The 144,179-nt window shown below is 40.8% G+C and overlaps 1 non-coding gene across 1 annotated transcript; it reads left to right on the top strand.

The window, feature by feature from the left end:
* The first annotated feature begins 50,432 nt into the window (after positions 1–50,432).
* On the top strand, positions 50,433–50,505 carry Trnak-cuu (transfer RNA lysine (anticodon CUU)). The gene has a single exon. It is a non-coding gene; the product is annotated as a tRNA-Lys (tRNA).
* Positions 50,506–144,179: the final 93,674 nt, after the last annotated feature.

The raw sequence follows: 144,179 nt of genomic DNA, 5'->3' as shown, positions 1-144,179 counted from the left end.
AACCTTTATGTCATTCTCAAGAACTCTGCATCTTGATTTTTGAGACAAAGTCTTATACTTTGCCTTGTGACTCAGTAATTAGGCCATGCTGTCTAGCGAGATAGTCACCCTTGTCTACCTCTCCAGCCCTGGAACCACTAGATGTAAATATGTATGGCTTTTTACGTGGATGTTAGGGATCACACTGGGGACCCTGTACTTGCGTGGCAAGTACTGTATGAACTGAGCTACTTCCTCAGCATCTCATTCTTAAAGATTTTATCTTCTCCAGTTCTGTTCAAAATTGTGTGGTCTAGTACCTGTCAAATAATGTATTCCCAGAGTTCTGATTTTAGCTTAATCCTGGTTCTAACACATCAGGTATTCCTTACTTAGACACTAAGCTTTAGGTTTCTCTCTGTCCTTCTCTGTATAAACTTTTTTTTTTTTGGTTTTTCGAGACAGGGTTTCTCTGTGGCTTTGGAGCCTGTTCTGGAACTAGCTCGGTAGACCAGGCTGGTCTCGAACTCATAGAGATCCGCCTGCCTCTGCCTCCCGAGTGCTGGGATTAAAGGCATGCGCCACCATCGCCCGGCTCTGTATAAACTTTTATCATCATTTTAGATGCCTTGTATTTATTCAGCTTGGTTTTCTAACTATCTCATTTTCCTTATTTATCTATTGTATATATGTTATGTACAAGTGTACAATGATGCTCACATGTATTTGCCTATGTGTGTACATGCGTGTGCATGCATGTGTTGGTGTAGCAAATGGTGTTTGGATTCACAATGTTGGAAAGAAGTTTCCTTACACACATCCTAAAAAATGTGGGACTAGACTCAGAAAGCGAGCACATCTTAGTAATAGAACTCTCGGTCTGTCATGAGTTAAGCTTATGTGGGCTGGAACAGGTCAGGGTGGATGAAGGAGAGCAGAGGGGGCCAATGATATTGTAAGCGGGATAAATCCATCAAGGCTACGAAGTTCCAGGTTTGGGATAGCAGCACTGTAGAGTCAAGAATGTATAAGAAATTGTGCACTTGAGGAATTTCTATGAGAGTCTGGAGCCCAGGACAGGTGCTGACTCACCTGTGAAGCCAGTATCTGACACTGTACCAGGATTGTCAATTCAGAGGTGGCCTGAGCATTAAGATCAGGGTCAATTACAGTGATTCATTGCAGACGAACAACTTTCCCAATCTAGGTTAAGACAGGCAGGCAGATGGAATGTATTTTTAGGGTATAGTAGGCATTATAAATTAAGTCAAGAATTACAAGGACCCAGAAGTCAAATACATCTCGTAGGCTTAAAAGTGGTCACCAGCACCAATATAACGCCTCTGGTGTGTCAAGGATGCCCCTCAGTGACCACGATTAATGTATCTATCTCCATCATGACTTTGAAGGTGGACATTACCCCTCCTCCTATTTAAGAATGGAGGAGCTGAAGCAAAAGGAGATTAATCTATTTGTCTAAGATCATTCAGCAATACAGTGTAAGACTCAGGAATTGAAGTACAAGTCTCTAAACTGGGAATTTATGTCTATGCTATTTCTTTATTTTATTTGACTGAATTTCTTATTGAAACTAGTTTTTTTTTTCATACAATAGCTGCTAATCACAGTTTCTTTTCCCTCATCTTCTAAAAGGTCCTCCCCACCTCCCTACCTATCTGACTCTGTGCTCTTTCTCTTTCTCCCTTTAGAAAAATAAAAACGGGCAGAAAACAAACCAGAACAAAGCAAAAAATAATCAAACAAACAAACGGAGGGAAAGCACAAGAGGCACGCACATAATCAAAGACACACGCACATAATCAAAGACACACGCACACACAGAAAACCATAAAAGAGAAAGTTGGAAGCTATAATATATAAGCAAAAGACAAATAAAATTTAAAAAAAATGCCCAGACAAAGCAGTAAGAGACTAAAGAAACCTCATAAACCACCACTGGGTTTGTTAGTGGTGGATATCTACTACTTGCCGCGGGGCTCGCCCTTAAGTGTGAAGCAGCCTTTTCTAAAAATTTGGAACTGTCTACTTAAAGATTGTACAAAGAAAGTACAAAATTTTTATTTATCTTGAATTAGCAAAATATCTATTGACTTGGCTCCTTATGCCCGTGTTGTTAGGTATGAGTTCCAAGGTTAAATACAGTACTTGTCTTCCTTACTATTTAAACACATTTTATTTCTCTCATTTGTATTAACTACATTGCATCATTGAGTGGGCAGGATAAGTGTATAAGCTCCTGAATCAAAGGACTAAACTGAGCAATACCCTCAAATAAAGAAAGTCAGGGGATAGAAACTGGACCAAATACTCCCATTAAAGATGGATTACAGAGGATTCAAAGTACATATTACTGAATATGCATGACTTGATTTTATGGACACTTGGGATTAGCAGTTTATGGACTGTGCTATAGGCTCAAGACCAAAAAAGCAAGATGTACAGAAATTTTGAAAACAAATTCTGATCTGAGCCACTACATCCAAATCTTCACTGTATGTTCTCTGGCCATGATTAGAACTGCAGCCATAGTGGACTTAGGTAAGTTATTAGTGTCAAGACAGCAAAAATACTTGAACCCAAGATGTCCGGGGAAGTCGGTAAGACTCTTGCTCTTCTTTCTTGATAAGGGTTACAGTCAACATTGAGGATGAATAGTCATGTCTTCATCTGAGTAAACAAGTCAGAGCAACTTTAGGACAGAAACGAGAAGTTGTCTTTATCTAAACTCTATAACATGAACATGGGGGCTCTGCTCAGACATAAATGGATTTAAATTAAAGTTTCAGTTTCCTGATTGACCCTAGCCACTTTCCAGCTGTGCAGTAGCCATCTGCGACTGGAGGCCACTGAAACGGACAGTGCAGGCACATAACCTAGGCAAGCACTGCAGAATGTACTATTGGAGGACACTGCCCTAGAGAAGAATATCCATTGCACCATATCCCAATTCCTGTCATTCCAAGAAGGCCATCTCCATGTGTTCTTCCCACACGTGGATGTGTGAAGTTGTTTCCTATAGTGATGGATACATTCCAAATGAAAATTCCTCATCCACAAAGCTCCCCATTATAGGAGTCTAAGTGCGTTCACTGTAAACTCCCCTTTCACTGGGGAAGTTTAGTGTCATCCCTGAAATTTGTACCCTATTTCCAAACACAATGTATCCTGCACACAGCAAGTGCTTAGGAGTTGAGTAGAAGGAGAGAGGAGGATACCTAATATAATAAGACACATCTTTCAAATTTCGTGCTCACAGTCACATGGAGGATACCCTACCAGCTCTTTCCTAATAGGAAAGTCCTCACAGTACCCATCGCCGGGGGCCCCTTCCTCCTCACCCTTCTCTCATTTTCCTCCTGTAGGCAAAACTCTTTGGGACCATTTGATTATTCTGAATCCTTCACTTTCTTCCCCCCCCACCAAGTTTGAAGCTCTCTAAAGTAAAGAATAAATTCCCAAATCAGAGATATCCTAATACCCTAAATTATTAAGAAAATAAAACCTCAAAGAGAGAGCTATCTTGATTTTGGGAGCCATTATGGAGCTAGCATGAAACCTGGTACCAGGGAAATTTCCAGGAATCCACAAGGATGACTCCAGCTAAGACTCTAAGCAAGAGTGGAGAGCTGAGCCAGTAGGAGCTCACTGACTCCAGACTGATAGTGGGTGAACCTGCATAGAACCAAACTAGGCCCTCTGAATGTGGGTGATGGCTGTGTGGCTTGGGCAGTCTGTGGGGCCACTGGCAGTGGGACCAGGTTTTATCGCTATTCCTTGAGCTGGCTTTGGGGAATCCATTCTTTTTGGATGGATATCTGTCTCAGCCTAAGTATGGTGGGGAGGGCATAGGTCCTTTCTCAAAGTGAGGTGTCAAACTTTGTTGATTCCCATGGTACTTAAAATTCCCATGTAATTAGAAGCCATCCATATAAATCTTTTAGCTTATAACATTATTCACTCTCTAAAGTCGCCTTATGAGATTGCAATCCTAGTTTGTATTTGAAAATAAATACCTAAACCTTTATACTTCATTCTTTATTCGCTATAGCACAATAATTAGTCCCCACACCAAGGCTGCTTTAATTTTGTAGGTAGCAGAGATAAAAGCTGCAGTGTCCTTCTAGGCATCAGCTTCTTTATTTAGTATTTCTTTCATCCCCTAACTTGATTCTCTGTCAGATTTCACAGAGTTCTCATTAAAACACACCTTGCTGTCCTGCGTCCAAGACTTTCTGATTTAGTAGATCAATCGTAAGCCTTGGCAATTGTTCTCTTATGCACATTTAGAGACTTTAAAATTAAAAAGCTGAACTTGTTGATGTGTATGTGTTGGTGCAGGCCTGTAATCTCAGCACTTGGAAGGCAGGAGAGGCAGGAGAATCAATAACTGCAAAGCTAGCCTGAGCTACACAGTAAGACTTTGTCTAAAAACAACAAAAAGATGAGAATGAATGAGTGATGAACATAAACAAACTAAAGAAGGCTGCATGAATCATACATTTCCATATCTCAAACACATCTCATATCCTCTAACTAAATAAATAATGGATTTATTTTTCCATTTTCATCATTATTGTGTTGGCTCTATTTGATTTTCTAAGTAAATTGGAGAATATTTGGAAAAATCAACAAAAACAATGGCATATATATCGTTGTCCTACCCTACTTGATGTAGTGGTGAATTTCATCTAACCCAGAACCATGCATTTTCTAGTTAGTTTTCAATCTTTCCAGAAGGCAGGAACTTTTGGTTGCACGGTATTTTCAGAGTTTTTAGATAAAGAAGAAAAAATGTTATCCTAGACTCATGGGACAACCAGTCAACTTGAAATTGTGCATTTAACTTTTAAGAGTACTTCGATGTGGGAATAAAAGTTATTATGAGTTGTAGTGATATTTTGTTTGTAATCTAACAAATAAAACTTGCTTAAAGATCAGAGTGTAGATCTAAGCCATTAGTTAGTTAGCCATAGAGGCTAGGCAGTGGTGGCACACACCTTTAATCCCAACCCTTGGGAGACAGAGGCAGATGGATCTCTGTGAGTTCAAGGCCACCCTGGGCTACACAAGATTGAATCTGTCTAAAAAAAGAAACAGAGCTCACACAAAGGTGACCTCAGCAATTGGGATCCCAAGTCTTTAATCCTAGCATGAGAGAGGTGGAGACAAGAATGACATGTCTGGGTGCAGAGGGGAATATAAGACAGAAAGAGACAGGTGCTCAGATGCAATCTGAGGATTCGTAGAGACAGAAGCAGTCTGAGGATTGGAGACAGGGTATCACCCCTTTGGACTGAGCATTGGTAGAGGCAAGAACTCCCCAGTGACCGGCTGCTCTGCTTTGCTGATCTCTCAGCTTTCACCCCCTACTCTGAGTTTTTTTTATTAAGAACAATTAGAATTTCTGTTACAATGAGGTAAGGAGAATTAAGTGTTTAGGAATGAATTGGTTAGCATGGATTCTATCTTCATCAGGACAACACTTCTCCAGGAGTTCCAAAGACCCTGAGGTCGCCCCACTTTAAGCTCTCTTTGTAACCCAGTGGCCATGTTATCAACTCTGATGAATGGCTTCTGTCATTCTTGGCCAGTCTCACCACAGCTACTTGCCCCATTGACTGTTAAATGTCCCAGCTGATGCTATATCCTGCCAAGTCATACAGCCTCCATTTGTGGTTCCATATTAAGCTATTACTTCATGTAAGATTATATCCAAATCAGGCATTTTGTGTTTAATTATATGGCAAGTCAGGCCACAGATAAAGATGCCTTGTAACATCTTCTGAGATTATTCATGCATTCTTCTTATTGCCTTGTTTTGTCTAGACACAGACTGTCAAAAGCAACACAACTAATTGAATTATCTTAAGATTAGTCCATTTAGTTGATCTTTACAGTGAAGAATAACTTTGTTATTAAGCCATTTTTTTTAACACATAAGGGATTTATGCTTAAAACAAAGCCCATCTTAACTCATGAAAACCTGGGTTGTCCTCTAGCCTAGAGACCACCCTGCACTGAATAGACAGGATTATACTCCAAGAGCCATGATGAACTGAAAATGCATTGCCCTTTCTCCACTGGTTGAAGAAGAAAGTCCTTGGCAAGGCTATGGGTGCACGAAAGGTTCTGTTGTCATCAGCTTCCTTCTTTATATTTTACTCTCACTTGACTGAATATCTGTAAGTGGATTTTGCAATTTTTCTATACGTTGGAAAACATTAAAAGTCAGGGCTGGAGAGATGTTCTTGTTTTAAACTTGGGAATAACTCCTAGTACATGATGGCCCACAACCACAGGTGACTCTTGTGCTTGGTATCTGACCCTCTTCTGGCCTCTGCAGGCATCAGGTAGGAAAGTGGTATATATACATACATGCAAGCATGTGGAGAGCTAGTGCAGTCCTGAGTGAATGCCTATTGCTGACATGAGAAGGCCTATGCCAAGGATCCCAGTGGTAAGGCCTTCCTTCAGCTTCCGAGGAGTGGCTGGAAGGAAACCTAAGACTGATGCTATATAAATCTGATGATGAGCCATGACTGGGGAGCTCAAAGGCCTTAGGAATAAACCTATCACTATTATTTTCCTAAACAGATGTAGTATCAAACTGTTCTCTAAATACACATCTCAGTATTCATAAGTTAGTGCAGTAGCTTTCAGTCCTTATCAGAGTGTTCAGTGGACAATGGAGATTTAATTCAGAAGCACAAAGTGCAAAATCAAACTCAAATTGTAACATGCAAGGAATAAGTGTTTGTGGAGTGAGGACTGCTCAATCACAAATGGATGTTCATATCATACCTCTTATTCCTCAGACAAATCTTGGGAACCATGGGAAAAGAAGGATCAGAAAGGCTGCAAGGGGCAGAGTCAGGGTGGACCAGGGAAAATCAGTGTCTTGCAGATGTATAGCACTACTGCAGTTACAAACTAACAGCACTTGTTATTGCCTGCATAAAATCTGCTTAAGATCAAGCCAATCAATACCCCAGCCTGGAGTAGGAAGGGCCCAGAAGCTCCAATCCCTAGCTGGGGAGCTAATTGTAGTTAGTGGTAACTAGGGGATGAAAAGACAGTTTAATTTAAAGATTGATCCCTGGGGGATCGATCATGCTCCAGTAGATGGCCTCATACCCATGCACCTATGTGCATCAGAAATTGAACTTCTTGATATTTATATAAAAACAGAGAGGATTTGGTAAGAGGGATGGGGCATGGATCTTGGAGGAGTTAGGGAAAGATGGGAGAGGATATAATTGAGATACATTGTATTTATGTACAAAATTCTCAAAAAAGTTGTAAAATATACTAAAAAACAAAAATCCTAAATAAAAAGAAATAAAATATAATGTCTGTTTCTTAGTCAGAAGATCAATATGTAAATCATGTGGGTTCAAAGTCCTACACTACTGTATCTACCAACTTTAGTAGGAACTGTGTTATTGTTACAACCAACTATTTATGTTGCAAATTGCTTCAAACATGCTTCTTAATAGCATCTTCCCAAGATCACTCCAACTAGTTAATCACCAACAAGGACATCAAGGCAACCAAATTTAACAGACTGCTCAGTATCAAGTGGTTGACAATGGCGGGTCATGTGACAAAAATCATAGTGTCTTTAGATGATTGGAACCAATTTCTTATTTCTTGCTTCCCTGTAGAAGGAAAAAAAAATCAGATGCTTCAGGAAGATAAGCGCAGATCCCATAATAGACCCTGCTTGCTGTGACATAGACTATTTTACACGGTGACATAAAAAGCAGGCAGAAAGGTGACGCTAATGACACTTCAGTCTCCTTCTTGATATCTTTGCATTTTCAGGTGCTGAGCGGGAAAATCTCTTTGTCCCTAATTACTTTTGACAGTCTTGGAAATGAAGTCAGGTCAGGGGTACCGTCAGAGCACTCAGTCAGAATACCCAGACTGCAGCTGAATTTATTATGAAGGACAAAGGAGAGCTCGAAACCTAGTCATAGCTAAAAATTAGACAGAGAGGGAAAGCTGAGAATATAGATAATTGGGAGCACAATAATGATTACAATTAGGAATATGCAAAGCGTATTTCTCTAGCGCCAGAAGACTACACAAGCCCTTGCTTTAATCACAGCTTCTAAAGGTATCTGTTCTCTGGGGCATTAAAGCCATGTTCTCAACAATCTGTAGAAAAAGGACTAAACTAGACAATGAAAAGAATGAAACAGATCACTGTCCTTCAACCTCAGTGGCCCTAATGTCTGATATTCAAGAGAATTCATTGTCTCTCCTGGAAAGACCCTGGCAACAAACAGCCTCCTTCATTGCCTTTGGAATCAGTCACATCCCTGAAGTCTGTGGTTTCTGCCATCCTCTGTGGCCCAACCCAGTTTTGCATCTTTGGGTGTTCTTTTCTGTCCACCACACACAGCATGAACTTCACATTCAACCATCAGTTTGGATGCACGGTTATCTGCTCATTCTCACATTATTGCCCTCAGTAACAACTTAAATTTCAAATTGCATATAACTCTCAGAAGAATGAAGGCTTATTCCGATTTTTTTAATTCTTTCATTTTTATTACTTGGTTTCACATAATATATTTAGATCATAATCACCTCTACTCTCCCAACATTCTCACAATTGAGCCCCCTTTCCCTACACACCAAAATTTGGGTCATTGTTTTTTTTTTTATCTTGAAAGACAAGTTTGGTGCTGCCCAAATATTCTTGAATGTGTGCCAACTGTGGGCTTTTATTCTGTTGAGTGGGACTTAAATTTAATCAGAAAGTGATTAGTTGCTTCCATCGTATGTATGCCGTTATTTTACCAGTGGGTATGTCTTTCTAGGCAAAACATTAATTGGAAGTGGAAAGGTTCATAGCTTAATATGATAGATGATTACTTTTCTGCCTTTGTACCTTGCATAGCACCTTCCAGCATGAGGAAAGCTAGCAAATAGGAATAAAGCTTTCAGGTCCATACCAGGTTTATTTGTCATGTCCTATGACTCAAGCATGTGGTAACAGAAGCAATAGGGCTTCATCTTCAAGTGCTAGAGTGTAACCAAAAGCAACGGCAATAGGCAATAACATTGGGGGCTCTAATTGCCCTCACTGTCCAACAAACTGCCAAAGAAGTAATTCGTATCTGGGATTTTTGTTTGTTTCCCTATGGTATTTAGTAAGGACAATGTTTGCCTATTATAAAGTGACTGCATATTCTCTCTTCTCTCTCTCCCTCCCTCTCTCTCTCTCTCTCTCTCCCTCCCTCCCTCCCTCCCTCCCTCCCNCCCTCTCTCTCTCTCTCTCTCTCTCTCTCTCTCTCTCTCTCTCTGTGTGTGCGCGCACACACACACACACACACATGAGTGCGTGTGTGCATGCGTGCGCGCACACACACATGTGTTTAGGATTCTATGAGAGGAATTTTTTGTGTGTGATTTTTTTCAAAAGCTCTCTGGTGTTATTTAGCTTTTCTCCTACTTCCCTCTCTACCCTACCCTCCAGTCTCCAACCCAAGTTTAACTATTTCTGTTCTACTATTCCCTTCTAACCGTTTATACAAGCCATTCTATTTCCCTCCTTTTGAATACCTCTACCCACAGGCCTTTAGTAATTTCCTGACATTTGTGGGTATTTTAGGTGAAACACTCATATCTGAAGAGTTAATGCCAATATTCACAGATGAGAAAAAAGCATGTGACATTTGTCTTTCTGTATCTGGGTTACTTCATTCAGAATGATTGTTTCCAGCTCTGTCCATAAACCTGAAAACCGCATAATTTCATTTTTCTTAATAGTTGAATAATATTCTGTTGTATAGATACACCACATTTATACTATCTGCTCATTAATTGATGGACATTTAGACTCTTTCCATTCCCCGGCTATTGTGAATAGAGCAGCAATAAACATGGATGAACAGGTATCTTTAGTGCAGGGTATGAAGTCCTATGGGTATAAAATCAGGATTAGTTTAGCTGGGTCATAGAATAAAACTATTTTTAGCTTTCTGAGAAACATCCATGTTGGCAGAGACTGCTTGTTCATTTGTTACCCAGACTCAAAATAATCACACAGAAACTATATCAATTAAAACACTGCTTGGCCAATAGCTTAGGTGTCTTTCTAGGTAACTCTTACATCTTAAACTAACCCATTCCTGTTATTTTGTATTTTACCAGGAGGCTCGTGGTTTACTGGTAAGGTTCCTGGGTGTTTGTCTCCTTCAGCAGCTACATGGCATCTCTCTGACTCTGCCTTCTTTTCCCCTGTCTCAGCTTGGAATTCCCAACTTGCTCGATTCTGTGCTGCAATAGGCATAGAGCAGATTCTTTATTAACCAATGGTAATAGAACATATTCACAGCATACAGAGGGGAATCCCCCATCATTTCCATATGGTTTCCCGTAGTGGCTGCACTAATTTGCATTCACACAGTGGTGAATAAGTGTATTCTTTTCTCCCACATTTACACCAACATTTTTTTTTGTCTCGTCTTAGCCATTTTGACTAGGGAGAGATGCAATAGCAGAAAAGTTTTAATGTGTATTTTTCTGATAGCTAAAGATGTTGATCATTTTTAGGAGTTTCTCACACATTTCTATTTTATCTTTTGAGAACTCGATTCATTTTCTATGTCCCAGTTTTATTTTATATTGTTTGTTTTCTTGTTTAATTTTTGACTTCTTTATATATTCTAGATAGTAACCTTTTATTGAGTTTATAGCTAGTAAAGAAATTTCCCATTCTGTAAGCTGTCTCTTCACTTAAATGAAGATGTTCTTTGCTACACAGAAAGGTTTTAGATCCATGAGATCCCATTCATTAATCGTTGATCTGAAATTCATGTGGCATTGGTGTCTTGTTCAGAAAGTCCTTTCCTGTGGCAATGACTTCATCATATTCTGTACTTTCTAATTTATCAGATCTTGATTTATTTGTAGTTTAGTTTTATGCAGATTAAGAAATAACGATCAAATTTTATTCTTCTATAAGTGAACATCTAGTTTGACCATCATCATTTATAAAAGATACTGTCTTCTCTCCAGTGTATACTTTTAGATTCTTTGTCAAAAGTGAAGGGACTCTAGGGGTGTTGGTTTATATGTGGGTCTTCATTTCTATTCCATTGATCAATGAGTCTGTTTGTATACAAATACCATGGTGTTTTAATAACTTTAGTTCTGTTCTGTTGTATAACGTGAAATCTTGGATAGTGATCCCTTTAACAGTACTTGTTGTTTGAGACTGTTTTGTCTAGCTTAGGACTTTTGCCTTTCCATATGAATTTTAAGATTGAATTTTTTTTCAATTTCTGTGAAGAAGTGTATTCGGATTTGATAAGGATTGCATTGCCTTTTTTTTAAAAAAAATTCTTCTTCCATATAATATATCCCAACCAAAGTTTCCCCTTCTACTCCTTGCTGGTCCCCTTCCCACTTTTCCTCTCCCCCAGATCCACTCTTCCTCTGTTTCCCTTCAGAAAAGAGATCTCCCAGAGATATTAACTAAAGATGGCATAACAAGGTGCAAAAAGACTGGGCACAAATCCACATATCAAGGGTGCCACTCAAACCAGCAGGAGAAAAAGGGTTCAGTTTTGTGTAAGGCAAGAGCCACTGGCCCTTGGTAGAAAAGGCTGTGATTCTGCTACGGAGGCATGTGAGGTAGAAGGTCAGCAAGGAGACCAGAAAGGTTGGATAGAAGAAAGGTGGAAACAGAACTCAGCTCTGGTAGATGCGGATACCCTGGGAAATGAAAAGTACTGGGGGGGGGGGGTGGATTAGATGTTAGGAAATGAATTAATAGACAAACTTTGCTGTTGACTCTGAGAGTTAAAAATGATAAAGACTATAGGGAAATGAGGCTGAACTGTGTCAAAGAAAGACCACAAATCTAGGAGTCAGTAAGCTGCACTCGGGCCCATGATCTGCCCCTTCATCCCTGAGTCAGAGTGGACCCGGTTCTTTCTGTCCTTCCTGGCTCCCCATCAATAAAAGAACTGTAAGGAGACTTACCCCAAAGCTCTGCTATAGGGAAAAAAAAGTAGCACATGCCAGAGCCTGCTGGTGTGGTGTTTAACATTTGAACTGCATTTAAAATCTTCTTTATTAGTAGTGTTGTATAAGAGAATGGTGGAAGGTACACATGACACACTGTGAGTGTGGGGGTCAGAGAAAAACTTTGTAGTATTGTTTTTCTCCTTCTGATATGGATTCTGGGAGCTGAAATTAGGTCACAAGGCCTGTGCAGCAGATGCATTTACCTACTGGGCCAACTTGCCATTCCTGCTATTTTTTTTTAATTTGCTGAGTTTATGCACTTTGGAGATTAACCATTAGCATGTATAAGGTTTTCAGGTATTCCCTTTGTTCTCTTTAGCATTTTCTTGAACAAATACGATTTTCTTCCTATTATTCTTGCTTGCTCCTCTTTTAAATCTCTTCATGATGGCAAAGGTGGCAAATAGAGATCTCGATAAGTACATTATTTTGTCTAGGTTTTTTATTTTATTTTTGAGATTATAATATAATGACAACATTTCTCCCTTTCCTTTCCTCCCTCTGAACTCTTCCATATAACCCTTGTTCTCCTTCAAATTCATGGTTCCCTTTTCACTAATTGCTATTGCATTCATATTTGTGTAAAATACATTGCACAAATTACACATATATATATATAACACACAGACACACACACACACATATATAGTCTTAAATATAACCTGCTGAATGCATATAATATTACTTGTATGTATGTTTTCAGGATTGACCATGGAGCACTGAACAACCAATTGGTATGCTCGTCCCTGGGGAAGATTGCCTGTCCTACTCCCAGCTTTCCTCAGTTGCTTATAGTTTTTGTTTTATTGTGTAAGGTTGAGGCTCTACCAGCTTTTCCCTCATCTACTTTGGCATGCCCATTGGTGTTGTCTTTGCTTGGCTCACATTTGGAAGCACATGACCTGTTAATACAGACTCCCTTCCTTCTACTAAGATCTTCCCTAGTGAATACTGAAATTACAAAATTGAAATGTGGTCAGCTTAAAGATGAAGAAGTGCCTTTGAGAACCGATGGCCAGATACAAGTCTGCATTGGAGCTCAACATGGAATAACAAGAAGGAGAAGACGACCAAGGACAGCAAGTGCTAAGCATTCATCCACTCTTTTCCTGGTTGGCTCTTTGCTGGATTCTAATTTGTCAAAGATGGTGTGTAATACCTGTCTTGTGGTCTCAATCGTAATAACTCAAAGTATTTCACAAGAGAGTAACCATATGAAATCTGAAGTTTTGAAATTTTATCCTCTTTTAGTCTGCATTTTAAACAGGGTCTTCGCTCTTTAAAGGCTGGGCTTGAATTGGTGATTCCTATGCTTGTGTTTCTCTAAAGCTGCGGTTAGTGTTGTATACTGTTTTACGTAGGTACTATCATTTTAAACCAGGAAGATGTAAGACAGAGAAATAGGATGCTAGACAACTTGACATAATTTGAGTAAAGTGTCTAGAAATAGTTTTCTGAAGAGAAAACCTGACAAGCATGGGGTAATTTGATCAGAAACAAGCAAAAGTTTAAGTGAGAAAGGCACCGCATCTGCCCACAGGCTGGCTTCTTTCATGGTTTACTGATGAGTCATGGAGCTTCATCCCAGCACCACTCGTAAGCTAGAACAGACATGGAGCAGCAATTGTGCTTCCTCTAAGAGCTCGAGATGCCATAATTGTGGGAGCAACACAGAGTAAAGACAGTGTAATCCAGTTTCATGAACTCTAAATGTTGAGGCAGAAGAGACATTGTGGCAAAACCTCCCAGTAAAGAAAGCACCATAAAATAAAAAAAGCACCATATAAAATACACATTTTAAGTTCCCATAGCGTTTTAATTCTGAATAAGGACTCCCAGTCTTTCAGAGCTGTTCTAAAGAAGCCAATAGGCCTATGATGATAAAATATTTTTAGTTAGGTGGCAATATGAAGCAATGCTAGGCAGCCTGACAAATACTTAGATCATAGTTATTATTTCTGGGTCTAAGTGGGAATTTTTAAATAATGCTATTCAGTGAATGAGTGAATAAACAGATGAAAGAGCAAACAAACAGTAAAACAGTAAATGAATACTATAATTAAAATGATTAAACAGAAACACCTGCAATGGAACTCTGGCGATGAACCTACCTCGATATGATTCACGGCATTCTCACAACCTCGCAATTTCAACAGTTTAACAGTCTAAGGAAACAGTGCCTAACATTCAAGCATTAAAAACGGCCACGCACAGACCTGAAAAGTCTCACTGATGTAACTGTCCAAATGTGAGCTGAACAAAAACGACATGACACACTGGACTGGGAAAAGCCCATGATGCCTTATCCCTACAGAAAGAACAACGGACACTTGAGTAAAGCCGGGAGTGGAAGAGGTGATCCTTCCTTCCAGGGGAGAGCACACCAACTGGTTGTCAGTGCCAAAGAGTCAGCCCTGAAAACATAGGTAAAAGTATCATTTAAGTACTAAACAGGTTCTTTTTAGGAATATATATGTATATACAAATATGTGCATTATGTACACTTACAATTGATGAAAAAGAAGCCATGAATTGGAAGGAGAGCACGGAGGGGGTATTTGAGAGCATTGGGAGGGAGGACAGGGAAGGAAGAAACATTCTAATTAAGTTACATTCTCAAAAAATGAACAAAAAAGATTGTGAGTTGAATAAATTCAGGGATTTCCCCTATTTCATTGATTATATTTGTTCTTGGAAAATTTTGTATGTGTATAAACAAAACTATAGCTGATCACATTGCATATGGTAATCTGTGTGTTTATTCCTAGCACTGAGGAGGCAGAGACAGGTATCTATGTGAGTTTCGGGGCAGCCTGGTTTACATGGTAAGTTCCAGGAGAGCCAAGGCTACCTGTATACTGAGAGGATTCCTTAAAAGAAATAAATGGCTGACCACTACTTCTGTCCACAGTGTTTGCCAGACAGGGAAACAGACATGCAGGCATGATAATAACTCCATCTCTGTCTCATCTGTTTGTCTGTCTGTCTCTCTTTATTCCCCACCCTATCACCCGCCCTGAACGTGCTTCCCTCCACTGCTGGGCTGCCTGATTGTCTCCTGTCCTGCTAGCTCAAGCCAGCTGGAGTCTCCTGTACTCTCCTTTTGATGTCCAGGATCCATCTCACCCCAGAGTAGCAAATTTGTATCTATATTTTGCTTCATTTCCTGTGATGAATTCTTGCTTTCTTCTAGCACTAGCCTGCTGTGTGACCCGGGGCAGAATATATCATGAGTCTTTGTCTTGTGAAGATAACCACGGGTATCATGCAGGGCTGTCGAGCTGTCAGGTGCTGTCCTTCAACTATAACTACACATATCGTTTCCTCTGTCCCTTCAGACACTGCCTAGGATGCCTACTGGGCTGAAATTGTGACATTCCACCACCTGTCTAGGGTTGTCTGGGGGTTAAAATTAGCTAAACCCATATATAAAGCTTTTAAAAATGTGTAACTACTACACTCAAGGTAAGATGACATTTTTACTCTCATTTTTAAAGAGATTATTTTCTTATGATATCACTTTAAATGATCCCTAAACATTTGACTCTGTCACTCACACACACACGCACAAAGCTTGATAAATGAAACCTTCCATTTAACCAAGTTTAGCCATCAAACTAAACCCCATGAATGCTGAGATGAAGAGTAACACTGGAAATTTTAGGGTCTGAAGCCCTTGCTAGCTGGACCTGGTCTTAGTCTCTCTCCCCAGAATCTAGAAACGTGGCCTTTCCATTGTAGAATATCCACTGAGCTTTGCTGATTCAATTAAAGCTCATCCCCCCCCCCCATTCCTGATGGCTCATCCAAATGGCATGGGTCCTCAACTTCCTGTGTGTTTGCAGAGAGAGGAAGAGAGCAAAATTAATTCTCTTTGCACAAATGCTGTTGAAAGGCCAGGCGTCTCTCTGAAGAACACTGTGTCTGGGTCCTTTGTTTTGCTGTTTCTAACAACAATAACGTCCCCTGACTCCCTCAGATACACATAGGAGCCTTTTCTTTCTCCTCTACGAGCCAGAGTGTTGGAGAATTACGAGCCTTAGTGAAAGACAGAATGAGCGCTCTGGTGCCAAGTGAATTTACATGGCTGAAATAGCATCCCATTTGCTCACTGCCTTATACTAATGGAGTTGAAAGGCAAGCCAGCAAAGGGATAGGTGTAGGAACACCAGCACAGGCAGACCAACCGAGCAGATAACTGTAAAATAAGTCTGTGCATTTGTAGTCGATTGACCTTGACAAAGGTGCTGAGACACACAACCTCTCTCTAAAAATTATGTTTCTTGGCTGGCTGGGTGTGGTAATTCACAACTGTAAGCCCAATATTGGGGAGGACAAGGCAAGAGAATCAAGTCTTTAAGGCCATATTAGACTATCTAGCAAGTTCTAGAGCAAGCACAAGAGATCTTGTCTCATAAAAAAAAAACAAACCCACGACAGAAAAATAAAATTTCCCACTATCTCAAACAACACACAAGAATAAACTCAACATTCATTAACGACTTGAATGAAAAACCAAGTGTTACTAGATCAGAGAGATTAGGGCACAAAGGGAGATTCTTCTTAGTGGTTAGCTTGGGATTTTCTTATTTATTTGGTATTCTGGATACTTAATTGACAGCCTGATACAAGTTAGAGTCATTTAGGAAGGAAGAGGCTCTAAATTGAGAAGATGCCTTTGTAAGATCAGGCTGTTGTGTTGACATGAGGATTTGTGCTGAGTTTCATTGTAACTTGTTATGCCATATTCAATTGATATTCCTGGAAGGCCTGCTTCTTTTTTTTTAAAGGAAACTGATGAGGGGTGGGACCTGGGGAGAGGGGAGATGGGAGGGAACTATCAGGAGTGAAGGGAGGGGAGACTGTTGTGATCTGGATGTAACAGGAGAGACGGGAAAAACATAACTGGGCTGTAGGCAAGTTTGCAGTGCATTTTCTTACTTAGTGGTGGACGGTGGAGGGCCCAGTCCATTGTGGATGGTGCCATCCCCGGGTAGATGATCTGGGGTGGATAAGGAAGGAGACTGAGAGAAACAGGAGGAACAATCAGTAAGCACCACTCTGCCGTAACCTCTGCGTCAGTTCCTGCCTCTTGATTTCAGTCCTGCTTGCATTCCTGCCCTGACTTCCCATGATGATGGTCTACAATGTATAAAATGAAATAAACTCTTTACTCTCCAAGTTGCATTTAGTCATGATGTTTTTAATCACAGCAATAAGCACCTAATTATGACATTGACATTTGGATATGATTCTAAAAGCAGAGGTAACCAGAGCACAAACAGACGAGTGAGATTTTATCAGATTACCACACTATGAACAGAAAGAGAAACAATCAATAGAGTGAAAAGACAACCCTACAAAAACATGAGAAAATAATTATCATATGTCTAAAGGAGTTAATGGTCAAATATACAAAGACATGCATAGCAAAGAAAAAAATTACTCAAAATGTGCAAAAGATCTGAAAAGACAGTCTCCAAAAAAAAAAAAAGACATGTAAAAAGCCAACAGGTGTATGAAAAAAATGAGTTATCTGGAAAATGCAAATCAATAACCATGGTTATTACATCCATCACATCATATCTGTTAGGATAATGATAGTAATATTTTTTTAAAGTCAAACAATAACAAATGTTGAGGATGCTGTGGATAAAAGTGGAAGCTGTTGGGGAGGGATGTACATATTTTACCAACATTATGAGGGACATATCGAGGTTAAAAAAAACATTAAGACTACAACTTATGATATGATCCAGGAATCCATTTCTGAATATGCAGCTGAAGGAAAAAAATTAGGGTGCATGTGAAAGAATGACCAGAGGGTCCATGTTATTTGAAGCACTATTCACAGAACCAAGGTACAGGAGCAGTCCACATGCCTGTCTTTAGATAAATGAATAATTAAAATATTAAATATCTATTTATATATCATCTTCACTAAAACAAAACCAATTATACGCTTAAATATATTATAGATAAATACTTGTGCGGAATTGATGTTTTCAAAGGTAAGGGAAAAGGAGAGAAAATTTGACAAATTAACAATATAAATATTAAGATGTGAGGGAGAGAAAAATGTTTATGCTCTTGATAATAAACTCTTTGAAAGTAATATTATTTTTCTAATATAGTGTTTTCTACATTAGTAGCCCTGAAGACAAGAACATGAGAGGGAGCTATGTTCCAACGTGGAAGAAAAACAAAACAAAGATGATTGTTCTATTAAACTGTTCTGTTAAAGGTTTGAGAAACACTTTAAATCTTTTATTTCAGTTTGTATTATTAGAGCAATAACCAGAATACTAGCCATGTCAGTAAATACTAGATTTGGTTAGTTTCTTGGAACACATTGTCACAGGTCAGATGCCAGACACTCTCAGTTCATTGGACTGGACTGCAGAGCCAGCAGTAGACAAGTAAAACCCCTAGTGGGTCACACTACACGAGGGACACTTAAATCCTGGCTCCAATCTCCCAGTCATTTCATCTTGCAAGGTAGACAGACAAAACATGCTTCACGGGGGCTATTTAGAGGGAGGGAGTCATTTCTCTTTAGCCGCCTATAGGGCAAGCACAGGCTTTGTTGGCATCCTCCTAAACATTCTGTGTCCTTCTTGCTGTTCCTCCAGATAAAAGACACAATGAACCTTCAGAAGGTGAGAGCTTCAAGTGGGGATGAGCATCACAGTAGCAAACTGAGAGAAGCCTCTGTGCCGAAAAACAAAAGATAGAGTGGAGCTCCGTTAACTTTACCTTCTGTGGATGTGAGCCAAGCACTCAAGATTACCAAGAAATGTTGGTTCGCAATAGGCAGGCTCAGATTTATTTAATTATCTTTCTGTATCCACAAGTCCTCACCTACAAATTGATGATATGAGTGATGTGTGGCCCACCTCACAGCACAGACAGCCCTGGAGAACACATGCTGCGAAAGGATGGGGTTGCCATAGCAACAGCATCCACCACTCTCAAATCCTCCCTCCCCTTAGCGCCCTCCTTGCCAGAGCCTTGTCTTCCCTGGAATATTTTTTTTCTTTCTTGATTTATATTCAGTCGGTACCTACTTCTTTACCACATTAAGGCCTGGCTGTTGTTATACAGCATCTATGATAAATACACACCGCTGTTCTTCAACTAAGATGTATATGGAAATTATAAAAGACTAGAAGTCTGGGTACCTGCTATTGACTCCATGCCTAGAAATTCAGCCTAGAAGTCCTCACTGATTTAATAAGCTTCATTAGCTTGTGGAGAGCCTCTAATTTCCTCCAGTAACTTATGCATAAAGAAAATGAGATTCTGAAACCACTAGAAGAAAATGAAGCAAACTCCCTGACCTCTGGCAACTTCCTGTCATTTGAAGGACAAACTGAGTAAAACTTCATGTGCTCAGGTATGGGATAATTCTCTACCTGTGCCTGCTGCGTGCACAGTCTTGTGGCAACATCCATTTTCTAAATTCCTGCCATTAATTTGGACGATCAATTTGTCTGTAACTAGGGCTGATTGTAACAAATACTTAAAAATACCAGCAATACTCAAGTTGCCACAGATTTTGATTGGCTTCTGAGTAGAATTTTCACCGATAAATGTTCCTTGCGCACAATTGGGCTAAGGGCTCCCTTCTCCGACTTGGTGAATACTTTATATTCCTGGGGAATTGTGCTATGAAATAACACAGAAACAATGGATCCTGAATAATTATAAACAGAGGCAAATCTGTTTTCTAGGCTTTGGAAATAAAGGGCTAATAGCTTTGAGTCTGTGGCTTTGTAGAACATACACTAAACACTGGACGTGCCAGTTGGGGTGAGTTAACGATACACTATTCATATTTATTTTTTACCTGTCAGTGCTTGAAAACCAATCACACAACAGCAGCTTCCTACCACTGTGGATTCTTAGTGTCCAGAAGCACTGAGTCAGAACTCTGTGAAGTTCTCCATGTAAATACTGTCGTTCAGTGAGATGTGTGTGCCCCTACTTAAACCAGACATCTTAAGTTGAGGAGGAATGCTAAGGGCAACCTGAAGGAGTTGGGTGCTGTCATTTTCCAAGATTCCCTTAGATAAAGATGGGTACTTCAGTTTCAGCATCCCCTTTGAGCTGAATAATTCTTGCTGCCCTGTGCATCATGGGGTGTTTGACAGCATGCTTGGTCTTCATGTGCTAGATGCCATTTGCCTCCCTCTCCATTGTGTTAAGGAAGATGACTCCAGACATTGCTAAATATCCTCTGGAGGGCAAAAGTGCCCTTGGTTGGAAGCTAATATTCCAGTTTATTGGTCTGGAATGATCCATCTGTGATACTTCCCTGTAGCTACTTTGAGAACAATGTTTCCTTCCCTCATTAGCTTTTGCCAAACTGTCTGCTTTTTCTTCCTTAATGCTTTTATTGATACGTAACTAACATATTATACAACTTACCCTCTGTATAATTTAGTTTTTATATTTTCAGAGTTTTGCAACCGTCTCCACAATCCAAACTTAGAATGATCCGTTAATTCTGAAATAAACTCTCTACACATGAACTCTCACTCTGCATACTCCTCTCTTTAAACATCAACTCACCTACTTACCGTTCCTATAGATTTTCATACTCTCACATTTTCACGTGGTAATCTTTTGTGATTGCCTTCATTCACTTAGCACAATGTCTTCAAGGCTTACCTGTATCCTCTATCAGTACCTCACTCCTTTATTTCATTGTGCAGATACACTACATTTATTATCTAACCACCATTTCACGGACCTTTGGACCATCTTTATTTGGGCTCTTAAAAATAAGGTGCTAAAACACGCATGTACAAGTTTTGTAAATCCGAGTATACTTTTACGGCTTTGAAATAAACTAGAGAAAGGAATTGCTGGGTTATATGATACTTTGGTATTCAATATATTTAATAACTGGTAAATTATTTCCCAATGACTTTACTATTTCTTATTTTAAACATCCCTGTGAGTGAGAGTACCAATGCAATGTGATCTTCTCTATTACATTATTATGAAACACACAGATTTACATTATCATGAAACACAGAGATTTACCGGGTTGGGGGAATTGAGGTAACGTATGATTACTCAATTTAGTGGCCTTGGTGAAGTATTTGGTGAACTTCAGTGCATGACCTTTGCGGCAATAAATTTAAAAAGAGCATTTTATTATCTCCAGATAGTGAGATTTCTTTTGTTTTTAATAATGAGAAGTTACATGTGTCATTTTCATGCCAGCACAGAAAGTGTTTTGAGCAGATTCCTTGCCACGCCCTGTTATCTATCTAGCCTCTTTCCTCTTCTCCCCACAGCTCATTAGTTTCCTTGCCCCCCACATAGCTTTGTTTCTATTTTCAGGTCACCTATTCAAACATGATTTTGTAGATGTCTAATAGCTAGGTTGCTTTAACATGACTTTTTCCCAGACTGACTTAATGTGATGTTCTCCAGGTGCATCCACTTTCCTGTCAATGATAAAACTTGTGTCTTTGTGGCTAGAAGCATTTTCTTAGTGTACATACACCATGTTTTCCTCTTCTGTCATTTTGTTATGGATGCTAGGTGGTTGCATCACTTAGCTATTGGAAACAATGCTGCAGTGAACATTGATGTGCAAATATCTCTGTGGTAGGTTGACTTGGAGTAAATACTGAGAAGGAGTATAACTGGGTCACATGGTAGAGCTGTTTCTAGTGTTTGAATCACCCTCCACCCTGATACCATAATGGTTAGAATAGTTCACATTCCCAACACCAACCATATATACAGGGTTTCTTTTGTCTTCATCCAAGCCAATATTGCTCAATTTCAGTTATCATCATCATCATCATCATTATGTGTGCATGTTTGTGTGAGTGCTCACATGCATATGCACAACATATGGGTGTGTCAACACTGGTGGCATGTGCACTCACCAAGGTACCCATTGGGGGCCCAAGGAAACATTAGGAGTCAGTTCTTTCCTTTCACCATAGGTTCCTGGGATCAAATTTCAGATCATCAAGATTGTGCAGCAAAAGTTTTTACCTGCTGTGTCATCTGGCTGGCTCTACAGTTTGTTCTCTTGATGACCACCTGATTGCATCTGAGATGCAATTTCAGTGTAGTTGTATTTGCATTTTTTTTCTTCTCCAGGGTGGTGAGGTTGCACGTTTTCCACATGTTTATTAACCGTCTGTATTTCATCTTTTGAGAACTCTCTGCTCATTTCCTGAGACGGTTCTCTAGTTGCATTGTTTGATTTCTTCTTAGATCTTTTTAGGTCTATGTATATTGTAGATACTACTTTTCTATCAAATGTATAGCTAGCAAAGATTGCCTCCCATTCTGCAGGCTCTCTCTTTCTTCCTTTAACTGTTCCTTTGTTGTACAGAAGCTTCTTAGGTCCATGAAGTCTCATTTGTTAATTTCTGGCACTACTTCCTGAGTGACAGGAAAAGCTTACCTGTCTTGAAGTGTTTTCTTTACTTTTTCTTTTCTGTTTTGTTCTTCAGATCTTACATTAAGGTCTTTGGTAAATTTAGAATTGGTTTCTTTCACAGGATGACAGCCAGAGATCTAGTTTCTCTGTTTGTGCGCGCGCGCGCGTGTGTGTGTGTGTGTGTGTGTGTTTGTGCACGTGCGTAAGTGTGACCATGTTTGTGAGGATGTATATACACATTAGTGTATCTGTGTGGAGGCGAAAGGTCAGTAAAGGATATCTTCCTCAACTGTCCTCCAGCTAATTATTTTAGACAAGATCCTTCCTTGATTCAGTTTGCCTGGCTAGCCAGTGAACTATCCACCTGCCTCCATCTTCCTGATGTTGAGATTACAGATCTGTTTCACTGTGCCTGGCTTTTTATGTGGATGCTGAGGACCCAAACTCAGTTCCTCATGCTTGAACAGCAAGTATTTTATCAAGTGGGCCATCTGGCCAGGCCTGCTTTATTCTTGAAATATAGATATCCATCTTTGCCAGCACCATTTGTTGAAGCGGATGTCTTTTCTCCAACATATATTTTTGGCATCTTTGTTAAAAGCAGGTGTCTGTAGCTGTGTGGGTTTATTTCTGGGTTCTTTGCTCTGTTTCATTGATCTTTGTGTCTGTTTTGTGTTGGTACTGTGGGATTTTTATTACAAACAGCTTTGCAGTACAACTTGAAATCAGGTATGGTGATATTTCTAGAATTGTTCTTTTTACTCCCAATTGATTTGGCTACCTGGAATCTTATGTGTTTTCATATGACTTTTTTTTGTTTTTGTTTTTGTTTTTTGCCCTTTTTCAAGTTCAATGAAGAATGTCATTGAAATTTTGATGGCAATTTCAGTGAGTCTATAGACTGCTGTTGACAACACGTCCATTTTCGCAATATTAATTCTTCCAAAACAGCATGGGTTTTTTTTTTCTATTCTAGTAGCTATTTTTTAGCTCACTTTTAAGTATTTTAAAGTTTCCTTTGTAGATGTCTTTTATCTCCTTAGTTAGATTTCTTCCTAGGTATTTTAAAAAGTAACTGGAAATGGTTTGTTTCTGTGCTTTCCTTTCTAGCATGTTTGTTGTTGGTATGTAGGAAAGCTACTGACTTTCATATGTTAATTTTGTGTCTGATCACTTTGCAGAAATGTTTAACTGATCTAAGTGTTTGTAGTGAGATCCTTAGGATCTCCGATATATAGAATCATATTCTCTCCAAATGAAGATGCTTTTTATTTTTTTCCTGCCTACTTGTATCCCTTTTATTTTCATGTCTTATCTTATTTCTCCAATTAAGACCACAATCATTATGTTGAGTAAGAATATAGAAACTGTTGTATTGCTTTCGATTTTAACATAAATGCTTTCATTCTTCCCTAATATATGTGATGTTGTCTTCACACATTAGATCACCCATATTGTACTGAGAAATGTTCCTTCCTTTCCTAGTTTCTTCAGGGCTTTAATTAAGAAGGAATGTTGGATTTGTATCTATTGCATGTGTTGAGGGGATTGTTTGGTTCACAGTCCTTACTCCATTTATCAGACACATTGCATTTATTGACTTCTGTGTTTAACTATTCTTTCATCTCTAGAATGAAACCAACTTAATCACGGTGATTGACCTTTTTAATGTGTTCTTGAGTTCTATTGACAATTATTTTATTTATATTTTTGCATATATATTCATCAGAGGGATGATCTATAGTTTTGTTTATATTGTTTTTGTTTTGTTTTTATCTCGCTTTGGTATCAGGGTGATACTGTCTATGTAAAAATTTCTTGACAGTGTCCCTTCTCTTTTTATTTTTGGAAAGTTTGAGAAACATTAGTGTTAACTGCATTAGAGATCGGGTGAACTCTACAATGGATCCATCTGGATCTCACCTTTTCCTAATTTGAATATTTTTGTCACCAGTTCGGTCTCATGTTTGTTATAGTTCCATTCAAGCTGTTTAATTTATCTCACCTTGGTTTAATTCTTTTTGGTTATATTAATCTAGAAAGTCATATATTCTTTTATATTTTTCGGTTACATGGAATACACGTTTTCAAGATACAGTCTAATGCTTTTCTGGTTTGTTGTTATCTGTTGTAATCTATTCATTTTATTTTTTAATGTTGTTAATTATAGTTTTCTCCCTTTTTCTTTGGTTAGTTTGGCTAAAGGTTTGCCAACCTTAAAAAGAACTTTTCAAAAAATCAATTTTTGTTTTATTGATTATATATACATATATATCACTTTTGTTGTTTCCATTTCATTAATTTCTTCTCTGATCTTAATTATTGCTTTATTTTTTCCAACTTGCAGTTTGGATTGCATTAAAGTGCATCATTGAGTTATTTATTTAGGTATCTCTGATTTCTTAATGTAGGCAATACAGATGTGAACTTCCTTCTTACTATTGCTTTTATTATGTCACATAGGTTTTTATATATTGTGTTTTAATTTTCATTCTGTTCTAGTATCTTTTTATTTATTTCTGAATTCCTTTGCTAATATGTTCATCACTCAGTAGTAAGCTGTTCAGTTTCTGTGTCTGTGTGTCTGTTCTGTAGTTTCTCCTGCCATCAAATTCTAGTTTCATTCCATTGTGATCAGATAGAATATAAACAATTATTTCAATACTCCCGTGTTTGTTAAAAACTGTATGTGTGTGTATATGTGTGTATATGTGTGTCCTATTTGAGAATCCATTTTAGAAACAGTTTATTGGGATCTTGCAAGGAAAATGCATTCTGGAATGTTTGAACAGAATGTTCTACACAAATCTGGTCCAGTTGATCTATTCTGTGATCGAACTGTGATTTTTCTGCTTATCTTTTATCAGAATTACATGTCTATTGGGAGAATGTAGAGTTAAATTACCAGTTGTTATTGTGTTAGAATTATTATACGTTTCTCTCTGCAGTAGTTTTTGCTTATGAAATAAAGTGCATCCATCTTTTGTTGACTATATGTTCAGAATTATAATTTTTTTCTCAGTGAATTGTTTCTTTAGCCAGTAGAAAGTAAACTTATTCCTCCTGTTGACTACTGTGTCAGGTATTAGGACAAGAACCCTGCTTGCCAATTGTTGCATTTGCTTTGGAATCTTTTTCCAACCTTTCTTTCACTCTAGACTCACATTAGTCTTTGATGGTGAGATTTGCCTTTGGGGACCAAAAAAGGAGATGGATCCCATTTTTTAGTATAATCTGTTCATCTATATCTTTCAATTGGTGCATTTAGACCATTTTTAATAATCAGAGTTCTAACTGAGCGGTGTGTATCGGCTTCTGTCATTTGGTTGTAGTATTTGGTAGCTCGTGCTCCTGTTCTCTGACTGCACTTGTGCTGTGGTTCATGCTTCCCTGCAGTGCAGCATTTCATCAGACCGTGGGTTTCCTTCGAGTACCTTTTGTTGCACTGTCTTTCTGTTTACTGATTCCTTCAAGTTGTTTTTTTATCCTTAAAAGTTCTTTTTTTTTCTGCCTTAATTGTAGTGAATAATTTGCTGGGTAGAGTAAATTGGGTTGGAATTATCTTTCAGAACTCAGAGCTCATCATACCCTGTTCTCCTGGGGTCAGGGATTTGGTTGAGCAATCTGCTGTGGTTCTGAAGGATTTGCCTTTATATGTGGTTGCTGCTTCTCTCTTGTAGCTGTCAAGGTTTTCCTTTATTCTCTATGGTTAGTGTACTTTCTCCCCCCTCTCTTTGCTCTTTGTGGGCCTGCCACCCAACTTCCAAATAAATACATGGAAACTTAGTTTTACTTATGAATGCCTGGTCTTTGTTTGGGTTATTTCTAGCCTACTTTTAAAAAATTATCCCAACTACCTTTTGCCTCTTCCAGTTACCTCTCTTACCTTTCTTACTCTGTATCTGACTGTATGGCTGGGTGGCTGGCCCCTGGCAGCCCCTCTCGTCCTTTTCTTGCTCCTTCTCTCTTCTTCTCCTAGTTATTATCTGCCCACCTACCAACCCTGCCTATTTCTCTCTCCTACCCAGCTATTAGTCATTCAGCTCTTTACTAGATCAATCAAGTGTTTCAGGCAGGCAAAGTAGCACAGCTTTACAGAGTTAAACAAATGCAACATAAAAAAAAAACAACACATCTTTGCATCATTAAGCAAATATTTGACTACATAAGCAAATGTAACACACCTTAAATGTGTATTACACAACAGGTTAGTGTTTTAACTATAGTATGATAAGAGATATTCTCTTCTGGTATTCTGCATCTGGATGGTCATACCTTTTTCTGAATTTCAGGAATTTTTGCGCTGATTCTATGGAATATGCCGCTTATGCCTTTGGTCTGAAGTTGTTATCCTTCTTCTGTCACGATGATTCACAAATTTTGTCTTTTAATAGTGTTCCAAGGAAATCCTATGCTTTTCCTACATTTATTTAAAAAGTCTTTGATTTTGTGTATGTATATATGTGTCTCCATGAGATATGTACACATGAGTCTAGGTGTCCACAAGGCTAGAAGAGGATACTGGATCCCCTCAACAGGGGTTATAGGCAGCTATGAAATACCTGACTTGGGTTCTGGGCACTGAACTTGGCTCCTCTGGAAGACAGAGTGTTTCTATGGTAGAAAGACAGTGCTGAACATCATAGGCAAAGTGTCATATTTGTAATGGTTGGTGTCACAGCTGTACTTTAGTTTCTTTGTTTGAAAATTCAAATGCTGATTTGTCTCATGCCATCATCATGAGGATTACATGAGTTAACCCATGTCAAACATCTGTGGTGCACCTGCCAATGCCAAAGGCCAAGATGAACCTCATAGAGGTGTCAGGATCAGATAGAGGTAATTGTTTCCAAGCTAGAGGAATCTGTTTTGCTTTAATGAGAGAGAGAGAGAGAGAGAGAGAGAGAGAGAGAGAGAGAGAGAGAGAGAGAGAGAGAAACTCCAACATGGAAATAATAAGAACCCAGGTAGCTGTAGGAACTCAGACAGGTGAAGGCAGAGGTGAACCTGATGCACCATTTGTTTTGAGGACTCAAGGAATAAAGTGACCAACTTAAAAATCATAAAGAGCTCTACCTTTTCTGAGAGGGGATTTGAGTTTCATCTTGCTAATGTGAAGCATCTGGCAAATGAGTAAACAATATGGTTAAACTTTTTTCTTGCTTTTATTTATCATTATTATAACATATTTACCCCATTTTTGTTTCATTCTTTCACTCTCTCATAAACCCCTCCTTATTCTCTTTCAGACTTATAGTCTCTCTTTTAATGAGTTATTATTTTATACTCATGTATATATTCTCATATGTAAACCAAATTTGGTCAGTCTGTATACTATTACTTGTATGTATGTTTTCATGGTTGATCTTTGATATTGGATAACCAATCAGTGTGCTTTTTTTGGGGGAAGACTATTTCTCCAACTCTGGGCATCCTTTCATTGAATACAGTTCCTTGTGCACAGATGAGGCCTTGTGGTATTTCCTTTGTCTACTTTGGCAGGTTCTTTGTTGTCCTTGTTCAGCTTACATTTGGTGAGTCATGTCTGTGAGACATTATTGGTGTCCTAAGAGACACAATCTTAAAACAAACTTTCTGCTCCTCTTGCTCTTATGATCTTTCCACCCCCTTTTCCTCCGTGTTCTTGAGCATTAAGTTATGGTACTGTGATGGCTCTAATATTTTTACTACTTATTTTGTACTCACCACCTCGATTTCCTATTTGTCACAAAGCACCCATCTTTCAAATACCATCATAACTCTCCTTAGTTGTTTCCCTTCAAAATCATACGTTGATGCCTGGAGCCCAGATTTAACTGTACTTGGGGGTAAAAAGGAGGAAATCCAAATTTAATGAGCTCTCAGGAGGATTGTTGTCTATTGAAGGAGATGAGATCCTAGAAGTTCAAACACAGAGGGAAGAACGTATGAAGACACAATGAGGAGGCAGCCATCTGGAAACCATGGAGAGGGGTGTCTGGAAAAAAAACAGCTGTGAGAACACCTTGATCATGAATGTCTATCCTCAAGGCTGCCACAAAATAAATGCCTGTTGTTTAATTCAGATGGCTTCTGGGTTTGCTGTTGTCAGGCTACACAATAATAAGGCAATTATCATTACCTCCTTTTTTTAAGGGGAAAACCACTTCAGACACTGTATTTAGCAATACTTTTCTCATACAGCACCAAAAGCATAGGCGATAAAATAATGAACTTCAACTTCATTAGAATTAAAAATATCTATACACAAAAAAACACAATTAACAGCGTGAAGAAAGAAGCAAAAAGGATAAGGACAAAATGTTTGTAAACAAGCATCTGATGAGGGGTTAATCTGGGGATATGTAAAGAATCTCCAAAATTCAGCAAAAAGCAAAATAGTTGAAAAGAAAAAGAGATAAAACAGTTAAATAGGCATTTCTTGCAAGAAAGTATAAAAATGCTTAAAGAATATGTAAAAATATGCTCAGTCACTAATCAGAAGGGATATTCAAGCCAAAAGACAATGAGATACTACCTCGAACTCATTAGAAAGGCTCATATCAAAGAAATCAGAAATTGAAAATATGTATGAAGATATGGAGATATTTGAACACCTGGATCCTGTTGCTGAGATTGTATAATGATACAGCTACTATAGAGAACAGTATGACCAACCTCCAAATATTAAATATAGCATTACCATACATTATCTTGAAATTTCATGTTTCATTATATACCAAAATTTTTGGAAGGAGAGATGCAGGTATTTGTGCCCCTGTATTTATAGTGGCAGGAATCACAGAGGAAGAAGGTAGAGGCGATAAAAGCATCCATTGGCAGATGGATAAATAAACAAAATGCAGAATGTGCACACAGTTGAAATTCTGTCTTAAAAGGAATGGTGTCTCTGATACATGCTACAACACAGATGAGCCTTAAGGACAGTTATATTGTGAAATCCACCTGTCTCAAAAGACAACTAGTACATGATTCAATTCTATAAATGCTCTCAGGTAGGCAAATTCACAGACAAAGAAAGAATGGAGGTTGCAAGCAGCTTAAGGGTTATTGGGAGTTACAGCAAATGTGCAGTTCCAGTGATGGAAGACAGAAAGAAATGCAGCGGTCCTGGGCACAATGGCTGCATGCCAGCATGAACATGCTTAACGCCACTGAACTGTACCCTAAAAGGCAGAGTGCATTTTAGCACAATGAGAACATTAAAACTTAAGCTGCATATAAATCCTGATGTGCACAAGCATTTTATATCCCAGCTCTCTCAAAAGCAAAATAAATTGTAATTCATGCTTTTAAGTCTGGGGATTGAATAATAAATTCCTTATATTATAAAGTATGTCATATTGGATGTATAAGTTTTAGAAGAAGAGAAAGAATAGACTTACTGTCTCAAAGTTAAAAATGAATCCTTAAGACTTAGGATTAGAAAATGGGGTTATCCCAAAATCTATGATTTCTACCCATCAATAATACAAGTGATACTTTGAGCTGTATCCATCGACAGCACAACTCCCGCACCTATGGCCTGGGACATCGTGGAAGGGTGGCAGAAAGACTGTAAGAAGCAGAATACTAAGAAGTGTGCTGTGAGCCTGTCTCCTGGAAATAGCCACGTAAGCCAGACCTGACAACGACAATACCAACAGACATGCTCACACAAAGGGGGCAGCATTTCCTAAACCTCCTTTGACTGCACAAGGCTGGGAGGCCCCATTCCTGCCTGCTGCCTGCAGAGTTTGGCAGCACCATTCAGGAAACAAATAAGGCAGTGCCAACTAAAGCTGAAGGTGCAAACATCTGATGAGGTAGTAATTCTGTCTCTAGGAATACATCTCAGGAAACTTGTGATCAATGAAACAGGCACCTCTCCTGTGTGGGGTCTGTGTTTGGGGCTTCATAAGTAAGATAATACTTGAAAAAAAAAAAAAAAACAAAGAGCAGTAAGTGTCTTTAATAAACATATCTCATTTTCCCACCTGTCACTACTCCTTAAATGATACAGGGTAACGCTACTTATTCACGTGGCATGTGCACTATATTAGGCAGTAAAAGTAATCTAGAGAAGAAAAGTGTAGGGGAGGATTGCGTAGGATCTATGCAAATACTGCGCTATTTTACAAAAAGGACAGGAGCATCTGCAGACTTCGGTTTCTGTGGGGGATGCTGGAACCAGTCTTCCACAAATACCGAAGGGTGGTCAGATAGAAAATGCTCAGAAGAGAATGTCAAAAAAAGAGAGAGAGAAAAATAATGAGAAAGGAGTAAACATTTGGAAATAGCATAATTCCTTCAATAGGAGTGAGGCTACTCAAGTGTGGGATATTCATATGATAGAATTAAAAAAAAACAGCATATGAAAGCCTCACTTACAATATGGATAAAACTTGTACACAGAGCCTGGAGCATTAATGCATGTTGCAGAAAGATGTACAAGAGAACTAAATAAGCTATCTATGTGCATTTTTTAAAAGATGCAAAATTGCATGGGTCTAAAAATAAAACTGCTGAGTCTTGAGGTATGCAAATGTGTCGCTTTGCTGGTTAATAACACTTGCCTCTTAGGAATGCATGCATGCCTCAGTGCTGATAAATATCTGGAAGCTGAAATCGAGTGGGCATCTAGGTAACAGGAAGGGGAATGAGCTGTAATTGAGAGAATCCTCAGATATATTATTAAGGGTTGTTTTTATAACCTGAATAAAGGCAAAAAGGTGCTTTGCTTCATCTCCTTGGGCTTTACAAATATTTTATATAAATTTTGTGGCAATATCGCTGTTGTGAGCATTGGTTCATATTTCAGATTTATAAGAATAACCTTTGCTCCTGGTATGGGTGCCAGCTTGGGCTTGAGACTGCCACAAATCATGAAAGGATATGAAAAGAAAAAGAAAGAAACTTCCAATTAACAAACGCAGCTACTACATCAAGAAAACTGCTAGGGGAAGATTGCGTTATTCAGTGTTTAGGGTGGTTGGAGTAAATGTTAACGTGATTGTTATGTTGCATAATATATAAGATGCTATGTATACTATGAAACACATATATAATGTAAGATGTGATTTGTACTTTATTTGTATTATTAAATATAAATTATTATATAAAAATTTATTTCTATTTTATATAAAAGGACTTTGGGAGGAAAGCATTTCAGTACCAGTAGGTTCTAGAATTTATCAAGGATTCAGTTGCCTTTGCTGGTTCGATCCATGTTCCAGCGATCACAATGACAATTTTAAATAGCAGAAAGAGAAAGAAGTAAATAAGTCTTTGTCTCTTCTAAAGACAGTTCTCAGGAGTCATAAGACTATTCTGCTTTGCTTGTCCTGATTTCTAAAACAGCAGTCATGTAGTATCCAATTCTAAAGGAGACCAGAAAGTGTTTTCATTCTTGATAGTTAAGCCTGGTTTAGAGGGGGAAAAATAGTTGGCTTGTGGTAATAAATTAGAAAGGAAAAATCAATACTGGGGACCACCATCCATTTCTATTTCAGAAGCCTTGGGTAGAGTTGGGGAGATGATGCAGAGGTTAAAATGCTTACTTACTTCACAAGCTTGAAAACCCAAGTTCAATCTCCAGAATCCACAGAAAAAGCTGGACCTGGTGATGTTCCTCTGTAATCCCAGCTCTCCCACAGAGACATGGGAAGTAGAGGCAGAAGGCTTGCCCGGAAGCTCCTGGGCCAGCTACTCTCTGGCACACTGTACTGTGGCAGAAACAGGAAGGATCCTACCTAAACAAGGTAGACGTTGGCAACTAACTCCCGAAAGGTGTCTTTTTACCTACACATACACACACACACACACACACGTGACATGTGTGCAGTGGCATTCACACACACACAATTAATTAACTTGTAAAACCCCTGTATGTATGGATGAAAATAATGTGATAAAGAAAAACATATTTCCCAAAATTAAAACATCAGTATTCTGCCTCCTAAAAATTTGCATCAAAACTCATTCACCATGTTATCTTAATCTCTTTTTCCCGCTTACAGGGAACAGAGTTAGTGGGAGAGAAGCAGAAAGAAAACTGATATATTTCTTGATGAGGTCTCTGAGATTATTTCCTATACTGTTGCAACATGCCAGCTGGCCTTTTGCTTTTAGGGGACACTTCAGATACAAAGCAAATCTTCAGCCCCAAGAGGCAACACGCCTGTCAGAAAACAGATTGAAGTCAGGCAAAGACAGGGGGTGGGACTGGTCATGCCTGGGGTCTGGGACAAATCAATTCCAATGTGTGAACATCTCTGGACTTACCCTTCTACCAGGTCTGAAGAAGCCAAATCAATTTCATCTACAAATGAAAATACAATGCTCTGGGCATGTATGAAGCCTGGGTAGCTACACAGCTGCAGACTGCTGCATGGGAGGACCGTGGAGGTAGTTCTCAGAGCAGGCATGCCAGGAAGATGGCGCATCTATTTAGAGGTGTTAGTTTCCATGTGAATTTCGCTGTTGTTCTTAGGGACCATTTTTACAATCACAAGGCAAGCCTGAAGTGGAGAGCATTATGATTTCTTGAACGATGTCAGCCTGTTGAGGGCTACAAAGTGCCAGCACGTTATTAGTTCCTGTTGTGGAAAACTCTGTACACTCTTTCGCCCGACCTTCCGACCTTGACTTTTATCAACAGACATCTCTAAGTCCAGCTTTCCCTTCCCTGTCACCAGTCACAGAGATGCCCTCCCTGACCCTCAGAAAAAAATTGTCTCTAAAGTCTTTCTCACTGCTTGGTACTACAACCCACTCCGTCTTCCATAAAGCCTGCACTGACCACAGCAATGCAATGGGAATCTGCAGCACCACCGCCAAACTTTAGTCATGCAGGTTTCCTGGTGGTAACAGTGGGCCGGTTTTTGTGAGGGACGCGGCAAATACAGTTTTACGTTAAGTCTCACTGTCCTGCACAGCTATAGAAACACATAATGAGCCTCTTCATTAACTGTTGATGAACATTTTCCATTGACCATTCTTCTTATTATTACTATTAAAGAGTCATCCTAAGTCTCCTCTATTGACTTGAGTGACAACTGTCCTAAGCACCGCAGTATCAAGAAGTTTTCATAAAACTCCTTGAAGACGTGAAAAGCTGGAAGAACAGTACCCTGAGGTAAATGTAGCTACATTCCCCCCACTAAGGCAGTGAAGAGAAACTGGTCACTGTCAAACTCCAAGCATAAACATTTTCAATGTAGTTTACCATGGCTTCTTGCTATGTATGGATCTGTACTTATTTCATTGATGCTTCTATTGAACTATTTGCCTTATGGTACTTTACTCCTAAACATATCAGTGTGTATTTCCCCAAAAGATACTATGTCAATCATAATGCAATTATCTCACCTATATAACTTTCCTTAATATCACCTAATATCTAATCTATATTCAAATTTTCCTGCTTGCTCCCAAGATACCTTTATATATTTTAGGGTTTTTTTTTTTGCTATTTCATGAGGATTTTATTTGTTTGTTTGTTTATTCATTCACTGATTTATAGGTGTAATTCACATAGCATAAACGTTACCTTATAATGTATATAGCAGGGAATTTAGCCTATTCATGAAATGTCACAACAAATATTGCTGTGTAATTCTAATCCCAGTGGACTCCAATCACTTGAGGAGAAATCTGCAACTCCTGCATTTTGTCCTTCTCTGGTCTACTAACTACATTTTAAAAATTGATTCTTTGTAAATTTCACATCACGCAACCTGATCACCCTCATTTCCCAGTCCTTTCCCCGCACTAGTGACCTCCACCCCTCAAAATAAAAATGAAAATTAAAAACAAAACAACTAAACCAAATAATAAAAAAGAAATTAAGTCCAATTTGTGTTATCTAGACACACTCTTTGGAGCATGGTGAAACTCTCAATGGCCAGTCCCTTAAGACTGAGTCAGTCCCCTCCCACACCCTGCCAGACGTGCCAGAAGCCATCAAGTGTGGAGAGCTAGCTTCAGCATCCTTATCACACTTTTAAAGTGTTCTCTTTGATGGCTTCCTGTTTAAGCTGTTACTTTTGGGGGGTGGGGTTGTCACAGAAGCCTTGCCTGCCTTCCATGTCCCTCTTTCTCAACTTTGCATCTGTAACCATCAACAGTCCTGCAAAAGAGCTTCCTTGCTCTTTACGGTCAGCGGGAGCATGGATCGTGGGCTTTCACAAGTTTTCTGGCAACAGCACAGACCCTGAACCCAGTCCCTAACTACAGTAGGACCTAGCCATGGCCCTCTGTGGCAGCAGGGATCTGGATGTCACCACGGCCTCAGGTGGCAGCACAGGGCATCAGCCTGACCTCACTGAGGTCACATTTCCAACTCCCTGTCTCAGAAGCACACACATTGCCACCATGTACTCTCCCACTACAGTGTCACCCATCCCCCTGCCCACCTGGACTGTGACTGTGAGATGGCAGACAGGCCTGGGTGTCTTTGTGACATCCAATCTAGTAACTGCAATCACTACTTTACTGGTAACTTTAATAGCTTACAGTTTATAGCTCGCTTATTTGTTTGCTTATAGTTTTCTTGCCTTCCTTTTTGAGACAGTGTCTCACTAAGTAGCCCATGCCAGCTTCCAGCATTCAATCCTTCTGCCTTACTCACCCAAGTGCATACACAGGCATACTGGACATTTCTTACAAGTGCAATCCTCTATTTCGAGTGATAAATCTTAACAGTGTAGGAGAGGATTATTCCACAGCAATTTTCTATAACTGAGAATAATTTTTTATGGTCCTTATATATACAAGGTCCAAGTTCCCCAAGACTATCTCCCCCACATAGATACTTTCTTCAGAAGAGTTGATTCTGTGGTAAATTTTTATTCAATGAGCTATTATTTGTTTTATTTTCTGCTGACTATTTCTATTGAAACTAATTTTTTTCAATCACTGCAGTTTTCAACTCTTCCTACATGGCCTTTTTTTCCCCTTCAAATTTCATAATATAGGGCAGTCATGCAGGACAACTTTATTCTGGTATAATTTCTCAATAATATTTTCATCAATTTAATGGTTTGAGTTGACTTTTTACCTAATTCATTAAAAATGACCCATTATATTACAAATTTTTTTTTCGTCCATAAGAGTGTTTGAATCTCAATGTAGTTATTTGGAATAGTTCTGATTTGCATGTTGTTCATGAAGCAAAATAATTTCATGAAAAAGAGAAAATACCCAAGGTCAGAAAATTGGAATTAATTAATAAAAATCACTCATGAAAATGAACCTCTCTTTAAAGGTCAAATAATTTTAGTCAAATCCATAAAAGAAAGTGAAGTATCCGTGTTACGTCATGCTATTACATTTTACACAAATGGATTCTTAAAACTCAGTAACCTGAAATATCTATCTATCTATCTATCTATCTATCTATCTATCGTCTATCTAATCATGAATTTTCTGTATGTCCACTAGCATACTTGGAGTGGAGTAGACTCTAGACATTTTTTGTCAGCTTCAGTCTGTGCCATGTGTTTTTATACTGGAGCCCTTATTAAAGGACCCTTGGTCACAGAATGATACTGCATGTATTCCTTTAGATACAAAAATGCAGAAGATAATAATGTTGATCTCATACACACAAAAATAGAATAGTAGTTACCTGATCCATGAAAGAGACTGGTTAATAGGTTAAGAGTATAGCTGAATAGGTGGACTAGCTTTCAATGTCCTAAGCACAGTACAGTAACCTTATTTTTTTTTTCTCTATTTTTTTTCTTGTTTTTTGAGACAATGTTTCTTTGTGTAGCCCAAGCTGCCAGACTGTCTTGGGACTCTATCAGTAGACTAGACTGGCCTCAAAGTCACCGATCTGCCAGCCTTTGCCTCCTGAGTGCTAAGATTAAAGGTACATGTTACCACTGCCCAGTTACTCTTGACACGCATTAACTGCTTTTTCTTTCTACTATTTTTTTCTTTTTGAGAAGACAGGGTCTTGAAGCTGTGATCTTTCTGTTTTCAGTGTTGGCATTGCAGGTCTATGCCATCAACCCTGTCTTAGCTGATTATCTCCAAATAGCCACAAGAGACGATTTTAAATGTCCCTGATGCAAAGAAATGATAAATGTTGGAAGTTGCAGGTGTGCCAATTACTAGCATTACTATTATGTACATGTGAAAATATGAAAACTCCTAAATATGTACAGTTCCAGTGTATCAAGTTAGATAAAGAAAGTGCATATAACGAAAGTCTGAAAAATTAATCAGCGCTGTGAGATGTGGACTCAGAAACAACAGATGACAGGATGAGCTACACCTGGTCAGAAGGCCCACTGTCTCCCTTCTACCTAGGTGTCACTGTCACAATCGATCACACAATCAAATCCAATATAAAAAAAAAAAATGTTGGAAGCATACGCCTCCCACAGGGAAGCCATACCGAAGCCAGGAAGTGATGGAATTTCAAACAAATTAATTCAGTCTCCCATAAATTCTTCCCTAGTGTGAGGATACCAACATTACCATAAACAGATAGTGAAACAAAATATCTGTTTTGTTGTGACTTCTTGATTCTTCCTATACAAAAATAATCAGCTGAAGTAATTTCTGAGTTCCTCACTTGGCATTCTGTTCCAATAACTGGGTAATGAAATCCCCGGACTATTGCTTTAGCTAAACAACGAGAATTCTGTAAGCTGTATTGAAAACAAATATACCCCGATGAGCTTATTTATAACTGGTGCCCTGGACTTCTTCATGCCTTTCTTTCAAACAATTGAAAATTCTCAGGGAAAATTGTACTTTATAGTCAGTCCTAGACTTGGCTGGGGAAGCTAGGCTTAACAGGACCTATCTAGACAGAAAGAGTTGGAAGCTCGTCTTTCGATGGGATATTTGAGGTACAAAAGGGGAACCATGATGTGGAGACTCATTTGAATTTACTTATAAGTGATGAAGGGAGACAGAGACCAAGAAGGATTGTAAGATTTCTCATTTGGAAGAGCAGAAGACTATTTCTCTCACTCAAAAGAGAAGATGATAGGAAAAAATCTTATATCAATCAGTCATTGGAAGAGATTCCTTCTGGTGATGTGGCATTAAAAATCACACACGAAAATCACAAGCAGCTTATATAGCCAACTTGGCAGAAGTGAAGATGTTCTAAAGAGATATTTTTGTCATGCTCTTTGACTGTGAGACAGTAGAATCAATGGTCCCCACGGAAGTGGAATTTATTTCTCTAGGAATCTCATGCTGGGAGAAGAAAAAGGCAGAAACCTGGTGCTGGCTCCTGGGCAAACTTGTTTCCCAGGAAGAGATTCCACACAGGTCTGACAGCTTGTCAGAGCACCTTGCAGGAGAGACAGAAGCCAAGACAAAAAGAAGCGGGACCACATCTTGCCCAGAAATGCTTAATTGTGTTTATCTCGTCTTTTATTTAAATCTAAGCCTCCAGTGATGGATGTGGGGCTATGAGGAGTTGTTGAATTTCTTTATCTTTATCCTTCTTCCTAAAGCACCTGCCCACACAGTATAAATCCTCTCAGTACCAGCCCTCTAATTGTCTGATTAAGAACAGGTGAAGAAGCCTACCTTGTTAGGGCTGCCTGGCTCTGACCCTAAAACCTCCAATAACACTTTCACTTTCTAGAGCTAATTGACTTGGCAGCCAGTTCTGATACAGATGCTGATGTTTCTTCCCTTACTGACTTTTATAAAAGAAGTCACTTAATTTTTTGTTTATTTGTTCCTGTAGGGATGAAGGGTCATAATCTCCCAATTGACCTAATTTTTGGGGAACAGTAGTGCTGCCTACAGTTTCTGAAAATGATGTTCTGATAAGGCAAGTCTCCTTTTTACTCTGCCACCATTCCATGCCTCCTGGCTTTCCAAATGAAAACTTAACTCAGCACTTGCTAGGTTGTTTGCTCTCTTATATTTAAAATATCAGCCTAGATGCATGAAGCAGCTATAGCTGTGTAAGCCCCTGGGTGTGTATGCAGCCTTTAATTGCTGGACTCACTCCCTCTGTGTTCTCTCTTTCCATCATCCCTCTTCTGAAGAGTTCGTTCACATGGGGACCTCAGAAGATGGATTCTTGCGTTTGAGAAAAGGAGGGGCCAGGACATTATCAAGATTGGGTGCCTGACAGGGAACTCTCTGAAGGACCGCAGACTCTTTTCTAAAAAAAAAAAAAAAAAAAAAAAAAAAAAAAAAAAAAAAAAAAAAAAAAAAAAAAAAAAAAAACTGCAAGATGGACCAATGGATGCCTTAGTTTTGTTTTGTTTTGTTTTGTTTCTGTTGCTGTGATTAAAAGCTTGACAACATTTAACAGAAGGAGGAAAGGGATTATTTGTCATCTATATCCTGGGTCACAATCCAATGAGGGAAGTCACAACAGAAACTCAAAATAGGAACTCAAGTAGGAATCGTGGAGAGTTAACTGCTTACTAGTTTGCTCCTCATGACTTTCGCAACCCGTTTTCAGATACAACCAGGACTTTGTCCAGGGGAAGCACTGTCCATCCTGAGCTGGGCCCTTGCACATCAATCATTAAGCAAGAAAATCCCCCAATCACTTGCTTACAAGCAATTTGATGAGGCACTGTCCCAGCTGAAGTTCCTCTTCAATGTCATGGTGCTATTTACTTGGGTGGAGAAAATGGGTAATAGAGCAGAATGATGGACAGGCAAGAATTGTGACCCAGAAATCTTAGAAGGCACAGCTGAGTCAGTGTCTACATAGTGAAAGGTGGACTCATTTATAAAGGCACATATGGATTGAAGATGGTCAATATCTGTAAAATTCAATAAACTTATACTTTTAAGATGCAAACATATTCAAATTCTCTAATATTTAATATAAAAGCAAAAAAGAAACAAGCCAGAATATTCACCTATTTGAGTTGGTAAGTCTACAGTGGAAAAATTCGGGTGCCATTTAACATTTTAGTTATGTGACTCTGGGAATGTGAATGCCTTTGGTTTACTAGACTTTGCCATGTGTCTACTAATCTCTAGTACCATATAATATGTTTTGTTCTGTTATTACTTGCAAAGATACAATGTTGGTTCCTTTCATGCCAACTGTAATGACTCCTGGGCCTTTATTTATACTATTATTTATGTTCAGCATTGTTTCATAAATTTTCCTGATGGCATTAAAAGCATGTTTGCTTTTTAACTTACAATCTTCAGAGTCTAGTTTATTTATTACTTAATCCTTTGATGAAGACGGGCTAGTGCATTCTTGGGACTGGAATTATGGAGGAAACGCAAGTTATTTTCATGATTTGTGTGTTGCTGTTGTTTGAAAAATATCTATTCTAATACAGGGATGGGCAGTCCAATGACTCTTTTCCTACACAGCCAAATATTCAAATTTCAGATCAGAGGAAAAAGATTACCTTTATGTGTGCTCTCCTTTAGGCTCATCAGGAACTGGCACTCTGTTAGAATAGGTATTACTTTCAGACTTTCCATACATTTTATATATTTTCCTCTCTAAATCTTGCCTGAGAATTTTGTTAAGATATGCATACTGGAATGCACTCAGCAAGACCCACTCCTCCTCTTCACTCTTTTTTTGCAGAGAGATGTCTTGATTGTGTGGATGTGTATTCTTTGCTGTATTTATTCCTTACTTCTTGCTTTGTAAGATTTTCTGCTGAGAAGATGGGAGATTAATTAATTTTTTTTTCAGTCTCAGTGTTCAAAAACTATCAGCCTAAATATTTTTTTAATTTTTTCCCTCAAGCTGGATATAGCAGTCTGTATCTGGTATCATCATGCTCAAAAGATGGAGGTCCAAGGATCAGAAAACTAAGTCATCTTGAGGTATGTTGGGAGTTTGTAGTCAGTCTAGGAAACTTGAGACTGTCTTACACAAACACATCAGTAGGGGACTGGAGAGATGGCTCAGGGGTTAAGCGGACTGGCTGCTCTCCCAGAGGAACTGGATTCAACTATTAGCACCCATATAGCAGTTCACAATTGCCTGTAACTCCAGTTCTAGGGAACCTAAAACCCTCACGCAGATATACATGCAGGCAAAACTCCAATGCACATAAAAGTAAATAAATCTTCAAAAAATTCTTCACTAAATAGGAGGAAGATAGTAGATGAAGTAAAAGTATATTGTTTTAGACTCTGAAAGGAATAAACAAGAAAACTAGAATCAGAAGGGCCAGTATTTACTCTTAGTGGAGTGCTTGGGATGAGCTCTGATGTTCCAAACACTTCTCTAGCCAGGAAAAATGACCTCCAGTCTATTACTGCTTAGGCCCTCTTGAACACTGAAAACACTTCAACCTAAAGAATAGAATGATTAAAAACAATTCATCAGTGATCTAACCTCAGATGCACAAGCCCTAAGACAAAACACAAGGAATATGCAAAACCAAAACAACATAACTATTCAAAATGGCTAATCCCCTAGTAATTGCCTCTAGTGGAATGAATTAGACAAAATCCCAGATAAATAATCGTTTAAAAATGGTAAGTGCTTTCAAACAAATCAAAGAGGATACAAATAAATATTCTTAGAGCTAAACAAATTCAAAGAGAGTACAACAAGGAAGCCAAAAGAGAATATAAGCATGGAATTAATAAAGAGATAGAAATATTGAAGAAAAAAACTAATGGAAATCCTGAAAATGAAAGAACTTCACTGAGTCAAATAAAAAGCAAGCAATAAAAGGATGGATTATTTGGGCTAAAAATCAAATAGAACAATCACACAATGACAAAAATAAATTGATAAGAATGTACAAAGAGAACATTCAAGCTCTGTAGGAAAATATAAACTCTGTAAGGAGTTTTTTTTTATAAATGATAGAAATAGAACAAATAGAAAAATTATATGCAAAGGCATAGAAAGTATTTTTAATTAAAATGCCGTTGTAGAAGATTTCCAAAATGAGATGTCCATTGAGGTACAGGAAGGAGATATTAGAATACTAAACAGAAAAGATAAGAGAAAAATTACATATAGCATGCTACAGCCAAAATACATATATAATACATATATATGTATATATAACATATATATGTATATATAACAATGAAAGCATTATTAAAGGTCTCACAGAGAAACACCAAGTTCCATACACAGATAGGCTCCTCAGAGTTACACCAGATTTCTAAGTAGAAAATTTAAAAACCAGGAAGACTTGGAACGATGTTTTGCAAGTTCAGAGAGACATCAATTGGAAACCCAGACTACTACACCCAGCATGTATTATTTCTGTTTTTCAAGTTTCCAATGATATCCAACAGGGATGTATTTTTAATTTTATCTGAATCATGAAGCATACAGCAATTATTAGCCATCAAAAATTGTTCTTTGGACAATTTGGTTCAACATAAAAATCAATAGACTGATGAATGAATCAGTGAATTGATGAGTAAATATGTAAGAAAACTCTCTTCTAATGCATATCACAACTAAGAAGCTCAAAATAGTTGTTCACCACAGTCTTCAACTCAATGATTCATTAAATGTTTTCTACCCTCCCCCCAAAATGTATTCTTATTCCCCAAGCCATGCAAATTCTAGAAGATGCTCTGTGCCATAGTTGAGTAAGAATCCCTTGCATTTTAGGAATGTGGGTAAGTGAGCATCACAACCCAAATAAGTGTCACACTCTGGAAAAAAAGGCAAAAAGTGTCACAGACCTGTTTTCACACTGAATGCTTCCCTCCTACCCTCCCCCAGCTCTTTTCCTCTTTCTTTATTTCCTTTTATCTTTCTTTCTCCCCATTGTTACATAGAGAGAGGAAGTAGTTGCCATCTTCCTTGTACTATGAATAAAGCAGTAAGCAAGGTGAAGTATTTGATCTTATGAGGTTACATCCTAGAGGAAAGATCATAAATGATAAATAGATAAGTGATAGATGATAGAAAAATATATAGATAGATACATAGATAGAGAGATAGCAGACCGTAGATACATGTCTAGATAGACATGACAACAGCTCTCTGAGATGATTATTTCAGGGACAACAAACAGTAGATGCAGTGGTATTTTAGAACTATTTCCCAAAGTCATACTAAAATACTCATCACAATGGAATTTTCTGGTAAATTATATATGAGGATCTTGATATTAATTGTATTAATTAGATAAAATATTTTGTTCAGTTTTATTAAGTAAAGTTCAGTGTCTACTGTCTTCTCTAGGGTTTTGGAATCTAATTGAAGGCAGACATACATAGATATTGAATAAGGGAGACCACTATAAACCTAATCCTTCTGAGAATACAAAGACCGACAGCTCACAAGTAGGTCACTGATGTCTGTACCCTCATACTGCCTGTCATACTGAGTAGTTCACAAATGAAGGAGTGGGAAATAAAAGAAAATTTTATCTGTTTACAATCTCACCTAAGGAAATGAAAGTGCTCAGAAAGCAATAACTGCATAGCCACGAAGTTGGAAATATGAATTCAGGCATTTGTCATATCCATTAGCAAGACAAATATTCTGAAAATATCTATGCTGCAGATTTCAGACAAACAAAGCCTGTTAGAGTTGGTTATGGTGGCATGTACTTGCAGTCACAACTGCTTGGGAAGATGAAGCAAGATCATGTGAACCCAGGAGTTCAAAGCCAGGCTGGACAACATGACAAAATTTCATCTCTAAATAAAAGAATGAAAAATAAATCAACAAAGCTGTTTGCTCACGCAAAGTCTGTTTACATTCTTAGAGAGCCTAAGTCTGACCAGGATGAACCTAAGAAACACACCAAATGGGAAATCATAAATTGACTTCTTCCATTTAAGTTCTAGGCTGGATGCATGTCTCTCACTGTGTGTCGTTGTGTGACTTAATTCATCACCTTGTGCTTCCAGTTTTCAGGGTGAACATTCTATTCCCAAAGCACACGGTGACATCTTTCTCTCAGACACAGGGTTAGCTTCCAATTTATCTCTGCTCGAAACAGATTCCAGTGGCAAAGCTATTAGCTTCTGTTGACTTGAGGAGGTGATTATTTCTGTCAAATGAGCCAGTTTATCAGTCTCCCTAATTGTAGTTCTGAAAGTGACCATGTCTCTGTGTATTCTTGTTGTTGAGAGACTGTGGCTCCTTTTCAACCTCGGCATGCTATTTTTCCTGATAAAACAGACTTCAGAATGCTCCCTCTGTGTCTGCATCCCTGGGATCTTCTGAACAAATATGTTTGGGTGCTGTCTGTAAGATATCCCTTCCATCAAAGAGAATACTAAAGTAGGTTCCCAGGAGCTGGTCTCAAACAAGAATCTGTCAGAAATGTATTAAAGAAGTGATCTCAGGAGGAAGCAGGAAGGGAGTGGAGAAGTGAGGTCAGAAGAGACAACAAAGTTGAGCCAGATGAACTCTCAGTTGAGGAACAGCCTCAGTCTCATCCTCTAGAGAGCTGCATCTCAGAGGTTACCCAAAGATGAGAAGAACCAGTGGCTCTCAACCTGTGGGGCGTGACCCCTTTGGCAAACCTCTATCTCTAAATAATATTTATGTAAATATTCATAACATTGGGGAAATTATAGTAACAATAAAAATAATTCTATGGTTAGGGGTCACCACAACATAAGAAACTGTATTAAAGAGTCACAACATTAGGAAGGTTGAGAACCACTGAGCTAGGTTTTCCTATCTCATACATATACTTTTGTTGAGCGTGACTCATTGGTTCTTAAACCTGAAGGCATTTCATACTCTGCAGATGTGGGCAAAGTAGACATACCAACCCCATGGGTAGGCCTTTGAAGAGAATTGACATGAAAACCACTAAAACAAAATAAGCACCAAGAGACATGCCAAAATGAAATGGTTAGAGGTTGTAGGGATGAACATAGAGACTACAGCATCTGATACAAAGACAGACCAACCCAGCAAGTCACCATGCTGTATAGATCTGGCTTGATTGGCCTTCCTCTTTTCCACTTTCAACAATATCCATCTCTTTCTCATGAATGAATTCAATGTACAATAATAATGCTCCCTCCCTTTTAAGGGACAGATTCTCTCAATACAATTGCTTTGCTTTCCAAGCCTGGCTCTTTTGAGAGTCTTCCTGCAATAGTCCATCTATCTTATCTCCATCTAATCTTACATTTTTACTGTATAAAGATAGGTGACCCTTCATGAAAAGGCCCATTAATAGCCTTAGGCACAGAGGTACAGACCTAGTTGCCTTCGTGCCATTGGTCTCTGTTGCTTGCTCTACATCTAAACTGGTTTCCACAGGGATGAGTAAAAGTCACATTCTCCAATGGAGGCACCATCTGTTAGAACTTGGCAAAGTGCACTACTATATGATTCATTAGCTTGCGTATATTCTAATATGGTCCAAGAATTAAAAACAATTTTTCAGACCTTCATAGATCTTATGACTCATTTTGGAATGTTTTCCCTTATTTCCATTTTATTATTTGGCTTCAGAATCAAAATTAGAAGCCGACGTGAATATTTTATGGGCCACGCTGTCTCTTCTTTCTTTTATGCATAATACTAAACATTTGTAATTAGATGAAGGCAAATTAAAAATTAAAAAATAAGATTTTTCACTACTAATTACCTTGGAAAGGTCAAGTTTTCTAGTCTGTGGAGCCTTTTTTATTGGTTTTTCATTAATTCTTCAGGAATTTTGTATAATGTATTTTGATCATATTTACCCTTTTCCCTCAGTATCTTCCAGATCACCCCTCTTCACTACCCACCTAACTTATTTATCCTCTTCTCTTTAAGACATCAAATCCAATATGTGTTGTCCATATAGTCTTGGGTGTAGCGTCTTCACTGAAGAGTAGCCAACACACCGGAGACCACACCCTTAAAGGAGACTGACTCACCCTCTCCCAGCAGCTATCAAAAGCCAGTAGCTCTTTAGCTGAGATGGGGTTTCATGCCCACCTCCCCTCTCTGTGCCAGGATTTGGTCTGGAATGATCTTGCACAGGTCTTCTATGTGCTGTCAGAAGTGCAGTGAGTTCATAAAGGCGACTGCCCTGCTGTGTCTGGAAACACCGCTTCCTTGTAGTTATACACTGCCTCTGGCTTTTCACAATCTTTCTGCCCTTCAGTCATGATGATCCCAAGCCTTGGAAGGAGCAGATGTGATGTTCTGTTCAGTGCTGACCATTCTGCAGCCTCGTAGTCTCTGCACCGTGACTGGTTGTGGGTCTCTGTATTTATCACCATCCATCGCAAAAAGAAGATTGCCAGATGAGGCTTGAGAGAGGCACTAATCTATGGATATAAAGATAGGTTGTTAGGAGTTTGCTTAATAATATACTCATTTAGCAGAGTAATAGCAGTACGTTCTCTCCTTAGGATCTTAGACTTAGGACCTGTCTAATCTCAGGTTCTTGGCCCCAATAATGGTGCCATGTATGAGTCTGGAGTCTTTATTTGTGTGTAGTCTTTGGTTTGGTTTAGAACTGGGAAATGAGACTTATCTTTGGTTCTCACTCAGATCATATTTTCAGACTGTTCAGTGCACTGGGAAATAAACTTATGTATGTCCGCATGCACCCATGCTTGCTTGTAAACAAATATTGGAAGTTAAGAGGCTGTCTGCATTTTTCCTTTCCACTTCAACAATTCTTAGTGATATTTTCTAAGCCTTAAATGTTGGGGCAGCTAGGGAAGGTGTTACTCACCTCTGGAACCCCTCAGGTACACATTAGAGACAATTGCTTGTTTTCCCCCTGAACATCATAATTTACCTAAAGATCAAAGAACAACCAAAGAACTGAAGTTGTTCTCATCACCCTTGTACAGATGGCATTGCCAGTCCTCTGGTGAAGGGGGACAGAACTGAATTCTCCATTTAACTGTGCTTTAGAAAACAGTGCATCACCATCTATCTGGTGCTCAGCACAAAAACACTGTACATGCAAATTCCTCCCTTGTTTGGGGAGTCATACGTTGGCATAAAATATCAAACTAAAAATATGATATTTACAAGGATTCTGGAATCCTCCCTCTTTGCTAAGTTGGATGAAGAAGGAAACAGGGTCAGAAACTCTTGAAATCTCAAGATTCTGAAGATACTGTTTCAAGAAGTATGAAAATGATATCTTTCCAAATTCTCATGCTGTTACCTAAGGAATACTGAGCGCTAGAGCTCGAATAAATTTATTGTTTGCTTATCAGGATGTCACATAATTTGGAAGAGGACTTCATGGGATTGTCACAAAACAATGAAAACTACGACATCACAAAACAATGAAAACCACGGCTTCATATGAGCTTCCCCAGTAAAATCTTCACTTGGCCTCAAGCTTCAGGGAGTCATTTTAGAACTTTGGAGGAAAAGCAGGAAATGGAAGAGGATGTCACGGGTACCACAAGCATGGAGATGCGCTGTGAGAGGAGCTGGCGGCCCGTGTGCTTTGTATGTGCCTCACGAGTCCGTGCATCCCGAGAGAGGAGAGAAGCTTCTAAATATATCGTTGAAATGATTGGAGGGAAAGTTAGCTATTGAAGTTCAGATCCAAGTGTCGAGTGCTATGAAAACTATAGATGAATTCCTTTGTATAAAAATACGTCTCAAATGTCTCTGCCAAGCAATGTCTTCCCACCCACCATGTGTCTCTTCAGCTCCCACACCAGCTTCGAGAATGTCAGGGAAATTTTATTTCAAACTGTCTGTCTGAGTAATAAGTTTTCTGCTGAAGGCAGTATCATAATGAACTCTTGCTACAAAGGGGGAGAAGGATCAGAAAACCTTTGAAGGGTTATGGGAGGGACATGTTTGCTTCCATATTTGGCAAATGGCAGAGAGACCTTACTCCTAACAATACAGGTGCTACGGCAGTGGCAGAGATGGACCACCCAGGAAGCTCGATGTGTACACCTCCTTCAAGCCTTTGCTTGAATCTTCGTGGGTATCCCATCGATGACTGGAAGTCTGCAGTTGAGTGCACAGCCGAGGGGCAGGTTCCCTGGGATGGACCAGTAGTGTTGCTGCTAAGTGCCTTGGCAGAGAAGTGCTAACAGGGAAGGGATGGTTGTGCTAGTTAGCTTTCCTTTAGTGCACATAAAGGTATCTTAGAAAACTGACTTAGAGAGAAAATGGCTGTTTTATCTCACAGTGCTAGGGTTTCCGGTTGGTGATGGGACCCTGCTTCACTGAGCCTTGCTGAGGAAGCACATCAAGGTGGTAGCATGTGGTGAAGTCAGCCTCATGATGAGGAAGGGAACAAGAGGACAAAATGGGGGGTTTGGCTCTCATTATTCTCTCAGAGGGCCCCCCCATAGACATGCCACTAGGCCCTACCTCATAACAGTTCCACTCTCTCCCTATAGCAACACCCTGGAGATGAAGCACATGGACCTTCGGGAGACATTTGGGATCCAGACTGTGATAGAAATCATGGCCATCTCTTGAAAGTTATTCTAGGCTTTTATTGATTTATCATTTCTGATTTTCAATCAACAGCAACGAAGGACTGTGCATGCTTAGATTAAAGCTGAGTGACCAGAAAACCTACTGATTGGGGGGGGGGGGCATTTTTAGCCATAAATAGACAAGAGAAAAAAATAATAGCAATTGTAAGTAGTAGCATTCCTTGATCTGTTCGCTCGGGTAGTCTTAAATAGACTGTATCAGTCTGTTGTTTAACACGTGCATAGTACTTCCATATGTACCGTGGGCCTCACTCACAGCAGTATTTAGGACTCATCCCCACAACAGCCTGAGAACTGCAGCAGTGTGATTATTCCGTTTATTGTGGAGGTAGCCGATATGGCGATGCAGCACTCAATAGCGATGCGGGAAGCTTGACATTCCCCGAGTGTTCCCTTTATACTGCAAACGTGTCTGCAACTTACCCGCCTGGCTGTTGGCCTGAAGCAAATAAATGAAGCAGATGCTGTGGGAATATGTTTTCACAACTTCAGAGCGGAGTAAGGGATTGTAAAATGTCAGCTCATTTGCCGTGGATTGTAATTGGTGAGTCACTATTAGAACCGGTGTCCTGTGGATTTTAAACTTGTTGAATCATGGTATAGCCTAAAATTTACAATTGCAGAGCTTTCTGGGTAGCAGACTAGCTTATGGTCCTCTGGAAGCCAATCTTGAGAAGCCCCCAGTGGCTATAGTTTATTTAGAAGTAGATTCTCTTTCATTTTTTCTTTAGTTAAAAAAATCGTTTTTATTTCATACAATATATTACCACTATAGTTTCCCGTTCCTTACACCTCCCAGTTCCTTCTACCCTCCTTCCTGTCTAATCAAGATCCACATTCTTTTTGTCTCTTTAGAAAGCAAACAGACATCTATTTAGTGGCAAATGATAATAAAATAAAAAGATAAACAAACAAACAAAAAAAAACAAATTGCAATGTGACAAAACAACCAAATAAGAAAACAAAAAGTAAAAGCACTAGAAACATATATAGTCGTGGAGACACACATGTTCACACACACAGGAATCCCATAAAACCACAAAACTGAAAGCTATAACACATATGTGTTGAAACAGGAGCGGTGGCAGGGCTGCGTCCCCGGCACCCGGCCGCCCGCATGGCTAGCTTATGCCCAGAAATAATTACACGGAAACTGTATTCTTTCAAACACTGCCTGGCCCGGATAGTTCCAGTTCCTTATGGCTAGCTCTTACATATTGTTCTAACCCATTTCTAATATTCTGTGTAGCCCACGAGCTGGCTTACCAGGGAGGATCTTAACCTGCGTCTGTCTGGAGCGGGAGAACCATGGCGACTCCTCACACAGCTTCTTTTTCCCAGCATTCTCCTCTGTCTACTCCGCCTACCTAATTTTCTATCCAATAAAATGGGCCAAGGCAGTTTCTTTATTAATAAGAAATCACTCCCACATCACATATGCAAAGGACTTGAAAGGTAGGAGGGGAAAACGCCCTGACACATTATGAAACAAAGAACCTCCAAAGATGCTGTAGAATTCATTTTCTGTTGGCCATCCACTGCTGGGCGTGGGGCCTGCCATTAAGAGTCGTTCCCCAAAAAGACTCCCTCCAAGAAAGCAAATTTTCCATTTGCAAGTGGTTATCAAAAGCGGCTTCAGGGCTAGGGATGGAGGTGTGTATCCACTTCTCCCTTCAACTCTAGGCTCCATCTTGTGAGGACCCTGGTGAACCTGTGCGGGTCCTGTGCATGCTGCCAGGCTCTGTGAGCTCATACATTTGTACCAGCCCTGCCATGTCTAGAAACCTTGGTTGCTTGCCATCCTCCATCTCCTCTGGCTCTTACACTCTTTCTGCTTCTTCTTCTGCAGAGTTCCCTGAGCGCTGAGGGGACAGAGTTGATGGAGACATAAAAGATGATTCTTGAGAAATGCTTTGGGAATAGGAGGGATGGGGCATGGGCCCATCAAACCACATTGCTGGTGCTGCTGCTGTTTTACCCCATGCAGAACTTTGGGAACAGTGTGGGATGCACACCTCGGGGTTATCCCACCTGGCATATTTATATTAGGAATACTGTGGGTCGTGGGTGACACCCTTTCTTTAGGTGTCTCTTAGCGCTCTCTGGGTTTGCTTTGTGCTTAGATAGGACAGCTCTCTGCAGTTTTAGAGAAAGTCTTCAGTGAGGCATCTGAGATGTGGGCAGTTCGAAGTAGTTTGTTAGCTTATCCAAAGTGCTAAAGCCCAAGGAACGCAAGCCGAGTGTAGCGTTGTTGATTGTACGCACTTAATAACTTAATATAACCCAGCTGCCTCAAGATGGTATAGAGCCTGTTTATCCAATCTCACTTTCTCCACTCAACTGAAAGCTTCAAGGAGGACAGAAGAGGTGGCAAGGTAATGCATCGCTCCGTGTGAAGTCAGGAGGCAGAAGCAGCTCTGAATTCTGAGCAAGGAAAACTACACCAAAAGGGTTCCTAACTAGCACACAACAGCTAGCTAGCAAGAGGCGTTTTGAAATCTTCAGATGAATATGAAACTGTTGAAATAAGAGCGGCGGGGCTGCGTCCCCGGCACCCGGCCGCCCGCATGGCTAGTTTATGCCCGAAATAATTACACGGAAACTGTATTCTTTCAAACACTGCCTGGCCCGGCTAGCTCAGTCGGTAGAGCATGAGACTCTTAATCTCAGGATCGTGGGTTCGAGCCCCACGTTGGGCGCCATCTGGTTGAAACAGGAGCGGTGGCAGGGCTGCGTCCCCGGCACCCGGCCGCCCGCATGGCTAGCTTATGCCCAGAAATAATTACACGGAAACTGTATTCTTTCAAACACTGCCTGGCCCGGCTAGGCCCAGTTTCTTATTGGCTCTTACATATTGTTCTAACCCATTTCTAATATTCTGTGTAGCCCATGAGTTGGCTTACCAGAGAGGATCTTAACCTGCGTCTGTCTGGAGTGGGAGCATCATGGCGACTCTTCCTCTAACCTTCTTTCTCCCAGAATTCTCTTCTGTATACTCCGCCTACCTAATTTTCTATCCAATAAAATGGGCCAAGGCAGTTTCTTTATTAGTAAGAAATCATTCCCACATCATGAAACCCAGCTGCTAGCTAGGCTAAGGGCAAGTGGTCAATGAAAGCAATTAGAGGATTAAGGATGAGACAAGGTCCTTTGTTCCCCATGGCACAGACTCAAGAGTTACTGTAAAGCTGTTGAAACTGTGTGTAAATCTTAGGAAGCGTGTATGCATGTGTGTGTGTGTGTGTCTATGTGTATGTGTGTATGAATGTGTGTGAATGTGTGTGTGTGAATGTATGTGTTATCATAACGCTGGTGAAACTGTGTGTAAATCTTAGGATGCGTGTGTGCGTGTGTGTGTGTTTGTATGTATGTGTACGTGTGTGTGAATGTATGTTTTATCATAACGTTATCATAACACTAGTGATACTGTCATAAACCTTAGGATGCATGCATGAGTGTATGTGTGTGAATGTGTGTGTGTATGTGTGTGTGAATATATGTGTGTCTTACTTAGTTCACTGGTTTTTCTGGAACGAGCTTCTAAACCCTTTGGTTTCACCAGAATAACGAGCGCCCTTATTAGCTAATGAGCCAACTGATGGCTAATGCCCCTTAGGCAACTTCACAATTGGGCTTGTTGCTAGAAAGACTGACACCTAATTAGAGAACTGAGACTTTTCAGCCTCATCATCCCCCAGGGATGGTGTTGGTAGGCAAGCTGACCACCACTGGCCAATGATGTAATCGGTCATAATGAAATCCCACCTAAAGTAGCAACCCTAAAACCATGTGTCTATTCCTGGACTCTGAGATGAGAATGGCCCTGTTTCACCTGTAAAGACCTGCTTCAGACGGGGAGTAGTCAGACATGACAGAAGAGAAAATGCTGGAAAGAAAAGGATCTGTCATCGTGTCCACTGTGGATTTCCTTAAGTAGGTAATTATTTACATATATAACGTAATGGCCTTATGTTCACTATAGCCAAATGGACTGATGAATACAAAATGTATAGACTAAACTGTGTCTAAGGATTGAGTGCTGTTTTTCCACTGGCTCAGTGACTACACTTGAATCTACTGATATTTTTGCTACCGTATGTAGTCCTGCTGCTCCACAGCCAATGCACTGCCACGCAAGCTGTGGCCTGGCAAGATTTCTGGTCCTGCTGGCACCTGCTCTGCCACTATCTCCAAATGTAGTTTTTAGCTAAAGTCTCTGTCATTCTATCTACCAATAAATACTGGAAATCAGATGTTGGGGTTAAAGCCTGATAACTCAGAGAGGCCAAGAAGCAACCAGCTGACCTTTCTTTTGTCTGGAGACCAAGCAAGAAAATATTTCTTCATTCATCCCAAACCAAAACCACCACAACTCTTTAAAGCCTTTCCTACTTCTTCCTGTGCATCTCTTTACCCATGTTCCTGGGTTCTCTGTACTCTCTATGGCTGATTCTTGACAACTAGTCATTGACTAAATTTACCCCCGATCCAAGATATAGTTTATTAACATGCTTTCTGAGTTTCAAAGTGCTACCAAATATCCTGCAACAGTGTTAGACTGGGGTAAAAGGATCCTGAGTTCACAAGTTTGAAGCCAGCCTGGGCTACTGTGGAAGTTTGAAAGAAAATGTCCCCCCAAAGGGAGTGGCACTATTAGGAGGTGTGACTTTGCTGGAGTAGGTATGGACTTGTTGGAGGAAGTGTGTCTCCATGGAGGCAGGCTTTGATGTCTCATATATGCCCAAGCTATTCCCAGTGATATAGACCACTTCCTGCCACCTGCCTATTAAGAGGTAGGACTCAAATGCCTTTTTGGAGCCCATTTCCTGTGCTGGGACGCCTTGTTTAGCTTGATGCAGGGGGGAAGAACTTGGACCTGCCTCAACTTGATGTGCTAGGCTTTGTTGCCTCTCCATAGAAAGGGTTGCCTTACCCTTTCTGAGGAGTGAATAGGGGTGGGGATAGAGAAGCAAGAGAAGGGGAGGAAGAGGGAATTGTGGTTGGTATGTAAAATAAATAATAATAAAAAAAGATGCAGGACTCTTGGTTTCAACACTATATCTGCCTGCAGGTCACCATATTGTACAGGGATGATAATGGACTAAACCTCTAAGAATATAAGCCACTCCAGTTGAAATGTTTTTCTTTATGAGAGCTGCAGTGGTCATGGTATCTCTTCACAGCAATAGAAGCCCTAAGTAAGACAGCTTCACAGTAAGACCCCCACCACAAAAAAAATAATTAAAACTATAATGTTGAATGAAGCTATGGTGTGATAATTTGTTCATACCAAGCTCTGGTTCTAGTTACTCTGGAGTCCACTGTGCTATTTTTTTCAACCATCTTTATCATGTACTAGAGAAACACGAGCCCAGATGCATGACTAGGACGCTTGAAATTTAACTCTGATTTTTCATCAATGCTGTGGTCAGGATATGTTGTTGTGTCCTCCATGGATTTCTTTGCTAAAATAGTCCCCACTGTGGGGAATTAAGAAAGTGAAACTTCAAGTTGTGGTGGAGCTCTAAAAGAGAACAAGATTTAACAATGCCCTCTATCTATGAGATTGGAGCCCTTCTGTGGGAGAATGTTCTTATACACTGTAAAGATTGCTCACTTGTATTGGTTTAATAAAATGCTGATTGACTAGTAGCCAGGCAGGACTATAGGTGGTGCAATAAGACTAGAAGAATTCTGGGAATAGGAAAGGCAGAGACACAGCATCACCTAAATGCAGAGGAAGGTACCAAGTCATATGGCTAACCATAGACAAAAATTATGGGTTAGTTTAAGTTGAAAGAACTAGTTAATAATAAGCCTGAGCTAATATGCCAAACAGTTTACAATTAATATAAGCCTCTGTGTGTTTCTTTGGGACTGAGCAGGTGTGGGACTATATGGGACAGAAATTTCTGTCTACAGAGCCCCAGTGACTTAATTCTGCACCGGACTGAAATCTCAAGGTCCAAATAGGGAGCAGAAGGAGAGAGAGCACAAGCAAGGAACTCAGGACCGCGAGGGGTGCACCCATACACTGAGACAATGGGGATGTTCTATCAGGAACTCACCAAAGGCCAGCTGGCCTGGGTCTGAAAAAGCCTGGGTCAAAACTGGTCTCGCTGAACATAGCGGACAAGGAGGACTACTGAGACCTCAAGAACAATGGCAATGGGTTTTTGATTCTACTGGACCTACTGGTTTCGTGGGAGCCTAGGCAGTTTCGTGGATGCTCACCTTACTAGACCTGGATGGAGGTGGGTGGTCCTTGGACTTCCCACAGGGCAGGAACCCTGATTGCTTTTTGGGCTGACGAGGGAGGGGGATTTGGTTGGGGGAGGGGGAGGGAAAGGGGAGGCGGTGGTGGGGAAGAGACAGAAATCTTTAATAAATAAATAAATAAATTTAAAAAAAATGGAGAGATCAGACACACATGTGGACATGCACACACATACATATACACACTCACATGCACACAAATATTACACATACTCTCTCTCACTCCCTACTCCCACCATGTGGTACACTGTATTACCTTGATACTCTGCCAGCAAAGCCTTAGTAACCTGATTTAGTCCCGTAACTTGGGACCAGAACCTCAAGCCAATAAAAATCTCTTTTCTTTGCAACTCGTCCATTCTGAGACACTGCATTACCAGTACCATAAACCAGCTTGTTTTTAATTTAATTAAAGAAGTTCCAATGCATCTTATTAGTATTTTAGTCTGACCATGCCAGAGCTGTTCCCTTCCCCCAACACTTTTATAAAAAGAAAACTCTCTTTTCTCCAAGTGATTTGATTGGAACCCAAAAGAAACCACCCTAGATGCTTTGGAGTTCTCTAGGTTTTGGTCCTTTAAAGCATATACCGATCATACTGCTTCAATGCCAAAGACTGACTTTTAACTCTCAGACAGTCTTAATACCTTCACTTCCTTAGCCTTTCATAAAGGGTGTTTCTCTGCTCTCTTTTTCCTTGTAGGTGTTTTAAGACTTTCAAGAGGAAACATTTCCTACAGAACTTTCTGGATAAGCTTTCCGTCCAAAGTTCTCGATAGAAGAAACTCCCCACTTCGTTTTGTATATTTTTGGAGCTGTCAACCCTCCTGTCCCCCTCACAGTAATCTGTTACCCATTTGTGTAGCTGAATTCAGGCCACATTTGGTGGTTTAGAAACCACTCCGACTTACTCTCGTTCCTGGGAGATGAAATCTGTCAGAAATGCTACAGTTTTCGTGAGGAAGCAGAGAAAGAAGACAGATGTCATGTGTGTGCCTCCACCGTCTGTGGCTCAAAACCCACTCGGCCTCTAAAATAGCCTCCCATGTGATCTCGCCAGGTTGTATGAAGACAAAGCAGTAAGCGGTACCAAGTCTACAAAAGATCGACTCTCTTCACACCACAGAGCACAGAGCACACGTGCCCTTTACCCAAATTCAGATATGTATCTGAAGAAGCTCTTCTGAGGGTGCTAACAACTTGCCAATGTCTGACCTCCAGATGAATGTCTCTCTTCTTCACTTCTTGTTTGTTTGTTTTTCCCCCACCTTCCCTCTTAATTTAAGAATTCCAAATGAGCCCTAATACATACAGCTGAACAGGAGCAAGCATGATATTCATTTAACTTTGTGTCTTTTCTATAAAGTAGGAAAACGGTCAAAAGCTTCAGATACTATTTTCCTAGGAGGAGGAGACAAAGGCACATGAGTTTTAAATTATACATCACTCAAAGCATGAACTATCCTGTGTCGTTGAAATAGGGTTCTGCATGGACCACTGGGCCATTGAGGGTCTGACTGAGCAGGTGGACAACTGAAAGCTCAATCTGAGAATAAGGTATTAGTAGATAGTCAAGAGAAGGTTAACCTTGGAGTGTGAGGAGTAACACAGGAGGTTAATAGTGGTAGTCTAGTGGGTCAAAATAAAGCTAGAGATGCTAGAAACGCACGTGGATGGAGTGGATACATATTCGCATGAGTAAAATGCAAAGATCCATCCTTCTTGGCTCTGAATGTTTTTGAGACAGTCGGGAGAGAGTAAGAAGTTAACATTTGGGGTAATTAGCTGTCCGAGCCCATAGAAATGAATCCATTCCACTTTGAGTAGCGGTCAGAGAGCTCACACCTATTCTTGTTCCTTCAGGATTATACAATGGGATGTTTTGACCTGAGGAGTGGCTACAGGATGCTTTGCCTAGATAAAAGGATATTTTGTTCTAGGGTGTGGTTACTTGATGTTTGGAGACATGAGAAGGAGATTACTTTGCTTGCTGTCTGTGTCATGGTAAAGAAGCCCCCCCCCCATTTTTTGATTGGAGTATATAAGAACTTTGAGTAATAAACTAGAGGCAGATCACAACATTCACTGGATACCTTCCTGATTCTATCTGTTGTCTCCTGTCTATTTCTTTCTTAATACTCACCCTTTCCTGTTGTTGGAGGCTGTTTGTTCATTTCCTGGCCACCCCTGACTTGAAATAATCACACAGAAACAATATTATTTAAACCACTGCCTGGCCTATTAGCTCTAGCTTCTTATCGGTTATCTCTTACATTCTAAACTATCCCGTTCCTATTAATCTGTGTATCACCACATGGCTGTGGCTTACTGGCAAGGTTCCAGTGTGTCTGTCTCTGGTGGTGGCTACATGGACTCTCCCTGACTCCGCCTACTTTCTTCCTACATCTCTGTTCAGATCTCCCACCTGGCTTTACTCTGTTAAGCCATTGGCTGAAAGCAGCTTTATTCATTAACCAATAAAAGCAACACATCTACAGAATTACCTCCCAAACCTTCAAGTAAGGATGAATAAATCTGGCGGGACCCCAACAATTAGCAACAGTATCTTCAAAATCAGAACACTTTAAGAAATGAAGGATAGCCTTTTCAGGAACTATCATCACACTGCCCTGACATACATGTTCGAGCCTTACTCCCCAATACCCAGGACTGACATTTTGAAGGGATTTTTCACAGATGCAACTGAGAGAAGACAAGATAGTGAGATAGTGGTGGATTTCTGAGTTTGTGTCCTGAAAGGAGAATCGGTGAGTACAGGGAAGAAGTCCAGGTAGACCTGGGGACAGAGACTAGCATGATGCTTCAAATGTGATCTGGTGATCTCCCAGCATGAACAGAGGCATGGGACAACCCGGAGCCTTCTGAAGAAACCACTCTAAACTTCTAAATGCCTAACCCCAGACCCCAGAAACTGTCAGGCCGTTGATATCTGTGTTTTAGGATGGACATTAGGTTTAACTGGAATGATCCCCTCAGTGCTGGGACATTACCATCCAAGTCAAAATAGTTCCCGTACTTCAGCAGTGGGTGGCTAATATGGTGACCCAATTAACCATGCTATATAGCAAATGAATTTCAGTTTCTGCAGGAAGGTTCTGGCTTTGGTTTGGGACACTGGGAACTGGAGCCCTAATGGTCACTGACCTAATTAGAGACGCAAGTGGGAGCTGAGAGAAGCCTTACAGGGAGCAGCTGGGAAGGGGAAAGGCCAGCCCTTCAGGTTTCGTCAGGCGCCACTGCATTGCTAATCTTAGCTTAGCACAGAACTCTTATTTTTCAAAGCATTTCACATCAATTATCCCTATTTGATTTTAATAGTGACCCTGGGAGGTATAATTATCTTCAATTTACAGATAAGTAAAGTGAGGCTTTGAAAGACTAGGAAAGTTGTCCACGGTTACATAAAGAGCTCCATGCAGTAAAGTAAGGAGAAAAAACCTTTTAAAAATATATTTGTGTGTAAGAAAGCAGGTGTGTGTGTGGTGTGTGTGTGTGTGTGTGTGTGTGTGTGTGTCAGAGGACACCCTACAGGAGTCAGTTCGCTCCCTCCACCACATGGGTTGAATATAGGTCATCAGGTTTTATGGCAGGTAGCTTTATCCGCTGGGCCATCTAATCAACACCATTATTTCCTTATGAATTTCATTTTTTTTCATGCTGTCCCCTTTCAAATTGAGATTCTATAATATACTGTAGAATATGTATTACATTAGTTAATATAATAATAATAATAAACTATACTATATTAATTAATACTATAAATTCTTTCTGAATTGGCCCATACACAGTGCACAAGAATAAAGAATGCAAGTCCTCAAGGAACGGCTATAACAGCTATCTAAACCCCACTGTACTTCTAAAAAGGGAAAGTGGAAAGATCTTATACTAAATTATCAAAATTTTCCTGAGAAGCCCTTCCAAAAGGATCGTGTAGAGTTAACCTGGGGATTAGAATGGCAAAGAGTAGCTTGGCCAAGGGCTTTGTTTTGACTAAGATGAAAATGGAAACCCTGTCACAGGTGAATGAGGCAGAGCTGGTCAGGGCTGGATAAGGAAGCGAGGAAGCACACTGTAAGGGCATGAAAGAAGCATTTGAACTGTTAGCTCTAACAGAATACATAAAAGGAGAATGACTGCACAGAGAAATTAATAAGATTTAATCAATTATCTGTACCTTCTATAAACCCTCTGGATTTCACAGGAATGTATTCTAATTTCCTTATTTATTTTAAGTCAATAACCAAAATTCAATTTTAATTTGGTTACCACAATTAATAGACATGATACAAGTTAAGTGAGAGACAAGGAGAATGCTTCTACCCCAAAGCTTGTTTTTATTGAGCTTTCAAGATGTAGATATTACCCCAAATCACTGAACTTGACTACGTAGCATGGATTACCTAGGATTACAGTGTGGGTACCAGTCAACCTGTTGGTTTTCTCCAGAGAGGTAGCAAAGAATACAAGAAAGCAAAAGCCTCTATAGATCCTACCAACGAGCCATTTTCCATGTGACCTGGGATGGATTAACAGAGATGAATTGCTTATACCAGATGAACAATTTTCTAGCATCAAATTATTTCCATTAAGCTCCATCTTATACCTCCTCATTATTGGATAAAAGAGGTCTGTTCAAATAGCAGTAACACACTTAGACTGGCTGTGGTTCCTGCTTCAATACCCATTTCATTAGAGTGATAACTTATGAGGCTGAACTAATCACTCATTAATTAATACTTCAAACTCTCTTTGAGATGGGGCAAGCAAGGTGTTCTGATAGTAATCCACCACGCTATGGGTGAAAGGGCTGGGCTGCAGCTCTCAAAGCAGGTAATATGCACAGTCACTGTGTGTGCCCTCAGCCATGTTGTTCTTGATGGTGGCCCTTGCCCCTAAAATCCTTTCCTATTATTAGTTTCTCAGAAAATGCAGCACAGTTGATTCCCAGAAACAAAAAGAAAAGGGTTTGTGGTTGTAACGAACTTCTTTATCTGAAGCAAAGAGAGAAAGTGCATGTGGGGGTACTAGGAAACAGATGGAAGAGAAATTAAACAAATTCATGAAAAATCTAGGGAGAAGGAAAGAAACTGGAAGAAAGAAAGTAAGGGGGCAGGAAGAAAGGAAAGATCTGGAGTAGATCAGATAATGTTGATTCAACATTGTGTGCCAGGAGCCAAGAGCAAGTTCTGATGGTTCATACTGGATTCCGGAGGTGAAGGGGTGAGCACTGGGTTTTGAATTCCCCCCAGGAACCATAAATACCAGGAACAAAGGCATGTTAGAATTGAAGAGATGAAGAGGGCCGGTGAGGTGGTTTGAATGAGAATGGCCTTCATAGGCTCATATATTTGAATGTTTGGTCCTTAGTTATTAGAACTGTTTGAGGTTTAGTGGGTGTGGCCTTGTTGGGCAACGTGTGTCACTGGGAGGTAGGTTTTGAGATTTCAAAAGCTGTGCCATTCTCATTTAGCTGTCTGTCGGGTTCTTGAGGTTGAAGATGTGAGCTCTCAGCTACAGCTACAGCACCATGCCTACATGTCTAGGGCCATGCTCCTGACCACGATGATCACAGACTCTATCCTTCTGGAACTGTGAGTCCCACATTAAACACTTTCTTTTATAAGTTGTGTTGGTTGTGGTGCTTTTTACAGCAATAGGAAGGGAACTAAGACAACCAGCTATGGCATCCTCACTGCTGTTTCTAGGCTGCCACCAGCTGAGAAAATGAGGGCTTTCTAGAGGGTTGAGGGTGCTATAGCATCATGTGATTAGCTACTATCAAATTCTGTACTGTTCAGGAAAAATATTACTTTAAAACACAGTTTTAAAAAGTAGATTCTTCTTTAATATACAACATCCCTCCCTCAACTCCTCCCGCTCTACCCCTCACACACACATTTCCTCTCCCCCACATCTACTCCCTCTCCTTTTCCTTCAGGAAAGAGCAGGCCTCCAAAGACAATGACCAAACACAACAAATCAGAACACAATATGACAAGGGAAAAGCCTTCATATGGAGACTGATAGGGTGAAAAGAGTCTCAAGAACAGGCAAAACGAGTTAGAGATATGCCTGCTCCCACTCTTAGGAGTCCCACAAAATGGCCAAGCTAGCAGCCATAACACATACACCGAGGACCTGGTGCAGACCCATTCAGGCCCTGCCTATTCCTGCCTCTTCAGTCTCTGTGACTCCATATGAGCCCTGCTTAGTTAATTCAGTGGGCCATGGTCTCCTGGTGTCCTCCATCCAGTCTGGCTCCTATAGTCCTTACACACTCTCTTCTGCAGGGTTCCCCAAGCTCTGAGGAGACCCGATGGAGACCTTCAGTCTAGTCTCTCTCTCTCTCTCTCTTTCTCTTCATCTGAGAAATTACTCTTGGGGAGGTATCTGTCATTCATCGTAAGCAGTCCCAGCCCATGACCAGTGTGCTTCTCCAGGTCTCAGCCCATGGTATTCAATGAGGTTCTGACTTCTGTTTCCCTGGTTAGCCCCTTTCCATTTTTATAGGCTTATTGGCCATTCTGATCTTCCTCTGTGAAATGTCCACTTAAGCCTCTGAGCACATTTTATTGGATTATTGTTATTTGCTATTGATTTGCACGTGTTCTTTAGTAAGTCCTTTGTCATTTCCACACGTTGAGAGTTGCCTATTCACGATTTAAGTAATATCTCTATTAAAAAGTTTTTTGTTTTGATGAAATTCAACTTATAATACGTTTTACGTTTATTGCCTTTTACAAAATCATTTTGTCTATTCTGAGATAGGAAATAGCCTCTCATTTTTCGTTCTAGAAATGTCATTGTTTAGTTTCTACACTTGAGTCTACCTAGGATCTGAGAAAAGCCCCCAAAGAAGATCAACAGCCTCATATGCAGTAACAAGAGCGCTTTATCAATTCCAGTGTGACATTTGGTGACCCCCAAAGAAGATCACAAGCTCCTTTTAAGTGAATTTATGGGAATTCCAGAGAGGAAGAGTTAATCTGGGGCTGATTGGTGGAGGAAAAGATTAGTATGGGCGCTGATTGGTGGAAGAATCTAGTGATTAGGTACCTTCCAGCAGCAGTGTAGGGAAAGCTATCTTTAGTTATCAGAAGACTGGGGGTGCCTGCTGAGCCAGCAAAGGGGCTTTGGGAGCCTGCTGAGCCACCAGACTGGGCCATGGGGTACCTGCTGAGCTAGCAGAAGGCTATGTTTTTCTGAGGACTGTCTGTTTAGCTTTGTCCCATTTTAGTGAACCAAAGCTAAGGCTTAAATTTCTGTCAAGATACTAGGAGATCCTGGTCTGCCCTCCCTTTCCCCCCAACCCAGTTCTATCACCATTAATTCTGAATTAATTTGCGGGTCAAGTGTGAGGTCAGAATGAAAGCCTTTCCTATGACGGATGCTCAGTTCTTTCAAAACCATTGTTGAAACGAATGTCCTTTCTTTATCAAATTTCCTTGGCTTGTTTATTTAGAACCATGTCATCATGCTCCTGTCATTTTGTTAATATTTTGATGCTTCCTACTCTGTTTCATTTATCTCTGTGTCAATCATTACCCGAGCACCTCACTAATTTGAACTGCAGCCAACGGCTCTGCTTTGGAATAATTTTTTGTTGTCGTTCCTTCCTCAAGAACATTTGGATAATAAAAGCAGGTGTTTGATTTTAAAAAGAAAGTCTCTGAGCCCCAGAAGCCACTGTCTGCTGCTTTGAGGAGGTGAGAAGGTCTCTGTAAAGAAAGTCCAGCTTGCCCTCTCCACAGCCAACCACAAAGGCAGCAAGCACTCTGTAGCTCCCCCCCCCCCCCCCCCCCCCGTGTCCCTCCCTCTGTGTGTGTGTGTGAGAGAGAGAGAGAGACAGCCCCCCCCCCCCCCCCCCCCCCCCCCCCCCCCCCAGTAAGAGCTTTGCTAGCAGAAAGGCTGCAAGTTAGGGTGGGATTCTCATGGCTGCCTGCAAGGGCTGGCAGTGTAAGACTGGGGCTGGAAGGGACAGGCAGGTTGTTTCGAGTTCACAGCAAAAGCCTAAGCAAAGGGAAGGGTGTCCCAGGCGCAGAAGAACTGGAGCACAGAGATGCCACACAAAGATGGCAGAACGGAAGAATCCCAACAGCAAAAGCTGGCCTCAACTTTCCAACTCTGCCTGCTTCCCTCAGTGCCTGGCAACTTCAAATCTTTCAGCTCACATTCAATTCTGTTTTAATTTCGGCAATTTCACACATGTATATAACATAGTGTAATTATGCTCCCCCATTACCCTGTTCCCCACCCACTTCTTCACGACTACTCCTCCTCTTACTTCTGCCTGTGTGCATGGGGGGAGGTGCAAGTCTTACGCAGGCAGCTGCAGCCGCTGTGTGTTCATGATTGCAACAGTTGCACTGCATCCAGAAGACAGGATTGCATAGCTCTCCAGACTTTGACCTTAAGGCTTCCTGTCCCTCCACCCCTCCTACACACACAGTCATCCACATCGGCCCTTTTCTAAACTGCACGTGAGCCTTGCTTGCTAAGCATACGACTGCACTGCCAGTTTGCTATTACCCTGTCCCAGGAGAGCTCTCATGCAGAACCCTGCCAAGGAGCCTTTTCCCCTCAGGGATTTGGGTGACATAGCTCTGCCTGTCACCTGAGTACATGTCATTTCATTGTATTGTAGTCTTCCCCAGCAAATATTTAAATCTTACAGGGCAGGAGCAGGAACAGGGTTGAGTCAACCAAAATCAACCGCGCATCGAAACATAGCCTGCATAGAAACCCTGCAGTAATGATCGGGCAGATGGTGTTTCTGTACTTTTTGGCCATGTTTTTCTTTTTAAGGCAAGGGATATTAATATTGGTCAACATGGCCACAGAAGTAATTTTGAACATCATTGTGTGTGTTTGTGTGTGTATGTGTGTGTGTTCTGTGTGAGTGCATGTATTCGTGTGTGTGTGTGTGCATGTGTGTGTGTGTTTGTGTGGAGGCCAGAAGTTGATATCTGTCTCTTTTCACCTTAGTTTTTGAGGCATGATCTCTTACCCAACCTGATTTAACAAGACTGGCTGGCTAGCGAGCTCTGGGAAATTCTTCTCTGTCTATTCACTGCTGGAATTATAGGCAGACACCACTATGCCTGGCCTTCTAAATAAGTGCTGGACATCCAAACTAGATTCTCATGCTTGCACAGAAATCACTTCACCCACCAAGTCACCTTCCCAGTACCCTCTATTTTCATACTTAAAATCTCCACAGCTCATGCACTTTAAGGATCTTGTTCTTTAGGAGAAAGGAGCAGAACCCCTGATGTTTGTGAACACTTTGCTGATGACTCCGCCCGTATACTGATTCAAGATGGATGCCATTCTGCCTGCACAATCCCAGCCAGCAGATTCACGTAGAGCTTCCTGCACCCACATTCGCACTTGTAAAACTATTTTTTTCCCATATACAGTCTTGGTCAGCCATCAGTGCCCAGCTCCAGTCTCTTGTTTTCAGCAGGAATTTCCATAATTAGTTCAACTTTTCCCCTTTCCACCTCCTCTAAAATCTTGCATCTTGACGTATACTGCTAGCGCCTGTCACAGAACTGAATGGGACATCTCTGGGACTACCTGACCGCTTTAGGCTATGGGTACCTCCCTAACTGTTTGCAGCCACCCCAAGCACTAACAAGTGCACAGATACTTGCAGCTGGATTGGTTGAGCCTCCACTTTCATTCCACTCTGTGGGTTTGCTCTTATTGTGGTAATGGTGATTGTGATTGCTATTTGTTTGCAGAATTTTAACTGGGGCAGGACCTGTAGACATGTAGGAGGGTTTGTTCAGAGATATGTGAGCAGAAAATGGAGCCCCATCTAAGTGACTGCCATCATAGTGTAGAGATTATGTTCCTCATGTAGCATTTCTTGGGTTGTCTGGTGATCCCAAGCCATGGAGAGGAATGTGACACTTAGAAAGTCCTAAGTGAATTTCTCCCTTTCAAAAATTATTTCAGGCTTGGGTTTCCAGCAATGCAGAGGCCATTTCTGTTTCCACTGGGATCATGCTTTGCATTTTTATAGGCTTTAAACATCTCTTTACAAACGTGCTCTATTCCTCTCCTGCAACGACCGTATGATCTGGGCAGAGCAGACACAATGAGATTATATGCATTAAACTATTCAGAAAACTGGAGCATGGTTAGCTGGTTGATTGCAAAACTGGGCTCTGGACTCAACTCTCCTTCCTACCAATCCAGGAGACTTCACTATGTTCTGAATAGTGCAGAATGTAATATTCTATCTATGTGTATGTTTAATCAGATGAAAGAAGGAATTTGATTTAGAGTACTGAGCCATTTTCCTTCTCTGAAGGAGTTTCCTAATGAAAACATAACCACTTATATAACACCCAAGCTGATTGCTACCTGCATGAGCACACACACACACACACACACACACACACACACACTTGTTGACTGAGGTTTCTGTCCTTCCCGGTTCCTGTAGTTGTTAAGTCTCAAAGAAATCACACAGAGGTTTGCATTAATTATAAACTGGTTGGCCTAGTAGCTCAGGACTCTTGTTAACTCTTATAACTTATATTAGCCCGAAATACTTGTCTGTGTTAGCCACATGGCTTGGTATCTTTTTTGGTGAGGCAGTCACACCTTGCTTGCTCTGTGTCTGGCTTCTTCTGTGTCTGGGTGACAACTGCAGATTAAAACTTTCCTCTTCCCATAATTCTCATTGTCATGCCTCTACTTCCAGCCTGGTCACCATCTCCCCACCTCTACTTCCTGGCTGGCTACTGGCCAATCAGCATTTTATTAAAAATAATACAAGTGACAGGATAAAAGACCATTGTCGCACTGCACACACTGACTCCTACTTTGCCTCCAAAACTGCCTTTAAGAACTTCAGAGCTTGCACACTCTTTTCGTCTGCACAGGTGCCTTGCAAAATGCCACAGTCTGGATTACTGAAATGAAAATAGCACTGTTTCACAGTTGTGAGGACTGGAAATCCAAGATCAAAACAGCAACTTTAATTTCAGGTGGAGGGATTTTCTTCCTGGCTTACTCATGGCTGCCTTTGCTGTATTCTCACATGGGAGAAGGTAAGGACAAGGGACTACAAACTCTATGGTGTCTTTTCCTACAAGTATACCAGTCCTACTACCACAGGAAGGGGTGTTGACCTCAATGTCCCCTGAACTCACGAAATCCAATTAGTTCTCTGTTGTCTGAGGTTTTCTGTCCTGTCCGGTTCTCACAGTTGTTAAGTCCCAAAGAAATCACACAGAGGTCTACATTAGTTATGAACTGATTGTCCCATTAGCTCAGGCTTCTTGTTAACTCTTATAACTTATATTAGCCCATTATTCTTGTCTATGTTAGCCACATGGCTCGGTACCTTTTTCGGCGAGGCAGTCACCTCTTCCTTCTTCTGTGTCTGGGCCAGGACTGCACAATCTGCTTCCTTCTTCCCAGAATTCTCCTGTCTTCATTGACTGGCTTCTACTTCCTGTCCGGTTGTCCCACCTATACTTTCTGCCTGGCTACTGGCCAATCAGCGTTTATTTAAAATATAATTGACAGGATATAGACCAATGTCCCACAGCAGTTCTCAAAGGCCCAGGTACCAAATACTATTCTGTTGGAAAGTAGAGCCTCAACATATGAATTTTGAGGAATGTGGTATATAGCATTTCACATCTGTTGCCCTGAAATCTATGTTGCTCTCACATGCAAAATATGTTTACTCTACCTCTGTAGCCATAAAAACTATAACTCATTCCAGCTTCCACTCTGAATGCTTAAGTCTCAGCTAACTATTGTCTAAACCAGAGACAGATGAGGCAATCCCAAAGGCAATATCCTTCTTCCACTGTGGATCTGAGAAGCCCAATATATGATATGATTCTGAAACACAGTGGGCTAGGTTCCGATAGACATTTCCATCCCCAAAGCAACTATCAGAAGGAAGTAATATATAGTAAGTCCCAAGCAAGTCCTAATCCCCAGTTAGATCACAAGTCTCAAGTGTGGTCTTTATTTGACTCTGTCCTGTCTCATGGACCCACTTCAGTGACAGTGTCACCCTCATGATTTCAAAAGAATCCTTCTCCCTTAGCTCTGTCCTCAGGGTAAAACCTATCTAGCCCATTAGAACCATGATGGAAGCCACTATTACCTACTAGTCTCTGTGGGAGTCATTTCCTCTCATCTTGAAAGTAAGGCATATTTACAGCCTGTAAAAGCTAAGGACTCCTGGTAGCTTGCCTACTTGCCTCCTTCCCTATCTACCTTCCTCACCATTTCCTTCAATCCATACTGGCAGTGTTTCTGTTCATATAACCCAGTGTACTCTTTACAGATAATTGCTCAACCACACCTTTGGCACAGCTAAGTTTGGTTTAGCACAGCTCTTCAGTAAGCTTCTCATCATCTCAGACTGGGGCATCCTAAGTCCTATTTACATAGATGGATGCGTGTCTATAAGTTATATACAATGGCTGGTACAGTTTAGATCTCTGGAGAGTTGCTTCAGTGCAGCGACTCCTTGCCAGAGCTTCTTTAAAACCCAGTCTTCTCATGGTCCTCAGAATGTAAAATTAAACATGAAATCATATGTCATGGCTAGAAACCCTCGCTCAGCAAGGCAATGACTAGTCCTGCCATTTAAGACCTTCCCTTTCCTGCGTCTCCCTGGTCTTGCCATTTCTACCCTTGACTGATGTTTTATACCAGATTCTGTTAGCTTGCCCCCATAATTTATAGTAATACTGAATAAACTCCCTGAAAATGGTGAACCAGGTGATACTAAACCATTGCTCTTAGAGGAAATTCAGGATTATGTTCCTGAAAGCCCCCCCCAGTCAATCATTTTAATCAGTCTTATATATAGACTCCTGTTTAGCATCAACTTATTTGATACACATTGTTGAGTCCTTTACATTGAACTCCCGGCAGTTGCATTATATAACTCATGCATGGAGTTTCCCTAACACCTGCGTTTTCACCACAAGACATATTCAACCTTTTCACTAGCCTTGGTAGTGCTGGAAACACATCAACTCTATGCAAAAGGTGTTTCAACCAGTGAAATCACAACAAAAAGCAGAAGACGTGGAAAATGGGACACTACCTAGACTATGAAAAGGACACACAAGCAGTGTGAGACTGGAGGCAGAAAGACCATTTCTTTGCTGACTGTGTTGGGAAAGCTAACATGTGACTAAAACATTTTCTGCAATGTATATATCTATCTACAAATGACCGGGAAGGCCATAGACACTGGTTTGTGATTTAATTTATTTGCTAAATAATAAATCAAATCAACAAATAAATACATTTTAATGGAGAGGAGAATTAGCAGATGCAGAATCCACTAAGAACTAGGAGCAGTTGTTCTTGTAACGACTTGCTCTCTGGTTCACAGCTCTCTGGCTGTCTGAATCCATCCAGGTGTGAGAGTGTTAGGAGGTGAGAAGCTCACCCTAGGTACACCAGCAGTTAATCCTGTGTCCCATCTCTGTCTAAATGAACCCACCTCCCTAGGCGTTATTGTCTCATTCCTGTGCTATGCCAGCCAGGTACTGGTCTAGCCACTAGCCTAGTCTATAATACAGCCACCCTATGGATCACACACACTGAAGCACTTAAGTAAGTTTTAGAGCTTCCTTGTCAGATTTGGTGGCTTCACTGCCTGAGACTCTCCTCCCACCACCTTGCTTCTCAGGACTAATGATTTAGAGAGAGAGACAGTAGCATTGTTTTCTATCCTAATGTGGCATAGGACAGTTTGTGGACAACTCGGGAAGTGAGAACTTCCTGCAAAGATGGCAGTTTGTGACCTCTTGCCTCTGTTTCTGACCTGTTGGAACTTTATTTTTCTAGACATAGCAATGGCATATGCTTTGTACATGGAACCTCCCCCTGAGTCCACACAGAAATCCTATAATGCAGGGGAAAGTGTCTCCTATGGAGAACAACAAGAGATAGAGAGGTAAAGGGGTGTGCGGGAAGATGGTGTGAGTTGCACCCAGGTCTGTGTGATAGCAAAAGCCTAGCTAGTGTTAGTACCCCATGTCACCTCTTCAGACGTAAACAGTCCTGGGCAGGGTGTCACATACCTCCATTCTCTGTTTCTCTCTTAGTTATTTGGTGGTTATGGGTAAGGAGCTTACAATATGCAAAATAGTAAAAACAAGGAATACAAAAGCCAGTCAGATGTTGCCCCCACAAGCTCTGGAACAGTGGACTCCATCAGCTTGGAAAGTGAGGAATGCCTTGTGGAAAGGAGGTCTGCGTTTGATGTGGGGAGCAGGGATCAGGGGAAGAACATTAGTAAAGGGGTCAGAAAGTGGTGATCAAACATGGGAGATAAGGTATGAGGAAGATGGAGAATCTTGAGTTTTAGGTCTGCCTGGTAGCTCAGTGGAACATCCTCAATAAAAATCTAAATAAAAAACAAACCAAATAAAGAAACCCACAAAATCATGGAGAAGGATGGCATGGAGAGAGACTAGGGGTATAGCTTACTGGCTTAACATCTGCGAAACCCTGAATTTCAACACTATTACTACATGTGAAACCATTGAATTCAAAACTACACTTATCAAACAGAACATAATCACCAAGAATCATACAATAATAACCTCATTCCTGTGGCCAACACCTTGCCCTTTGTGAGAGAGGAATCTGAAGGACAGTGTGTTGTCAGAGGAATGAGTTGAGCGACTTGCAGGGTATTAGTGTGCCTTAGTTTCTTAGGACACCATAATAAAGCTTCACAAACTTGGGTAGGAGGAACTTAAACAAAAAATTAACTTTTAACAGTTCTGGAAGCTGGAAGTCCAAGATGGTACTTAGTGGAATGGTGTCCTCTGAGGCTGCTCTTCTGTGCTGGGGTAGCAGGTGATTCTGTCCTCCTGTAACCTTTGCTCTGTGGTGGCCCAAATATCCTTTTCTTAAAAGGATACAAGTGAGGAGCCATTTTGTTGCCATCATTTTCACTTCCTTATAGACTCTATTCCAAAATTCATTCACAGTCTGAAACATCAGAGCTAGAACACATAAATTTTCAGGGGACACACCTAAGCCCATATCACAGAGTAAGATGGGACCTTAGGAGAAAGTTGGGTGTCCAGTTAAGAGGCATTTGAACAACCATGGTAGGTAGTTGCCTCAGGCAGAGACAAAAGTTCTATTATGATCGTTAATCGGCTGTCTTTATTTGTCAGGAGGAAAATATCACCACCCTGGGTTCAGCAAAGGGTACATGAGAACCAAAGGCAGCTAGATGAACTCCCCAAGCTCCCCGACCCAAGGCCATCCTTTCTCATGGCCTCCCCATAGCAGGAAGGCTGCTTCTGATGCCAGCCCACGCACAACAAAATGTCTCATGGCTCTGTGGGCTCTGTGCATTTGCATCACATTCGCGCTCGACTGGAATCTGAACCAGAGCCAGGACATTCCTGGGTGACAGCTCCCATGAACTAATTATTAATGTTCTTGGCAGTGAGACTGGGTGGGCATTTATTCCCATTACCCAGGGCTGGTGATAGATTGGGGCTCTACACAGGCTGCATAATTTCTTCATTTCTCCATAAGTCTCTGCCTTCTGCTGGCATTTTAAGGAATGTATTTTTATAGAAGTTGGCACTATTCAGTAATTTTCCAGGAGGGCACATTGCCCAGGCCAGATGGACATATTTTTTTCTGGTTTCAGCTGGTAGGTCCTGTCTGATAAGATCCTATCCCCTCCTACTTGAACAAGGGTGCACAGTTTGCTTGCAAGATGGATGGTGAGAAATGACCCTAGCAGCAGGTTTTGACAGAGGGCTGGGGCGGGAGGGCCACCCCACCCTGGGAAGTACAAATATTGCCAGAGTCAGGATCTCCACAATTACACTCTCAATGGCTGCCAAAGAAGGCCATTTCTATTTGAGAATACCCTGCAGGGCAGGCGGTTGAGAAACTTTTCAGAACTCTGCCTTCGTAGCACTGAAGTCTCTGTTTTTCTAGGAATCTGTCAGGAGTTAGACCGAGAAGCCTAGTACGGGGAGCATATCACGCCAGTGACCAATTTTACAGCAATACAGCACTTCCACGCTCCTACTTACGTGTTCTATCCTCAGCAGGTGTGTGAACACCAAACAGAGAGGTCATGAAACGCTGCATACATGGGGCCCAGCATACATGGCAAGAACCTCCTTGGAGACAGTCCTTGGGCTCTGTGTTTGGCTCTCCTCTCTCACTTTTTGACAATCAGGCTTCTAGAGGTACTGAGACCACACAGCATTTTCAAAGAAAATGACTTTACACAAGAAGTAGTGATGACACCATCAATGAAGAAACCCCTGACTTTCCCCCTTTCTTATCAGTAGTTAGATATACACTTACATCTGTCGAACATCAATTATTTTTATATTTGTTCCCCAAACGTTTCCCTTCCTGTTCTGGGGTCTGTTAGTGTTGGTAGGAAGATGGCGTCTCTCTCTCTCTGAATTCCCTCTACTCATGAGTCCCATGCTATGCTGCTGGTAAGGACCCAACAGCAACACTCTGTCTAGCCTGGTCTCTTGCTATAAACCCTTAATTCCTTTTGCATCTTCCACCTGCTAACAACATGGTGGCAGCTTGATCATCTTCACATTTATCAGGCAATTTTATCTTGACTTCTACTAAAAGACAGCACAAAAATTAATATGAGAAGTAGTTTGTTCCCAGTTAAGGGAACAGTGAAATGAAGTGAAGACTAAGTCTGGGACACAGCTCTGGGAATGGAAGCCAGTGTGTACTTTCTTCTGAAAACGTACCAAGATCAAGAAAGTAATTCACCCAGGAAGGTTTGAAAAAAAGCTACTCAACCAAAGCAAATAAATGTTAGCCCTAACCGTAACAGGGAAAATAATAAATTGGGCTTGATCCATATTTAAAACATTTGTTCTGCTCAGAATATTAATAAAGTATGTAAACCCAACAAGAGGGAAACAGTCCAATAAGAAATGGGCAAAATATTTTAATGAACTTTTCAGTAGAGAAACGTACAAATGTCAAGGAGGCACATGAAAAGATTTCAAATGCCAATAAGGCGATTTATTGGGAAGTGTGGAGATAAACAACTCTACATTGCTGATTAGAGTGCAAATAGGGCCACCCTGCTCAGCAGCATTGTTTGACAACCTCTAAGGCTGCTCACCCAGCCTGGAAACTCCATTCCTAACTGCATGCTCAATGAAATTGGAAAAAAATTCTCTCTATCTCTCTCTGTTTCTGTCTCTCTCTCTCCCTCCCTCCTTCCATCACTATATCTGTCTGCCCATCCGTCTGTCTGTCTGTCTGTCTCCCTCTCCCCATTTATCTCTTTTGTGTCTGTGTGCATGCACGCACAGACACACACACACACAGAGAGAGAGAGAGAGAGAGAGAGAGAGAGAGAGAGAGAGAGAATAAATGCTAGTCATAATTTCATTTATAATCCTCAAAAGTGGAAACGATCCACTGCCCAGTGACTAATAAACAGAGTAGTCAGTACATAAAATGGAACATGACTCAACAACAAAGTGGACAGAAGTGTTCACAGCACGAGCAGTGTGGATGGATTCCAAACATTGTGGTAAGTGAAAGGAGTCGAATTCTAAAGGCTACGTATTTTATAACGTCATTCATGTCATATTCTGGAAAGATTTAAAGAGCAGAATAAAGGCTCTTTAGGGAAGATTTAAAGAGCAGAAAAAAAGGCCAATATTTGCCAAAGATGGGTATAGATGACCACAAAAGATACAGGAGACATTTTTCGGTGGAGGAAACTTTCCATATTGCAATCGCCATGGATAACAAAACTATATACACTTGTCAAGATTTATACAGCTGCAGCCCCTCCCAAAAGAATTTTAATTTCAGAACAATGTCCTAACATACCTTATTTGTGACAAATACTCCATTTCATATTCATTTTTCCTCTGTCAGATCCCTGTCAAGAAGGTCCTATGTCCTAGATGCTGCATGGTAGCTTGGAAATCTAGAGAAAATATCGTTGTCTTCACCGTAGCATGAGACTCTTAGAGGAAACACAGCTGTTTGTGGAGCTTGGGAGATGGGTTTATGCTGCAAAGGAAGAGAACAGGGACAGTCTCCTGCTAAGAGTGGGCAGGAGATGAGGCCCAAAGAGCAAGTAGCTAGTTATGGAGAGCCATCCTCCTGAAAGGAAACACCAGGAACTAGACTAGAGTGACAGCAAGGGAAGCAAGTGCCCTCCTCCCCTGCAGCTGCAGCAGCTGGACCTCACCCGCCCAGCACCAACCCTCAGAGAACTGCAAAGAGGCTGGTCCCCTGACCCACTTCCCTCACAGCTCAGACAGCTAAGAAATGGTCGCTGAGTTTATCCTCCCTCACAGAAACAGGACATGGGAAAATATAGAAGGGACAAAAAGAAGAGGTCACCTTGAAGTAGATACCCCTGGGACACTGGTTGAAGCCAAGACACTTTGATGGGGTACAGAGATCAATGCACAACCCTCTGATGAGAAGCAGGGTATGTCCACAATCACAAGGAGTTTCTTACATGTTTTCAAAGAAAGTTGCAGCAACAGTGAAGGCACCTTGTGGATGTCACCTTCCAAAGAAAAAGCCTCACACACCTGATAGGGGTCTGCAGGTCACCAACAGGCATCTTTGATCTGATGAACTGAAAGAGTATAGCTCCAGTTCCTTGGCATTTCTGTCATAATAAATTACCATGGACAGGGATGGGGGTGGTGTGGGCTAAACACAGGCATTTCCTTTTCCAAGTTTTACATCCTGGGATGTCAAGGTCAAGAACAAGTTGTTCTGATGGCTGGTGAGGTTGGTTTTCCGGCTTAGTCTGCAGATGGACAACTCCCTGCCATGCCCTCACACAGTGACAAGGGAGGAGGTGGGAAGCAAGCTCCATGTCTCTTCTTGTAAGAGCCCTAACTGTATTCACAAAGATTTCCACCTCATCGCAGATTTACTTTCCAAAATAGTCAACCTCCCCAAACTCTCAGACTGGGGTTCAGAATTGCCTTATCAGGGTTCGGAAGAGAGAGCACACATTCAGCTCCTAAACAAATGCATAGCCTCACTTTAATTCTTTTTTTTTAATATTTATTTATTCATTATGGATACAATATTCTGTCTGTGTGTATGTCTGCAGGCCAGAAGAGGGCACCAAACTCCATTACAGATGGTTGTGAGCCACCATGTGGTTGCCGGGAATTGAACTCAGGACCTTTGGAAGAGCAGGCAATGCTCTTAACCACTGAGCCATCTCTCCAGCCCCCTCACTTTAATTCTGATAAAAGCCTCAGACAGATCCAAATTAAAAACGTGTTACACAAAGTAACAAATCTGCATATTTCAAAGACTTTCTGGCCTTAAAGGAAAGAGAACAATTATCACAGATGGGAGGAGACCATGAGGCTAATAGCACGGTGGGATGTAGCTTAGACTCAGGACCAGAAATAGGAGTAATTCCAACAAACCCTGTAATTGAGTTGAAAGTGTCATGTCAACGCCATTTCTGAATGTCCATCACTGTACCAGAACCACACAGTCTTAACATTAGGAAAACTGAAATGGAGGATATAAGAAAATTCTCTGTAGTGTGTGTATTTGTAATTTTAATTATGTCTTTCAAAACCTTCTGAGTGAAAGGAAATATGGTCGGACTTTCTACTGACTATACAACCGTGTCCCTTTGACAACCAATTGTCATACTTGTGCTCTTCCTCCTTGCAGGACAGAAACCTAGCCTTACCTTTCTATGCTAAAGAATCAAAGAATAAGTATTTAAAACCTTCTCAATGATTCCCTGTTATAGGAGGCCACTTGCTCATTTCCCGGCTGCCCAGCCCTGAAATAATCACACAGAAACTATATTATTTAAAAACACTGCTTGGCCAATGACTCTAGCATATTCCTAGCAAGCTCTTACATATTAAATTAACCAATTTCTATTATTTTATATTTTACCACAAGGCTTGTGGCCTATGGGCAAGGTGGCAAGCTGGCAGCTTGCATTTTTCTCTTCTGGCGGCTCCATGGCTTTCTAAACTTTGCCTTCCTTCTCCCAGCATTCAGTTTAGTTTTCCCTGCCTAGTTTTACTCTTTGGCCCTTTCACAGACCAAGACAGTTCCTTTATTGACCAATGGTATTCACAGCATACAGAGGGAAATCCCACATCAATTCCCAGAGATATAGGTGAAGTTTTTGCCATTGTCTCATTGTGTAGGTGGTGTGCACACTATGAAATGCTCACAGTCTAATTTCAGCTCCACATGCTACAGATGTATACTTAAAAATCAGAGAGGACTCCTTTCAGTGGAAGACCTGTAGCTTCAGAGTCAGAACCCTTATACCAGTAAACTGTCAGACATTGGTGCTAGGCAGGGCCATTCCCAAAAATTCTATGTGGCTATAATCAAGACTCTGAATCCTATTTACAGTCTCTACAACACAAAAGAACGGCAGGAACGAACTGAACACTCCTAAAAAACAGATCTCCAATAGCGACCATTTTAAAAGGTAATAGGCCTGATTTCTTCAAGAAGCAAGTGCTATGTGGAAGTGTGTGCGGGGAAGACTTGTGTTCATTAAAAATGTGTTGGCTTCCAATGAGTAGCACAATCCTAAACGTATTTTTAGTAATGATGGAGATGTATATCATAAGATTATTATTAGATCATAAGATTATTGTGAATAATCACCTTTCAGCTTCATGAGATGACATCATTATTTTAGGAGATAAATTACAAGATACCTTCAGGTAAGGACTCATGTTCTTAGTGGAAAGAGATATAAGCATATAAAGAGAAAACATGGAAGCAGTTGCTGAATTCCAACAACAGTTTTATTCATATATATGCCTAAATATTTTTAAATTTTCAGGGGAAAAACCTGAGAAATTATTATAATGATAATATGGTTTAATAGGAAAATATTTTTGTAAACATGTAAGTTTTAATGAAAAACCAAAACAAACAAAAAATAAAATAACTGCAGGGTGTGTAGGGAGCTGTCCGTGGTGCTGAATTATCTACTGTCCCGTAAACAAGACATAATGCTTGGATTTACCACTTATAACCTTCTGTTCATTGACCTCCTGGTTGATGACCGCTACTGCCACTTGCATGTGTCCTGCCTGGCTGCAATGGGACTCTCTTATTAGCTTTCTACCCCTCTGCATAGCAGGACTCAACTTTTCTACCTGTCCCTACCTCTCTGACAACCTGATGGCCTGGGTCTGTTGCTCCTCCTTAAAAATCAATATATGTTAAAAATAAAATTTTTTTTCTAAGGACCTTCCTAGAATGCCATCGAGGTTTTTTACAATGTCAACCATTCTTAATCCTGAAGTTGCAAGACCCTGGCACAATATTTCATTCCTAGTTTTAAAGTGCTCCTAATTTAAAAAAATCTTAGGGGCTTCATCTGTGGTTCCCCCTTGCAAAAGAGCATCTGAAGGACTGGTTGGCAGGTTCCATGCCCACAGAAGTGCAGAGCGGGGCTCAAGCATCTCTGAATATTGCTCCCCTCCTCCTGTCAATACTGCATAGGATCTGGGAAAGATTAGGAGGGAACTCCATTTATGTGGCTCTAGAAAGCCCTTATCCCTGTTTGGTAAGGCTTTCCATGTACAGACAGTTCAGGAAAGTGTTCACATCCCTGTAGAGAACCCTTCTCTTTAACTTTATAAGGAAACCCAATAAATACATTGGTTTCCCAGAGTGAAATTTGGCGGAACTGTGTCTCAACTTGCTATTGGGATCATGGGTGGAGGGGTCGACATTGCTTTACTGCTACTCTAGGGGAAGTAATTTTAGTAACATATGAACTTGCTTACTCACCTCAGACCAAGAACCCATAAGAGACCAAAATAATGACGGCATCTAATCCAAATTGGTGAACCAGTGAGATTTTAATTGGGGTTCTTAACAAGAGTATGGGTGAGGGTTGCTTACATGACCTGGGGTGTCTGATAATACAGATGCACCACCAACAAGCCCACCCAGCACAGATGATGGCTCACAAAAGCTGCAATCCTGCAGCTCTTTGCAGGACTTGTAGGCAGCTCAAACAAATCTCCAAAGTCTCTTCTCTGTAGCTTGGCTGTTTGGGGTCTCCCCTCCCAGTCGCTCTTTACTATTTCCATAAATGTGTGGAGGAGCCTTGGAGAATCCTCCAAATATCCACTTTCCCAGACTTGTGACTTTTTGTTTACATCCTGAATTGCGTGAGGCTCCCCTGCCTCCTGGAGGGAATGGTTCAATTCAGGGAAACCGTTACACAACAGTCAGTGTTTCTCAAGTTTTCTTTCTTGTAGGATTAAAATAGTCATGTAATAATGTTAGCCGCAGAGTGAGTCTGATTAGCCAATGATGTATCGAGAACTTGAGGAAGCTGTGAGGTGGTCAGTGGGCACCCAGTAGACAGTAGTTATAAACTAGGTAGTAGGCAGTGTGCAGGATATCGACCTGCTCCTTTTGATGGAAACACTGCTGTGTAGACCTTGTTCTGCAGAAAGATGGATCCAAGCAGTGATGTCTTTGAAAACCCTGTATTAATGACTATAAGCCAGGAAAACAGAAATAAGGACAGAGACTCAGGGAGAAGACAATGATGGAAGTGTGTGTGTTGCTGCTTGTCAAAGGAAAGTATATCACAAAAAGAGCTACTAATCGACCAATGTCATGGGAGTCCAAGGGAATGCTGAATAAATATGCCTCTGACTGCCTGCCCGCTCCCTCCCCCCCCCCCGTGTGTGTGTGTGTTTGTGTGTGTTGCTGGGAACTGAATCTGGGGTAGAGTAGAGCATGGTACATACTATGAAAACATTCTACTATTCCCCAGCCTTTATTATTTTTTTTTTTTACATTTTATTTTGAGGGTTTCAATTAGCTGTTCAGGCTGACTGTAAACTTGCCATTTCGGCTTCCAACTTTAGTTCTCTGAGGTGATGGAATTTCAGTTCTACACCAACAAGCCCAGCAGGTATAATGAATCTTAACACAGTCTGCTTGTAAAATGGGTGAAGGAGGCAGGAGAAATTATCCACTATGTTTCATATCCAGTGATTAAAGTTCTAGCTAGCTTGTCATTAACTCCCTGGCCCCTTGAGATGAGCCCATGTGAGTGGAGTGTGAACTAGGTACCAATTTATCTTAAGCTTCATATTAAAGACAGGAGGCCCAAGGCATGGCCTTGAGATAGGGAACTCCTAGGTAATTCATTCCTAAGCCCACTGTGACCATGATAATTATGAGAGCCACATCAGAACATGAAATTAGGCTCCAAAGAGAAAATCTAAATAAAAGAAGTAGCCAAGAGTCCTAGGAATAGCTGACCCTGGACTTACGCCTAGTAGAGAAAATGCTGGCTCCTGGAACACCTGAACTTTGAAGACATAAAAAACAAATTGAAATATTATATTTTACTGGCTTCAGTATTCTGGGACATGGAGACACAGCACCAACCGTCAGCAGTTCCTGATATTAAAACTTCTCCCCCACCCTGGCAGGTGTCCTAAACCATATCAAATAACTGTTGATATAAAAATCAGTATTTAAGTGCTAGAAAAGTACTTAACAAATCAAATACTTAATAGGAACAAGATCTTTAAGCTTTGAATAATTGCCTTTTAACTATTCTGTTTTGATATGTCAGATTTTTTCTGCTGAGAAAACATCCTTGCACAATGTCTTCGGAGACTATTTTGATTTTTGGTGCATGAGAGTGAGTAGCTCTGGGAATTCTTAGCTTTCTCGGCTGAGATTTGGAGGGTACTTGTTACACAATGCATCTGACTCACACAGTGTGGTCTCAAACTAATTGAAAGAACAGACGGCTCCTTCTCCATCTTGTCGTTACAGCACCTCCCAAGGAAGACAAACCCTCAGCTAATCACAGTTGGGTGAGGAATAACCTACATCCACGGCAGTAGGTGAATGTGGAATGAACACTACCATCCTCAGATGAGGGATACACAATTTGAAGAATGGCATTAGCTTCTGCTAGATGTGAGATAGGAAACAGCAACAGAAAAATACATATCAAATCATCCTACTTTAAATGCATGTGACTAAACAAATATATGTGGATGCGTATACTGAGGAATCTAAAAGATGAGATTGAATATGAAATTGGTAAAGGCTGCTCCCTTGAGAGATCAAATTAGTAGAGTGAGAGATTTATTTTACTCATACTGTTTATGATTTTTGCAACAAACATTTATTACTTATGTAACAAAATGGAGAAGAAAAATAAATGTTTTGAATGAATCACAGATATTTGAAGTCACAGCAGAAAAGTATAGGCAGTGGGGTATTATTAAATACTTAGTTTTGATACTAAATTAGTCAGGTACCATCTCTCATTTGATCCTGCATGGGGAAAAATACTAGCTTTGTTTGTTTAATCCCTTTGAGAGCCATTAGAATCTCTGGCTTCTCACTCAGCAGTTCCTAAAATAACAGTGTTCTTGGCTGATTTACTCAGCTATACGTCATCACATTCTAATGTCATTTTTTCCTTTGGTAGATAGTTCTGTTTACGATGCTAATGAACCAATAAAAACTTTGCAGCCAATATAGATCGCCTAGGTACGCATTGCTGAACTGGGGCAGTTGCCTTTCTTAATTCTCAGGTTTCTTTTTCTATCCATATCTGCCTCAAATGGAAATATTTTTGTGTCCTGCAAAAACTTTAAAATAACAATGTAGTAGCTTTGTATTCTTCACTCCTATGAATCCTGTCTAGCAAAACATGGCAAATACCTAGGTAAAGTCCGTGGATACGAGAGATCAGTTTATTATTACCTAGATACGCTTGTTACTTTTCCCATGATGTTCAGAACAAGAAGAAAGATCATGATGGCAAGCCAGGGAGCTGTTCTCTGGGTATGAATCAGCATCCATATTACTAAGCCATGTCAACATTTCCTAGGACCTGGAAAAAAACATTATCCACAGCCTGGGGTAACTGAGAACTCCCTCCCTCACTCGTGCTTTCTTATATGCCTACCTCCCAACCAACAATCTTCATTCTCTGGCCACTGATTAAACATAGTAAACCAATGTGTGCTAATGGCAGATAATTCAGCTGAGGTATCAGAGAAGCCTTTGGGAATCCTTAGGAAGACTCACATGGGTCCCTTGAATACAGAGGATTGAAGATAGTCATCTGATAGATGAATGCCAAACAACCCTTGGCATTTGCTATGCAGAATGATACTAAACAACACAGCTATTTTTTTTTTAAGTAACAACAGCCTGGGAGAACTTGAAAGAGCAAATATTCATCAAGACACTGTCCCCTGAGCCATGGCAGTCACACTTGAGCTTTCCTGAAGGAAAAGATTGAGTTCAAGGAACACTGTTTAACCTAGGAATAGGCTTTCCCTTTCATGTAGAGAGATCTGTGGATGTAGATGAAAAAGCTCACTATATATTTGTTTACACTATCTTCAGGATGAAATTTAACATTTGTTTCTGTTATGAGTTTAAGCAACAAATAACAGTAATAAGAATCAGTGTAGCTGTGAGTAGGTAAATTTTGAAGGAAAAAGATCATAAGTTCCAAGACAACCTGGAATACACAGTTCAAGGCCCACTTGGGTCATATAGTAAGAACTTATCTCAAAATATAAGCAGAAATGGAAAGAATGGAAGGAAGGAGGAAAGAGAGGAAAGGAGGGAAGGAAGAAAAAACAACAGGGGAGTGAAAGATAAGGAAAAAATAAAACTTTTAGAGGTATGTTCAATAGCATAGGTTTGTATGAAATCTTTGTGTTGTGTCTTGTGATTCTGTAAACAACTCTCTGAGAGGGTTTGTATACATACTCTTCCCGGACTGACTGGGAGACCAGAGGCTTACTATTTTAGCATGTGGATGTGAACACAGGTCCAATGAGATCGGTTACCTTGAACAGAATCACAGAACTATCAAAGGCAGAGCCTCTGGCACTTAAAAGTAATTTTGATAATCCCAGAAGACAAGAACATTGTTTTAGCATTCTATAGGCATAAGTTTTCAACTTCCAGTTTCATCTTCTTTTGACACAAAAGGTTCAAGGCTCCATATCTTTCTACAAAGTTATGATTTTCAATGTTGTATTGTAAGGAACCCAAAGAATTCACTAAGGACCAAAAAGGTTAACAAGGTTGAGGAATTAAAGAGAATCAACTCGTGTGTTGAAACAGTCATCCCTTTTACTCCTTTCTGTCACTTTGCCTTGGTAAAGGTGAAGTTCTTTGCATGCACCTGACACATATATCAATAAATGTTTTTAATAATCAATGCTGACAAGGATAATATTAATGAATACATGAGAAGTTTAATAATCTGAGTTTTATCTCCCCACACATCTACAAAGTCTAGCCTAAACACTGAGTTTCCTTCTCTGTGATTGAATTTCTTCTCCTACATATGAAAATTATTTGCCTTGGGTGGTTGTTCTTAATATCAAAGAAGGCAAACGTTCTGTATTTAGGATGCTACTGGGTACAGAGCAAGCATGTTACATAATCAACACATTAAGTATTTAACTGATGATGGTCGTGATGACTATGAAACCAGTGTGTCTGCAGCAAACAATGATAAAGCAAAGCCCGAAGGAAACTGCCCTTCCTCACTATCCTCTACACGTCAGAATAGAAACTTGTCAATAATTTTTGATTCGTACTATTGTTGCTGCAGAGATATGACCACCTGCTTTCTATTATTGCCGCTCCCCCTTTACCCTTTAAGATCATTTTAACACACAGCATTTGCTATCATCTACCAATATGGAGGAAATTTCTATGGGCGTTTTGAGAAGTGCGAATGTTTCTGCATAAAGACTCTCCTCCCATCACTGCGCTCCCTTCTGTTACTCAGCTCCTTTCTCCTCGGTATCACCATGAAAATATGCACAATAACTGCAGTCTGCTTCCAAGAGCTACTCTGGCATTTGAACAAGATTGATATAGGATATGCTATTTTAGTAAAAATCATTTTCCAAAAACAGCATTATGAGAAAGCAAGGCCAAGGAGAACTAGCCGTTCTCTCTTATAACAGCACAGTGAGGCATCTGCTTAAGCTGCTATGGGCTCAGGTATTCAAAACCAGTGGTACACATTTTTTTTTAATTCTGTTCTTTAAATGGCATCACAACTTTGTGCCTGCTGCCAAGTCTTTCTTGAATTAAACCGAGGCACACCAAAGGATGGTAATGAATCTCTAGGTCCTTATGTGAGAATAGGTAGTAGCTTCATGGGTTGCTATGGTGATTACTTTTAGCAATGAAATTGAATTGAGAACAGGATTGAGAATTAAATTTACATGCACATTCCCATAGCTGACTTTGAAATATCTATTAGCATTTAACTGTCTCTGGTACACAGTATCACAAGTAAAGTGAAACTAATACCATGGAGAGTCGTCATTTTAATTCACAATAATCCTCTGGTGTTAAGTGTGATAAGCACTAGTTTACAAATAAGCCACACAGTTTGCTCCAACTCACACAGTTGATAGAAGAGCCATGAGACCCTGCCTGTCAGTTTTCAGGATTCAGCTGGGTTGAATTGGTGGTTTCTGCACATGCCAGTCATGGTGGCTATGCTTATATGGCTGGTTGTTACTCCTAACTGCTGGCAGTTACTTCTGCTTGGCACTATCAGCCAGAATGACCCTGGTGGTCCTCCCATGTGCCTTGAAGTTATTAGGTGCAAGATACTAAAATGAATATCTTGCATACAAGATGAGAGCATATTAATATCCTTGAAGTACTAATGGAAACCAGTTCTTTAGTATTGTTTTCATAGTTGAGCTAACTTCAGATCATCATTTTCTATACAAACAATTCCAATTTAATACACTTTAAATTGGTTATATAATTTATTTGTCAAGCATTAAGATTTCTCAATTTATTGGGTTTTTTACACTGTCAGATTTTGCTGTTAGATGTGTAATATGACCTCATCAACACTAGAAGGCAAAAAAGAAGACAACAAAGAAAAATGGAAGCAGGAAACAATAGCGATAAAAGCAGAAAAATGATGAAGCCCAAGACAGAACCAGAGTATAATTCAGTAAGATAATTAAAACATATTTTTGAAGACAGAAAATAGCACAAATTGAAAGAGAGATTTATTATCTTATGCAATGTGTAAGAGCAAAGGAAGTTAAACTGTAAGATCTTTCTATCAACAGGAGAATTTACTTTCCTTTCCCAAATAATAAGAAATCACATTTGAAAGCTAGACCATGTAAAAGAGTATAGAATCATATATGAACAATCACTCAAGAAGAGACACCAGCCTGGTGTGGTAGCACAAGCTTGCATTCCCAGAGATCAGGAAGCTGAGGCAGAAAAAGTACAAGTCCAAGTTTAGCCTAGCAATACAGTGTTTGAGGCCTGTCTGTGCTACATAGTGAGAACTTGTCTCCAAAAAAAGGAAAGAAAGAAAGAAATTAAAAAGTACATATAAGTGACTTGTATTTTGCATACATACACACAAATATGCAATAGTAGAGTGGTTTCACAACAATGCTTTGATAGTGAAATATTCCCATGAAAAAATAGTATTTGATTCTTTATATTATTTGCAATAATAAGATCTAAATATATTGAAGACTCAACTGAAAATAAGACTAAAAACTTAGTAGAAGAAAGAAAGGATGCCTACGACATTGTAGATGTATGTTTAGAGAAAGAACCAAATTCAAGGTGTTAAGCTTCTTGATTGCATCAACATTTATCGTCTATTTTCTGATAAAACATGACTAATGTTACAAGTCAATGTATAGGATATGAAACAACATATATAAACGTATAACAGGAAGTAATACCCACAATGGGTTTTAGAAATTTATTTATTAACATGAAGAAGATAAATGAGCAATCTGCCCTGAACATGTATGTATACAAAAGAACAATACTAAATTAACTCAACAAACTGCATTTATCAATATATACATATATGTGTACGAATAATAATTAAATAATAAAAGCCCACGAATTTGAAAAGTATGGGGGCTTGGGAGGAGTGGGAAGGAGGAAAGAGGAGGAAATGATGCAAATACAGTACTCATACCTGAAATTGTCAAAAAAAATTTCCAGTTTTTCTCAAAGTGTTCAACAGGTATTAAGTAGCACTTTACAATATGGAAATAAACATCACTTATAATTACATTGCAGGACACTTTAACTCACTACAATTTTTAAGTTTAAAATGAAATAAATAAAAATTATTTTAACCCAGCATTCTAACAAAAACTGTAACATTTTACAATTCAAGGTATTCCCCAAAACACAGGAAAATGGAGTGTCAGGAGACCGGATCAATGACCCCGGGGAAGACACTGTGTTACCTGTAAACATTCACAATTCATAGCTGGATCTATTCAAGGAAAAAATTAAAATGAAAATATTTGTGAAAACAACAGCTTCTCTTCCTCTGCACAATTTTCTTGCTTCTGATTGGATGATCACAATGCTAATTGCAGCATCATTGAACACACAAGAGAATGTTACCTGAAAAACAGAAAGGGTGAAGAACCCATGCTGAAGTGAGCTCTGCACAGCTCACTGACAGTGTGTAACACTTACAGTAAGAGGCACGTATGGACGACAACAGCCTGGATAGCTTTACAAATTGATACACTTAAAATCACTAAAAGTAAAAAAACAGATTGAATTTTTCAAACAGGATTACAATGCATAAGATCTCAGGGATACAGGAAGGTGTAATATCTTTATTGTAAAAAATGTAGTAGTCTGAGATTCATTGTAGGTATGGGGAAAGAGAAGAGGGTCTACTCAAGGATGTATATACTTGTGCCATAAGCCAGGTTCTTTGTTATTTTAACATATAATATCTATGTATGAAAAGAATATCATTTCTATGTTAGCAACTTTCACAGCAAATGTTGTTAATTGTACTAGAATTCTTGTTATTCATTTGGTGAGAGGATTCAATCAGATGTCTTAATGAGGGGCTCCTTTCCCTTCTCATATACTAATAGTCTTTGTTTATCTATTCTCCCTCACATCTGTGGAAAGAATAAACCAAAATATCCATCTTATGCATTATAATCCTGTCTGGTAACCCCAAGAACCACACTGTTATCTTTGAAGCACAGTAGCCTTTAGACTCACTGAAGTTGTGTACTCGACTCTTATAAAGGCAATAGAGGGTGACCCTCTATTAGAATACTCCATGTACACTCCGGGGTGTCATGCTTTCTTCCTTCTCTTAACTCTTAAATATGTACTAAAATATCTTTATTAAACCCCAAGTCTCCTCACTACACTGAAATTCTTTTCTGAGTTGAAGCCGTGAATTTCTGTTTGGCCTGAGGTGAAGTCCCTCACAAATCAGATGGCCTCCTCCGGCTACTGTCAGGGACAGAAGGAAGCTATGTTCCCGCCTCTGTCCCCTCACTGCTGGCAGAAGGTACAGCTTCTGTGAAGTTCATTTTGAAGTCACCAGTTAAATGAAGGGATTCGGTCTCTCCAGGACCAGGCTGCTACACAAAGTCCCCTTTATCTTCACCGTGCCTGCTATCCCGCTTCATTATCCTCGACATCAGGTGGCCTTGGCCAGCCTTCCTTTTTGTCTCCTTGCCCTTCGGTGGGTGGTTCACACGTGACGCGTCCCTCCTGCCGTTCTTCCCTCCTTCGCCTTCAGCCTTTCCTCTCAAACCCTTGCTGAGCTGCTCGCCCCTCTTCCCAGCTGACCTGGTCTCTCTCTGACTTGCCTTCATTTCCACACCTCCCTGAAGGGACGAGTCCCCCTTCCTCCTTCACTAGATGCATAAAATTAAAACAAGTCTCTGCCTTGAGAAGAGACATCAGCTTGTAGAAGCAGCCAGAGAGATCATGCTTGGGCTTTTATGTTTTGTTTTTTTAAATGTGCACCCACTGGCTCCAGTAGACAGAGGATGGGATTTCATTGGCTGCTCTGATTCCTGCAGGCAAATGATTGATATTTCTCTCCTCTCTGATGTCTGTGACGATGATGCTTTAAATATGAATTGAGTGCCATAACACTGGGTCTTTGATATGTTTGCCAAGGGTCATGTTCACACAGAAACCTATTGAAATAAGATTGATTATTCCTGCTTCATACCTAAAGAAATAAGCTGAGCGGGATTAAGCAACCTGTCTGGGATGTCTTGTTCCTCATCTCTTTTTCTCCAGATCACAGAAGACTGTCCAATGTAAATTCATGACACCAGGCTGCGGAACCCAGCCGCCCTCTTACCCCGCTGCCACTCCCCAGCCTGGCAGCCCAGTTTGGAACCATCCCAGACCGAGCATCCTCATTAATGCTTCACATTCAGATGGGTATCAAACCATAACTGCTCTTGCATATTAAACGGGAAATTTGAATAGTCAAGTGGAATACAAATGAAGAAGGCAGCCTTCTCGGGATCAGATGGAAGCTTTTACAATACATTTTCCAAGGTTTTAAATTATGAAACATTTCAAGCAGGCAGAGTCTCTCTGCTCTGTGAACAGACATGTGTCACACATGCCCATTCCCCCACACAGGCACCATTCCCATCACTAGACGTAACTACTGTCGGGCAAATAGTACTGTCATGAACCTGGTTGTGTGCTTTCACACACATGCATGTACATGCATATANACACGCACACACAAGTGTCTACACAGGTAAGCCTGCACGATGTATCATATTTATTTATATATGCTTACATATATTTATGGATACATAAGCAGCATATTGTATTATTTTTAGTAATATATATTTATAGATACATACATTTGTATTTGCATAAAGAACGTACAAGTTGTTTGTGTTTTAAATTTGATCTCTTAGGTCATATTATACTTATATATTCTAGTATAGCTTTCCATTTTGTTTTTTCTCTTTTTCTTTCATTTTGCTTTTTTTATACAGTTTTTGAGATTTATTACATATATAGACCCACATATTCATTCACCTTGATTTTCATGGTAGCAGTAAGAGCCATCGTGTAGTAGCTGATTTTGGAGTACTGGGCACTATTTCAGTTCTACGAATATCTCCACATCAGCCCTCAGTGCTGAGTAGGAAGCACTGCTGAAAACCAGGAGTGGAAAACCAGAGATACAGCTCCGCCCCTCTTCTCTTCACCTGCTCCAGCTCTGAGGCAGAGTCCCCGAACAATAGACTCTAACTAACTGGAAAGGAAGAAAGAGAATGACCGTTTGGCAATGCTTATAACGTCACAGATCTAGTAACTGGCTCCTTAGGAATCCAACCGCAGAGTCAGCTCTCAAAGCACGCATCATTCTGCACTCTATGGGTCACTTTTGAGCCCATCTCTCCCCATGCAAATAACTTGGCTATTTATGTACGCTGTCAGAGGAAGGAGGAAACGATGACCACCAGGATCCTTTAGCACACATCTAACCCTGACTCCCATGAATGAAAAAGACACAAACCAACTCAAGCTGCAAAACACGGTCAAAAGCTAGCTGCTGTAATCAGTCTATTTTGTCTTTTATTTTTACATTCATTTCTTTATTTAATATTTGCATGTATAAGGGTATGCCTGCCATGATGTTGTCCAGAAGGAAACTTATGGGAATCAATCTCTCCTGCTACCATGTGGATCCAGGGGTGATGTGGGATTTCCCTCCTACTCAGGTTCTGGGTGTTAGTGGAGGCCACTTCCCTGCTGAACCATCTTGCCAGTTCATTTCCTTATTCTCTTTAAATCTGGATTTATGTGCAAGGTGAGTTTGGATCAGGAAATCTGACGTTATCATTGCAGATAAGGTTCTATGCCTAGGTCTTAGAGTTGCACAAAGAAGGTTTGGCTGGGCTCTGGGTGCCTGCCTCAGAGAGGGCCACAGGGAGAGATAAAAATCAGAGCTCCCTTGCTGTTCTTCCATGTCAATCTCCACCTCTGCTGCCTTGATGTCCTTACTGAAATGCCAGCTGTCTATGTCATTCATATTTGTTCTGTCACACCCTAGCCAGCTGCACAGAGGCCACTTGACAAGCCTTGCTGTGTCTCTATAGTGTCTTGTTAATTTGGGGTTCCAGGGGACAGAGACTGGATTTGCAAAGTTCAAGGACAGAGAAAAAAATTCCCGACTCACAAAGTGAAGAAAATGTTTAAAAATACAAGCATCTGTAGGGTGTCACATACAGGTGGACACTGGGAAAATCTGGCACTATCACCGCTTTTCACAACTGTTTATCACTGAAAGCTTTCTTTCAAGTAGGATTAATTGTAAGACTCACTTCCTTCAGCATGTATATTAAAAATTAATACATGTGAAGACAATACCATTATGCTATGACAGTAAGTACTCAATACAGTTCACTCTTAATCTTGCTAGGATTACTAGCTACAATTATAACAATTATTTTCATGATTGTTTACCACTTTCAGGCCATATTTATTTCATCCTTGTATAATGTCTGCCTCTGTTCTCCTCACGTTGTAACTATGCATTGTGAAAGAACACAAAAATCTTGTCTGTTCAAGAGATCAGAGGTTAAATGACATACGCCTAGGGAGGCCATCATCCTGAGAAAGTAGAGAAAACCTGTTTCACCAATATGTTCAAATCAAAATTATCTCAGAGACCAATCGGATGTCCAGTCTTGGAGTAGGTGCCCTACTTGTAGACCAAATCAACTGATGTTAAGGGGACACAGCCACTGTTACACAGGGTGACTGCTTCTCACCAGCTGCGATGAGAGAAAGGAAGAAGAGCTGCTCCACCCGTGTCACACAATTGTGTCCGCTTTGGTTCACCAGTGCCCCTTTCTATTCCAAATTAGAACCGGAAAGTTTATTTATTCTGGCCACTTTAGGATTAGCAACATTCTCAAAATGCCCCTAATAGCCAACAATAACCCCAACTTACTTGTAAAATTATAATGTACGATTTTGGCAGCAGAAATGAGTGATGAGAAATAACTGAAAATTTAGACTGTCACAAGATTGACCCCTGAGACCAACTCAAAGCTACCTTGGCAACCAGATCTCAGAGCATCTATCCCCTACATCCTTCAGCTCTCTGAGCTTTGTCCTGGTTACGTACCGACCTCCTCCTCTACTGGCTAGGGATGGCTTTGAGGAATAGTTTCACATCCCATATTGTGTCCATCTGTTCCGGTACCCAATATAGTGCATGTTTTAGTAGTCGACAAACAATAGGGTAAGGAGAAAATGAAGAAGGAAGTAGACATTGCCGATTATCCCAAAGCTGCCTGTCCCACCAAAGAACAGAGGGCTAGTGGGCAGGAGGCCAGCACTGTCTCTCAACAACTTCTATACCAGTTAGCATACCTTGTACAGATTCTGCTCACAAATGAAATCGCTTGGCTTCCTGGATAGAAAACATTCACAAAGGATTGACTGAGTTTTCTGTCTTCTACTTCCTTTAATTACTTGCCCACTGATTTCAAAGCAGGAGAGTGGTTTTTTGAAATTCACCTTATTTATTACCGGGAAGTTTCAGAATTTATAGATTCTTAGGTTTATCCCCAAACCTGTTCAATCCAAATGTCAAGGAAAAGGGCCCAAGAATTCATATTTCTCGGGAGCTTTCAGGTGACTCCGTTAAGCAGTGGGCTTCAAGAATGGTCCTAGACTAAGAATCTCTCACCACATCATCTTTTTAGTTCCTCAAAACTCCTCCTCATTAAGTAAGAGGTGAGCAACCTCCAAGATCTCTCTGAAACCAGTAAATAATCTGACCCATATGCAATTCCCCCAGAGGATAATCCTACCCTTGCCTAATGATCCCGAATGCATCATAAAGGATCTGGGAAAAACAGAGGTACTAAATTGTGTATGATCAAAATGTATATTCAGTTTCGAGATCGTCAGGAGCTGGAGTTGACTTTAATGCACCAGAATGATATGTCATTCATCGGGATCTGAGCCCCGGATCCTGACTTCTTAATGTTGACTCTGAAAGTGTATAAAGAGGTAGCATTTATTTTGTGATTTCCTTTCCCTGACTGTCTTCATTTTCCTTCCTTCTTTCCCCTTGCCTGCACTGAAAGGATACGTTTAGAATGCCTCAGGTCACATTGCACTTGTTTGTTGATGATTCAAAGCCCTTTCTCAATCTTAGCAAATTCTCTTCAGTCTCGTTTCTTCGGCCTTGTTTCCTGTTGCCCCTCCCCAAAGGCAGACATCCGGAGGGTTTGATCTCATCTTCATACATGTTCTTATGGACACATGTTCTTTTGTCTCAATATAAATAGAGATGGAGTTGTATTAACAGATGTTCATCGTGTGCCACACTGTAGTGTTAAGCTTACCGGGGCTGCTGTGAACCAATCAGACATTTGCTCCCAGAAGCAGCATCTGCCGGCCGTGTTTTCATCCATCCCTCAGACTATGTGACACCTCTCTCACCAATATCACAGACCACCCCTCTTGTGTCTGTGTACCTTGAGGACAGCTACAACCCGTAGCAGGATTGCTGACTCTCAAAGTATAACTGCACTTACATTTTTCTTAGTACCAACAGAGTGTCCTTCCCAGGTCCCCTCTTTCCATCATTTATGCCAGAGAGGCTTTCCACTCAAATAAAAGGCATGCAATCCCACCCATAGAAACCCCTTTAAGTCTTAACATCTTTTAGGCTTTCAGGGGTTTCTCTGACAAAATGCAAACATTCCTCTGTATGAAATACAGGACACATCTTCTCTTTGGGTGTTTTATGAGGATCACATAAATAACTCATCAGAAATGCCAAGCCCAAGTGTCTGGCACATTCACGGCTGCTCAATACATTTTGATTTCTTTCTCTGAATACAGGAACTGCTAAGAAATCATTTATTAACAACACCTGAGAGCACAACACAGAGGGGGTGGGGAATCACTACCTTCACAGCTGAGTTGCCTGCCCTAAGGAGGAGTCTGGGGAAGGAAGTCATCTTAACCATCCCAGCCCAGATTCCCTTACAATGAGCCCCATCTAAGAGCTCCTCCAGAGACCACTGTCACCCACTCCTCCAGTGTGCTAAGAGTCCCTTGGCAAGGTGGTTGAGCACAGAAGGCTGGCCCACAGGGCTCCGAGTTCCTGATGCAAGAGGTCTGTGTGGGACAAGAAAAACTGCATGTCTGGGGGGGGGTCACCTCGGCTTCTGCTGCTGCTTTGGGACTATGCCACGGTGACTAATTCTCTTCCGCATAATTCAACTTCAACTCCCTTTGTGTTTTTCCTTAGAAACAATAGGGCAAACGGAAGACATGTAAATGAATAAGAGGCTTCCTACTTTCAGCTACCAAGATGGACTCTCAGACCCTGGGCAGCGCACCCTCTGTACCCCAGGATACAGCTGTAGGCTTTGGGCACTTCAAACCTCTCAGACCAATAAATGTCCCTTCTTACCACTTTGAGGTGGAACTGAGCCTGCACTTTTATTTTCCTCCACTGACATTTTTCTACACACACTTCACACTGCTTTGTGCAATCCTCAGACCTTCGACCCTCCTAGTGTTACTGCTGCAGCAGGTAAAGCTGTAGAGAACCCCAGGTTCATCTCCTCTGAGTACTAACCTGAATTCGACAGCCCTAAGCATTGAGAAAGAATCTACGTGACAGTATAAAAAGCTTGAGACTGAAGTGTGGGGAAGACCTGGGTTCGAATTCGACCTCTACCACTCCCCATTAACTGGACCACCAGGCCCAGGGCACGTGTCAAATTTCTGCTTCCTTTTCACAGTGAAGAGCACATAATATAAAATTGTAAGCCTAAACACATTCTGGGGAAATTGAAGCTGACAGCCACTGTTAACTTTTAACAATTGCTTTCTGCCTTAAGAGCCGATATCCTGGCAGCCGCCATGTACAGAGGTAAACTTTTAAACAATTGCTTCCTGCCGTCTAGTTACTGTTACTGTAGACAAAGGTTAGCTTCTAACTGTTGCCTCTACAGGACTTCCTGCATTGCGTTCCCTTAACTTTCAACTGTCTTCCTATGAGGCTCTACTCTCTGCCTTGCATTCTTTCAGGGACGGTGACAAGCAGCTGTGTCAGCTGCAGGAGTCTGCAAACATCTTAAATTAGCATCCTACAATCAAAGGTTGTAAATCTTAAAATATCACATGACTTTAAGCCTGACCTCAAGATTGTAGAAGCTCTTTGACCCACACCTGATGCTTGATTTTTTTATAAAGAAGAAGCTCAAAGCCAAGCCCATTGTTACAGTGTCAGAAGCCCAAACTCTGACCTGTGGCCCCAGCTAGCTGGAAGGTTTTGTTTGTTGGTTGGTTTTTTGTTACTATTGTTTGTTTTTCTTTTTCTTTTTTGCCCCTCAGTGACTGGAATAAAGCTTGCTTCTGGTTCCTAGGCTTTGGTAATCTGTACCCCATTATTTGCATGCTCCTGGGACCCAATAACAGAATATACAAGACGCTTGATAGCAATAATGGAGTGAAGGGTTATTATTTATGGCATTGTGAATGAACCTGGAGTACATAGCAGTAGATGCAAATATGCCAGACAGAAAATCAGCACCGGATCTCACATAGGATCTAAGGAAATGATCTCCCTGAAATAGAAAGGAAAACAGTGAGCAGAGAGACCCAGGAGGATGGTAGAAGTTAGGGAGATGCGAAGAGAATTAGTTAACGGGCACAAAATTACGGCCAGATTGGAGGAATAAGCTCTGGTGTGTTATTATAGCTAACAATGGAGCATGCATGATATAATTCAAATGACCCAAGAGGGGGGATTTTGAGTATTCTCACCACAAAAAAAATGTCATGGGTATATGTTTGAGATGGTGGAAAGGCTAAATATTCTTATTTAATCATTACCCATTAAGTGAATGCATCTAAATATCACACTGTCCCCCACAAATATATATAAAATACTGTGTGTCAACTGAAAGTGACACCTAAAAGCATCAACAAAATAGCATTTGCAAAAAAACAACAATAAAAACATCAGACCCAGACTGAGTGAGGAGAGACTGATTTAAGGAGCTAATTCCCAGCAGGAAATCCTTTTGCAATAGGGAGGCCACGTGACCATGAGGGCCGAAGGTGTGACAGGTATTGGGCAAAGAAAGTGTCCTTCCTTTTCTGTTAGTAATATGTTCCTTGGAGTCCAGTACATAGAGTCCTAAGGCATGAACTGACAAACACAGCCTTCTTTCCTCTCCTTCCTCTTATGACACTCCACACAATCTCTGTTAATCACTCTTCTGCATCCTAGTCGACTCTTTTTAGCTTCCACCTTGGCAGATATTGGGATCACTTTATCTAACATAATGCCCTCCGCTTCCACCCACTGGCTGCAAATGGTAGGATTTTAGTCTTCATTATGAAAGAATAATAATCCATAATATACATATTTTTTAATCATCTCACTTCACTTATAGTGTGTGTTATTCGAAACAAAGGAACAAGAGAATGACAGATGTTGGTGATGTTGAACAGAAGGGCTGCTTAGGTGTTATGCTAGTTCCCCAGCAGAAGGCGCTGTTACAGAAGGCTGGGGCCCTTCTCAGAGGGAAAAAGCAATGGGTGGGAGTAAAGTTACAATACAGCTTCTAGTTCAGGCCTCAGATGGTCCACTGGGATGTGAATAGCCATTTCCGCATGCTTCTACAAACCGTGAACTGAACTGCTCAGTTATACCTTCTTCATCATGATAGAGCGAAATCATACACCTAAACAAACTGTCCCTCCTTTAAGTTGTATCTGTCAATATTGGAGTCACAGTGACAATGAAATAACCAATACAGTGAGAATAAAAATTTCATAACTATACAGGGGAACACTGTAGAGGTTCCTCAAGAAATTTAAAATAGATCCACCATGTGGCCAGCTACGACATTTCTAAGCAGAGATGTCCATATGATCATGCTTATTGTAGCCACCCCAACACACACACACACACACACACACACACACACACACACACACACACACTGGAGCAAATAACTCAGTATTGAGAAGTGGGATATGGCAAGGTTCTTTCATTTTATATTTTTAATTTTAAAGCGATCTTCTTTCCTACACCAGTCCTAGCTCCCTCTCCCTCCTCCCCTCCCTTTCTCCTGTTCCTCCCACTTTTCTCCCTACCTCAACCCCTACCCACTCCTCAGAGAGTGTGAGTCCTCCTATGGAGAATAATGATATTATGAAAGAGAGGGCCAAGACCATGATGACCACAGAGACATCAGACCTGAACTAGTGGGAGCTCATTGACTGCAGACTGATAGCTGGGGAACCGGTATAAGACTGAACTAGGCCCTCTGCATGTGGGTGATAGCTGTGTGGCTTGGGCAGTTTGTGGGGCCACTAGCAGTGGAACCAGGATTTATCCCTAGGGCATGAACTGACTCTTAGGCGCTCATTTGCTATGGAGGGGTACCTTGTTCAGTCTAGAGAGGAACTTGGCCGTGCCCCAAGTGTTGGGGCAAGGAAAGACTGCCTGCTCCCACTTGAGGCTGAGAACAGGCCAAAAGCCAAGCGCCAAATGCTGTTAATCTCAGTCGCCAGCCTGAAGGAATCTAGAATCACCTGGAAGACTGATCTCTTGGCGTGCCGAAGGGAGAGGATTTTGATTAGATGAGTTGATACGGTGGACAGACATGACCACTATGGGTGACACCGTTCCCTGGGATAGTGTCCTAGAGTGTATAGGAAAGAGATTGAGCTGAGCTATTCTTCATTTTCTGATTGCAGACAAATACAACTATCTTCAAGCTCCTGGTGTCATGACTCCCCTGCCATGACGAGTTATACCCTGGAACTGTGGACAAAAATAAACATTACCTCCTTTAGGTTGCTTTTGTCTCGATATTTCATAACACCAAGAAGACAAATATCTGTAAACAGAAACTTTGATTTGGTTTCCCAGCCACCCAGACCTGATAATCACACAGAAACTGTTAATTGCCACACTGTTTGGCCTATTAGCTCAGGCTTTTTATTAACTACTTCTTATATTTTAAATTAACCCATTTTTTTATTTTATATTTTACCATGAGGCTCGTGGTTTGTCACCTCTTGCTTTTTGAATGACCACATGGCATCTGCCTGACTCCGCCTTCTTTCCTCCTCTATCTCTGCTGAATTTCCAACCTTTCTCTATTCTGCCCTGCCATAGGCCAAAGCAACTTCTTTATTAACCAATGGTAATAAAACATATTTACAGCATACAGAGGAGAATTCCACAACAAACCTAATTCTGAAAACATGAAACCAGGAAGTGGGTCATTGTTATGATAAATGTGACCATGTAGTTCTGAGGCCCTGGGGACTGGTTTGTTGGACGAATATGAGGATTTGGTACTTGAAGCTAGAAAATCCCTAACATGCTGGAAGTCGATCTTGAAAGACCAGAGTGCTGAGAGAAACACGTATGGTCGAGGCCCAGATCATGTCGTTTCAGTGGGGAACAAAGTCAGGAGCAGGGCTAGGGATCATTTGTGTAATATATTGGCCACAAATATGGCTTCATTCTGCCTCCTAAGAACTCAAATGAGGTGGAATTTAAAAGTAATAAATTAATTTGTTTGGAAGAGGAAATTGTAAGACAGAAATGTGTTAAGATTGTAGCATGAATACCTGTATATATACAGATCTACAGCAAAAAGAAAAAGAGCAAAAAGTTGGGCACAAAGATAGTTTTAAAAAGTGCAGTTTATTAAGGAAGAAAATTGCTCAGGCATGCTAAAGGTTGTACCGAAGCCACAGGCTCAAACAAAGACTGGAATTCTTAAATATTCTGATCTTCACCGACATATGTGACCTGGGAGCAAGATTTCCACCTGGAAGAAGGCTCCAACTTACATGGCTGTAGGATTCTTTGCAGGAGCAGCCGAGTGTGCTGCAGCTGAAGCGATTCCTTGCTCCTAAAGAGTAACCACTGAGCTAAGTGTCTTCTCAGGATCAGCATACAGAAACTGTTACATGTGTGGACCAAAGGGCCAAGAAACACCACAAGCTGGCAAGAGAACTTTCTAGCACCGGTCATGTGCTCCTGTTTTGTAGGCAAGAAAGATATAAGGTTGAGGGCATCACTGAGTCTTGTATCATGGTCTCAGAACAGCTGTGCCTTCTACTATCTAAAATGATTGACTCACATCCAACTGTAACTCTGGTCCCATCTGGCCGCCACCGGTACCTGTACACATATGGTACACATGCATGTACTCAGACACATACACACACATAAAATTAAAAGGAAACTCATGACTGCACCTGCCTCCTCCCAATTCCCATATTCTATAATTGTCTAGTAGAAATCTGAGAGTAAATTCTAAACGTCACCAGATATTGTTAAAGCATAAATACACAACATCAAATCCCATCTATTTCAGACAGATTCTCTGAAATGTTTGTGGCTTACATAGGTCAGGGCAAGAACTTGCCACAGTGATGCTGTGATCTCCTGCCCTGTTTCGTTTCAAAGTTCAGAGTCCCCAGCTGTTTTGAGCCCTGCTGTGCCTGATTCAACAGCCCCCAGAACCCAATCCTTACAACCCTGCATCAGCACCAGTCTTTATCCTTTCTTTTTCCTTTCTTGTTTCCCTCGTAATTCCCACTGAGAACTAAAATGTTCTATCCTCCATTACTGTTTCCTGAGCAGAAACAGGACTTAACTATTAACCGAAGTGAAGATAAAATAAGTATAGTAAGTTTATTACACAGCTGCACTTAGAGACTGTGATCTATATCGCTTAGGTTCCTGGGTCACATCTATGTCTATGACTTCCCTTGGTTTGCTTATATAAATGAAATCTTGAGGCTGTGCTTAACGCATGATGTCCCTTCCTGCAATTGCCCTGCATGAACACCATTCTGTGTTCACCACAGTTGATCAACTCCCTGTAAAGCCCAAAAATAAAAACTTGCCATTTTCATTCTCCAGCCTAGACTAACTCAAGCATGTCCCTGTTGAAATGACCTAACAAACGAGTACTGATTAAGTGGGGGTACTTTCCCTCCACTTAAAACGAATGTCACAGAGTCACAACAACACAATCAGAACCAACTTAGAGAAAGCACTTATCTGGGCATTGTTTTGGCCTGCTCTTAAATTCACACCCTGGGGTCCTGTCAGCTACCAGTGGTCAGGCCAGAATTCTACATTTGGCAAGAGCTTGAATTCAAGGAGGAAGGATAACGTGACCTTCTTTAAAGCTCACAGGTCAAGTTAGAGAGAGTTCTGAGTGTGTATTGATTCAACCTGAAGCTGTTTGAGATCAGGCAAGTGCCGCCATGTTGTTAGCACGTCATACTCTTGTTTTGCTTAACTTTGCTTTTTGAAACACACTCTTAGCCGTTAGCCCAGCTAGACTCAAATTTATATCAATCCTTTCTCTGCCTCAGCCTCCAAAATGCTGGGCTTGTAGGCATGAGCCACTACATCTGTTCCATTCAGCGTTGTTTTCTCAGAGTAAGAAATGCAGAGAACTCTGTCATTTAGCTGAACACTGGAAACAGGGTGTGATGGCTAGTCTTGGTTGACAACCTGACAGCCACTGGAATGTGTAAGAACTTAGTATGTATGAAGGAAATACTGTCTTGTCAAAGAAAAGTTAGTTGGTCCTTCATGTCATACCTGATACAGAGTAGATTCCTAGTGGATCAAAGACTATAATTATCCCAGAAGAGGCTTTGGGGTTCATTTCAGTCCATAAGCAAAGCCAAAGATTAAGAAGAAAAAATAGTCAATTTGACAAAAATTTTTAAGTTGACTCTTTTCTTCCAAAGTTAAAAGAAATTAAAGGCAAATGACAACCTGAAAAAATATTTTAAGAAATATTGTACAACGGTAATCATATAAAGAATATTTTCTATTACATAACACATAACTATCTAAATTGAATGCTAAAAGGCTAATAGATTCATCTCAAATGAACAAAATTAGGAACAGGCAATTTTCAGAAGACATATAGAGTCAAAAGTATGTATAAAGATAAACTACAATTTAGAAAAAGAATGAACCTAGGCTATTATTGTCTACCCATGAATAGTTAAAGATAAAACATAAATTCCAGTATTGAAGTCTGATGAGTACAGTATAAAGTTTATTTTCAAATGGAAGGGGATGTAAATGAGCATAACTTATGTGGAGAGGAATTTGGCACATGAACCAGAGCTTTAAAGTATGCATTCCTGTTTAACAAATATTTGCCAAACACCTGCTTCTTGCCAACTTTCAAGGACTCAGGGAAAGAGCACCTTTTTGTTGAATATAAAAATATGCCATACTCTCTGGCCCAATAATAATCAGAGATACAAAAAATTGACAGAAAATTCATTAATTAGACCAGTAGGATGCATAATCTTAAAGCATTTAGTAATGCTTACATATCTAATAAGAAGGTGGTTGGTTCGATGAACATTAGATGTTCGATGAACATCAAGAATGTCTGAGGCTTCAACTGCTATGCCAGCATTTGACAGTTTTGGTGGAATGGAGAAACACTTGTGCTATAGCTCTGACACTAAGAAAAGTAGACTGCAAATGACTTAATTGCATATCATGCCTGTAGCAATTGTAAGCCCGGCTCTCGGTCTCTGGGTTTATATAATTAAGAGTTTTGATTCTCCCTCTGTGTTTTTCAGATTGTCTACATTTTCTCGCTGAACATGCATTGCTCTTCTTAAAGACATGAAAGCTAAATATAGGCAACAATTTTTTAGAATGTTTTTATAAATGTATAGACTATGCATGCATGTGTGTGTTTGTGTGGTAGGTACATGGATGTGGGCCTTAGTCTACCTTAAATGGATGTAACCAATTACCCAACTTGCAGCCTGTAGAGGGCAACAGGCTTTGTGTACACAAATAAGCACTGGAGAAGCCAGGAAAGGTAAACACACAGCGTGCCTCTTCAGTGGGATGAGGTGTGAGGCTGCTCTTCCTGGAATGCCAGGAAGGATGTAGTTTTACAATCTGGTGATCCCTTGCTGACTGATGAGACAGGCTCTGTCTCATTATATGACAGGCTCTCATATCTTCCAGAATTTTTGTATTGACTTATCTCATACCCTTACCTCCTAAATATTGAGCATTACTTTTAGACCATAAAACCCATTCTCATGAGTGATGTCACTTGTGCTTTGTAACAGCCTAAAGTGAATTCTGTTGTCTCAGGGCTGGGCCAATCCTGACTCCCACAGGCATTGTGTTTACCTCAGTCAAGTTTTCAATACTCTAAGTCTTGGGCACCATCTCTGAGTCTACAGTATCTATTCTTGTGACAGAAGCAAGAAGTACTGTGTAAAGAATCTCAGTGTAAACATATCTTAAATTGTTGTGCACTTGACACTGAGTTAATTGTTATCTGAATACTCATTCCCAAAATTGTGCCGTGCCTAAATATGGCTAAAGTTAAGTGATCTGGGCCTGATCCAGTAATAGGTATAATAAAATTGGGTAGAGCTGAGTCTCATTCTTACCTCACCCTGATCGGTTTTTCCCTGTCTGCTGTAAAGCCTGCAGGGGAATCACCACAGTAACCCATGGCGATATGGGTACAGATACTGAACATAGAGTTCAGTCAGATGGAAATCTGCCAATTGAGGTCTAAAGATCAGGGAAGATTCTGGAAGCAAACTACCAAGAAAAGAAGTTGGACTAAGCCTTCAGCAGGTCATACCACCTCTATTGTAAATGCAGCAAACCAAACTACAGTGCATATTTCTTCAAACATTACCTACTGATGTGTCAAAATTCTATGTATTCTTTAACTGTGACTGGAACATTCTATGTGTTCGGGGATAAAAATATGTCTCAATATTGCTATTTTAAATACTGGATCCTCTCTGTCAATGAATTTTGTGCTATAGGAAATGAGGCTTAAACGTCACGGGAATCTAAAAGAGTAAACGGCGTTCTTAAGTCAATCATTTCCATATTCACACAATGGAGTCAAGATCTATTTATAATCCTATTCTGAATTTATATTAAATTCTGTACCTCAGTAATGAACCTGACTATCTAGGCATTTTTGTCTTCTTAGTGTATAGGAGTCTTCTTTTAGAAAGAGGGGATGAATGAAATGTTTGGAAACTTCCTTTCCTGTAATCATGGGACATTGCTAAGGTCAAATAAGCAAGAAGTTCCTTGGTAAATGATTTAGAATGCCTACAGGGATCCTTGTTGGCCACATACTTGGCAACACAATAATGGTCAGCATGCATTCCAGGAAACAGAACAAAATAATCCTTATCCCCAAAGGCGCAATTCTACAATGGTGCTTGCTAGGAACATACTTTCTTTAAGACATACAACAACTCTGTCTTAGTTAGGGTCTCTATTGATGTAACAAAACAATGGCCAAAAGTCACTTGTAGAGAAAAAGTTTTATTTCACCTACACTTCCAGGTTACAATCTATCACTAAGAGAAGTCAGATCAGTAACTCAAAGAGGGTAGGAGCAAACTGGAGGCAGGGGCTGACACAGAGACCATGGAGGAAAGCTGGTAACTGAATTGCTTTCCATAGCTGGAATCAGTTCTCTTTCTTATAACATTCAAGATCAACAGCATAGGGATCTCGCCACTCACAGTGGACTGGGACCTTCCACATCAACCATTAGTTAAGGAAATGCCTTATCAGGTGTGTCTGCAGTCTGATCTACTGCAGACAGATTGACGTTTCCTCTTCCATGGTGACTCTAGCCTGAGACAAGATGATATAACACCACTCAGAACAAATTCATTTGGGTCAAAATGATATTTCACAACTCTATTATTTAGTTTCTGTTGCTGTGATAAAATACCATGATAAAGATAGCTTACGTAAGAAAGAGTTTATTTTGGCTTATGATTTTAGAGAGTTATAGTCTACTACCAAGTGAACAACAGCAGCAAGCAGTAAGTATGGCAGCTGATGCAGCAAACTGAGAGCTTAAATCTAGAACCACACACAAGGAGCTGAGAGCAAAGAAAATGGTGTCTTCAAACTCTAAAAACCCATATCCAGTGACATACTTCCTCCAGAAAGGCCACACCTCTTAACCCTCCCCAAATAGCATCACCAGCTGTAGTTAGAGAGTTCATGAGCTTATGGAGAACATTCTCGCTCAAACCACCATGGTAAGAGACCCTTATTTTAATTCATTTAAAATGTGTAACACCCCAGCTAAGAGCCTAAGCAATAGAGGAGGGGGTGCCCAAACTGGCCTTGCCCTGTACTCAGACTGATGATTATCTTAAATATCACCATAGAACCTTCATCCAACAACAGATGGAGACAGAGGCAGAGTCCCACATCAGAGCACTCAAATGAGCTATCAAGGTCCTGTTGAAGAGTAGAAGGAATGAGAATATGAGCAAAGAGGTCAAGACCATGATGGGGACACCCACTGAAACAGTTTACCTGAGCTAATGGGAGCTCAACAACTCCAGCTGGAATGGGAAGGAATAAGCATAGGACCAAACTAGTCCCTCTAAATGTGGTTGACAGTTGTTTGGCTGGGGCAGACTGAGGGGTCAATGGAAGTGGCATTGGATTTATCTGTACTGCATTTACTGGCTGTTTGGGATCCTAGTCTCTTTGGATGTATACCTTGCTCAGTCTAGATATAGTAGGGAGGGCCTTGGACCCTCCACAAAGAAAAGTGCCTTACCCTTTCTTAGGATTAGACAGGGGTGGGGTGGGAGGGTGTTTGGAGGGAATGTGAGGAGGGGAGGGAGTGGGAATTTGGATTGGTATTTAAAAAAAACTAATAAAAAATAAAAATAATTAAAAAATAAAATGTATAACACCAGAGACAAGTATAGAGATTCTTTGCATTTGGTTTATCTATTTGGCTTTTGAAAGTGAGAATCAAAATTCAACTGTAGTAGTCAAACAAAAGAAAGGTCAAACTGAATTAGTAACAGCTAAATAGAATGGTGGAGTGTGTCAGCCACCAGACCCATTAATGTAAATGTATTTTATGTTTCAACAACACAAAGGTGCTTCTACTCCTAACTTCAGATCTTATGTTCAGCTGATACAGATTTTTAGCTGCACCTGAAAACACATGAAAATGCAATTGTATGCTTCAAAACTATGGCACCTGCATGTGGTGAAAACAAACCAGCAAGCCTCCATTCATCTCTTCATCCCCATTGCCTCTCAGAAGACAAATGTTGCCAATATTTTGATAAGCAACCAAATGTAATAATGGAGAGAGGTGCCTCATTCTCTTGAATCTTGTGATTTTAAATATGGTTTACACCACAATTTATTTAGCCATTATCCCGATGACAGTTGTTTTCAACATTTTCACCATTGTGAAAAACAAAGAAAAGAATGTTAGACTATAAATGCAAAGAGTTATTTTGTTTTAAATTATACCTATTTTCACTATATAAATAAAACACAAATGTGATGGCTACTATTGGTTGTCGACTTGACTATACCTGGAATTAACTAAATCCAAAGCTACTGGGAATGGCTGTGAGGAACATTTTTGGATCATTTGATGTAGGAAGGCCCACCTTAAATCTGGACCATACCTTCTGGTGGCAGCCTACAAAAACAACAGGGATGAAGAAAGCTTTTGTTCTCTGCCTGCATGCTCTCACTGTCATTGACAAGTTCATCCTTCACTGGTATTAGAGTCTATTTCTTAGGGATTTCAGCTTATCCTGAAGACTACTTGAAAAATTCAGCCTCATGGACTAAACAATTACTGGATTCTTGAACTTTCCATCAAGATATAGCCATTGCTGGAATAGTAAAACTACAGTCTGTAAGCAATTATAAGAAATCCACTACATAGTTGATAGATAGATGGTAGATGATAGATAGAAAGATAGTAGATAGATATATAGATAGTAGATAGATATATAGATTGATAAATGATAGATAGATAGATAGATAGATAGATAGATAGATAGATAGATAGATGGATGGATGCTAGATAGATAGATAGATAGATAGATAGATAGATAGATAGATAGATGATAGAGTAGATAGATGAATGGATGGATTGATATACAGATAGATCAAGACAGAGAGAGAGAGAGAGAGAGAGAGAGAGAGAGAGAGAGAGATTCATTCTATCAGTTCTGTTTCTCTAGAGCATCCCGACTAATACAACAAATAGGTGCTATGGGAATGCAAAAACACAACTAATCTTTGTTAGTATTCCTTGTATGGGTAAATGTTATTTTTGTTTGATGTGACTCTTTCTAGAACTTCTAGAACCCATTTACATGTATAAAATTACTTATATGCTTATTTGGTTTGATCATTATAAATATTTCCCAAATGGGAAAGATGGAACTAGAAGAGGAACCCAAAGCGGGTGTGTGGACTTACTCTTTCTTCTGGAACCAAGTGCCCATCCTCTCTAGCTCTTGGACATCAAATTCTTCAGGTCAGCAAATTCATTCTCCAGGACTTATATCAACATCCCTCTGGGAACTCAAGCAATTACACTTTGTCCGGAACACTCTAGTGGTTTCACCAGCTCTCAAATTTTCAGACAGCCTGTAACAAAGCTTTTAGCCTCTGCATTTACATGACATGTTCTTATAAATCTATCATTTATCTATGAATCTATCATTGACCCTATTGATTTCTCTGAAGAACTCTAATACAGATGAAATACCATTTCAAATATACTTGTATATTTTTAGCATAGAATTACATAGTTGTCAATTAAAATTTTCAAAATATCCATATACTTCATTTTTGCACATGTATTTTATTGACTCAAATGTTCGTATTTAGTTTATATTATACTGCTCCACACTTAGAATCAGCACACAAAGGAATATGGGCTTAGAAAACAATATTTTAACTGTTATTTCTAAGGGAAGGTGATTTTTTTTTAATATAATGGAGATACTTTTATATTCTAAATGGAAAGCAAAGCAAATTTTAATCTGGTGAGTTTTTCATCATAAACACTGTAAATGTAGAATTGTTATACAATATGAGTAGAAGCAGAAATCCTGCAAGCTATGTAAACATATCCTGTTTTGTAAAGGACTAATATCTATAATAACTAAAAACTTCAAATAAATATGAAAAACCTCCTAGAACATGCATTAGGAAAAATAACAAAAGAATATAAAAGAGCAATCTATAAGAGAAATTTTAAAATCCAATAAACATATTTTTATATAAAATTTTTATATAAAAAACAGCCTAAAACAAAATATTCATTTCTACCTAGCAAAGATGAAAAGCAATAGTAATAACCGAGGACAAAACATCCATTCTGATAACAACTGATATTGAGTGAGTAAATTCATAGAAATTTTTGAAGGAAAATTTGGCAGCTCACATCAAAACTTGTCAAAATTTTAACAATTTACATATTCATATAATTATACATTTAATAATTTTCATGGCATAAATTATCCTTGGAAAGTTGGTTAGGATGAATAGACATGGAACTTTCCAATATTATTTACAAGAGTAAAGAAATGGAGCTGAGTGAATGTGGTGGTACAGACCTACAATCCCAGCACTCAAGAGTGAGTGCTGAGGGGGGAATGGTCAGAGGTCAAGACCAGCCTAGGCTATATAACAAGAGTCTGCCTCAAAACAAAAACCATGGGGAAGTGATCAGATGAATTATGGAAACCTGGGGCAGTGATGAGATGAATTATGACATGTGTATGAAAATGGAACTCTGTGACTGCAGCCATGAAGAACTGCAGAAACATTAAGACATTCACTGAAAATGTGACCTTGTCACTGGCTCCATTGTTGCTGCTTGGGCTCACTCCTCTAGATAAAAAGCCTGTTCACTAGACCCTGTCTCAGGCTCTCACTGCGGGCGGGAGGCTGCCAGGACATGTGTGGCATATCCACGTTGGAATATAAGTCCAGCATTTCTCTATGTTCTCGTCAAAGCTTTAAAAAGTCAAAACTAAAGAACTCTTGGTGATGATTTTACAGGTAAAGTACTAGCTTTGGAAGGCCCTGAGTCTCATTCTGGAGCCTGGTGGCGGCCAGTAGCCTTTCAGGATGCCATTCTTAACTCCGATAAGATGCTTATTTCTAAGCAACTGTCCACACAGCACCTCGTCTCTACCACAGACCTCCTTGTCATCCCACATGACATCCAACACTTCCGTAATAGCATTGATATTCAATAACCTCTGAGGCTAATTAGGCCTATCGGCTGGAGTCAGCATGCAATGTAACAGGAAGCCTTTTGCGTCTTATGCAACTGGGAAGCTGCCTTTCAGAAAAATAATTCATTGTGGCCCATGAGAGGAGGAACTTGTCAGACTACAGCATAAAACATCTCTTTTCCTATTCATAGAGGAGAAGTGAAGCCCTGAAGGCATTACAAGTCTCTCTAAGGGGCCCATTTTCAGAGCAAGGTGAAGGATATGAAGGCAGCATTTTGTTTTCCTTAGCTGTTTTCCCAGGCTAGTCCACTGTCAGCAGAACCCGAGTCCTAGTTATGGTAATGGGCAGTGTCACTTAATAATTTTACAGCCTATTATTCATTAATTGTCACTGTTATATTAATATTTACATATTATATTGTGTTGGATAGTTTTATGTCAACTTGACACAAACCGTTGAACCAAAATTATCTCAGGGCCTATACCTCAAGGCCTGCAGGACAAAGAAAAGCCTGGATTGAGTTTGAAGGATAGTCTCAAAGCTACCAAGCGAGGATGAGACAGCAAAATCTAGGTAGACGCCCCTCCAGCCAGAAGGAGAGCTTAGCTGTCTCTCATTGGCTGGAGGTACGCCCACATAACATGATGTCACTTAACCTATATAAGCTGACACTCACAGCAATAAACTGAGTTCCGGCTTTGACTTGACTCCCTATCACGTCTGATTGTCCTACGTTGTGGAACTGTGGAATGGGCAGATAGCACACTCACCTTTCCCTGGGGAAAAAGGCTAAGGAGGCCTGGCAACAAACTACTAACATTATCTAAGAGGAAGGAAACTGGATTTAAAAATGCCCCCGTAAGATTGGACTGCAGGGCATTTTCTTAATAGTGATTGATGGGAGAGGGACCAGCCCATTGTGGAAGGTGCCACCCTGGGCTGGTGGTCCTGGGTTTTGTAAGAAAGTAGGCTGAGCAAGCCAAAAGAAACAAGTCAGTGAGCAGCATCCCTCCATACCCTTAGCATCAGCTTCTGCCTTCAGGTTCCTGTCCTGTTTGAGTTCCTATCCTGACTTCTTTTAGTGATGAACAGTGATGTGGGAGTGTACTGGTCATAATGTTTCATCGTAGCACTAGAAACTCTAGCTATGACATGTGCGTGTATGTGTGTGTGTGTGTGTGTGTGATAGAGAGGCATGTGGAAGTCAGTTCCCTTCCTCCACCACATGACTTCCAAGGAACAAACTCAGATCATCAGACTTGGAAGCAGCACCTCTTCCCACTGAGCTATCTCTGGTCCAGTAACTATTCTTAGTAGAAACTCCTGAGACTTTTCTTTGCTTACGTCATTTCTTATTCACTCAACGCACCTTGCCTTTTCTCTCTGAGCTGCTCCGAGATTGATGAATTCCCTAACCAAACAGGCATCACCCAGTTTACTATGTATATTTATGTGCAGGAATAAGTCTACGCACCTGCCATTTTTCTGATGTGACTCCAAATCCCCCTTTAAAGCCAATGCGTCTATACGTGCCAGCTTTATAATTTAACTGATTTAATCTAACGGCTTCCCCGTGGTGCAGGCGCTGTTGTTATCTGTCTTATTAGTTTCACCCACCAGGAGTTAAGGCGTAGTTTATGATCTTTGTACGTTATCTAAACATCACATCAGGCTCCAGGTTTGTCTCCCTGTTTCTACTTCCTCCACTGTGTCCATAATTTTGCTTCTAGAACACTTAACCTGCTCCAAACCTTCAATGTCTCCCCAGCTGCCTGCAAGAGGAAGCCAAGCCAAACCTAGACTAGCTGATCTTTCTCATTTCCTGCCTGATGGCACCCGCCAATTCTTCTCCCCATACTTGACAATAAAATATCCAGCATTGCTCGGAGGGGCAAGTGGTTTCGCTTTCTCTCTTAGGATTTATTTTCCTTAGATGTAGTAACTATCTACTGTTCAAACTCTTCTACTCAGAGCAGAAAGCATTCATTACTTCACATGGTTTCTGAGGACATCTGTGTGCAGCTTAGGTATGTTAGTCTGGCTCATAACCATTTAGCCAAGCTGCCAGTTGTGACAGGGTCCACATTTGAGATTACTACAGGGTGTCAAGCACACAGGCCTCTCTTAAAACACCCACATGACAAGCATCTGAAATGAATGGCAGGGAGAAGGAGGGAGAGAGGGTACCAAGGTTGACGCCACAGTCTTTCTATAAAGCAATCTAAAAAGTGACAACTCCTAGCACTTGCAGTAATATACTCACTAGCCTGACTCCTAAGTTTATCACACACAATGAGAAGACATAGTTCTATCTCTCGTGGGAAGAAGTGCCAAAGAACTCGTGTATGTGCCTTTAAAGCTACAGTGGAGAGTAAAGAAAACAGGAAAGGGGTGAGGGAAAGCGAAAGGGTGACCAGTCTCTCCCATCTGACCCTAGGGCAGCCCTGGAGCTCTAAGGGCATTCTAGAAGCATCCCAGTTGAGAGAAGAGGACCATGACTACTTCTCTAGCCATGGAAGAGGATAGTCTCCTTGGGAGCAGATGTGGCATTGCAGTGGGCACTCTTTAGCAGAAGACAGTTTCTAGAGTGTCTCCACTGTGACATGGAGCAGCCAGCGCACTCAACAAACACAGGAGCCCCAGCTCTAAAGGGGATTTGTAACTACATTACATTACCCCTAAGCTCGCTCTGTGCTTTTGGAATTAGTTAGCCCTAAGCTCTATGTGTAAGAAGAGAAGCAGAATGACCGTGGAGCCAGAGGTGGTAGAATACAGTGGAAGAAGTGTTTTCCGGACACAACAGGGCAGATGCACATGTAAACTCGGAGATTGACAGCAGGCACAAGACATGCATGCACATATAAACTCAGAGAGTGACAGCAGGCGCAAGACACGTACAAACTCAAGCCAAACGAAATCCAGTGCAGAGAAGCGGAGTGAGCGCAAAGTCCCACTGCCAATCAATAAGCTATTTGCAATTGATAGCTGCTGGGAAAGGGAAAGTCTGTTTTCTTAATGGAGTGACACTGGCTATAACAACTACACTCTAGGGCAGATTCCATGCTCAGGAGTAGTTGGCCATCACAAATCAGACTCAATAGAGATTTCACGCACACACACACACACACACACACACACACACGCATATAGACACACACGCACACTTTGTGGGGTTTTTTGAGAGGAAAAAAACATGGAATTGAGTGGGGCGAGAGGATCTGAGAGGGATAGGAAAAAATATGATCAAAGTACATTGTATGAAATTTTCAAAACAAACACAAATGTGAAAAATTCAAAAAAAAAAGCCAAATTTATCTGGGAGTGGCTCCACCAGAGTTCAGATTGATTCCTTTTCTTGGGGAAATTTGCAATGCATAGCTTAATTCTGCTCTTGGGGCCACAACTCTTCCTCATTATTGCCCTGCATTTTCTTCTAAATCCTTTCTACCTGCAAGCCAGCCAGCAGGCTGATGGTCACGGTCATTTACCTGGGAGAGTTCTGTAGCTGTTTTTGTTTTTTAAACTCTGACTTTTTTAGGGTCCACTACCCAGCTCCTAAATAAATACATGGAAACTTATTCTTACTTATGAATGGCTAGCCTTAGCTTGACTCGTTTGTAGACAGCTATTCTTACGTTAAACTACCATGTCTATCTTTTGCCTCCGGGCTTTTAACTTCCTCCATTCTATATACCTTTCTTTCCTTCTCACTCTACGGCTGGTTGTGTGGCTGGATGGCTGGTCCCTGGTGTCCTCCTCTCCTCCTTTTTTTTGCTCCTCCCTCTTTTCTCTTTTCTTCTTCCCCTGAGCCTAGATTTATTTTCCTATTTATTCTCTCTGCCTGTTAACCTGGCCTGTCCTTTCTTCTACTTAGCTATTGGCTGTTCAGCTCTTTATTAGACCAATCAGGTGTTTAAGACAAGCCAAGTAGCACAGTTTTGCAGAGCTAAACAAATGCAACATGGAAGAATGCAACATGTCTCTGCATCATTAAACAAATATTCCACAGCATAAACAAATGTAACACATCTTAGACTAATGTTCCACAACAGGGTTCCCCAGATTACTAGCCCTGAAGTGTATGATCCCCTCTCTGTCATGTTCTTCTGAGGCCAGAATCACTATTCTGTACATGGAAATTTACGGTTGTAACAATCAGGCCAGGAGGACAAAAAGACATCACCCTGTGTCTCCTGGGTGCCAAATGAGTCTCTGTCCAGGCATCTCAGCAGCTCTAACTCCTGAACTGATCGAGGTCACTTCAGCCAATTGGTAACTACTCCTTTCCTTGTCTGCTGTCTGACACAACAATCCCAAAAGCTATAAATGAACACCCAAAACCTGTTGCAGAGATTTCCCCACTTTTCTGTAAAACAAGCTACCCAGTGTTTCCACGTACGTGCTTGTTAAATGCCCTGATTAATGGGATTATTTGGTTCTGGGACTATAAACTTGGAGTAGCTGCTTCCTTCCATTTTGGAGCATGTCATTAAGAGCAAGCTGAATCCAGGTTCCAGGCCCAGGATCATTCATCTTTGCCTCTGGACAAATGACCTCTTATTCTCTTTGAGGTGTGAGCTGTTTGTTTGATATTTTTTTGACAGTTGTTCTTTGATTCTTCTATAGAAGGTGGTGTCTATGCAAAACAGAAAATAATAGTGTTTGTGTGTGCGTGCATACGTGTGTGTGTGTGTGTGTATGCATGCATGCGTGTGTGTGTGTGTGTGTGTGTGTGTGTGTGTGTGTGTGTGTGTGTGTGTATGCGAAAAAGAGAGAGGTGTGGTTGTTTGGGGCATGTCTTTCCACAAAAAGAAAATGACCAGGGTCAATGCCCAATTTTGTGCCCCTTTGATTTCTTCCCATATGGCTATTAGACCCACCATTTTTTTCTTTGTTTGCTAGTTATATTTTCCCTGCCCATGGGAATGTGCTATAAGTGGAGCTGAAATAAGTGGGTTGAATGCCAGGGTGTCAGCCACTTGCTTTTGCCCCTATTTGTGTCTAATTACACTTATGAGGGTTCTGTCCTACAGGACCTAGGTTCTGGACCTGCCTGTCCTGGTCACTTGTAGGTGTAATGGAACACACATCATGATGAACACATATGGTCCTATGGTTAGGTTAAATCCCATTGTAAACTGTTTATTTCCTACCTAGTTGGAAAGAGTGTGAAATAAATTGTTTCTCATAGTTAGCATATATATATATATATATATATATATGTTAATATAAACCATTAAAAATGATGACTATTGAAAAAGGCATGCCCTTTTCGAGACTTCTGGGGTGGACTTTGGTTTTCTTAGTAGAGTGTATACAGTTCTCAGGGTACATTTTGTTCTCAGATGTTTCTCTAATGCATAAAGAGCTGAAGGAACATATGGGCCAAGCAGCTGGGATTTTAGTCTACATCCTGGATCTGCGGGGGTCCATTAAATTGGAATCCACTTGAAACTGGCAGCCTTCCTTGTCATCCAGTAAGTGAGCCTGAGAGCTCTGAGAACTGTTGGACAAGCTTCTAGGATCTTATGAAGTCCTGCCAGGAACTGGGCTCCTTTCCAAATGAACAAAGGCGGAGACCCTAAACTTAAAAATATACTGCATGTTCACAGATCACAAGGTCCCCCAAATTTCCCAGAAATGGGAGTTCCTGGAATCTTGTTGAATAATTCCCCCACTTCAGAAACACACGTTTCACTTGTCTTTGTTATGTTTGTCCAGTTAGCTTGTCATCTTTGGAATGGGAGATGGACCAGAGTGCCACCCACATATCAGGACCTATGCTATCCTTTAAGGTAAGACTTGGGCCTGTTCCTCCTATTTCCACTGTTCTTTTACACAACGACAAGAAAGGGCCCCTGACTCTCACATCTTTCTATAAATTGATGACTAATCTCTCTTGACCTTTTATTGAATTTCTCCATGCATCATTTTTATGTAGCAAGTGAATCCAGTCCCATAGTCTTTATAATTACTACTTCCCCTGCGCCTCTCAAAGGTTTGACACGTTACACCTGCCAGAACATTCTGTTCTACAAGAACCGTTCCCCAGATCACCAATGGCAAAACTTAATCATTTCACTGTTACTATGCAATATCCTGAGGACTCTCATCACTCACCCTGTATGGAGCAATGGAGTAATGGAGTTCTCATTGCCAGCCAGGTTATAGATGGCCTGAATCCAAAATCCCATTTGGTGTTCAGACTCCTTAGGCTACTTCTGGCATGGATTCTCTTAGGTCCGGAAGCACACTCTAATTATGTATTTGCCTTTCTTAACACAGAGGAGTTCTAAGAAACTATTAAGGACTAAGGAATTTAACAAGTCCTGAAACTTTTTCAAACCACTGATAAAAGAAGTCAAATTCTATTTATAAATAATTATAATGTCAAAACTCAATGCCCAAATCTAAATAAATTACTTCCAAAAATCATCCAGGGAACACACCAAGAGAGCAACATCTTGAGGTGTAGGGGCACTTATTTTGGGAATTCAGAGCTGCTTCAATGTTAAGAGACTCACTGTCATATTGAAGCATATTAATTGATCAAAAGAATAACACAACTTCTCTGCTACGGAAAGGCATCTAGTAAAACTCAGTGTCTAACAAGCAAACAGCCTCCTAGTTAAATAAGAACACATCCTTACTAATTTTAGCTATCTCAGACAAATAGAAAAGCGTCCTGTTTAATGGAAAAATCATGAGAAGCATAAGGCAAGCATGTCCATAGAATCTACTGTTCTTTACCGTTGTCCTGTCCGTTCCAGCCATTGCCACTAGGCTGAAGAAGAAGGGGAGATAGTTTTAAATGGGAGAACATGTGGTGAGATTACCACACATCCAATAGGACCGCTCTCTATCTATTTGGAAATCCCAAGAGAACACACTGGGAAGTTAATCCAGACCAGAATTCAGCAAGCTTTGTAGGTGTACTAACACAAAAGCCAACAGCCTGCTTCTAAACAAACAGCAAGAAACTGAAGTTAGGGGAAGAAATTGTCCCCACTAAAAAAGTGACATATGGAGAAGAAATAAAATAAACGCATAGTGGATAGAAAAAAAATGTCATAGTCAGGTTATATTATATTCAACTGCTCACAAGAATAGGAAAAACTATATTTTCTTCTTGGAGGTAAAGATTAACAACATATTTTAACTCATGAAAAATAGATAGCCAAAAGAGTTTCTGAAGAATGAATCATGAATTATTTAAATCTTATTTTAAAATTCAGATGAAAATAAGAAAATAAATACCCAGAATATGAATCATGGGGTGTTATTTCAACCAGATATTAGGGCATATTTCATGGTATTACACATCCCTCAAACACAAGATATTATGAAACAGAAGAAGGAGATAGAATATAAATCCAGATATTGCTAACAACTGGTATATAAAAAAGAATTCTGCATATGATCATGAAAAGATCAATTATCTATTGAATGAAGAAACAATTACACAGCCATTGGTGGGTTTTGTGTGTGTGTGTGTATGTGAATTTTAACCTATGCTAAACAAAAATCACATTGTTTACAAAGCCTAAGTCCAAATTTATCTATTAAAAATTGACAGTTATTACCTTGATCTGAAAACCAGTGGCTGCAGTTTCTTTAATATATAGAGACCTGATGAATCAGGTTGATAAAGAGCTGAAAGCCACAGAAAAAGATAGAGACATGAACAAAAGGTTATGAAACCTTAGACATAAGAAATGATGTCCAGCCTCTTTACACTAACAGAAATACAAATTAACCTTCAGTGAAAGTCTGGTTTCTCATATTGCTATTGGTAACAAGTTTAAGAGGAGTCAGGAAAAGCAGCCCATCAATGGACATGAAAATGTGCTAACACTAATACATAGGCATGCTGAGTTAAAAATACCGTGCCCACTGACTCAGAAAAGCAATGCTAAAATTTATCTTTGATATGCAAAACGGCATAGGTGCAAGCACATGAACTGCTTTAAATAGCTAAATAATAGAAACATTGATTGAGAAGTGCAGGGTGATTCCATGACTGAGAACTCATCTGCGCATACGAGACTACACCAGCACTACAAAGGAACCTCTGCTTACAGTGATGTGATAGGGTTGTGAGCGGGACACCTGTACCCTCTGGTCTCCACCCTAACTTCAGTCTGAGTCCTTGTACTCCCTTTTACCCAAAGAGGAGAGATGAGATGAGGCTCAGCAATAGGTCAATCAGGACTTTAGTTAAAGCAAGCAAGCAAGAATTCACTCTTCCTTTAGAAAAACAGAAGACAGGCCTGAGCAGCAAGGCCAGAGTCTCATGCCTAAGACTCATAGACAGCTCTCCTATCTCTGCTGCCATCCCTGTGTTTGTCCCAAAGTTTGAATGTCCTAGAAAAGACAGTGTTCTTTTCTGAAGCCCATTTTATCCAGAATTCAGTCTGTTCCATGTAGATGTAAACGATGCAAGAAGAAAGAACATGAAATTGGCTAGGTAGAGATATGAGAGAGATCTGGGAGGAGTTTGGGGAGGGAAAAGAATAGGATCAAAATATACTGTATAAACATGTTAAGTAAAATAAATAAAATTATTCAGAGAAAAAGAGAGAGAGAATGTGTGTAAGGGTTTAAGTATCTCAAAATTGAAAAGTTTAATAGGAGATGTTCCTGAAGCTGACGGGAACTGACCTGCCTCTCTGGTTATCTACACTACTCCAATCTATCTGTATTGATCACTGTCGAGGATCGCGATAAAGTAGTCCCACACTAGCTCAGAATTGAATATAACAAAGGGTTCTTTATTTAGGGGTAGATTCACAGATCTAAAGTCCTCGGCATGAGTAGGGAGCAGAACGGAATCAGGAAACCAAGAAGGGGGGGAGGGGGAGAAGGGGGGGGAGGAGAACAGCACATCTCTACATCTATTTTTTATAGTACCCAAGGCCACTCACAAAGTGGTCCAGCATCTCAAAGGCCATAGGCCATTGGCTGAAGGAGTTCCCGCAGCAGATCACCATTTGACCAGAACAACAATCTTGTTTGTTTTTCGAGACATGGTTTCTCTGTAGCTATGGAGCCAGTCCTGGAACTCACTCTGTAGACCAGGTTGGTCTCAAACTCACAAAGATCTACCTGCCTCTGCCTCCCAGGTGCTGGGATTAAAGGCGTGAGCCACCACCACCCAGTAGAAGAACAATCTTCATATAGTTTCAGGCCCTTAAACAGGCCCACCCCTTGTTCTTCATGTCCTGCTGGGGGAGGCTCTGCTGCTGAAACTCTCCCAAAGCTTACCTCCTGCCTAGCAATAGGATTTCCAATATACATTATTAATTGACAAGGTTGAGATGCGTGATAATATGCATCATTTGGGTAAATTAAAATTCAGCTGCAGGCCACTGAGGTGGCTCATGAGGTAAAGAGCAACTGAGGCCAAGCACAAGGACCCGAGTTGGATGCTCAGAGCCCACATGGTGGAAGAAGAAAACTGTCATATGTAAGCTGACCTCTGACCTCCACACATGTATAGTGAGTGGCATGTATGCGCTCAGGCATACATACACACTTGCACGCATACACAGGGCCACAATAAATAATTTTTTTTTTGGTCAGTTAATTGAAAGAGAATACACATGAAGCCAGTAAGAGGGGTAGTCCTGGAAAAGATTGATCAATGGTAAAGATGAAAATAGTCTTCATCTTTAAATTTTATTTCATACAATATGGCTTCTATTTATACTATTTTTATTAAATATTCTTTTATATAAAAATATTATTTTTATTAAAAACAAATATTAAATTGAAGCTGTTGGACTCTGGTTTGTTTAGTTTTTTCCTAAGTAGGAAAGAGACTGCTGGTGTCAAGTAGAAAGTGAAGGGTAAGAATAAGGGAAGCCTGTTGCTCGCCTCCAGGCCAGACAAGCATTTCAAAAGACAACACACTTCAGGCTGAGAAGACCCTTTTGTTTACTTGCTTCTGAATAGAAAATAATGCCTTCAATTATCGCTCCAACTGTAAACACCATCGGCTGCTCTCAAAATGTTTTCTGAGTAAATGCCACTTGTACCTTCCAGCTTCGAGGCAGAGAATTTTCAAAGCAGCTGGGAATCCAGTTAGCACAGCTCAGGATTAGTAAGTGACGGCCAGGCAAGTAGAGGCTTCAGTTCTGGAGACAACACACAGAAGAAGAAAGCCAATAAACTCTCAGTGTGCATGAGACAGGGCCAAGAGCATTGCCGTGTCTCTGGGCTCAATGGCTACTGGAAGGAAGAAGGAGTCTTCTTGCCTTCAAGGAATATGGAATTAAGATAAGAATAGGTGAAGTTTTTCTGTGTCTCAGAAGCAGCTCCCAAATAACCATTCAGAGACTTATTGTTAATTATAAATGCTCAGACAAATATTGCATAAAGGAAGAGGTAATTGTATCAGAATTTTAAATATAACAAAGGAAATCATTTTGAAGAGCTAAGATTTAAAACAAGAAATAACCCTGAGAGCAGACCCATCAAAAGTAAGCCTTGTAATGAAATAATTTTGTGCAACTAAAGTATGATACTGCCATCAAAGCACAGAGGTAAGTCAGGAGCGAACCAGACGCATCCGGAAGAGAAGCATACTGCCATCGAAACATCATTGTGAGCCAGCAACTAACGAGAACCATCCAGGAGGGAAGCATACTGCCACCAAAGCATAGCAGTGAGCCCAGAGCTGACCAGATGCATGCAGATGGAAACAGGTATATGGCTGTCCTTTCAGCCTCTGCATTCAATGGAGTGAAATAAACAATGTGTGCATCTCAAAATTATCAACTCCTTTTCACCTTAAACATTGGCAGTTCCAGGACTGGGGAGATGGAGCCTAAATGTGCTTTCCCTGCAAGGCTGAGGACCTGAGTTAAAGTCTCCAGCACCCACACAAAGAAAAACAAACCGAAAACAGATGAGGAATCCCCGATACTGAAGAATGGCGATGAGACAGGTGAATCCTGAGGTCACTGATCAGCCACCCAGCGAGCCTCTCCAAAACAACGGGAGATCTTCCCAATTCAGTGAGAGCCAGGAATAAGACAGAGGGACAGAGGGCAGTATCTGAAGTCATACTCTTAGCATTGACACATGGATCACCCGTGTAAAACATGTATTACACACACACACAACACAACACAACACACCAGTTTCAAATGCTATATCATTGAATCCAGGAACCAATTTAATTTTGAGTTTTTAAATAAAACATTCCTTTTCCTTTTTTTCTTTGCTTTTTTTATTGATTTTTATTGAGCTCTATATTTTTCTATGTGTCCCTCCCTGCCTCTCCCCTCCCCTCTTCAACTCTTCCCCAAGGTTCCCATGCTCCCAATTTACTCAGGAGATCTTGTCTTTTTCTACTTTCTACTTCCCGTGTAGATTAGATCTATGTCTCTCTTAGTGTCCGCATTGTTGTCTAAGTTCTCTGGGATTGTGGGTTGTAGACTGGTATTCTTTGCTTTATGTTTAAAAGCCTCCTATGAGTGAGTACATGTGACCATTGCCTTTCTGTGTCTGGGTTACCTCACTCGAAATAATGTAAATAAAACATTTTTCTGCTGCTCCAAGTTGATTTATCCTTCTGCTTACATGCATGAAGAGATACATTTTAGTTTGTGTGTGAATTATCATTTTTTGGAATATAAAATGTTCAGTGAAACATATTAATCTATGTTTAAATTTAATAGGATGGTGAATAGGTAATTAAATCCAACCACTACTTATATTAAAGACTTAATGAAATCCTGAACCTCTGAAGCGGCTGAGATCAATAAGAGACATGATTTTTCCAAAGATCAGTTGATGAACTCATCAATCTACAACTCCTGAACATTTCAGACAGGCTACCCTGGTCACTAAAGACATAATATTACTCATATGGTCTTCTATGCCTTACATTCCAAGCTTTCTGGAATAGAATTACTTCATTTTCACAATGGCTTTGAAGATGGTTTTATAATTCCAGTTTCTCAGTGACCTAAAACTTGAGCATTTGCTTCGTCATATGAACGTGTCTTTTTCTCTACTCAGTTTGTCTTCCCTGTCCATGAGTTTAGGGGAGTCTCTGTAGAGTAACTTCCAGTGAATGGCTGACCCTACCGCTGATCACAGACTGGGGAGGTGGTAACAGTGGGGCGATCTCTGAAAGAACATGACTTGCCTCAATCTGATAATAAAACAATTAAAATCAACTTTTATTCTCAATGGCCACAGTTAAGTCAGAATGGGGTGGGAGTCTTCTCACCTACACTGTCTCTGTCCCCAGAATCAGGCTGCGAACTACCACTTCCCTTACGTTTTGTAGACTGAATTTCATACAGTAGTTGCTTCTTAGTTTCCAAGATGGAATATTTTCTTTTTGAAAACTGTGCTGCCATCAAAAGTAGTGTTGCACCATCTAATGTTGAAACTACTAACTGCCTGAAGCTAATAGCAATAAACGATATTAGCTAACAGTTTGTGATGTGTGCAGAGAAGGGCACGGCACTCCCGTTGACTTCTAAAATGCCCCATCTAAATCAGAGAAAATTGTATTTGGTGCCCCAAGGGGCCCTTGGTACTCATCTTGGAAACCATAGGTCTAGGAGATAAGTACCCAGTCAGAGGGAGTAATGGTTCAAATTGCCTGAGGAAGAAGCATTTAAGAAGCAGCAAGGAAGCCAAGAGTTGGCAAAGTAATGACAGGTAGGGACAAATCTATTCAGAGCACAGCTGTTGGTCTTAGTCCAAGAAAAATAGCTACTGGTCTGATTTACTTATTTTTATTATTTTATCAAATGATGATTTACTTTAGCTATTTTTAATGATTTTATTTTTACAGTCATTGTGGGTTCATGGCAAAACTGAGACGATATATACACTCTGCATCCAACTCTATCTAGCCTTCTATTATTAACATCCCCCACCAGAGTGGGTTGAACATTTCCTAGCATAACACACACACACAAACAGAAAACAACACAACAACAAAAAAACTGACAAACTGAACTTCATCAAAATGAAAAAAAATCCTCTCTCATGAACAGCAAGAAGGAAATACATAAATTGAGAGACTGTTTATAAATAATATAACTGATAAAAAACCTTATATCTAGAGACTTAAAATAACTGATAATGGAATAGTAAGTGGTCAAGATACTTGAATAAAGAAAATATACAATGGGTAATGAGCACATGGGAAGAAGGTCAAGCCATGAACTCTGAGACATAGAGCATAAACCCATAATGACACGTCACTATGTAATCATTTCCTGGACTGGAAATCCAAACGAACAAGACGATTCCTGAAAATACCAAGCGTGAAGAAGAGAGTGGAGCAAATGGGACAACTCCAGATAGCATCTGTACAAGTGAAAATCTATAGGGCCATGGTGATTGACAATCAATTTGTCATTTTCTTATAATATTAAATATGTGGTTATCATAGGACCCAGACATCTAATACCCACCCATTTAATCACATTAAATATAAATCATGTTTCCACACAAACTTTTGGCTTTTACTTGACATGATCAGTTTGGCTGCTCTTTCAGGATTAGGATGCCCCTGGGGACAATAACTCAGGTGAGAGATGATGGTGGCTCACAGCGGCGTGGGAAGGGCTATGAGATACTGCACTTGTCTCAATGATGGAAGCTAAGGGCCTTTTCTAGTGGACTAGAAGTGAGATATGAGGGCAAGAGAGTAGGAGGAGGTCGAGCGATCCCTGAATGAAATGAGAATGCTCCGGTGCAGAGCGGATCTGAATGGGAAGGGAAGATGTTAATTTCTGGACACGACATGTGGGTTTTTGTGGGGGACAGGGGGCATCCCAGTGGAAATGTTGAAGTTACAAAGAAAAAAACCAGAAGGATGGATACAGCCTGAAAAAGAAGTTTAGAGCCACAAAACAAAAAAGAATTTTAAAGGAGATTGAGTACAGAGTGTTGTGTTAAATTGACCAATTCTCCAACAGTAAGAAATCTACCACCATTGACACACAGCCATGGTGCCTATGTCCTTACTTGCAAATGTCTAAATTTAGCTGTAAAATTGCTCAAATAAATGTTTATTATTTCATTAGTATTTTTATACTTTGCTAAAGTCATTTTATAAGATTTGGCACAAATGTACTAATTTGGATTTAGAGATTTGTTGGAATGGATTGAAACCTAATACAATTAAAACTCTACACATACCTGTCTGCCTCTAACTATTTGAGAGATAAAGCTACACTCTGTAAGATAGTGTGAGTCTTAAAAGAGAGCCACATAAAATGCCTGCTGTGGTGCACTGCGTTTTGCAGTGATGCTGGGATTTGCAGTTTGGTGGATCTCATCTCAGACTTCTTTCTAATTCCAGTGGCCGAATTATGGGCTCATTATCAAAGTGGCAGAAGACATGAAGGGGATAAAGAAAGAAACTCTAGTCGATAGTTAGGATAATTGAGACGTGACTTGGAACACTGGCTACCTTTCCTTTTCCTTTATTCTAGAGAATAAAGCATCTCTAGTTCTCCTAAAATGTCCTAACAGAAAACCTCAGAGAAGACAAAGGTGGTCCCTGGCCCTCTGCAGCTGCTTTTGGTGATTACAAATCAGGACCAGTCGCTTTTTAAGTGTCCAGACAGTACGCGGAAAAGATACCTCCTTTGTGTACATTCCCTTCACGTCCAGGGAGAAGAACTAGGCAACTCTTAGGCATCTCAGCATAGAACCAAGAAAACAAAATATTTTGAGCATAATTTGCAAACACAAATGATACATCAAGAACCTTTGTCTTCTGCTAGCTGTGAGGCCGAGACTCCAGCGTGTTTTGTCAGTGCTGAGCAACCTATTGTATTCACTTCGCCCTGCTCCCAACAGATATGGAGGCTTGTACTCGGGAACTTCTATGCCATTCAGCTGTTTGACTCTGAGGGCGATACCTGGGCATTTAGATTTTTTAAACAAAACAAACAAACAAGCCATCCAACTTGGGAAGTACTGCTCTTCCTCTTATGGATAAGAATTTAGCCAGAACACTGTTATAATTAGAAATCCATTAAGAAGGAAATATTCAATCAACATGGAATGTGTGTGTTTGTGTGCGTGTGTTTTTATGTGTGTGTATAACCTTACAATAAATCCAAAAACATGATTTTGTTGCTATGACATATTTAAACAAAAGTCTTTTAAAGAAAAAATTCCAAGTAGGGTTTCATTGCTCCCTCCACTGGAACTGGAAACAGACTGACACGGGGCCACTGAGCCTCAACACCAATGGTCTAATGCAGAATTTAACTAGTGAGTGTCACAAGGGGCTGGAAGGCCGCAAGTTATCTTCTTGTGATGCTCACACGCTCTGCAGAGTGCTGATCTCCAGAAGGCCTTCTTCACAGCACACAAATGTTTCCTGTAAATTTCTGAATGCCACCTGTTAACACCAATCAAACCCTTTATTAAGACAGGCAGCTTGGAAGGCCAGGTACAGGGCCTAATCAAGACTATGGATGGCCATGAGGGACAGGACCTGGCCAGGAGCACAGAACTCATTTCTGTCCATCAAAATGAAAATATTAAAAGTGAATACGGGTTGTTCCAGAACAGAAGAAAGACAGTATCAGAACAGCATCGTGGAAGCAGGATAAAGACATTTTTATCCTGCACCTTGACATATGTTGCAAATTAAGAGACTCTATGTTCGTTTGTATGCTCAGTCACCCATTCGCATGTTCACTCATTCACAGGTATCTTTACTTGAATGGAGCGGTGACCAAGATCAAGCCTCACCCTGCTAGTACTCACAAGTTAATGAAAAGCCACTGGAAATAAACCCATGTGGTTTCAGCCACTTGTACAAGCTCCTTAGGAAGGAAAGTGGGGTAAGGAAATAGCGTGAGCTAGGGGGCTCAAAAAAGACCTCAGTGGAGGGGACATTCATGGGGAGGGGGCAGAGGCGGGGCAGGTGACTTTAAGAAAGCAAGAGAAGTGGGGAGCATTTGCGGGTTTAAAAACAGAGTAATGACAGCACAAACTGACCCCAGGGGTGCAAGAAAGGAAGCTAGAGGGTCGGTCATTAGGTGTCGATGCTGTCTAGGTGGAGATCCTGAAGTCAAGACAAGACTGATGAGGGTCAGACAGATAAGAGTCAGGCTGGGGTGTGTGCTTCACAGGGAGGGTAGACAACCATCAACCATATGTCCATCCCAAATCAGGTGGAAGAATGACAGTTAAGAACACAGAGATCTCTTGGGCTGAGTAGATGGGAGGTATCAGGCTGCTATGAGAGGGAATTCAGTAGGGCAAGTAGTTACCAAGAGTCAGCAATGCCTGTTACGTATCTAAATACTCTCAGATATTGTACAAGCATCTGCTGTGTGCCGGATACTTTGATCTGAAACTTAGAGAACTGAAAACTAGGTATTCTGGGCTGAGAAACACTACCCTACCTCCAGACACACATGTATACAAAGAGACAGGAACTGTAAATAAGGCAATGTAATTGTTAGCTGACCTGTTCAACGGATTTAGTCCTTGGTGGAATCCAGGAGGATCTGTCAGAACCAGGTGTTGAACCCCTTCAACTCTCTCAGACACTGAAGCTTCCAGAACTTCTAGAAAGAAGAAGAGCACCTGAGCAAGGCTGCTTTCAAGAGAGTCACTGTGGTGGCAATGGAAACAGAAGGCCAGGGAAAGGGGTCTCCATGAGCCAGGATGCTTTACGGGGACTCAAAAGAGACTTCACGGAAGCTCCAGCCATGAGCAGGCACCTTAGTGGTGGAAAGAACAGCAAATGCTGCATCGCAAAGGAAGACTGTGGAGAGCTCACCCTCTGTGTACAGCCAGCAAAAAGGCCTCCACGCTCCCAACGCCTTACACTTGTGGGAACCACAGCTAGGACCCCACCCTCTAAAGCAGTGCAACATAAAGATAGCATGAGTCAAATGCTGTAATTTACCAACCTACTGAACACATTCTTAGACATGCTCAGAATACCTGGACTAATTACAGTTGGACAGCATTGTCTAACAACAAAGTCTGGCTTATAATATAGTATGGTGCATCTCATGTTGAAAAGTTCAGAATTTAAAATACACTTTCTTACTGAATGCCCAATCAGAGCTGTGAACTGTGCCTGGCTTAGAACTGATTGGTTTCTGTGATCAGCCACAGGCATGGGCAATGGGTGTGTGAGATGTGAAAGTGGTCCTAACACGATCAAATGTCCACCTTCGTTCTTCACCATAGAGGACCACGTCTTGGGATTTCTGTTACTTGGTAGAACCATGACCAAAAGCAACTTGGGGAGGAAAGGGTGTCATTCATCTCCTACTTCCAGGTAACAGTCCATCACTCAGGGAAGTCATGGAAGGAACTCAAACAGGGAAGGAAGCTGGAAGCAAGCCTGAAGCAGAGGCCATGGAGAAGTGATGCTCACTGGATTACTCTTCCTGGCTTGCTCAGCCTGCTTTCTTATAACACCCAGGACCACTAGCCCAGAAATGGCACTGACCGCAGTGAATGGGGCCCTTATATATTGATCAGCATTCAAGAAAACACACCAGCCGGGCGGTGGTGGCACACGCCTTTAATCCCAGCACTTGGGAGGCAGAGGCAGGCGGATTTCTGAGTTCGAGACCAGCCTGGTCTACAAGAGCTAGTTCCAGGACAGGCTCCAAAACCACAGAGAAACCCTGTCTCAAAAAACCAAAAAAAAAAAAACAAAAAACAAAAAACAAAGGATTACCAACAGGCCAATCTGGTGGAGGTGTCTTCTTAATTAAATGTTCCTTATTGTGAAATACTCCTTTACACTATGTAAAGATGTGTCACTGTGATTGGTTTAATAAAGAGCTGAATGGCCAAGAGCTAGGAAGGAAGGAGTTAGGCAGGACTTCCGGGGACACATAGGTCTTGGGGAAGAAGAAAGGAAGAGTCACCAGCTGGACTCAGAAGAATCAGAGGAAGCAGGACTTGTAGGAGCAGAGGTAAAAGCCACAAACCACATGACAGCATGTAAATTAAAATGAATGGGTTAATTTAAGTTATAAGACTTAGTGGGGCAACCAAAACTAAGGCCAAGCATTCATAACTAATAAGAAGTCTCTCTCTCTCTCTCTCTCTCTCTCTCTCTCTCTCTCTCTCTCTGTGTGTGTGTGTGTGTGTGTGTGTGTGTGTGATATGGCAGCCCAAAGAAAATCCATCTACAGATCCCTCTCCTGAAATGACATTTACCTGTATCAAGTTTACAGAATCAGCTGACACAGACCATGTGGAGCATTTTAAACAATACCAGAGATAAAAGGCTCCGCCCTTAAAGGAGCATTTCGCTCTAAATTTTAAACAACTATTGTTATAGTTGTATTTTGGGCAATATATTAATAACTTCAAATGGTTCATCCTTTATGACTTATACTTCACTAAATAGCATAATCTATTTAGACATTAAGCCAAAGAAACTGTAGTTGTGCCCTTTGCCAGGATCACATAGAGCCCTGCTAACTGCAGTGGATTGAAAGGAAGTTCACAAAGCAGAGAATGTCTGCAATTTCCCTGCCTGCCAGCATGGATCCTTACTAGGACTCCAGCAGTGCCAGACATGCATAGGATAAACAAAAGATGCAGAAGTAAATAAGCATAGGAAAGGGGAGGGGGATGGGAGGGAGGGATGGAGGGAGGGAGGGACAGAAGGAGGGAATAAGGGAGGGAGAAGGTTGCTTGGATTATAGGTTATTGCTATGAGCAGCTAGGGTTTTGTCATGCTTGAGACCTCTGACTAACTCTAAGAGCATATTTTATAGCTGCCACTCCTGAAAGGCATCTTTGTCATGATTGTGCTGTATCAGAGTTATATATGAATGTGTTTCTACTTTCCTAAAGTATCATAATGTGTTGAATAATATTAAATTCACAGTGTGCATCAGTTTTGTTGGACTCCTGATTCCATAGCCAGTTAGCAGGAAAACATGCATTCTTCTTTGTCTTAGGTAGGGGTACTGTTGCTGTGAAGAGACACCATGACCACAGCAACATTTATAAGGAAATCATTTACAGTTTCAGAGGTTCAATCCATTATCATCATAATGGGAGCATGGCAGCATGCAGGCAGACCTGGTGCTGGAGCTGAGAGTACTACATCCTGCAGGCAACAGGAAGTTGACTGATGAGTCACATTGATAGAAGCTTGAGCAAAGAGACCTTAAAGCCCACCCCCATAATAACACACTGCCTCCAACAAGGCCACATTTCCTCATAATGCCACTCCCTTTGGGGGCCATTTTCTTACTAACAACTACATTTTTCCAAAGTCAACTACTAATATTAACTCTTAGTTCACATATTACATACCAGATAGCAAATATCTGTCTGTCTGTCTATCTATCTATCTATCTATCTATCTATCTATCTATCTATCTATCTATCTATTTATCTTTCTTATAAAATGGCTAGAAATGGTTGAAGATGCACAGCAGAGTTTAAACCACAGAGTCAGAGTCCAGCTTCAGGAGGGAGGTGAGGGATCATGGAGGCTGTAGGGCAAAGGGCAGGGTCACGTCCTGACAGATGAATGGGGGAACACATGCAGTGGCAATGTAAACAGGTTATGTCAACCTTTTAGACTAGATGAGCTGAATCCCTTGAGGGCAGCAGGGAATGCTCTGCCCATAGACTTATTGATAGATACACCATGTGCTCAGATGACAGATTAGTAGGGACTGTCATCATCGCAGTATTGACCCTTCCCCTGTTATAGGATTCAGGTAAGAATGCTATACCCTTTCTTCAGGCTGGTGTGTTCTGCACATTCTCTGACCTGCCTCATAGGATTTCCATACACCCACAAGCTCATAAGGTTCTAATTTACTTTGATAAATTATATGGCTATGGCTTTTATTTTCCATTTTAGGAATAAGCTATTGATCTGTCTATGCCTTGTGGGTGTTGGATACAAATGGTTTATGTATTCAATTAAATACAGGGTTGCTCTACCTGTGTTTTAAGTCAGAATGAAGTTAAGGCTGTTTATAAAATTGAGTTCCCCAAGACAAAATAGAGCCTGAAAACTATTGTGTTACTGCACAGTATGACGTTAGCATTCTACCTAGAATTAGCTGGGAACTGCTTAGGCATAATAAATATAAGCATAAATAAGCACTTGAATTTTCTACCTATGCCCAAGTAAATCGAAAAAATAAACTACTATGGAGGGTTGAAGAAGAGGGGAGAGGTAGTGAGGGGAGCAGAGAAAAATGTAGAGCTCAATAAAAATAAAAAATAATTACGGCTAGAGAAAACACAGGTGGAGAATTTTGACAATTTTAGCCATGAGCTTTCACACTCTATAAAAATGTATCTATTCAGGGCTAAATAATAGTATCTTGTAAAACTAAAGTTCTGACTGTAACATTCATACCCCAGACATAAGCATAATAGAATAGTTTGGACCTATGTTGGTTCCTTCCTTGTCCAACTGGAGTTGGTGAGCTCCTATTAGCTCAGGTAGACTCTTTCAGTGGGTACCTCATCATAGTCTTGACCTCTTTGCTCATATTCTCATTCCTTCCACTTTTCAACTGGACTGGAAGCTCAGTACAGTGTTCCAATGCGGGTCTCTGCCAAGTTCAAAAACACTGATGACAGCTTATACTGGAGAGGATGTGGGGTAAAGGGAACACTCCTCCATCGCTGTGTGAGTGCAAACTGGTACAGCCACTTTGGAAATCAGTGTGGCAATTTCTCAGAAAATTAATAAACAACCTACCCCAAGACCCAGCAAAAAATATAAAATGGAAAAAAGAAAGCATATTCAAACAATGGTGCAGACATAATACCTAACTACCCCTCAACTGAAGAATAGATAAAGAAAATGTGGTACATTTATACAATGGAGTACTACACAGCAGACAAAAATAATGAGATCTTGAAATTTGCACCCAAGTGGATGGATCAAGAAAACATCATATTGAGTGAGATAGCCCAGACACAGAAAGAACTCAATCATAAGTGGCTTTTAGACATAAAGCAAAGAAAAACCAGCCTACGATTCACAATCCCAAAGAACCTAGAAAAGAATGAAGACCCTAAGAGAGACACACATGAATCTAAACTACATGGGAAGTGTAAAAAGACAAGATCTCCTGAGTAAATTGGGAGCATGGGGACCATGGAAGAGGGTTGAAGGGGAAAGGGAGGAACAGAGAGGAGCAGAGGAAAAATATATAGCTCAATAAAATCAATAAAAAAGATTTAAATTATGTATATGCATGTGTGTACGTGCTTGTGTGAGTATATGTGTGCATGTGTGTGTGTTTGTGTGATTGTGTGTGTGCTTGTGTGTGTGTGCGTGTGTGTGTGTGTTCCACTGGCTTGTGAATAATGATGTCTTCACGGTGATTTTCAGATGAAACTGAAAGTGCATAGCTGTCTTCTTTTGGGGATGGATGGCTAACTAGGTGCATAGAAGAGATTTCTCCCCACATTTGTTCCAGAGGTAACATTCATTATATTGTGTGGTCCAACCTGTCTGTTCTCATGCCTGTCTCTCTAGGCTTTTAGAAGCATCTCATCAATTCCCTGTTATCTTAAGTATTCTATCAGCAGCACATGACCTTTAGAAGTTAGGAATGTGAAGGTATAAATCCATCAATGAACCTTTTTTCTTTAGGGCCGCAGCTGGTGGGAAAGAGATGGATCATAGATCAGCATCCTGGAAAAGGGTACCATTTATACCTCTCCATCATGAAAATCATAACTCTGGAACTCCAGGGAAATACTTATTCATGTTAATTCACTCCTCTGTTTGAATATTGACATATGCTCTGCACTAGACATCCATGTTTATACAAAGAAGGCCACATCTCTGAGCTGCTTAATTCTGGTATTCCTCCTGGCCCACCTCTCTAGTATATTCTCCTCAGTGCTTTAAATATAATCCATAGTGCTCCACATAGTGTAAATACAGAAAGCGTTCAAATATATGCTCCTCACAGGGGCTTTTCCTCTGGATTGTGACTTCTATTCAAGTAGCTGTCTTAGTTTACTCGGGTTACACAATGAAATACTGTAAGCTGGTAGCTGACAACAGGAATTTATTGCTCACAGTTATTGATCAAGTTCAAAATCAATTTGGTGACAGATTTGCTCTCAAGGGACCATCTGTTTCCTGGTTCACAGGAGGTACTTGTTGTTTGTGCTCTTATACAGTAGAACATAGGAACTGTCTTTATTGATCTTTTATAGGGGCACAGTCATCATTTGTGAGTTCTCCACCCGTAATGCCAAAGCATGTCCTGAAGACCCCAACTTCTAATAGTGCCTCCTCAGAAGTTAATATTTCTACATGATGATGAGAGATGCATCAGGGGTTAAACACTCAGACTGCTGCAGGTTGTCATACGGGAGACTTAACAACTTCAGTGAGATCGGGACAGATTATTTCCTACTTGAAGGGGAGGTGCAGATCAAAAGAAAATGATTGCATGGGGGAAAACAGAATATTGACCGTGATATTCCACAAGGAAAGCAAAGGATGCTGATGGTGTCCCAGAGCAGAGAACCACAAAGTCCAATGAGGTAAAACTGGTAGGACTTACAGGAATCCGTGAGCACAATCAGAGAAGTTCTGGGATGTGGTGGGATAAACACCTAAAGAGGTAAGTGGAGACAAAGTATGAGGAACAGAGCTCCGGGTTTCTCCTTTAGGCGGCCCAGATCCACCACATAGTCCTTAGTGAGAAGGTGGTAATGTTATACTGGGTTTGAGTAAATTATCTCAGATAACAGCTGGAAAGGAGGAGAGAAGAGAAAGATATCCAGGGATGAGCCCAGTGGAGAGGGCAGGACAACCAAGGCACAGAACAAAAATGGAAACAAAAGAATGGAAGTGAAAGCATCAGCCAGAGAAATGGAACATGAGGGCAACTTGCAACCCTTGAGCTTCGTAGGCTGAGGTGCACAGCCACCACACTGCTGAATACAGCCTAGCAGGGGATCTGCAGAGGGACGTCCTGCAGAGACCACTTCACCTTTTATTCTTACTGTTTTCCTTCCCTGGGGAAGAAGCCTACCATTTCTATCTTACTATAGACCATGACAGAGAAATCTTAACATAGAGTCTCTGTCATCCTCTCTCTCCCATAGTTACAAAATTATGGTGTTGCAATATCTTCTAAATTTCCAGCAAGGACTCGACTTTGAATATGAATACTCCAGTTTCTAATGAGGCCTGGGGCAGTCAGTATTCACTTTTGCATGGTAGATGCACAAGCATCACTGTGTTGTTAGATGAGGTGGGGCAGACTGGATACAGCCCCCTAGAGAATCATGGATGCAGACAGTTCCCAAGCATTGGAAAGAAATAAACTGTTCTCATGGACTCGGTTACCATCCAAATGGATAGGGATGCCAAGCAATTTTCTACATCTTATTGCTAATAAATGTCAAAGCCAGGATCCAAGCCCTGTTCTATTTCATCATACCACCCCACATTCCCTTATTGTGGTGTCTTTATTTCTGTGCTCTTAGCATACAACATGCATCTCATCGCAATGTGAGAGTCAATAAAACCATACCACACAAACAAGAAAATGACAGCAAATCATCATGCTCTATCACTTACACGGTCTTGCCAAGCAAATCAAAAGCAAAATAAGAAAAAGGTCCAAGAATATTTTGGAGTAAACTCCATAATCGTATCAAGCATGTCTGATAAAACTTTAAATGTAACAATGACATAGAAGGAAGAATAACCAGTGGTGTTATAACCTAGAGCTCTTACATGAACTACCAAGATTCCAAGAAAACCACTACTTGTCACCCAGATAATCATCACACTCTGTAGATTATGGTGTTCTATGCATCTTGAAGGCTAAAGGCCTTTAAGGTTTCTAGGACTCGAAAACACAAATTAATGATGGAGCATTTCTCAAAAAAAAAAAAAAAAAAAAAAAAAAAAAAAAACAGTAAGCAGTCCTACTGTGAGAATGTAACAGATAAGATTCATATAAACCTAGATGGCCTGGCCCACTACATACCTGGACCACACTGCACATGCAGCCAGAGTCACCATTACTTCTAGGAACACAATGAGCGAAAAAGCACAAGATTAGGCCAAGTACAAGAGAAAACGCCACTTTCAAGAGACAGTGTACACAGACATGTGGTTGTCATCAGCAGAACAGCACGGAGTGTGACCGTAGACAGAGTGCATGTCAGGGTAATGATAAAAGTTGTAGTATCGTGAATGTAACAAGCCGGCTTCAGCCAGTATTGTCAACGTAAGTGTTACATGCTGTACATGACTGTATATGCCATGCTTTTACATGGACAGTGGACCGGTTGCTTTGTTAAGATCCACACCAACAAGCATTCATGTTGTAATTTGACATCACAAGGAATAGTTGATTTTTTGCTTTGTTTTGTTCTCTTAATTTCCTTTATAATCTTATGAGGCCACAGTTAAGCATAGGGTCACATATTTAGCCAAACCATTGTTAATGCAAAGTATGACTCTACTCACATCTGGAATTTCATGAAGTCCTTCATGAAACAGGTCCCATAAACCTCAGCTTTCACCACTCTGCTCCAGTTACATGTGCTGCACTGTATTCAGTGTTCAGAATACTCTCAGGTGAGTTGGCCAGGCACATTTCCAAAAGTATGGGCTTCGGAGAGATGGGATCCATGTGACAGAGTCTGTGATCTGCCGTGACACAAAGACACAAATACTTCACACACGTGAGAAACAAACAGGAAACCAGGATAAATAAGGTTCAAGGTTTTTAAATCAATCCCAAGGTACATGATATAAAATACATCATAATAAAACATCCTAACATGCAGCTTCTATAATCTAATGACATTAGTAGTGAATACCAGAAAATGTGATCAACTTAGGCATTCTCACTTAAATGCTAGTCAAGGCCTTTTTGGATTTCTTTTTTTTTTTTATGGAAATAAATAGGCTTTAATTACTTCGGAGTAAATAAGGCTTTCCTGGCTGGTCCGAAGGTAGTGAGTCATCTCAATTGACTGTTCACAGTCAGCTACAGACTGAACTCCCGTTCTACACCTTCCCCCCTTCTCACCACTGCACCTGACCAGTCTTTTCTTTCAGAAATATTTTTATTTATTTATTTATAAGCTGTGTTTTGAATGGACTTTACTCAAAGAGAGTCAAGAAAGGCACTCAGCGACCAGCACTTCTATTCTGATTTCTCTGCAATCTGAAAGTATATATCTCAAACACAATGGCATTGTGACCACAGCTAAAGGACCCTAAACACAACTACATGGCTAGTGGTGGCTTTAATAATCCACTAAGGATCTAATAACACGTTGGTCAGTTAGGCACCTTTATTCAGCACTACCTTGAATAGTATTGCCAGAACACAGTCAAAAGAATGATGCAGATGGTGAACAGTGCCCTGAGGACCTGTGAGAGACTCCAGGAAAAAGCCAGACGGTCTTGTAAACCGCACCAGGTGACTCAGGTGCATTTTGTCCCCTGGACTGTTCTTGGACATGATTTTGTGCCTTCTGTGTTAAACATTTACATTCAATTTACAAGACATGTTTATTCTTTTTAGATGTTAGAATATAGCTATGGAACCCATTCAGTGTGCCCTGAATCTGGATTATGGCCTTCTGCCTTGTTTTCGTGCTTTCTCAGATATAATCTATAGTACATGCCTGACGATTGTGTTTAAATTGGTCTGCCCTGGGAAAGTTCTAGGAAAGGGCTGCTCCGTTGATAATTACTAGGTGCTTACTGACATTTATTCTGATCATGTTTTTTCTGAACTCAAACAACCTTCCTTGGGTCGTAGCTTTCTTTGTTTCATTTGTGTATAAAAATACACTAAAACCGAAGTAAGATTGTCTATAGCAATAGACTTTAGTCTACCCAATTCTCCCGGGTCCTCAGATTCCAGGTCCAACAGACAAGATCTACACCAGTAGGCTGAAAAGTTGACAAGTATGAATATAAAATAACCCAAAAATTCAATAATAAAAGGATGTCCTTTGCATCCTCTGACACTGTGCCATTAATCAACACAAATCACCATCATCCATGGGAAAGAAGGCTGTAACACAAGGCTAACTGAGGAAGTGGAATGAATGTAAGACCCTCTGCAAGCAGGTGAGCTTTGCTTCTATTAAACACACATTCTCCATACATAATACATATTAGAACTAGATAGAAGCAAAACAATGTTAAAATAATAAATATTTTATATATACAAATAGGACTACTTTTGTTCCTTTGTGTTGTGATAATGTCTATATTATATTTTTTTTGTTCCTTTGTGTTGCAATACTGTCTACATTACTTGTATAAGTGGGAAAAAGAAACACACAGTTGCTTACAGCTGTCCCTAGCCCTTGGAGTTGTGGACTTAGAAACTGCAAGTCCTGTACATAGTTGAAGGAAGGGTTCATGGTGAAGCTAGCCACAGATGCCCACAAAGCATCTTCTCCTTATTTAGCCAAACATTGCTCTGCTCCTTTTATAGAATAATCTTTTTGTGTACTGTGAAGATGTGTCTTTGCCAAGGCACCTTCTGATTGGCTTAATAAAGAGCTGAATGGCCAATAGCTAGGCTGGAAAAGGTTAGGCAGGACTTCTGAGCAGAGAGAAAAGAAGAGGAGATGAAACTAGGCGCTAGAGTGACAAAGAAGAGGAAACAGGAGGTGCAAGATGAAAGACAGGTTAAAAAGCCATGAGACAAAATATAGGTTAATATAAATTGATTAATTTAAGTTATAAGAACTAGTGGAACAAACCTAAGCTGTAGGCCAAGCTTTCATAATTAATAATAAGTCTTTTTGTTGTTTTATGAGCTGACAACCCAAAGAAAAATATGTCTACAACTTCTTCCTTACTTAATGGCAACAAAAACTCACTAAGAAAATCACAGTTCCAAAAAGGAAAGAGATACATACACACACACACACACACACACACACACACACACAATAGCTCCAACAAAAGAACCAAACTAGGCAAAATAAATAAATATGCATTTGTTGAACTTGATTACATTTTCTGTGAGATTTTTCCCAGAGCACATGGTCCCTGAAAGGCACCTTCTGGCTGCAAAGAAGATCGCCAGTCTCCTCATTATTTTCTGATACGTTTCTCAGACAAACAGCACAGTAATCAGGAAGCCAGCAGCCACTAATGTCCTTCCAGCCTAACAAATTATCTAAGAGAGACAGGACAGAAGAAAATCTGCTCAGTGTTTTGTATCTTTTCTGCAAGAATGGGGCTATTGGAGCTGCTGTTTCTACAGTTCAAGGCTTGGGTGACCAAGGGAGTGGTGGCCGGCTGTTCAATGGTCAGGTCCCTCAGCAGCATCCTGCTTCTAATTCTAAGTCCAGTCAAAATAGGTCTTTAAGAAGAACACATAAATAATCAGACTTTGAAAAAATAAATACCACTGTTGCTATTTTTAATCTGGCCTTACCAACTTTTTCTATTTTGCATATCTATACCTTTTCCCTTGTTAAAGAAATTATATCATTCTGTAAATCCTACTGAGTAGATGAACAATACATATACCTGATGTAATAGAAAAATACAACTACATCTTTTTTCAATGTATTATTATTTGAGTATTTTTTTTCTTTGTTTCTTAAAGACAGTTCTGATTACATAGGTCAGATTTTCCTTAGACGTATGATCCTCTTGCCTTCCAGTCTTTTTGTCCTGGGTACTGGGGTCACCAGTGTGCTCTACTATTCTTGATTTTGCATTTTCTTTTTAACAATTACTCTAGCGTTCCACAAGGAATGGTATATTTTACTTATCTCAATTAAAGGCCCGGGCATTATTAAATATTTACATATTTGTTTTATGAAAGTGACTTCCCATATTGTACAGAAGATGAACTAACATTACAATATGTGTGAGGTTCAAAGAACTTTTCCAACTAAAATCATTTGTATATTTATGATGATTAAGACAACATCTCAACTATTACAAATGCCTGTGCCTTGATTGATTCTATAGGGTTTTTCAAGCTTGTCATAAACCACAAAAATGATAAAGCATAAAATGTACTTCTTGGCTTTGCCAAAAGTGGGTGAGTGGGTGCTGGTTTCAAAATATGGACGATATGCAAAGGGAAATACTCAGAGAAGAGAATTTTCCATAGGACTAGGCCATGCTCAAGTTTTCTTCTGTTGTTCTCAGAGACAGGAAGTTGAAAGCATTCTGAAGACAAAAAATGTGGCCAATGGCCCCCACACAAACTGCACCCTGGTCATTCCTATCTTTCCAATGTTATGGTGGACTAGTCACTGCCACTTGTGGGTCATTGGGTAAGATGTGCTGGTGTAGTTCCTACAGTTAGTCCCTCCCTGGGAAAGTACTCCAGGTTCAAACTTGCATTTCTCTCATCTCTGATGCTTCCAATCCATCCAGGCTCACTTTGAACTTCCTTCCCATGAGAACATACACACACACACACACAAAAAAAAAGAAAAAGAAAAAAAAAAACACAAGGATACTCTACTGTATTCTTCAGGATGATAGACCAGGCATAGAATTATCGAGAGAGAAAGAGTTTCAGATACCTTATCCTGGAGATATAACCACCTTTAACAAGGGCAGCCAATATTTTCCCGAATGCATCTTCCACTTTCTAGGCTGCTGACAACAGAAACAGTGAATTTCCACCGTAAACAGAAGCAAATCCATGAAGCTGAGGATCCCAGCAAGGCAAATCCAATTACGCAAACTCTACAGAATACCTTTGAAAAACCAGCTCAATAAAAGTCTAGGGCCTCCATTTCAATCATTGTAACAGGATTTTGTGGCTCACAGCATTAGGGTGGATGAATCATTCCATTTTTTTGTTTCTTCAAAACAAATTAAACTTGGATCTTGGTTCCCACTTAGTAAGCCATGTACTGTGGGACCTACAGACAGAGAAGCTAGCTACAGGGATTCCTTTGAAGGTTGAGCAGTAAGCACAGTGGCCCACACTCTGGCCAGTGGAGGGACATTTATGAAGGACAAGCTCTAGATGCTTTTCTTAATGCTTTATGCCATATTAAAGCAAGTCTCTGCATATTAAATGATCTAACAAGGACTAGGAGAATGAGGATGAATATTGGATATTGTCTGTAGGTCCCACGGTACATGAAGAACATGAGGGATTGAGTTTGGGCCTTCTGTGTTGCCTAGATTACTGCCTTTCATGAGGATAAAAAGGCCATCTTCTGCCTGAGAAAAATAAACTGATCTTATAAAAGTGGGGAGGGTTTCTTGTTTCCTGTCACCTCTTCAAGGAGCCTTGAACAAGACGCAAAACAAGATTCAATGTGTCAAAGTGACTAAGGTGAAGACAGGCACTATCAATGTAAAAATACAGCTCTCACCTCACAGGGAGTAAGCTATTTACTATGAGTGATCATAGCTGGAAACAGGGATTTAACTTACCCTAGATTACATGTCCCCACAAGGTAACAGTTCATAGTAATACAACAAAGAAACTCATAAATCAAGATACTTTTCAAATATATCTGTGGATCCATCGGTAAACAGGTTATAACAAGGAGAAGTCTCTGCTGTAGGCCTCAGATGCTACTGGAAGACTGTCCCTCTTCTGAGATGCTGCCTGAGCCTTGGAGGAGGTGTCATAGCTGTCTCCGTTGGGGCTGAGGGGGTGTCATAGTGTTTGAGTACTCCACTATCACTTAGTCTTAGAATTATTCTTTTAACTACCACCTGCTGCAGTAAGAAGCGCCTCCAATGAAGGCTGGATGCAGCACTAATTTACAGGTAAAAAATATGAATATCTAGAAGGCAGTTTGAAAACATGATTGTTTAGCATGACAATCATAGTAAGCATCCCCCAAGTTCATGTGATCACCCCAGAACAAGGCCTCAATTCCCTCTTGTGATTAGAGCCTCAAATCCAATCTGAAAGTGGTTAGTGAGTCCCATAACATTCTTGTCATTATTACACCAGAAGCCCTCTTACCTAGTAGGCCATTATGGACTTAAAAGCACTTCATGCTTTGAGGGGAAGAGGTGTTACTTACTTCAGAGTTAGTGACACCGACATGTTGCTCTTGTCTCACTGAACAACTTCCCACCCAATGCTTACACAGTAACTCTAATCAAACTCAGTGGGCCACACACAGAAAGAAAGCATCAGGGTAGCAAGGGGACTCATTGAATTGAAGAATGCTAATGGGAGAGAGAATGGGATATTCAGGAGGGGATTCAGGGTGAAAATGACTAAAATCCATTATATAAATGCATGAAACTGTCAAACAATAAAAATGCAAAAATGGAAATACAAAAAAGATTTCTAAAGAGACTTTTCATAGTAAAAACAGTTCATAATGTCCAAAAGCTTAGAAATAACTCAAGATAGTCAATGTCTTATACGTACGTGTATATACACGCAGTGTATACCAAGACACTCTCTAGTGTAATGCGAACATTAACTTCCTTCATAAGAATTTCCAAAGCCTCTGGGGAATTGTGCAAAAATAATGATGCATCAGATAGGACTGTTGGCCCCAAGTAGCCTTGGTCACTAACACAAAGGAAACATTGCCATGATCAATCAGAAGGGGAATTAATTCACCACAGTTTCCAAGCTTTTAATCATCTGCATCTCAAATTCTATTTATCCATTTTAAATGATCTCCCTGATCCGTCGTCATCTCCACTGCTCTGCCAGGAACCAGTAAGATGAACCGCACTGCACTCTACAGCCACGCTCTGCTGACGCAGGGGGGGGATGGAACGCCAGACAAAGTCCGCTCAGAGCCCACAACCTCAGACTTCAGTTTTCTCAGAAGGATTCTCATCTTCAAATCAGAAAATATAAGCAAAAGGTTCTTTAAATCATGGCAAATTGCCAAGTCAGTGATTTCATACTCTATATTTGTGCTTGTTTGGGTTTCTCTGCTGTTTGGTATTTTCTTCACATTTACTCTAGCTCTCTATCCTGCTTTCCTGATGGATCTGCCTACAGTGGCTGTGCTCAGAGATTCTTTCAGAGTGACAGCCCATTTAAACTGTACCCACCGTGAGTGGAAAGCAAAGAGACAGCCCCTTGCGACTTGCCCTCCCTGTCAGCATCCCTTGTCTCTTGCTTACAGTCTGTTTAGGCGTTGTGTTATCGGCTGAAAAGACAGAGAGGTGGGCTGAACACAGAATTCTAAAATTAATTAAATTTTTGTCTTTCTCTCTCAACAGTAAGTTGAGACTCATCAATAATTTGTGTTCTCATGGGGAACATCTGGTATCTCACAGATGTTTCTTCTGTAAAATTATCAAAAAAAAAAGAAAGAACGAAAAGAGAAGAAATAAATCTATTCCCTGAAATGAGACGGCGGGGAGGGCGAGGGAATACTGTCAGATAATCAACGAAGCAGGCCTCTCTAAACAAGCCAATGGCAACACAGAATATGATATGCCAACAAAGCTATTTCAGGAAAACTTTTGTTTTGTTTTTTCGAGACAGGGTTTCTCTGTGATTTTGGAGCCTGTCCTGGAACTTTTTTTTTAATATTTATTTATTTATTTATTATGTATACAATATTCTGTCTGTGTGTATGTCTGCAGGCCAGAAGAGGGCACCAGACCTCTTTACAGATGGTTGTGAGCCACCCTGTGGTTGCCGGGAATTGAACTCAGGACCTTTGGAAGAGGAGACAATGCTCTTAACCACTGAGCCATCTCTCCAGCCCCCCTGTCCTGGAACTTTTAAAACCTAGAAAAAAAGTAGGCTTCCCTGGCCACCAGGAACCTGTTCTCTGCTCCTCCCACTCTCAGAGAGAAAACTGAATTCTGGGAGTGGCGGGTAGAGAGGACACTGACATCTGTCCCACCGCAGTTTCAGCAAACATCACCTATATGTGTTGGAGCTCTAGCAAATTATTCTTTCCTCTGTGGTCTTCCTACTTCTTCAAAGAAAGTGACCAGCCTGGGAGGAAGCAGAACAGTTACAGCACAGATCTGGAATGTTGCCTAAGAGTTCACGCGCTAAATGTGCTGTCCCCGCGCTGAAGGTGCGGTCCCAGTCTTGGTGGAAAAGCCAAGAGGTGGGGCTAAGTAGGAGGGCTTGTATCATTGACAATGCGCTCTTTTGGGAGCTATGGGGCTCTCATTCCTTTCCCCCATCTATGAGTTGCTGTCTTAGTTAGGGTTTTCATTGCTGTGAAGAGGCTCTGCAACCACAACTCTTATAAAGGAAAGCATTTCACTGGGGCTGACGAACAACTCAGAGGTTTAGTTCATTGTCACCATGGCAGGAAGCATGGTGGCACATAGGAAGGCATGGTGCTAGAAAGGCAGCTAAGCATTCTCCATCAGGATTAGCAGGCGGCAGGAAAAGAGTGAGATGCTGGACCTGACTCAAGCATCTGAGTCCTCAAAGTCCACTCCCAGTGACAGGCTTCCTCCAACAAAGCCGTACCTACTCCAACAAGGCCACACCTCTTAATAGTGCCACTCCTTGTAAGTCCATGGAGGCCATTTTCATCCAAACCACTACAGTTGCTCTGCCATACATACTTATCGTGACATGCTGCCTTGCCCAACAGAGACAAATGGTGATGTACTGATAGCTCTAAAATTGCAACAAAGTGAACCTTTTTTCTCCATAAGCTGGACATGTTAATGTGTTTGTTATAGTAGCGGAAAGCAGTATCCACATTGAGGAATGAGCTCCTGGGTACCCATACTGCAGTGCAGGCACCAGCTTGGGGTCCATCTTCATTAATGACCCCAGGAGACAATCATTTTGTTCCTTTGCTACCCACGTGGAAATGGGCTCTAGAGAGTCAGATCGTGGCTGCGGTACCTCAGACAATAAGCGTCAGGCTGAGAATAGAAGGTGTATTAAGCTCGTTTTCCCAAAGTGGGAACCTCTGAAGAAAGTGTTTGGGAAGAGGGAGTCTCATTTAGAGGGAGATTCCAAACAGGGGAGATGAGGCAAGAGTGAAAGAGGGGAGAGGTGGCATGGCACAGGTTTCAGGGGTACAGATGAAAGCTCCTACAAGTTGGCACATGTCAACACTCTGAGATTTGCCTACTGACAAACCTAGGTGGAACCAGGGTCTTGGGGTAGGTCATCTGCCAGCTTGTGGTTTCCAAGGTCTGTACCAGGAGCCTCCTATGAGGTCCCTCTGCCCTGGATAGGAAACTGTGGCCAATGGTCAGGATGTAGAGGAACTTGGAAAGCGGTCTGGGGCAGAGGTGAGCACCATGGGCAGAAATGGCCCTGGAAACTGTGTCAGAGGACAGCTTGTTTATTGAAATGATGGGCTAGCTTATATAGCTCCAGTCACACGGGGTGTCGGAGAGATGAGTGAGGGTAGATATGATTAAAAATATATTGTATATATAGAATTCTCAAGGGGAGAAAAAAACCGCAGCAGCGCCAGGGAATGCACCTAATTTGCATGTGTGCACCAGATTAAGAGCAGGCAGACCTTAACAACACATCAATTCAAATTCCAAAGCTGAGGAGAGGCAGATACTTTCCAGGCTTCTCAGTTGGCAGCCTGTCAGTCTCAAGACTTCTGAGGAGCCAGTTTTCTGGCTGGGAGACAGAAACTTAGCTGACTCAAAACCGGCCTTTGTTTCTATGGAGTTGAGTGGACCTAGACCTGATTTGACTAAGGAAGAGTCCTCAGAGAAATCAAGGGATACGGACAAAGCTCTACCATTCCTCCTCAGACCTGGAGGCCCACAGCCTCCTGGGCACACGATCACACACTAGGATCTCCCCCACAGCTTGGTTTGGTCACGTTTCCATCCAAGACATGTGTACCTGAGAGCTTGCTAGAAATGCAGCTTTCGGCCTCACCTGACTCAGAAGTTATGGGGTGAAGCCCTGTGGTCTAGGTTTGAACTAGCCCTCCAAGGGACTCTGATGAACTTTGGGAGGTTGAGAACTAACAAGAATGGTTTCAGGCTCTCCCATAAAAAAACAGAAAATGCAAAACCCTGTAGGATATTCAAAAATATTTGTAATATTAAGAAAGTAGCGGGAAAACAAAGAGGGAAGGAGCTCATTGGAGTAATTAAAGAAAAGTCATCGGGCCGAAGAGAGAGCTTAGTGCTTAGGAGCACTTGCTGCTCTTGCAGAGGACCCAAGTTCAGTTCCTAGCATCCCTGCTAGGCAGTTCATAATCATCTGTAACTCATGCTCCAGGGAGATCTGCGGCCTCTGGCCTTCACATGTATCTCCATGCACACAGACACGCATGCAAACACATAATCTAAAAGATAAGCATAAATCTTTAGAACCATTGCCCTCATGAACTTGCAGCTGGTGAGGCTGCCTCCACAAGACCCGCACAAGTCAAGATTCCAGCATGGGAATATACCCAAGAGAGGCCTTATCACACAACAAAAGTATATGCTCTACTATATTTATAGCAGCATTGTTTGTAATAGCCAGAACCTGGAAACAACCTAGATGCCCTTCAATTGAAGAATGGATGAAGAAAGTATGGAATATATACATATTACAGTACTACTCAGCAGTAAAAAAACAAGGACTTCTTGAAGTTTGCAGGCAAATGGATGGAAATAGAAAACACCATCCTGAGTGAGGTAAGCCAGACCCAAAAAGAGGAACATGGGATGTTCTCACTCATATTTGGTTTCTAGCCATAAATAAAGGACATTGAACCTATAATTCAGGTTCTTAGAGAAGCTAAATAAGAAGGAGAACCCAAAGAAAATCATATAGGCATCCTCCTGAACATTAACCTTCATCAGGCGATGAAAGGAGACAGAGACAGAGACCCACATTGGAGCACCGGACTGAAATCTCAAGGTCCAAATCAGGAGCAGAAGGAGAGAGAGCACAAGCAAGGAACTCAGGACCGCGAGGGGTGCACCCATACACTGAGACAATGGGGATGTTCTATCAGGAACTCACCAAGGCCAGCTGGCCTGGGTCTGAAAAAGCCTGGGTCAAAACTGGTCTCGCTGAACATAGCGGACAAGGAGGACTACTGAGACCTCAAGAACAATGGCAATGGGTTTTTGATCCTACTGTACCTATTGGTTTTGTGGGAGCCTAGGCAGTTTGGATGCTCACCTTACTAGACCTGGATGGAGGTGGGTGGTCCTTGGACTTCCCACAGGGCAGGGAACCCTGATTGCTCTTTGGGCTGACGAGGGAGGGGGACTTGATTGGGGGAGGAGGAGGGAAAGGGGAGGCGGCAGTGGGGAAGAGACAGAAATCTTTAATAAATAAATAAATAAATAAATAAAGATTCCAGCATGGAGAGGAGAGGGGCTCACGACCCAAAGCTGAGAGGCTGTTGACAGTTGGTGGCTTCTAAGGAGGAAGCATCAGTTTTTGTTAAGGGTGTGGTCCCTAGTAGGTTTGACCACACTCCGGTAGATAGCCCCCATGTCCGTGAATATTTGTGCAGCATAAACTGGACTCGGGTTATTTTTTAAAAAATTAAGAGGACATGAAGCTAGAAAAAGGTGGGAAGGTACGGGGTGCATCTGAGGGGAGTCAGAGAGATGAGTGAGGGTAAATATGATTAAAATATATTGTATATATAGAATTCTCAAGGGAAAAAAAACTACTGTCCTTTTTTAGAGAAAAGTACCTTGGCCTTTCACTGCCACTGAGACATCTGGACAGAACCAAGAAGAATCAGCAGGTTGAGGAGAGGGTAACTAATAAAGTGCTTGCCACACAAACATGGGATCATGGATTCAATCCCTGCCGTTGCATAAACGCTGGGCATTGCAGTGCATACCTGCAATTCCAGCACTGGAGAGGTAGAGACAGGATCATCTCTGATACCCGAACAGTTTGGCTGAATCAGCAAGCCCCAGATTCAGTGAGATAGCCTGCCTCAAAAAATAAGGTAAAGAGATTAAGAAAGATTTCTGACATAGACTTCTGCCCCCGCCCCCCAAGAAGTACAGACACACACACGTTTGTGCATACAAATGTGTATGCATACACATACACATGTACATGCTCATATTCACTCACAAAAAGGATTCATAAGTGAATATGGAAGTAAATTACTTTTTTATCTGCACTAAACTACTGAAGGAAACATCTTGCTCAGTTATGACTATAGGTTAATAAATCAGTAGTAACTGTACCTATGGCTTTGTTACCAATAAATAAGATCCAGTATGTGCAGGTCACTTCTGAGTGCTTGTCAAATCTTATACATGCTGGACACTACTTCAGTCTTGTCATTTCATAGACTAATAAACATGTGTGTTATAAGAAAGACAGAGGAGAAGAAATGGAAGGGAGAGAAAGGAAGGGAAAGGAAAAAGGGAGGGTAGGAAGGGGAAGGAAAGGAAGAAAAGAAGAGCATGAAAGAGCCAGGCTGTCTCTTTAAATCTAAAAGAATTAGAGGGGGCCTGGGATGTGGCTGCAATTTGAAGACAGAGGCCGAGAATCCTGAGTTCAAAGTCAGTCTAGGCAACATAGTGGTGGGGGTAGAAGGGAGGAAGAGGAGGAGAAGAAGGATGAAGAGGAATGGAAACAGAGGAAAAAGAATCAGAGAAAGGACGTGAGAGTAGGAGGAGGGGGAGAAGTCGAGAGAAGAGTCAACTAGGAAAGAAAAGCTCACAGATAATCTACTCACGTGGAAGTGATTATTGAACACAGGTGCATTCACCTCCATCAGCAATTGTGTCCCCTGGCTGCTCTGCACCAGACAGGATGCTGAGCCACTGTAAGAACATGGTAAACCATGAACCTTTTCCCAAACTCACCTCAAGTTCATCTAATGTAGCAATTCTGAAGCCATCCTCCGCATGCAAGCGCTGCCAGTGGTTACTCAACTGGAGATGGGTCCTCTGACACAAACGTATATCAACCAGTCTGGCTGCGAAACAATTCAAAGTACAGGAGGTCAAATGACGACCTCCGGTGAGGTGTACCACTTTCCGTCCCAGAGCAGCGGGGACTAATGCCGCAGGGTTCCGGATGAAAGGTTCCTTTCAGAATGGGGAGAGGAGGACCTGCTTTCCCTGGCCCAGGAGCTCAAAGATGGAGGCAGTAAGGTGTCAAGCTTGGAAAAGTGATGAAATATCACGATTAAAGCAAAGAGAGTGTGCAGGACGTGGGGGAGCTCCCTTAGGAGAGCATACAAGGTTCCAGGCAAGTTTGAGGTTCTGGGAACCACCCAGGTGGGTTTCCACTTTTTAAATGATGTATCTATTCCCCCGAAAGGGCGTATCAATACAGAATTAGAAATGTTTCCAGTCCACACATACACCAAATACTGGATGGTTCTGCAAGGAAAAAATACCACAGACTATCAAGTCCATCGCTCTTAAATTCTTTATTCTCTCTTGTCTTCACCCAGGGAATCTAATTGGGGGGGGGGGACGGGGGGCGGGGAATGGTTTCAGAATGCCTGCATGAAGGTCTATTTATATGCAAATGTAATTCTTTAGTCAGTGACCAGCCTGGGGCGCCCCCTAGAGGTTCATTGAAATGTGTTTATTAAAAATCCAAATGTTTCCAATTTGGGCTGCAGAGAAGAGCCACCTGGGGAGCGTTTAAACCTACTGCAGTCAGACCACACGTGCGCAGATGGAGTTAATTGGTGTTTTGTGCTGGGCAGCACATAGTGATCCACAGATGGGAATGTAGCCCCGCCCAGCCCTTGCCTGGTATGCACACAGCCCTAGGTTCAGTCCCCAGCTACTGGGGTTCATGTTGATTATCAGACTTCTCTTGGTATCGGGGATATTATCTCTCTGGTTTATTTGTTCTTTCCAAATTGCTTTCACTGTCCTAAGGGCTTTGCATTCCCATATAATTTTACATAGTTTAAAATTACATTAATTAGTGGGGGGGGGTGTCCGCTCACGTGTGCAGAAAACACGTATAGCCATTGAACCATGTCGACACCCCACATACCCACATAGGATTTAAAATTAGCTTAGTAACTTATTATATATATATTATATATATATTATATATATATTATATATAGGGGTTTTGACTGTATGCAGTTTGGGGGAGAATGATCAAGCTAACATTATTGATTCTCTGATCCATAACTCAGTACCTGTCTTCTTTGACTTAGCGCCTCCGATTTTCTCAACAACACTTTGCATTTCTCAACGTCCAGACCTTGGAGGAACTAGACCCCTCCCACAAACATGCTGATAAAAATGTAAAAAGTCACAGCTTGGGGAAGACTGGGCAGTTTCTAAACAACCAAGAACATATCTCTTGCTGGATTCAGCCGTGTTCTCCTACAGAGTCTTAGTTAGGGTTTCTATTGCTGTGATGAAACACCATTATCAAAAGCAAGTTCAGGGGGAAAGAGTCTATTTGGCTTATACTTCCCCATCATAGTCCTTCACTGAAGGAAGTCAGGGCAGGAACTCAAACAGGACAAGAACCTGGAGGCAGGAGCTGATGCAGAGGCCATAGAAGGGTGTTGCTTACTGGCTTGCTTTCCATGGTTTGCTCAGCCTGCTTTCTTATAGAACTCAGGACCACCAGTCTAGGGGTAGCCCTGCCTACAAAGGACTAACTAGACCTTCCCCCATCAATCACAAATTAAGAAAATGCCCCACAGGCTGCCTGAAGCCCAATCTTATGAAGACATTTTTGCAATGAGGTTCTCTCCTCTCAGATATAGTTTTGGTCAAGTTGGCATAAATCCTGCCAGCACATAGAAAAAGATAAGCCTGTTTGCCCTCGGAGCTCAGAAGCAGTGAGGAGAGCCCTGAAAATCTTTTTGCCCTCTGTTATCTTTTCTCAAACAAATCAGTCCTGTGGAAATTATTGACTTGGGATTTGATCATCAGGAAATCAAATTTAAGAGAAACTTCAATTCCAAATACAAAGGGAAATCTGATTTTTGCTGGGGGGGAGTGGTGATGGCCTATAATCCCAGCATTCTGAGGCTGAGGCTGGATGGCTGTTAGTTCAATGTCAGTCTGAACTATATAATGAGTTGGAGCCCAGCCTTGGCTGCATATAAATCCTATGGAGGCGGGACCAAGAGAAGGAAGAGCGGCAAAGAGCTCGCTATTGTTAGACTAAGAGTTTTTCTTGCGTATTGTTTTATTTTTTATTTTTCTTTCCTTGTATCCCCCTCCCTTTTTTATTTCCATGATAGCCCAATACTGCTGACTGGATACATTATAAAGAAAAGAGGTTAAGCCAGGCGATGGTGGCACACGCCTTTAATCCCAGCACTTGGGAGGCAGAGGCAGGCGGATCTCTGTGAGTTCGAGACCAGCCTGGTCTACAGAGCTAGTTCCAGGACAGGCTCCAAAGCCGCAGAGAGACCGTGTCTCGAAAAACCAAAAAGAAAAAAAAAGGAAAGAAAAGAGGTTAAATTTAGCTCTCAGTCCTAGAGGTACCAGTTGTGATGGTCTTCTTGTTGATGGAGTCTTTGGGGTGGTACAAGGACCAGAGAAAGGGAGTCTAAGTGTGTGTGTGTGTGTGTGTGTGTGTGTGTGTGTGTGTGTGTGTCCTGGTCTTTCTTCTTGCCTTTAAAGCCACCAGCATTCAGTCACAGCCATGCTACCAAGATCACTGTATCTGATCACAATCTCCTGCCAGAGACCACCGCCCCCCCCCCCCGCCCTTATACACACCGTCAGACAAGGCTTCCACACTCTCACAGTGAAGACTGATGGAGACTTGGGTGTGCTCAATACAGATCATAGCATCTTGACTGAAAATAACTTGGCATTCGCTATGCTTAGGGGCTCTGTATTGTAGAACGGATAACAGAGCAGTGTTTCTTCTCAAGAAAGAAGGGACAAGGGGTTGAAGAAAGAAGCAACAAAAACAAAGGGAGGGTGGGGACTAGAACAAGAAACATGGAAGGCAGCAGGGGCCGAGGGGGAACGGTATTGCCGTGATTCCACGGCTGAATCCGTCGCTGCGGACCTCTGGGTATCCAGAAACCTCCATAATGACAGAACAATGCTCATCTGTGCTTAGGTGGGTCAACTTCTGGCAAAACTCAACGGTGTGGTTGGGTCTCAGGCATGCAATGGGCAGAGCCGAGAGTGGGAGGGTGTCAGAGCAGATCTTGAAGATCGGCCACCTAAAGCTCCGTGCTGAAGCGAGTTTACTAGAATGCCTGGAAAGA

Source organism: Alexandromys fortis, unplaced genomic scaffold (assembly GCF_014885135.2).
Source record: "Alexandromys fortis isolate MF-2015 unplaced genomic scaffold, M_Fortis_MF-2015_v1.1 scaffold_115, whole genome shotgun sequence".
NCBI lineage: Eukaryota > Metazoa > Chordata > Mammalia > Rodentia > Cricetidae > Alexandromys > Alexandromys fortis.
This window is presented reverse-complemented; position numbering and strand designations above follow the sequence as displayed.